This window comes from Phyllobates terribilis, unplaced genomic scaffold, assembly GCF_046119375.1.
Source record: "Phyllobates terribilis strain yellow unplaced genomic scaffold, ASM4611937v1 Scaffold_2__4_contigs__length_985480577, whole genome shotgun sequence".
Lineage (NCBI taxonomy): Eukaryota > Metazoa > Chordata > Amphibia > Anura > Dendrobatidae > Phyllobates > Phyllobates terribilis.
Genome location: NW_027362762.1, coordinates 491307008 through 491451186, shown reverse-complemented (window position 1 = coordinate 491451186; position 144179 = coordinate 491307008).

Genomic DNA, 144179 nt, shown 5'->3' with positions numbered 1-144179 from the left:
GTATTCACATGTGGCATAGATGTCTAGGACACAGACATCCTGAAAGTATAATGGAGCTACAAAGGAAAGAATTGACAAAGGATCTATTGATATCTGATTGCTCAATTACCGGAAGATGTGAATGTGGAATAAAATCCAAAGCCACAAGGATATCTATTCCTAAAGAAAGTGAAACGAAAAGCACAAGACCACTTGATTTGGTGCATACTGACGTATGTGGACCCATGAAAGTGACTACATGAGGAGGCAATAGATATATGATGACTTTTATAGATGACTACTCAAGATACACAGTCACATAGTTGATCAAGAACAAAAGCAACGTTTTCAATAAACTAGTAGACTACGTGACAAAGTCGAATAACAGATTTCAGAGGAAGCCAATTGTCATTAGAAGTGATAATGGAGATGAATTCACAGGACACCAAATAGAAAAACTACTTTAGAAAAAATGGTATAGAGCATCAAAAGACTGTTCCATACACACCTGAACAAAATGGAGTAGCAGAAAGGAAAAACGGAACTCTGACTGAAATGATAAGGTGTATGCTGACAGATTCCAAACTATCAGAGAAATATTGGGGTGAAGCAGCAATGACAGCTACATATCTACAGAACCGACTTTTTTCTAGAAAACTGAAAAAAAAACATATGAACTGTGGCAAGGTATGAAACCAAGTGTAAATCATTTAAGAGTTTTTGGTTGTAAAGTTTTTGTATTGCTTCCAACAGAAAAATGTTCCAAACTTCAAAATAGGTCCATGGAAGGAATATTTGTTGGATATAGTGAAAATTGCAAAGGATATAGAATCCTAGAACCCAAAACAGACAGAGTTATGGTGAGTAACAGTGTGACATTCATTGAGGATCTAAATGAAGACACTATGATTTCACTGGAAACAAAAAATGAGAAAAACAGCAATGATATAGCTCAAGGAATATCTGATGAAAAAGAAGTTGAAATTAATAAAAAACAGAATACTGAAAGTGAAGAGAAACAACTACAAACAGACATAGAACCAAGACGTTCAATAAGAGAAAACAAAGGAAAACCTCAAATACGCCTTTCATACAAGGCAAGTACAAGTAAAATTTATGAGCCTACCTCTTGGAAAGACATATCTTGACTTCCTGAAGAAGAAGCTAATAAATGGATAGAGGCAACAGAAATAGAAATAAAATCCATGCATGACTCAAAAACATGGACACTAACAGAAATACCAGAAGGAAGAAAAGCTATAGGATGTAAATGGGGTTTTAAAGTAAAGTACCGAACAGATGGCACAGCTGAATGATACAGAGCAAGACTCGTAGCTAAAGGTTATTCTCAAAAATATGGAGAAGACTATGAAGAAACATTTGCTCTAGTTGTCAAACATACTACAATAAGAACTTTGTTTGCAGTTGCAGCAATGAAACAAATAGAACTGAAACATCTGGATGTAAAGACAGCATTTTTGAATGGAAGTTTAACAGAAGATATTTACATGGAACAACCTCCAGGATTCAAAGATGAAAGTAACCCAAACATGGTTTTCAAATTACAGAAAAGTATATACGGTTTAAAACAAGCTGCTAAAGCGTGGAATGATAAAATCACGGAGGTGCTCACAGGTGCTCACAAATGAAAAATTTGAAAGAAGCAAAGCTGATCCTTGCCTGTACACAAAAAGACTAATGGACAGATGGATCTATGTACTCATATATGTTGATGACATTTTAGATTGTTTTGAAAAAGAAAGGGATAAAGAGGACATAATAAAAATCCTGAATCAACAATTTGAGATCAAAGACTTGGGAAATGTGAAACAGTAATTAGGAATACAGATAGAAAGAGAAGAAGATGGAAGTTTCCTACTTAATCAAAATCACATGATTCAAGACATAACCGAAACATTTGGATTGAAGGATGCAAAACCCGCAAAGTCTCCAATAGAAACTAATTATCTTAAAGAGATGAGTAGTGACAAAAATGTGTTACCAAATAATGAAGAGTACAGAATGGCGACAGGAAAATTACTGTATCTAGCGACTGTTACAAGGCCAGACATTGCAGCAGCAGTAGGAATCCTGAGTAGAAAAGTGTCCAAGCCAAATAAAGCAGATTGGAATGCTGTGAAGAGAGTAATTTGAAAGGAACCAGCAATGTTAAACTGAAACTGCCTACAAGTGATAAATGCATTTTAACTGGATACGTTGATGCAGATTGGGCTGGAGATCCAACTGACAGAAAATCTACCAGTGGCTATCTTTTCTTTCTCTCAGGTGGACCAATTAGTTGGGCTAGTAAAAAACAATCAATAGTAATGCTGTCGTCAGCAGAAGCAGAATATGTTGCAGCAGCACATGCTAGTCAAGAAGTTCTACGGTTAAGACAATTGCTAGCAGACCTAGGACAAGCATAGTTGGAACCAACAAAAATAAATGAGGGCAATCAGGGATGTCTTGTTCTTGCTCAGATGGAAAGAGTTAACCCAAGAACCAAGCACATTGATGTGAAGTATCATTTCTTAAGGGACCATCAGGAACAAGGAATCCTGAAATTAGAATATTGTCCAACTGAAGATATGACAGCCGACATTTTCACAAAGGCATTGAATACTGAAAAACATCAGAGACTAATGAAGAAATTAGGTTTGACTGAATAAGTCCTTACTGTTGAGAAAGGGTGCTGGTATATGCAACAGTTGTGGACTTCTTTGTTTGTGTGAAGGAGGACTTTATGCTGATCTGACAGTAGATGGCGATGTTGTGTAAAGTTTCCTTGTTTACTGTATTTTAAAAGAAAAAGTCTGCCTTGTACTTTCTGTTTTGTTCTTACTTCCTGTTGCAGTACTGTGTGACTGTGCATTTTTTTTTCTTTACCTCATGTTCTGAGAAGTAAAAGCTTGTTATCCCATGTAATCTGCTCTGTGAAGTTTCTACCGCAACTGTGGGAATTCAGAAGCTGTGCAACACCGTTGACACATACACCCGAATCCCATTTTGCAGGGGTTTCGGACATAAGCCACAACAGAGCCACTGAACGTAGGAGAAAACGCTGTTTGAAAGGGGTCTTAACAGAAACAGCCATATAACATAATGAAAAAGAGTCCAACTTTCTAATACATTGTTTCCATCTCACTCTATTTTAATGAACTCTCTATGGTGTCAGGGAATCCAAATATTTGTCTTTATATTAGGGGCAGTCTAAACAATTCTCTGAACTAAACAGCCTGGGCTCTAGGCTGATTTTTCAGATTTTTCTGATACTTGGTAGCAAACTGTAAGAACAGAAGACTGGATGCTATGTAAGCTAATTACTAGCTCTTTACACACATTCATTGTCTGCATATAAACAAGAATATTGCATTGAGGCATTGGAATAATGCGGCCTAACTAGAAAGACCAAATTATAGGTCAAGACATAACATTTTTTGGGCCAAACACTGTATAATGAAAATGCTTAAACTTTCCTATTGAAAGGTTTCTCTACTTTCCTGTAATAACATGTATTTCCTTTCTTTGAAAACAGTAAGGAAACAGGTAAGTAAAATGGAAGATTTAGAGCTCCTTTCTCACCAAATGGTGGGTATAACACTGATGCATTTTTCTGCTGCAAGTTAGAAAAGAAACCTAAATATCTTTCTAGCTGAACAATCTCCTTCAGAATGTAGCTGTCCTACTCACTTCAGTAACTGTATGGCAGTATTGTTCATTGTATGGTACTATTATTTAGTTAATGTATGGCGGCATAATACAGACAAAGAGCGGCGATATCATGCAGTCACTGAATAACAATATTATTCAGTTACAGTATTGTCATACTATATAATGATGAAGAACATTATTTGACCATTCACATGACAAGAATCTAAGACCAATTTGAATCTTGCGTATCTTAGAGGTAAAACTGGGTATTGATATTCTATTTGTGCCACGAAAAGAAGTTTAAAAAAATCTGAACATAAAAAAAAAACATGTACCGTATGTCTTGTTTCTTTATTATTGGAGCTGCTTCTACCGTATAAAGAACTTTTGACCACAGACAGAAAATTAGGCTTATACCATTAATGCTTGAGTGAGTAACTATCTGATTTCTGTCTCTTTCTCTTTTTGCAAGTGTGTTGTAAAGATGCAATTTCCCCGCTTAATTTTAAACATTCAGAGATATATGGACAGGATACAGTCTTCTTATATAAGATGATAAAGACAGAAGAAACTATAAAAAAAGAATAATAGAAAAAGGCTAATGGATTGCACATTAGCCACAAATCTTTGCGCTCTGTGAAATAAAGTTGTTTGATATATAAAAAATATTCACCCGGGCACATAAACTTAAACAGGTGTGTTTTATTGTCGCTAAGACAGGTTTAATGCAGCATCTGGTGCACACAGCTTGGTATATTCATTTTAAAATATCAATCCTTACACAGGCACTAAGTGGGCATGCCAGGGGAGGAAGTCTTGGTAAAGCTTTCAAAACATGTACTAAAGCTGAGATCAGAGCTGTAAAACTGAAACCACAGTGCACATATTTAGGATTTAAATATTAAACGTTTGGCAACAGTTTTTAAAGTGCACCTATTGGTTAATTGTATTTTTTTCTTTGTTTTTTTTTAATAAGACACAAGTTTGGCCAATATGACTTAAAAAAAGGTAGCAGACAAGACAGGGCTCTTGTTGATGCAATAGGAGGAATGCCACCCTGGATGTGAAATATGGCCCGTTACAGTGTGGATATGGTAAATTTAACATAGATAAAGCAAGCAGCACGGTGGCTCAGTGCTTAGCACTGCAGCCTTGCTGGGGTCCTGGGTTCAAATCCCACCAAGAACAACATCTGCAAGGAGTTTGTATGTTCTCCCTCTGTTTGCGTGGGTTTCCTCCCACACTCCAAAGACATACTGATAGAGAATGTAGATTGTGAGCCCCAATGGGGACAGTGATGATGATGTCTGTAAAGTGCTGTGGAATTAATGGTGCTATGTAAGTAAAATAAATAAATACTTCTTCCTTCATTTTTAAGCCACTTCTCTATCCCTAGCTTCCTTAACTTAAGGCCCCGTCACACTAAGCGACACTACAGCGATCCCGACAACGATACGACCCGGCAGGGATCGTTGCTGCGTCGCTGTGTGGTCGCTGGTGAGATGTCAAACAGTCAGATCTTCCCAACGATGCAGCAATGATGTGGCGACCCGTAACGATCTGTATAACGATGCACGCCTATGTGTTTCTGTGTCTGAGTCGTCAACAAGGTCGTCGGTAAGGTGTCAAAGACACCGATACATGCTACCCAGCGGGGCCGCAACGATCAAAGAAATATCCAGACCATTCCGACACGACCAGCGATCTCACAGCCAGGGGCCTGGTCGCTGCTAAGTGTCAAATGTAGCGAGATCGCTGCTGAGGTCGCTGTTGCGTCACAAAACTTGTGACTCAGCAGCGATCTCGCTAGCGATCTCGCTTAGTGTGACGGGGGCTTTATTCTCTATTCTGAGAGATCAGATTACAGTTTATTGAAGTCTATGGTAGTGAGAAAGGGAAACAGAGAGAAAAACAGATGATGCTGATGCTTTCTATTAAGCTTTTATCTCACCCCAGTGCTGGATTCACAGCTACAATGCTTTCCATTGTTCTGTCATTTCTTCTGTTTCGTACTGCTTTATAATGTCCTGCATGCTGCTGATGCTTCAGAACATGTGCTACACAGAAACAGATGAACATATATGAAATTTCATACATTTATTGCTGATTTACTGTCTCTGTCTCTGTATAATGTACTATATGGATAATGACATGCTGATCCTCAAACCCAAGGTCAAGCATCAGGATTATTTTCAAAACCTTTATTTTTTCTTTGCCGTTTCCCAGTCCTTACAAGTGCTTATTACTCTGCTCTTTAAAGAGGACTTTTCACAATTTCTTTTCATGTTGAACTGGACATATGATGTAATAGTGGCAACAGGATGGAATAAAACTTTTTTTTTCTAATTTCGACTCTCTGTTGCGGAGATATTAGTAATCTCAGTATTTGCCACCTAATGAGTTATCTAACCCACTTGTTGTGTTAGATGCTTCTTCTTCCTGTATGAGTTGCTATCTGACAACACCCAATTGGACTTAAAGGGTATCTGTCAGTAATGATTTGCTGTGTAAGCCGAGGACAGCATGAAGTACGGGTTAAAACACAGAATTGAACAATGTGTAACTTTTCAATCTTAGTGCTCTTTACTTATACTGAAGGTTTTATCACTAGGACATTATCATTGCTGTGACTAGCTGGCATGTGGGCACTCGTCTGTGATAAGCAGCTCTAACGTTGAGATGATGTCAGTCAGTGCCAGGGGTGTAGTCACATCCACCACTCTCTATACTCGGAGCTGTCAATGAACCAGTGCCGGCGATACCCCTGTGACTGAACGTCGAATGATGCCAGGAGGAATATAGTTAATTTCCTCCAGGCAGCGGGGCTCAAAGTGTGGACACCAGGCATGTTCAGAACACTATTAACCTGCAGATGAACCCATGTCTGCAGGTTAATCATGTTTTTTCACTTGAAAGGTTCTCTTTAAGAGCATTTCTTAGTTCTGTTGACATGTCTATTTTAGAAAAAATCAATATTCTCAATAAAACAAAATTTCTGCAGCATCGTTTCTTAGAAACTTGCATTGTGTCTGTCTTCAGTCAGTCATTCTAATTCCAAAAATTGATTGACAAGCACATATTCACAGTTGGGGTTGTCTCTACACACTCTGAAACTGACCGATACAGTTCAGGTAAGATGGCAGACAACAATAAGGGAAATGTTGTTATATGACCTATAGAGAAAGAAGCCTTTAGACAGTTGAAGGATAATCATATTTACCAGTAGTTGTCATATAACTCCCTTCCAACATTTTCTTTTGAGTTAAAGAAAATTCTAACAAATGTATTTGAACAGATTATCCCTAAAAAGTATTAGAGCGATTCATGAAAAAAAATTCCAAAAATAACTACATTGCATTGTCTTCCAAAAATTCAGAACGACCTCAGGTCGAATCATAGTTGCAGGGATTGGAGGTTTGTGTTATCTCATTTTAAAATGAATTGATTATTACCTGAAACCACTTGTGGAATGTTTACCACCATATGTTAGGGACACTACAAATTCTTTAAATGGATTGATAGAATTTTATATGCTAATGGTAATAGTTAAACGGGTTGTCCGGTACTTTTAAAAAAATGCCAGTGTGTTTTAATGCTAAATACAACCTTCTTTCTAATTACCTTGTGCTGCTGATACTGCCTCTGAGCAGCGCTATCAGTGGCCGCTCACAGGCAGCATGTGACCCCACGCTAACATCACGACAAGTGAGGTGTGACTCAGCGTTGGGGTCCCAGCAGTGGCTGCTGGGTTGTGGGCGGAGTCACACCCAGCATCCACTGCGCGCTTTCCCTGTGAATGAGGACAGGGAGAGCCCATGGTGGATGCCAGGCGTGACGCGCAGGGTAACCCCGCCCACAACCCAGCATCCACTGGTGGAAGGCGGAAGAGGGACCCCCGGCTGAAGCGCAACTTGTCGTGACATCAGCGCCAGCTGCAGCCGGGGGTCATGTGCTGCCTGTGAGCGGCCACTGATAGCGCCGCTCACAGGCAGTATCAGCAGCGCAAGGTAATTAGAAAGAAGGTTGTATTTATCATTAAAACAAACTGCCATTTTTTTAAAAGTACCGGACAACCCCTTTAATATTGAATCCCTGTACACTAATATTAGGCATAATGATAGACAGAAAAAAAACAAAAATTGAGCTTGACTAAAGTTGTTATACATGTAGCACATAAACACATGTTCACAATGGCCATAAATCAGAAAAAAATCTACAAGAAGCAAAATGAACATAAACCCTGCTGTAAATTAATAAATAAAAAGCAAAAGTGCAATTAAATAACATGGGGTTCTTAGTAACACTGTTTTTGATCAAAAATAGCATAAAAGCCATCCCACCACAACAAGGCGACCCCAATCGGTATGGTCCTACTCTGTCTAATATTAAAAACCTTACCATGTGTCAAAGTTGACCTCAATGTGTGAATAAAGGCAGACAAAGGACTGGGTCCCGAACTGTGGACACCAGCTTTGGGAATCTATCTAATTATAATTTCCAGCTCAAGGAAGGAAGGCCATACCCTGACTTGCTCAGAATGCAAAAATACAAAGAAATAACATAAAAATTGAGCTTGGTTTAAGTTGGTATACATGCAGCACATAAACCCATATAAAAACAATGTTACTCAGAACCCTATGTTATTTAAGAACTTCGGCTTTTTATTTATTTATTTACAGCAGGGTGCATGTTCAATTTGCATCTTGTTTTTTTTTTATAATGATGGATTGGCAGCGGTTCATCTCTTCCTGAGTATGAGCAGCTGGGACAGCCATATAAGTGACTTGATTTTGGAATCATGGCAATATTTTCTGACTTATACTGTTTTAAGAACCATTTACAGCTACCGAATCTTGGGACAGGCAGGTTTTCTATGGAGATAGTTCCTGTCGTGATCATCTGCTGATTTAGCAGGGATCTGATTCTGAACTGGCAGACTTCATGTGGGAAATAAATTGTAACAATAGAAATCTCCAATTGCGTATGTATTTGATTCTAAGGGCAGAGACAGACTGCCATATTTCTCATGCGAGGATCACATCGTAAACTTCGTACTGGCTATCTGCTCTCCTGACCTGAGCTTGAGAGCTGCATAGAAATACATCACGCTGTCATGCTCGGGATAGGAGAGGTGCCAGCCAGTCAGTTCAGTGCGATGCGATCATCGCACGAGTGGTACGGAAGTCTGTCTCTGCCTTAAAGGTGTAGAATTTTTTTGATTTGTTTATTGCTGTTGATGACATGGGTCATCTACAGATGATGTCCACTGTAGGTCTAGATCAGTAAATTAATTAATTTTGCCTCTCCGTTTAATCCATTTGCCATTTGAAAAGCTGTCTCAGATGGACTATTTCTCAGGATGTGATGAATCTGCCTGTCAAGGGAAAAATTTGAAAACCAGGCAAGTGATCTAAAAGATAGGCTTGAGATTAAATGGTATAGCCAAAGAAGTATTAAAAATGGTCATAATACAATCCGTTTAATTGCTACTTATAATAACTAATGGGGAAACAATACAAGCTATACTTGAGAAATATAGGTCAAATCTACAGCTAGAACCATCCTTGATACCGAATTTACCAGTATGACTTTTGATAATGGCAAGAACATGCAGGAATATGAAAAATCTTTCGGCATGAGCCACTATGTGACCAAACTGCCTAACCCATTTTAAAACTCGTCCCAAAACATCCCTTTCCCATCTGAGAATTGAATATCCTGCAAGTATATAATTCAGACAAAAACATTTGAATCAGCAGATGGCTCCTGACACTTTGACATTAGATACTATATATCATGCACTTGGGCAGACTCTGGTAGCCAAGCTCAATGCTAGCAAGCTGTACAATGAGTAAGATAAAAGCTCTCGCAGCAGGAGAATGAAAGCAGATACATTGCATACTTGCTTATTTTCATTCTCTATATCTAACTAAAGTAATTTAATATTTCAGCTTATTATTTCTGTAGGATTAACATTGCCCTGCCTATTTTAAAAAAATGTTTTACCTCACAGAGAGCTGTGATCCCATGCTATCTTGTCTGCTTGGCTATTCTCTTTTGCTTCCTCCCCCTGCCCAGAAGCTGTGGTATGATCAGACCATGTTCCTGTATGGTCAGACACAGCCATTACACAGTACACAGCAGGGACACATTTATAAGATTATCTCAGCACAAGAACATTTTTTAACACATCCAATTGGGGAATTTAATTTTATTCTAAGATTAAAATGTACTCTATTTGTGGGACAACCCTTTCAGTGTCCATAAAAGACTTGGACAGCACATGGATGCCATTCTATTTGTTTGCTTGTGCTGTCCATTTTTCATTTTTGCTGGATTTGAAAAGCTTGATATCCACCAGTTTTTTTTTGCATATGAGAAAAACTACTGACATCTTAATGAGCCTTATGCTCACTTTATTCCGGGAGGGTAAAAGGTACAATTTAGAGTCATAATAAAAGTTCCTTCTGATTTGTTATTTTATGGTGAATACAGGTATTTACTAAAGCAGGCATGTCGGTATTGCTGACAGCTCCTTCTAGTTATTACAAAAATCCCACTGACTAATTTGCAATAAAGTTTTGAGTTATTTTTTTACATACTGCATTTTGCTAAGGATCATGAAATAAAACTGACAGCAAGTCTATTGAGATAATAAATGGTTTAATATTTGATCAGCTCTATTTGACCTTAGACCAGAACCTTTAGACATAATCTTTAAACAGGAGTCATGCTCAATCTGAGAGGAAAAAAACATCTGCATGTTTCTATATAAGATTGAGTGCAGACAAATGTATACAATACAACCTTAAATGGGCTGTCTAGCCTTAGGGTACAAGGCTGCAGTCACTCTATCTGACTGCAGACCTGTGAAGTCTTACAGCGTGCGCACTGCGCGGCACACCGATACAGTTAAGCTCTGCAGTAGAGCAGGGAGAAACAGTTTCCCTGCACTACCTCTCTCCGTTCTGCTTTAGGCCTGTAGCACTTTAGGTCCCGGGCAAAGCGACATGATGACATCATCACACTGGGACTCTGACGTATATCACCGTGTTGGTCCCCCTGTGACTTGATGTTGTCTTCCAGTTGACACACCAGGGTTAGGTGAGCATATTTGTTTATTATTTTATTTATTTTAATGTGTGAGAGCCATCATGCAGAGTGGGGGCTACGAAGGAAGCCCTCATACAGAGTGGGGGCTACTAAGGAGGCCCTCATACAGCGTGGGAGCTGCTAGGTGAGCCCTCATACACAGTGAGGCTACTAATGGGGCTATTATTCAGCGTGGGGGCTACTGAGGGGGTCTAATACAGAGTGTGAGTTACTAAGGGGGCAATCATACAGACTGGGGGATACTAAAGGGACCTTGATACAGCAAGTTGGCAGCTAAAGGGACCATCATACAGCGTTAGGGCTATTAAGGTGGCAATCATACAGAGTGGGGGCTACTAAGGAGGCCATAATAAAGAGTTGGGGCTACAGAGGGGAAAATTATACAGAGTGGGGGACTATAAGGTTGTGAAGGGGTTAAAATATCAAAGTAGAAAATTGCCAGTGTTGAGATGTTTAAAGGAGTTATCCCAAGTTCTTAAAAAGTTAAATACAAGCAACTTTGCAATTTATCACTTTGTAGACCATGTACTGGGGAGGTCTCTCTCAGAATACAGCGGGCCAAGGACAAAGGATACTACCAGACGATTTGTTGGGGAACACCTTTTTACAAAGAACAGGAACTGAGTTGCCCCGACAATGCAAGAAAGGAACACAAATAAATTTCACACACACCTAGCTCAAGACAACTCGGACTCCTGCGCTGTACAACTGACAGGACCAGGATGTACTACAAGATGAACTATAATTTTCCTAAGCAGTAGTTCTACCTAATGCGGTAACCGAATGTTACCCAGAGCAATGATGTAATCAGATGGGTGCACGAGGTAGCCTGTGCAGTAGTGTAGTGCAACAGTTAACAAGCTTAACAACTCTCTACGTTTACAATACTGTTATTCTAACTATACACAATCTCACCACTGGGGGGAGTCTCTAGCTAAGGTTCACCCAAACCTGCCTACAATGTCCTGTGCTTGACGCCAAACTCTTCCAGCTATTTGTATGCATGCATCCACGAGGATCCCTGTGGTGGAGCCTGAGCTCAGGACTTACCAGCCGTTAACTGTTCTCTGAAGAAGCTGTCTTCTCAGGCACTTAGTTGGGAGATTGAGGAGACGGTCCTGACCTTGTCACAACACTGCTCCCAAACCATGCAGGCTCCCATCTGTGTAGAGCAGGAACGGAGTATCAAACGGGGCGTAAGCCAGAATCGTTGCGCAGGATAGGGTGGCTTTCACCTTCTCAAGGCATTCTGTTGCTGAGAGCTCCACTGAATGGGGCGGTTCTTGGATTCTCAAGTTGTGCCTCTCAGGAGGTCATTCAAGGGATCAACCAGATGAGCGAACTTAGGGACAAACCGTTGATAATATCCCGCTAGTCCTAAAAAGGCTCTCACCTCTCGCAACGTTCTCTGCTGAGGCCACTTCTGGACAACCTCAACCTAACTGGCAGCAGGTTGTACGCCTTCGGGAGTCACCACATGACCGAGGTATTTTATACGATCTTGAAACAATTGGCATTTCTTAGGCTTGATCTTCAGCCCATGGTCAGCCCATGGTCGTGAAGTTGCTGCAGGACCTGCCGAAGCTTCTGAAGATGATTCTCAAATGATGTTCCGAACACCACCACATCATCCAGGTAGATCAACACGGACTCGAAGTTGAGGTCGCCCAAGCAATGTTCCAGGTGCATTGGAAAGACCAAAAGGCATTCTGTTAAATTCATAGAATCCCATGGGTAGGATGAACGCTGTCTTCGCCTTGTCTTTCTCAGCCACCGGGACTGGCCAATATCCGTTGGCCAAGTCGAGAGTAGAAAAGTACTTAACCCGACCCAGGGTTGATAGCGATTCTTCAATCCGGGGGAGAGGGTAGGTGTCAAGTACAGTGTGGGCATTCAATTTTCGGTAATCGACACAGAATCGAAGGGACCCATCTTTTTTACGTACCAAGACCACTGACGCTGCCCATGGACTCTGGCTCTCTCGTATGACCTGGTTGTCCAGCATGTTGGCTACCATGTTCTTTACTTCTTGATACACCTTTGGAGGAATCTGTCGATAATGTTCCCGAATTGGGGGCATGTCCCCAGTTGGAATCTCATGTTCGATGGTAGAGGAACACCCAAAATCTTCGCCATGACGGGAGAAAGCCTCCTGGAATTCCCATAGGGTATATTCCAGGAGCCTCTGTTGAGCAAGGGTCAGGGTCCTCTGATCCACTCCCATTCGATCCATTATGATTCGGCCGTTCCACTCAGCAGTGGGGTCTTCCTTCCTGGTCAGTTCAACAGCAAAAGTAAAGGCTGACCTCCTATTGGGCCGGAGGTTAAACCCTGTTCTTCGGAGTATCTCTCCATCAGACGCATAGACTTTGGCCAGCAAGGAACCCCTGGGTATAGTAACTTCGCTATCCAGCACGTTAATGAAACGGATGGGCACACAGGCATCTCTCACCGTCGCTAGTGCACGGGCCACCAAGAGTTTCATCTGGGATGGTTCCTCAAACATTGGTTCAATCAGCACTTACAGACCATTCAGCCTCCGCAAGGTTCCCACAGGCAGCATCAGAAGTTTTTCTCTGTTTGGTGTGATTACCACTGGTGTACAGGAAGAAACCTTGATTAGACCTATGGGTCGACCAGACGTGGCACTTTTCTGAAAGCTACAACATCTCACAATCTTCTGAAGGACCCTCTGGGTTGGCTGGTGGGTTGTAGTCCATTGTCAGTACCGCGGTAACCTTCCTTATCGAACAGGTGGTGATCCAGATGTCATAATATGTTCATCCCCAAGGTTACGTCCATTCCTCTCCTAGGGGGATGATCCACCAGGACAACTCCTTTCGTACCGATGTCTTGACCACATATCTTCACTCTCATCCACAAGATTCCCTTCACGAGCAGCTGGCCATTGTTTGCTACTGTAAAATGAATAACGCTCCCGTCTCCTGGTTCCATCATATGGCCGAAAAAGCTCTCGAAGATCTCTAGGGGCATAATGGTGCATTCAGACCCAGTTTCCACCAAACACCTCACCTTCTGTCCTTAAAAATCAGCTTCCAGCACTGGACTGCATGAATATAAATTGTGTTCTCCACGTCGTGGGCTTTGCAATTTGGGGGCCGCTGCAGGGCGCCCAGCTACTGCAGCGGTTGGTAGGTTAAAGCTGGCGCCATAATCTTGAGGTCAGTACTGCCGTCGCAATCCCTGGCAACGTGACCAAATCTATGACAATTTCTGCAGAAGGGCCTCCTGAGTCTCTGAGCACCAGACGTGTTTCCTCCATTTCACCTCTGCACCCGAGTCAGGACAGATGGAGGATCTCGGGGAGCTGGAGCTGTCTTCAGAAGTTGGACCGACCTCAGTTGCCTCTGGACCACTTTGAGTAGTAGATCTTTTATTTCTGCCCGCAGAGCCTGGACCACATGCTTCAGCGTCTCCACATCTTCAGACCTCGTCGGGATGTCCATCACTTGAGCACTACCCACTACTTTCTAGACCACAGGCGTGGACTTCTCCTCCCGTCAGATCAGCTGTCATCCGGGTCATCTCTTGCAACTTGTCCCGCAGGAATATGTTGGCTACCCCAGCAATGAACTGATTCTGCAACAGCGCATCCACCTCCTGGAAAGCTTCCATATCCGTGGGATCCCGCCGCTGTACTTCATTCAACGTTTCTTGCAAAGAATTGGAGTATTGCATTAGAGTCTCACCTTCCCGCTGCGGCTGGTTGAAAAAGAAACTTCACAGTTGAGTCACTTTGGCACGCCCCCCCCTCCCCCCGTGGGTTCCTTCCAGCAGCGCGAGTATTTTGTCTAAGGTGTCCCTTTCGGACTTGGTCCGTACCATTACTGTCTGGCATCACCCTCTAGTGCTAGCGCATTCAATGCTATTTCTGCTCACAACTACGGGATAAAATTGCACATTTGAATCACAATTCACACCCTTTCTATCCAATCTTGCAACAACATGTTTTTACCGTCATATTTTAAATGCTGTAATAGCGCCCCAGCCGGAAGGTATCCGGCTGAAGCTGAGGCAGAGGGAGGCATGTTCAGTACCTGGGCTGGGGCCACTGTTGATAAGGGGTTGTCTCCCTCCATGTCCCCGTCCAAAGCAATCACTGTATCATGCCGACTACGCCAAGTTGTAGACCATGTATCAGGGAGGTCTCTCTTAGAATACAGCGGGCCAAGGATAAAGGATACTACCAGACAATTTGTTGGGGAACACCTTTTTACTAATAACAGGAACTGGGTTGCCCCTGCAATGCAAGAAAGGAACACAAATAAACTTCACACACACCTAACTCAAGACGCTAGGACTCCTGTGCTGCACAACTGACAGGACCAGGATGTACTACAAAGTTATAAAAAAATAACTCAATCTCTGATGATTAGTGTTGAGCGATACCTTCCGATATCAGGAAATATCGTATCGGATTGGATCGGACCGATACTCAAAAAGTATCGGATATCGCCGATTCCGATACCGGAAACCAATGCAAGTCAATGGGACACTAATATCGGAATGAAAATAAACCCTTTTTTTCCTTGTAGGTTAATTCTACATGAAGTAAAACAACTAAGAATAATGTAGAATGTATTATGCGAAAAGCCGGCAATTCATCAGCGCATACACCGATACCCGACAATTTATAACAGAAAGAATAGAGCTTCACACATAAATTAGATAGAGAGAAACATGTCAGTCACATATATATGAAGTACAGTGACAGTGTTGCTTACTGTACTTGTCATTTAGTGTAAAGGATTTATTAAAAAAAATAATAGTGTTTTCATGCACCGTCTCTTTAAAAAAGCCGGCCGGCAATTCAGCAGTGGTACCCGACAATTTATAACAGACAGAATAGAGCTTCGCACATAGATTAGATACATAGAAACATGTCAGTCACATATATATGAAGTACAGTGACAGTGTTGGTTACTGTACTTGTCATTTAGTGTAAAGATTTATTTAAAAAAATAATAGTGTTTTCATGCACCGTCTCTTTAAGAAAGCCGGACGGAAATTCAGCATCTGTACCCGACAATTTAGAATAGAAGGAATAGAGAATCATACATAGATTAGATAGATAGAAACATGTCAGTCACATATATATGAAGTACAGTGACAGTGTTGATTACTGTACTTGTCATTTAGTGTTAAAATAAAGGATTTATTTAAAAAAAAATTGACGTGGGGTTCCCCGTAATTTTAGTCTCTAGCGGAGGTTAAGCAGACAGCTGGGGCAGATGTTTGAAGCCTGGGAAGGGGGTAATACCCACGGAGCTTCCCAGGCTACTAATATGAGCCCCCAGCTGAATACCTATCCTTTACTAGCTATTAAAATGGGGGACCCCCCAAAAAAAATGACGTGGGGTCCCCCCTAATTTAATAGCTAGCAAAGGCTAGGCAGACAGCTGGGGGCTGATATTAATAGCCCAGGAAGGGAGCCATGAATATTGGCCCCCTCCCAGGCTAGAAACACCAGCCGTCAGCCGCCCCAGAAATGGCGCATCCATAGGATGCGCCAATTCTGGCACTTAGCCTCGCTCTTCCCACTGCCCTGTAGCGGTGGCAGTGGGGTAATAGGGCTGGGGTTGATGTCAGCTTATAATGCCAGCTGACATCAAGCCCAGGTTAGTAATGGAGAGGCGTCTATAAGACACCCCCATTACTAACCCCATAGTCAAAGTTAAAAAAAAAAAACACAAACACCCAGAATAAAGTCCTTTAATTGAAATAAGCACACAATTCTTTATTGTTCTAAATTAAACCATACTTACCATCACACCCATTCCAGCTGAAGCCAACGATCTCCTGCAATAAAAGTAAAATAATAAAGCAACCTCATCCTTACCTTTCCATGGTTCCCACGACAGCTTCAGCTCTGCTACATCGAGATGACAGGCTGGACCGCAGCAGAATGCTGCCATCCAGCCTGTCATCCCGCAGACACTGAGAAGCGCAGGCATGCTTGCGCTCCTCAGTGTCTCTCTGTGACGGCATCCAGATGAGCTGACAATGAACTCGGCTCACCTCATGCACGTCACTGACAGCGTGGGAGAGTTCTCCTGCACTCAGCGCTTCAGCGTGAGAATTTTCCCACGCTGTCAGTGACGTGCATGAGGTGAGGTCATGTCCAATAAACTCAGCTCACCTCATGCACGTCACTGACAGCGTGGGAGAATTCTCACGCTGAAGCGCTGAGTGCAGGAGAATTTTCCCACGCTGTCAGTGACGTGCATGAGGTGAGCCGAGTTCATTGGACATGACCTCACCTCATGCACGTCACTGACAGCGTGGGAAAATTCTCACGCTGAAGCGTTGAGTGCAGGAGAATTCTCCCACGCTGTCAGTGACGTGCATTAGGTGAGCTGAGTTCATTGGACATGACCTCGGCTCATCTTTATGCCGTCACAGAGAGACACTGAGGAGCGCAAGCATGCCTGTGCTTCTCAGTGTCCGCGGGATGACAGGCTGGATGGCAGCGTTCTGCTGCGGTCCAACCTGTCATCTCGATGTAGCAGAGCTGAAGCTGTCGTGGGATCCATGGGAAGGTAAGGATGAGGTTGGTTTATTATTTTTCTTTTATTGCAGGAGATCGTTGGCTTCAGCTGGAATGGGCGTGATGGTAAGTATAGTTTAATTTAGAGCAATAAAGAATTGTGTGTTTATTTCAATTAAAGGACTTTATTCTGGGTGTTGTGTTTTTTTTAAATACTTTACTAGAAATTCATGGTGGTCATGTCTAATATTGGCGTGACCCCATGAATTTCGGGCTTCGGGCCAGCTGATAATGCCAAGCTGGCCCTAACCCCTTTATTACCCAGTGAGCCACCGCACCAGGGCCCTGGATGAGTTGGGTACAGTGCCAGAAGATGGCGCTTCTATGAACGCGCCATTTTCCGGGGCGGCTGCGGACTGCAATTTGCAGCGGGTGGGGCCCAGAAAGCTTGGGCCTCCCTGCGCTGCGGATTCCAGCCCCCAGCTGCCTAGTTGTACCTGGCTGGACACAAAAATAGGGCAAAGCTCCACGTATTTTTTTTTTAAATTATTTCATGAAATTCATGAAATAATTAAGAAAAAAAGGGCTTCCCTATATTGTTGTGTCCAACCAGGTACAAATAGGCAGTTGGTGGTTGGGGGCAGCCCGTTCCTGCCTGCTGTACCTGGCTGGACACAAATATAGTGCGAAGCTCCACATCAACTTTTTTTTAATTATTTCATGACATAATTTTTTAAAAAAAGGGCTTCCCTATATTGTTGTGTCCGGCCAGGTACAAATAGGCAGCTGGTGGTTGGGGGCAGCCCGTTCCTGCCTGCTGTACCTGGCTGGACACAAATATAGGGCGAAGCCCCACATCAATTTTTTTAAAATTATTTCATGAATTTCCTGAAATAATTAAAAAAAAATTGATGTGGGGCTTCGCATTATATTTGTGTCCAGCCAGGTACAGCAGGCAGGAACGGGCTGCCCCCAACCACCAGCTGCCTATTTGTACCTGGCCGGCACAACAATATAGGGAAGCCCTTTTTTTCTTTATTATTTCATGAATTTCATGAAATAATTAAAAAAAAAAATACGTGTGGCTTCTCCCTATTTTTGTGTCCAGCCAGGTACATCTAGGCAGCTGGGGGATGGAATCTGCAGCGCAGGGAGACCCAAGCTTTCTGGGCCCCCCCCCCCCCGCTGCAAATTGCAGTCCGCAGCCACCCCGGAAAATGGCGCGTTCATAGAAGCTGGATGCTGTACCTGGCTGGCATACAAAAATATGGCAAAGCCCACGTCAAAATTTTTGGGAAAAATTAATTAAAAAATAAATAATAATTTAGGGACTGCATCTTTATTAACTCCTCAAATGTCATTTAGTGTTAAAATAAAGGATTTATTTAAAAAAAAAATTGGCATGGGATCCCCCATAATTTTAGTCTCTAGCGGAGGTTAAGCAGACGGCTGGGGCAGATGTTTGAAACCTGTAATACCCACGGAGCTTCCCAGACTACTAATATCAACCCCCAGCTGAATACCTAGTCTTTACTAGCTATTAAAATGGGGGACCCCCCAAAAAAATGACGTGGGGTCCCCCCTATTTTAATAGCTAGCAAAGGCTAGGCAGACAGCTGGGGGCTGATATTAATAGCCCAGGAAGGGTGCCATGAATATTGGCCCCCTACCAGGCTAGAAACACCAGCCGTCAGCCGCACCAGAAATGGCGCATCCATAGGATCCGCCAATTCTGGCACTTAGCCTCGCTCTTCCACGCTGCCCTGGTGCGGTGGCAGGGGGTAATAGTGGTGGGGTTCATGTCAGCGCCAGCTGCCATGAAGCCCAGGTTAGTAACCTACAAAGTGTTAAAAAGAAAAAACACACTACACCCAGAAAAAAATAATTTATTGGTAATAAAACACACAATTTTATTTAATTCTTAGTTTACTAAAAAAAAATAGTTACCTGTCCACGTTCCTGCGCTGATCTCCCATGCACAGCTGTCACATCTGGAGATGGTGACAGCTGTGCATGGCTGCTGTAAGCTCACGCTGCCGGGAACACGTCCGCTCCCGGCAGCGGGAGCCCTTGACTGAGGTCACCGGAGTGCATTCAGTCAGCGCAGCTCCGGTGACCTCCTTTACGGCCCTGCTGTACCGTGGGAATTTCTCACGATACAGCAGGGCCGTAAAGGAGCTAACCGGAGCAGCGCTGCCTGAACTCCGGCGAACCCGCTTATGCAGTGACGGGGCTGCTTTACGGCCCCGTCATTCTAGCGGCGGCAGCAGTTCAGAGCGGTCACATTATATGTGGCTGCTCTGAACTGGAGATCATCGTGGGACACTCGTGGACTACTACGGAGGGGTAAGGATAAGGTTGTGGTTTATTATTTTATATTTTATTACAGGAGATCGATGGCTTCGGGGAATTAGGTGTCTAGGTGAGTATAGGTGTAGTTTTTTATTTTTTACTTTATTTTAGGTGGCGATCGGCGGGGACAGGTAATGTATAAACTAATTTATTGTAGGTAACCACTGGCCACCAATGAAATGTATTTAAAATTTATTGGGGACACAGTAGGGCAATTTAAATAGCAGGATCAGGCTGATGGGAACTACTGCTCCCATCGAGCTGATCCTGCTGGCACGAGTGGACCGGGGACAGACATAGGCCGATGGGAGTAGTAGTGTCACATCGGCCTATGTCTGCCTGCACGCACACACCCGCAGACATCGCACAGACACTGCACACACTCGCAGACACACGCACAGACACCCCGCACACACTCGCAGACACCGCGCACAGACACCCACACACACCAATCATGACGGGCTGATCGTCTGGGAGGTGAGGCTGACCTGTGCGACCGTGGGAAAGTTCATGTGAGTTCATGCAATGCAGTCAAGCATGAACTCATATGAACCCTCTGAGGGCACCGCGGCGACTTCAAATGAACAGCTGATCAGCATCACCTGATACCTCAGCTGTTCATTTGAAATAACCGGCGGGAAAGCGCAGCACAGAACGGGAAAGCCGGCGGTGAAGTCTTTTCACTGCCGGCTTCCCCGCCCGGGTCCTTCGCTCCCCGCTCCTTGGTGCTGCGCTCCCCGCACGGTCCTAACTTACGATCAGGATGGGAGGTGGCGAGGGGAGCGGAGGATCGGGGTGGGAGGCTGCGGGGAAGCAGTATGGGGCTGTGCAATTGTTTAAAAGCCGGCGGCTTTTTACCGCCCGCCGGCTTTTAAACGATCAGGAGAATTCTCCCACGCTGGGATGGCATTCTGATGACAGGCTGGATCTCAGCTGAGCGCTGCCATCCAGCTTGTCATACTTCAGAGACACTGCAGAGCACAGGCATTATGGGAACTTCCGATTCCGGTATTCGATATTGTAAAAGTATCGGAATTAAGTATCGGAATTCCGATACTGCGAATATCGGCCGATACCCGATATTTCAGTATCGGAATGCTCAACACTACTGATGATCCCTCGGTGCACCATCAAATCCATTATCATCAAATGGAAAGAACATGGTACCACAACAAGCCTGACAACTCTCAGCTCGGGCAAGTAGGGCATTAATCAGAGAGACAGTACAGAGACCAAAGTTAACCCTGAAGGAGTTGCAGAGTTCCTAAGCAGTGACTGGAGTATCGGTCCATAAGACCATAATAGAGTGTGCACTCAATAAAGGTGGTCTTTATGAAAGAGTGGCTAGAAAAAAGCCTTTACTTACAAAAAATGCAAAGCTCATTTTGAGTTTGCCAAAAGACATGTGGGAGACTCCCAAAATGTATGGAGGAAGGTGCTGTGGACAGATAAGACCAAAATTGAACTTTTTTGGCCACCAAGGTAAATGCTATTTTTGACCCCAAACCAACACTGCTCATCATCTCTAGAACACCATCCCCACAGTGAAACATGGTGGTGGCAGCATCATGCTGTGGTGAAGTTGTTGATTTTTTGGCAGGAGGGACAGGGAAAATGGTCCAAGTTGAGGGGAAGATGGAGGGTACTAAATGCAGGGATATACTTGAGCAAAATCTGTTTCAGTCTGACAGTGATTTGAGACTGGGACAGAGGTTCACCTTCCAACAAGACAGTTACCCCAAGCATACTGCTAAAGCAACACCCGAGTGGATTAAGGGGAAACGTGTAAATGTTTTGAAGTGGCCTACTCAAAGCCCAGACCTTAATCCAATTGAGAATCTGTGGTCAGACTTGAAGATTGCTGTTCACCAGAGGAAATCCTATAACTTGAAAGAGCAGGAGCAGTTTTGCCTTGCGGAATGGGCAAAAATCCCAGTGAGCAGATGTGGAAAGCTCATAGAGACTTATCCAAAGCGACTAGCAGCTGTAATTACTGCAAAAGGAGGCTCCACAAAGTACTGACTTCAGGGAAATGAATAGTAATGCGCACTGAAGTTTACAGGTATTTTGTCCTATTTGTTGATTGCTTCTTAATAAAAAAAATATTCACAGTTGTAAGCATGTTCTTTACATGAACTGATGCAAACCCTGAAACAAAAAAACAGTGAAAATCCAGGTTGTAAGGTAGCAAAACACAAAAAATGTGAAGGGGGTGATTACTTTCACAAGCCACTGTATTTAATCGAGACTGATCCCTTTTTCTTAAAGGGGTTTTCCCATGAACAAGGTTAATCTTAAATTTATTTTAATCAATCCATCTTGGAATAATAATAAGTTCCACAATTGGATGTTTAAAATTCTGTGCTGAGATAATCTTATAAATGTGCCCCTGCTATGTACTGTGTAATGGCTGTGTCTCACTGTAATGGGACATGGTCTGATTATACCACAGCTTCTGGGCAGAAGAGGAAGCAAAAGACAGTATACAGATAGCACAACATGGGATCACAGCTAGTGATGAGCGAATACCGTAATATTCGTAATCACTATACTCGTAATGAGTACTTTGTAATAATCGGGTATTCGTTCCCAATAGTGAATACAATGTAAGTCAATGGGAAATGCGAGTAATTTTCTGCTGGACCCTACAAAGGGGTCTGGGGGCCTGAGGAAAAGGCCGAAATGGATGGGAAAGTGATGAAACAGAATGGGAAGAGCCTGGAGAATATGCCTGCATGCATTTCTGACTCACATATGGTTTCTGGGAATAAGTTTGTCGCAGTATCACGCCACTTTTACAGACACAAGAACAACTACCAAACCTAACCTAAATCGCATCTAACAGGCCAAAAAGGTTAAGAAACTATTTTTCCTGCACAATCACTTGTATATAAGGCTAAATAAACCAGAGAAACCAAGTGACAGAAGGCAGGCTGACATCCCAAAATAGTGATTAAAATGGCCTGGAGCTTGTTTGTAGCAGGCAGTAGGAAATGTTTGGACTACTGCTTTGTGAAAAGCAATCAAAGATTTTTTACGTTCACTAATATGGATAGAAGCCAGGCTCTGACTCCTAAAACATCAGGGAAATAGACCAGTGCTTAAAAAAAAAGGCAGCACACAATGCTAATTCTGTGTATGCAGGAAAAACATTGCTTTGCCTCTGACAAGAGCTGTTTTAAGATGGAGACTGGAAGAACACTTTAACCTCTCCCTAGCTAATACACAAGCTCTCCCCTGTACTTTGACTTTGTTGTGAGTCTTCAGCTCTGAAAAGTGCTATTTTTTTGTTGGTATTATGGAGCAAGTGAGCGGCTCCTTTAAACACAGAACTAGTACACACTGCAGGTAGCCCTTAACCCTCCGTCAGGGGCAATATGTTTCATAACGAGTTTAGGGGCATTGCGCCTGTCAGGCACAGGATAGAAAATTGGCTATATTTTCCTTTTTTTAAAATTTCAATGCTCTAAAAGTGATCAGTTACCTTAATAGGAATGTAATAAATGAGAATACACATAATCAGTTGGAAAAAATAATGTTTGCTAACCAGAAAAGTAACACTAACCAGACAAACCACTGAAAATAGAGAAATGAAACTAAGTGAGCTGCGCCTGTCAGATCAGTTGCCCCTGACGGAGGGTTAAAAGGGCTTTTGTTTTATCAAGAGGCCTAAACACTCTCCCTAGCAGCTCAGTGATCTCTCTCTAGGCTATTACAACACAGGCTCCAGAGGCAATGTGCACAGAATGGCGGCGGCAGGGCTTAAATAAACTCTATGATGCTGAGCAGCCAGCCAGTCACAGTAATACCACAACCAAGATGTCTGCGGCATTACTGTGATTGGTTAAGAAGTCCAGCATGTTTAGTGGCCGCAAAGGAGTCACCAAAACTGCGGCAGTACATCCGAATATAGCGAGGCGAGTACACAAATACTCGCAGAATAACGAGTAACCCGAATACCGTACTATCCGTGGGAATAGCGAATAGTAACGAATACACTCGCTTATCACAGCTGATTATTTTTGTGAGATAAAGCATTTCCTTGCCTGTTTTTAAAAAATGTTTTACCTAAAAGAAAGAATTATTTGTGATCCCCTGCTGTAATGTCTGTATAGTCTTTTGCCTCCTCCCCTGCCCAGGAGATGTGGTATGATCAGACCATGTTCCTGTACGGTCAGACACAGCCATTACACAGTACACAGCAGGGGCACGTTTATAACATTATCTCAGCACAGGAAAAAGAATTTTAAACGCATCTAATTGTGGAAATTTTTATTATTTCAAAATCTATTGATTAAAATTAACTTTGTTCATGGGAAAACCCCTTTAAGGTACCAATTCAGGCATTTTTTTTATATCAGAGCTGGAGTGGTGCTACTAATCTAAGTTTCCTTACCCCAGTATTATAGTTACCAGGCCCCATTTACAACTCTTCCAGGCACCGCTCCAGTCCTGCATTGCCATTTTGTGACTACAACTTCCGACTGACCAGAAGACTGAGGTAATAGTTACAAGCTCTCAGTGTAAGTCTATGAGAGCCTTCTCCTGGCTCTCAAAGACTTACATTGAGTTGTGACTTCCGGATCTCTCCAGCAAACATTGGAGCAATTTGACAGGCCACAAACTAGAGACAGACAGGAGCGGCACTGGGAACAGCTGCAGACAGCGTTGGGTAAGTATAAGACTAGGGGCAGGGAGCTTAAATTAGTAGCACCACTCATGCAATAAAAAAGCACAGGAGTGGTGCTTTAATAGAGAAAAATCATCACCCAAAATGTATGATTAATTATATTTTTCCCTTGTTTAATACAAGCTAACATAGCAGAGTTTAATGTTATTGTGTATAAGGAAGACAGGAAGAATAAAGTGGATAAAAAAAGTCTGTGGGTAGATTTGAAGAGGGCGCTGTACACAGGAGATTTTCTCACAATCTGACAGATTTGGAGCACTACTGCAAGGAAGAGTGGGCAAAGATTGCCAATTCTAAAGATGTCATGCTGATAGACTCCTACCCCAAAAGACTGAATGCTGTCATAAGTAGAGATGAGCGTTGTTCTACTCGAACTGTTCGCCAATCTCAAATTCGAGCTGTTTTGGGCGGTGTTCGAGCCGTTCGGCGAACACGAACAATTTGAGAAAAATTTGGCTGTTCGAGGTTATGTTCGATAACTGTTCGTGCACCAAAATCATAACTGGATTTTTTCTCAGTAATGATGAAAATTAATGTTAATACGCAGTTTGAGTGTACAGTGGGGTGGGGGGAGGGGCAGGGGATGGATCTCTGCAGGAATAATGAAGATCTCCATTTTTTTTTCTCTTTCCCGCATTTGCAGTGGGGAGGTGCAGTCTGTCAGCCTATCAGCAGCGCACACACGGAGCGAACTGCAGTTTTTCACACAAGCAAGGGCAGGTGTCATTGGCAGTGTATGTCACATGTCCTTGCCCTATAAGACCAAGCCATTTTCCCCGTCGCCACCATTTTCTCACTGCTGCAGCTGCGTGTTAGACGGCACCGCTGTTGCTGTGTGCGCTATACCTTGTTAATTTCAAGCCAATTTTCGCACAAATCTACAGATAGCTTGGGAGTAGGGAATAGTTGTGATTGCAGTCCTTTTAAGGACTAGGTTACAGCATTTCCTACGACTTTTATCAGGCAGGTCTGTGCTCTTAAATAGATAGATTGTGGGAGTAAAGACGAATTGTAATTGCAGTCCTTTTCAGGACTAGGTTACATCAGTTCCTATCAGTTTTTGCCAGGCAGGTCTGTGCCAGTGCTGTGCAAGTTTTTTTCACAGCATTTGGCTGAATCTAGAAAAGCTAATCCTTTTTGGCCTATTGCAGAGTGTGTTAGTCAGTGGAGTAGCCTATCTGTGTTGCAAGATATACCACCTATGTATAGAATACCAATTTTTTTACTGCACCTAGTGAAGTGAAATCTTTTGGGCATAGCATCATTCTATTAGTCCATCTATACTGACCTCCATCAGGTTGCAAATTGAATATAATTTTTTTCTGCATATAGCTCTGAAAAAATATTTGGGCTTCTAGCAGTGTGTGGGACTTGTTCTATTAGTCCATCTATACTGACCTCCATCAGGTTGCAAACTGAATATAATTTTTTTCTGCATCTAGCTCTGAAAAAATATTTGGCCTTCTAGCAGTGTGTGGGACTTTCTCTATTAGTCCATCTATACTGACCTCCATCAGGTTGCAAACTGAATATATTTTTTTTCTGCATCTACCTCTGAAAAAATATTGGGCTTCTAGCTGTGTGTGGGACTTGTTCTATTAATCCATCTATACAGACCTCCATCAGGTTGCAAACTGTATATAATTTTTTTCTGCATCTACCTCTGAAAAAATATTTGGCCTTCTAGCAGTGTGTGGGACTTTCTCTATTAGTCCATCTATACTGACCTCCATCAGGTTGCAAATTAAAAATAATTTTTATCTGCATCTAGCTCTGAAAAAATATTTGGCCTTCTAGCAGTGTGTGGGACTATCTCTATTAGTCCATCTATACTGACCTCCATCAGGTTGCAAATTAAAAATAATTTTTATCTGCATCTACCTCTGAAAAAATATTTGGCCTTCTAGCTGTGTGTGGGACTTGTTCTATTAATCCATCTATACTGACCTCCATCAGGTTGCAAACTGAATATAATTTTTTTCTGCATCTAGCTCTGAAAAAATATTTGGCCTTCTAGCAGTGTGTGGGACTTTCTCTATTAGTCCATCTATACTGACCTCCATCAGGTTGCAAATTAAAAATAATTTTTATCTGCATCTAGCTCTGAAAAAATATTTGGCCTTCTAGCAGTGTGTGGGACTTTCTCTATTAGTCCATCTATACTGACCTCCATCAGGTTGCAAATTAAAAAGAATTTTTATCTGCATCTACCTCTGAAAAAATATTTGGGCTTCTAGCTGTGTGTGGGACTTGTTCTATTAGTCCATCTATACTGACCTCCATCAGGTTGCAAACTGAATATAATTTTTTTCTGCATCTAGCTCTGAAAAAATATTTGGCCTTCTAGCAGTGTGTGGGACTTTCTCTATTAGTCCATATATACTGACCTCCATCAGGTTGCAAACTGAATATATTTTTTTTCTGCATCTACCTCTGAAAAAATATTGGGCTTCTAGCTGTGTGTGGGACTTGTTCTATTAATCCATCTATACAGACCTCCATCAGGTTGCAAACTGAATATATTTTTTTTCTGCATCTACCTCTGAAAAAATATTGGGCTTCTAGCTGTGTGTGGGACTTGTTCTATTAATCCATCTATACAGACCTCCATCAGGTTGCAAACTGAATATAATTTTTTTCTGCATCTAGCTCTGAAAAAATATTTGGCCTTCTAGCAGTGTGTGGGACTTTCTCTATTAGTCCATCTATACTGACCTCCATCAGGTTGCAAATTAAAAATAATTTTTATCTGCATCTAGCTCTGAAAAAATATTTGGCCTTCTAGCAGTGTTTGGGACTTTCTCTATTAGTCCATCTATACTGACCTCCATCAGGTTGCAAATTAAAAATAATTTTTATCTGCATCTACCTCTGAAAAAATATTTGGGCTTCTAGCTGTGTGTGGGACTTGTTCTATTAGTCCATCTATACTGACCTCCATCAGGTTGCAAACTGAATATAATTTTTTTCTGCATCTAGCTCTGAAAAAATATTTGGCCTTCTAGCAGTGTGTGGGACTTTCTCTATTAGTCCATCTATACTGACCTCCATCAGGTTGCAAATTAAAAATAATTTTTATCTGCATCTAGCTCTGAAAAAATATTTGCCTTCTAGCAGTGTTTGGGACTTTCTCTATTAGTCCATCTATACTGACCTCCATCAGGTTGCAAACTGAATATATTTTTTTTCTGCATCTACCTCTGAAAAAATATTGGGCTTCTAGCTGTGTGTGGGACTTGTTCTATTAATCCATCTATACAGACCTCCATCAGGTTGCAAACTGAATATATTTTTTTTCTGCATCTACCTCTGAAAAAATATTGGGCTTCTAGCTGTGTGTGGGACTTGTTCTATTAATCCATCTATACAGACCTCCATCAGGTTGCAAACTGAATATAATTTTTTTCTGCATCTAGCTCTGAAAAAATATTTGGCCTTCTAGCAGTGTGTGGGACTTTCTCTATTAGTCCATCTATACTGACCTCCATCAGGTTGCAAATTAAAAATAATTTTTATCTGCATCTACCTCTGAAAAAATATTTGGCCTTCTAGCTGTGTGTGGGACTTGTTCTATTAATCCATCTATACTGACCTCCATCAGGTTGCAAACTGAATATAATTTTTTTCTGCATCTAGCTCTGAAAAAATATTTGGCCTTCTAGCAGTGTGTGGGACTTTCTCTATTAGTCCATCTATACTGACCTCCATCAGGTTGCAAATTAAAAATAATTTTTATCTGCATCTAGCTCTGAAAAAATATTTGGCCTTCTAGCAGTGTGTGGGACTTTCTCTATTAGTCCATCTATACTGACCTCCATCAGGTTGCAAATTAAAAATAATTTTTATCTGCATCTACCTCTGAAAAAATATTTGGGCTTCTAGCTGTGTGTGGGACTTGTTCTATTAGTCCATCTATACTGACCTCCATCAGGTTGCAAACTGAATATAATTTTTTTCTGCATCTAGCTCTGAAAAAATATTTGGCCTTCTAGCAGTGTGTGGGACTTTCTCTATTAGTCCATATATACTCACCTCCATCAGGTTGCAAACTGAATATATTTTTTTTCTGCATCTACCTCTGAAAAAATATTGGGCTTCTAGCTGTGTGTGGGACTTGTTCTATTAATCCATCTATACAGACCTCCATCAGGTTGCAAACTGAATATATTTTTTTTCTGCATCTACCTCTGAAAAAATATTGGGCTTCTAGCTGTGTGTGGGACTTGTTCTATTAATCCATCTATACAGACCTCCATCAGGTTGCAAACTGAATATAATTTTTTTCTGCATCTAGCTCTGAAAAAATATTTGGCCTTCTAGCAGTGTGTGGGACTTTCTCTATTAGTCCATCTATACTGACCTCCATCAGGTTGCAAATTAAAAATAATTTTTATCTGCATCTAGCTCTGAAAAAATATTTGGCCTTCTAGCAGTGTTTGGGACTTTCTCTATTAGTCCATCTATACTGACCTCCATCAGGTTGCAAATTAAAAATAATTTTTATCTGCATCTACCTCTGAAAAAATATTTGGGCTTCTAGCTGTGTGTGGGACTTGTTCTATTAGTCCATCTATACTGACCTCCATCAGGTTGCAAACTGAATATAATTTTTTTCTGCATCTAGCTCTGAAAAAATATTTGGCCTTCTAGCAGTGTGTGGGACTTTCTCTATTAGTCCATCTATACTGACCTCCATCAGGTTGCAAATTAAAAATAATTTTTATCTGCATCTAGCTCTGAAAAAATATTTGCCTTCTAGCAGTGTTTGGGACTTTCTCTATTAGTCCATCTATACTGACCTCCATCAGGTTGCAAACTGAATATATTTTTTTTCTGCATCTACCTCTGAAAAAATATTGGGCTTCTAGCTGTGTGTGGGACTTGTTCTATTAATCCATCTATACAGACCTCCATCAGGTTGCAAACTGAATATATTTTTTTTCTGCATCTACCTCTGAAAAAATATTGGGCTTCTAGCTGTGTGTGGGACTTGTTCTATTAATCCATCTATACAGACCTCCATCAGGTTGCAAACTGAATATAATTTTTTTCTGCATCTAGCTCTGAAAAAATATTTGGCCTTCTAGCAGTGTGTGGGACTTTCTCTATTAGTCCATCTATACTGACCTCCATCAGGTTGCAAATTAAAAATAATTTTTATCTGCATCTACCTCTGAAAAAATATTTGGGCTTCTAGCTGTGTGTGGGACTTGTTCTATTAGTCCATCTATACTGACCTCCATCAGGTTGCAAACTGAATATAATTTTTTTCTGCATCTAGCTCTGAAAAAATATTTGGCCTTCTAGCAGTGTGTGGGACTTTCTCTATTAGTCCATATATACTGACCTCCATCAGGTTGCAAACTGAATATATTTTTTTTCTGCATCTACCTCTGAAAAAATATTGGGCTTCTAGCAGTGTGTGGGACTTGTTCTATTAATCCATCTATACAGACCTCCATCAGGTTGCAAACTGAATATAATTTTTTTCTGCATCTACCTCTGAAAAAATATTGGGCTTCTAGCTCTGTGTGGGACTTGTTCTATTAATCCATCTATACAGAACTCCATCAGGTTGCAAACTGAATATAATTTTTTTCTGCATCTAGCTCTGAAAAAATATTTGGCCTTCTAGCAGTGTGTGGGACTTTCTCTATTAGTCCATCTATACTGACCTCCATCAGGTTGCAAATTAAAAATAATTTTTATCTGCATCTAGCTCTGAAAAAATATTTGGCCTTCTAGCAGTGTGTGGGACTTTCTCTATTAGTCCATCTATACTGACCTCCATCAGGTTGCAAATTAAAAATAATTTTTATCTGCATCTACCTCTGAAAAAATATTTGGGCTTCTAGCTGTGTGTGGGACTTGTTCTATTAGTCCATCTATACTGACCTCCATCAGGTTGCAAACTGAATATAATTTTTTTCTGCATCTAGCTCTGAAAAAATATTTGGCCTTCTAGCAGTGTGTGGGACTTTCTCTATTAGTCCATCTATACTGACCTCCATCAGGTTGCAAATTAAAAATAATTTTTATCTGCATCTAGCTCTGAAAAAATATTTGCCTTCTAGCAGTGTTTGGGACTTTCTCTATTAGTCCATCTATACTGACCTCCATCAGGTTGCAAATTAAAAATAATTTTTATCTGCATCTACCTCTGAAAAAATATTTGGACTTCTAGCTATGTGTGGGACTTGTTCTATTAGTCCATCTATACTGACCTCCATCAGGTTGCAAATCGAATATAATTTTTTTCTGCATCTAACCCAGCCAATAGTTTTGGCCTAATACCACAGTTTGGCCACTCAGCTCTGCTCGGTTCCCATCCATTGTTTTTTTGTGCAAACAACTCCAGAGTTGTGAATTAGTTAACCACCAAAATGAGTGGAAAAAGGCCTGCTGCTGGTGGAAAGGGGAATAGGCGTGTTGGGAAGGGGAAAAAAGGTTGTATCCGTGAGGTAGGTGTTAAAGCAACAGTAACATCTGCAGAAGAAAGACCATCTTCCAGCCAAACTAAAATGTCTACTTCTTTTAGCGGACAATGTGATAAGATCCCTTTCTTACGGCCACGCCAATCGCTACAAATTCCAGATGAGGCACAAAAACAGCAGGTGCTTCAACGGATATCAAGTGCTCCTTTAAGTGGGCTCTCCTCCACATCAACTTCAACATCACAAATACTCCAGTCCTCAAAGGTGTCACCCCAATCGCACTTGCTTCCTCACAGCTCCCAAATCTCCAGCTGCGTGTCTGAGTATGAGGTAGAACAGATGGTTGAGTCTGCAGAGCTGTTTACTCATACTATAGCCTGGGAATCAGAGGTCGACTCCAGCACTTCTGTGAATCCAGACGAGGAAATGATCTGCACTGATGCCCAGAATCTTTATGAGTTGGATCCAGGATCAGATGCAGAAGGTTCTGACCATAATGTAGACCCTCATTCCCAAACTGTAACTCCTGTTGGTGGAGACAATGAGGAAGACGATGATGAGACTCAAATACCTGATTGGAGCGACAACTTTAGTTTTTTGTCAGGGCAGGAACAAGTTGGCTCTGAGGACGACGGGTGTGATAACGCACAGGGTGATGATGATGAGGTTGGAGATCCCACTTACTGTCAACCCACAGTCAGCCAAGAGATGAGGTCAGCAGAGGAGGTGGAGGAAGATGCTAGTGACGACGAGGTCAGGTTGCGCCTTCCTGGACAGAGACGCAGTACTGGAAGCACGTCAACAACTGCATCCTCAAACACAACTCTGCCTCTCACCACAAGTCGTGGTGGCTCTTCAGGTCGCATGGGTGCTAAGCCTTGCATAGCCTGGGCATTTTTTCAGATCGATAAAGATGACCCAACTCGTGTTATCTGTAACATTTGTCAGCAAAAGCTAAGTAGAGGCCAAAAAATACATAGTTTGAATACTTCATGCATGAACCGGCACATGGACATGAAGCATAAGTTGCAGTGGGAAGCTCAGTGTGCTACAATGCGGCCTAGCTGGCCGGGCCAACCACCGTCTGCCATATCTTGTGCATCCGCGGCCTCTTCATCCTCTGTGACTGGGGGGACAGCAGTCACACCTGTTTTGGGGCGCATCATTTTCTTTGGAGGTGGTAACACCAGCTGGTGTTGAGCGCTGTCCGACATCGATAGCACCACCTTTGGATCAAGGCTACCTAACATGTCCGCCTGCATCTTCCTCACAGACCGGCAGTTTGCCGGGGACACCCTTATCAACCCCGTCTAAGCACAATAGCCAGCCCTCGGTCCCTCAGATGTGGACAAGTAAAAGACCATTTCCTCCTAGCCATGAGAAAGCTAAGAGGTTGAATTTCACCATCTGCAAGCTCTTGGCTACAGAAATGCTGCCTTTCCGCCTGGTGGACACAGAGGATTTTCGAGACCTTATGTCCGTCGCAGTGCCCCAGTACCAGATGCCCAGTCGGCACTACTTCTCAAAGAAAGGTGTGCCTGCGCTCCACCAGCATGTTGCACACAACATCACCGCTTCTTTGAGAAACTCTGTGTGTGACAGGGTGCACTTCACCACAGACACTTGGACGAGTAGGCATGGACATGGGCGTTACATGTCGCTGACTGGGCACTGGGTAACTATGGTGACAGCAGAACAAGGGGCTGCTGTCCAAGTCTTGCCGTCCCCACGAGTTGTGCGTCAATCCTCTTTATGTCAAAGTTCCTCCACTGCTTCTGCCTCCTCAACCTCCTCTCGGTCTTCCACCTGCACCCAAAGCCTGTCTGGTCATGCCACAAGCTTTCTAACTGCGCAGAAGGGATCCTGCACACCTCCTTACTATGCTGGCAGTAGGGCTCAACGTCATCAGGCGGTTTTTACTTTGCAATGTCTGGGAAATGTGAGTCACACAGCTGAGGAGTTGTGGTCAGCTCTGGAGAACCAATTTCATGAATGGTTGTCTCCACTGGACCTGAAACCAGGGAAGGCCATGTGCGACAATGCTGCAAACCTGGGTGCGGCCCTTCGCCGGGGCAATGTCACACACGTGCCTTGTATGGCTCACGTGTTGAACCTGGTTGTCCAGCAATTTTTAGCCCACTATCCCAGACTAGATGGCCTTCTGCAGAGGGCACGGTCGCTGTGTGCTCACTTCCGCCATTCGCATCCCGCAGCTCAGCGACTTACATCTCTACAGAAGTCGTTGGGCCTGCCACTTCACCGGCTAAAATGCGATGTGCCTACCCGGTGGAATTCAACTCTGCACATGTTGCAGCGACTGTGGCAGCACCGACAAGCCCTGGTGCAATACGTTCTGACGTATAGCCTGGGCCAACGAGATCCAGAGGTGGGGCAAATCACGCTGGAGGAGTGGTTTCAGATCAGGGACCTATGCACCCTTCTGCACAGTTTTGAAATGGCGACGAAGATGTTTAGTGCTGACGATGCCATTATCAGCATGACTATTCCAGTGATTTACATGCTGGAGCACATGTTAAACAGAATTCGGAGTCAGGTGATGGCACAAGAGGAGGTGGAGGAAGTAGAGGAGGAGGAGTTGTATGCGGAAGGGCTAACATCTGCAAGGTCCAGACGGTCGGCAGCACCAAGGCGGCAGGCATGTGAGGGTGGGGGAGATGGTTTTACCAGGGCGCATGGTAGCAGCCAAACTAGTGAGGAAGGTGCAGGAGCCCAGGAAGAAGTGGAGGACGAACTGATGAAAGACTCATCAGATGAGGGAGACCTTGATCACATTTCTGTTGTGCGAGGTTGGGGGGAGAGGACAGAGGAAGGAAGCATGATTGTTACCTCGCCACCAACACAACAGGGACTTGGTGCTCCAGGATACGCAACACACATGAGTGCCTTCTTGCTGCACTACCTGCAACATGACCCTCGAATTGTGAGAATTAGAAATAATCCTGACTACTGGGTTGCCACACTGTTAGATCCCCGGTACAAAAGTAAATTTGCTGAAATTATTTCTGCCATAGAAAGGGATGCACGCATGCAGGAGTATCAGCAGAGACTGTTGCAGAATCTTACATGTGCTTTTCCACAAAACACCAGTGGTGCACGTAGTGAATCTCACAGTTCCAACTTGCCAACCGTGGGACCGTCAAGTGTTCAGCACTCAAACCGTAACAGAACCACAGTATCTGCTGGTAACATCAATTTTGCGGAATCATTTCACCACTTTTTTAGCCCATCCTTTGCAAGGCCACAGGAGACAAGAAGTCTGACACATAGTCAACGCCTAGAGACGATAGTACAGGAGTATCTCCAAGTAAACATTGAAGCCATGACTGTGTCACTGGACCCTTGTTCTTTTTGGGCTTCCAATCTGGATAAATGGCCGGAGCTAGCCACTTACGCCTTGGAGATCTTGTCATGCCCCGCAGCCAGCGTTCTGTCTGAACGTGTGTTCAGCGCTGCTGGTGGTGTGCTGACAGATAAGCGCACGCGGCTCTCCACTGATAATGTAGACAGACTCACGTTCATAAAGATGAACAAATCATGGATCCGAAATGACTTTTCTACCCCTGTGTCATCCTGGGGAGAGTAAAAGCTTGATGATTGGTTAAAATCACCCTACCAACCGTTTTAAGCTTTCAAATTACTAATCATGTTTATCTGTATCTTGGCTGGAAAATAATTTGGGCTTTGTAGCAGTGTGCAGCACTGATTCTATTAGGCCATCTATAATAAGCTCCACCAGATTTAAAATTACTAATCATGTTTATCTGTATCTTGGCTGGAAAATAATTTGGGCTTTGTAGCAGTGTGCAGCACTGATCCTATTAGGCCATCTATACTAAGCTCCACCAGATTTAAAATTAATAATAATTTTTAGCTGCATCTAGCCCGGAAAATAATTTTGGGGCTCCGAGATGCGCAAGACACATAAGTGCCTTCTTGCTGCACTACCTGCAACATGACCCTTATATTGTCAGAATTCGAAGTAATCATGACTACTGGGTTGCCACACTCTTAGATCCCCCAAACTTTTCGATCAACCTTTTCATTTTAATAAAGACCAAAAAAATTCTCATTTTTGAAATTATAAGCATTAGCAGGTTATTAGAAACTGAAATTAAACAGTTTTCAACTCAAAACTTTATTCTAGGTGATGTTACATTTTCACATAGGACCCCTTGTTCGAAAGGAGCTTCTGAAATCTCTCGTCCATTGAATTTGTCAGGTTTTGGATGGTTTCTGCTTCAATTGTTTTGCATGAGGACAGAATACCCTCCCAGAGCTGTTGCTTAGATGTGAACTGCCTCCCGCCATCATAGACACTCCTTTTGATGATGCTCCAGAGGTTCTGAATGGGGTAGAGGTCAGGGGAGCATGGGGGTCACACCATAAGTTTGTCCCCTTTTATGCCCATATCAGCCAGAGATGCAGATGTTTTATGTGCAGCATGAGATGGTGCATTATCATGCAAAAAAATGATCTTGCTGTGAAATACACGGTTCTTCTTCTTGAACCATGGCAGGAAGTGCTGTTTGAGAAAATCCACATACATTATGGAGTTCATCTTTAGCGCCTTCAGGGATCCTAAAGGGGCCGACAATCTCTCTCCCCATGATTCCAGCCCAAAACATTACTCCACCTCCTCCTTGTTGGCGCTGTAGCCGTGTTTGCGTGGGGTGTCCATCAACCAGCCATCCTCCACTCCATCCATCTGGACCATCGAGCGCTGCACGGCACTCATCCGTGAACAAAACAGTTTTGAAATCAGTCTTCATGTAATGTTTAGCCCACTGGAGCCGTTTCTGCTTGTGTGAAGTGGATAGAGGAGGTCGACAGGATGGCGTATGCACAGCTGCAAACCTCTGAAGGACCCTGCATCTTGTTGTTCGGGGGACGTTGGAGGCACCAGCAGCTTCAAAAACTTGTCTGCTGCTATGACAAGGCTTTTTTGCCGCTGCTCTTTTAACCTGACTTAATTGTCTGTAGGAAAGAGTCCTCAATTTGCCCTTATCAGCACGCACACGTGTGTACTGTGAATCAGCTACATACTTCTTGATTGCCAAGACACTTCATCCTGATCATCGCACAATGTTGATTGTAGTCATGCCTTGACCTAAACACTCCACAATTTGTTGCTTCTCAGCAGCCGACACATCCTTTTTCTTTCCCATTTTGGCAGAAAATGTAGGCTGCTTAATAATGTGAGACAGCCTTCTTAAGTAGTCTTGCCTTTCATTGGACACACCTGCCAAACTAATTAGCACAGGTGTCTGCAATTGCTTACAGTGATATAAAGAGCCCTGACACACATCACCATCAATGAGTTTAACTGACAAACAAACAAATTCTTCCCTTATCACTCCTAAACACTTTTTGCATAATAATTTGGAACACAGTGTACATGTGCTTTTCCACAAAACACCAGTGGTTCACGTAGTGAATCTTACAGTTCTAACTTGCCAACCGTGGTCTGTATGGAGTTGTTCAATAAAGGGCCCAAAATTAAGATAACATAGATGGGAGAGGTCTCTATGAATAGGAATTCCTAAGTATTTGATACCCTGTGAGGGCCAGGCAAAGGGAAAGTTGGACTGGATGGAATCCTATATGGATTTGGGGAGGGAGACATCGAGGGCCTCAGACTTCGCTGCATTGATTTTAAAATTTGACCATGTAACAAAGTGATCTATTTCAGCCATAACAGCATGGATGGATATATGTGATTGAGTGATATATACTAGGACATCATCAGCAAATAGAGAGCACTTGTACTCGGTGCCTCCCACCTCAATCCACCTAATATTGGGGTTATGGCGAATTGATGAGAGCAGGTGCTCCGTCACTAGGATGTATAAGAGAGGGGACAGAGGACATCCCTGCCTTGTCCCATTGGTGATTGTGAAAGGTGATGAAAATGTTCTGATGCACCCCCTGGGCCTTGGGACACCCGGAGCCGGACCCTTTTTGGTGGATGCTGGTGGTTGTAGTCTTCGTGGCGGCGACCTGGTTCCATGGCTCAGGGTGGTCAAACCAGTGGCGGAACTATTTATGTGGTTTTGATGTTTAAATGTCCGACTACGCCACCCGTGGATTGCGGTCAGAGTGAACCGCCGCTGCAGGGCAGACCGCTGAGGCTGGTGTTGTGGGTGCAGCAGAGCATAGCATAACTCCCCACGGGAGGAGTATAGCCTCAGGGCAGTGTATGCGGAGGATGGGGGTGATGGTGCAGGGCAGCAGCAGTAACGACACGGAGTCAGTGATGCAGTCCAGGGCCTTTACTCACAGTTCTTATTATCCAGACCACGTCTGCAGGTAACGGCTGCCCACGTCGTACTGTGCTCACCAGGTGAGGGGCTCAGACAACTCCCAGATAACTTTGGAGCACTTCACAGGACCCCTTTTGTGTGTCTTTTGTCTGGCCTTTCTTACCAACCCTTCTGTCCGGCTGCCTCGGGCCTCCTCTTGGTAAACTTGGCGCCAGTTTCCCTGACCCTATGTGGTGCCTTCCTAGCGGGTGTAGCGAGGGGCTGCGCCACATAAAATGTCACAGCCTCCGGTTTCTAGCTGAGGGTCGTTTCCTGCCTCCACTAGTTTCGGGGACCGGTCTCCCCCTTTGGCCTGACCCCTCCACGCACGTGGATTCGGCCGTGCGGTGGCGACTTGCCCGTCCGCACCCCTGGGATCCCTTCATTCCTCATTCCTGGAGCCTTCTCCGCTCCTCTTCCTTCCTTCTCCCTCTTCCAGGCCTGGGCCTCTGTTACTAGGCCCGCCTCCGGAGCAGAGCTCATGCAGAGCCCCTGCTCCCTGCCACTTCTGCTCAGACTTCTCTGCACTGAACTAAGATGGTGCCCACCTTTTATACTCCCTTCTCAATGCACCCAGGAACTGCTTCCTCCCTGCTCCTGCACTACAGGGTTCCCCTTCCTCAGTGTTCCCTCCCCCCACTCCAGCCAGGGACAGGGACTGTCGTGCCCATCTCAGAGGCATATTGGTCGCCCTGCCCCACGGCAATGTGGTGTAATGCATGCAGGTGTCGGGTCTTGATCCACACTCCATCCTTACCTGAGAGTGAGATATCACACCTCTGGGTGAGGTGCAATACCTCTGTAGCAACCGAGCCCTCAGGGTGCTACAGTTCCATTAATCTTCAGCCTAGGTGACGTATTGTGATACAGGGCCGTGATTTTGGCTATAAAAGGGTCCCCTAGACCCCTACCCCAAGCTTTTTAAGAGAATCATATATGGCGTGCCAGGAGACTCTATGGAATGGTTTCTCAGTATCCAACGAGAGTATCTAATTACAAATTTTTAACTGCATCTAGCCCAGGAAATACTTTGTGCCTAGTAGCAGTGTCTGCTAGTCAGCGGATTATCCCGGCTGTTAAGCAAGCTACACCACCTGTAGTTTGGACACTTAATTTTTTCAAAGGAAATGCTTCGGGACCACGGGATACTCAGTGAAGAGCATCAGGAGGCACCACAAGGCATAGGGGCTGGGACTGGCAGTAGGATGCCTTGCGGTGGACAGCCGAGCTCGATCCTTATGAAAGCTTTTTAACTGCAGCAGCTTTAGTGGACGCTACTGGAGCTGGAATTACGCGGCTGCTGGCATGAGACTTGCCCTCCAATAGATCCTTGTAAATGGATTTAAAGTGTATTCATTCAAATTAGAGAGACAATTTAAATTAAAAAGCTTAGAGCTGCCTCCACCACAGGGGGGCTCGCTCGACCCACCAGCGGACAGGCACCAGTATTGGGAGAGGGGGGCTGGCCGTCAGGGTTCACCGCGGCTCTGGCACAAACCCGGCGACACGGAGGTGGCACGGGCAGGAGCGGACTGAACGTGTCGGCTTCTCACTTTTTGGATTTTAGAAGGGCATGACATGCCTATATCTGTGTCTCCCCCTCCTTTTACTCCTCTACCTCTTTTCTTTTCGCATGACTATATGTACTTGTCACTTTTCCATGTGTTAGTTGTGTCTTCTGAGCAGTTTGTCAGCTTTTGGACACCTTTGAAGGTGTTTTCTATGTGTTTCCATGTGTTTTTGTTTGCCTGCCATTGGTTTTAACGGTGTTCGAAGGTGTTCGACGAACAGTTCGGCGAACACACGGGTGTTCGACGAACCGAACCGAACTCGAACACTACGGGGGTGGCTCAACACTAGTCATAAGTTAAAAAGGTACTTCAATAACCACATGTAATCACATTATTTTACTTTTTTTTTTTCCTCCCAAAGTTAATTTCAGTTTGTTTTTTAACTGAATTGTACAGATTATTGGTGACATTAAAGGGGGAATTAGTTCTGAAATTATTCTTTATGGTATGATTTTTTAACATGACAAAAACCTGGCATTTTAACAGGGGTGTGTAAACTTATTATAGCCATTGTAGCTCTTCATCAGACAGGGGTATGGGAACCTTCAGTCTAAACTCCAAAATCACCATATAGATAAGATAGCTGTATAGCTGTAAGCCAAATGCTTATTTAGGCTTTTTGCACAGTGGTGTCATTTCTTCTGCCTGAACAGGATTCATGGTAAATATGATGAATCCATTTTAATCAGTGCTGTCATTTCACTTACAATGGGCACATCAGGTTTGTTTACTGAAAGGAATAGTGAACATATTACACTATTCTGACCATCAATAAGTTACAATAACCTGGTGAAAAAAAGGTAACGCATGTGTGAGCAGAGCCTTGGGTGACAGCTTTCTCCCAACTCCACCATTAAGGGTCCCTTCACACACTGTGTTCTTCACCATGTTCAATGGTCCCATCAGGGCTTATAACACGCCCCCGGGGCAATGGGGTACTCGGCAGCTGGGCCTATGGATGCAGGTGGGGGATAGGTCAGAGTGGCTGGCCCGGTCCATGGCCCAGGGCGGTCAACCAAAAAGGGGAATTGAATCTTGGATAAAAATAAAATAAATAGTTTCTGAAGCCACCTGTGGTACCTGGTAAGGATTACCAGCGCTTCTTCAGACCTCCGGGGGGGTGTTGGGATGGCAGCAGAGGTGTTTCTGCTCCCCACAGGTGGAGCGGGCCCCCAGGGCAGGGATGGTGTGAAGGGATGCAGGAGAGGGGGGACCCAGCCGGGTCAGAGGAAGAACAGACACACACACCAAGGCTAGTTTCAGTACCTTTACTGCAGATGGTAGTCAGGTACAGTCCAGGGTACTAGTAGGTGGTGTGCACTTCTGGTCTTGCTCCCCAGTGAGTGGGTGTAAGGCCTCCTTTCTGTATCTTCCTGTCTCTCTCACTGGAGCTTCTGACCTGCCTGGAAAAGGGTCTAACCACCTTGATGTTTCTCTCACCCATCTTGCTTGGCGGCGAGGGCTTTCCCACTGGTTACTACGATCCCTGGACGCTGGGACCTTCGTGGTACCTAGCCCTCTGAATGTGCGGTATTCACGGGTGGACTGAGGGATAGGAAATACTGGGCATAGAGATCCCAATAGGCTCGGGCCCAGTGCCTGGCTTGCATCAGGGGACGAACTCTCTGTGGTTCCTCTGTCCCTCATGGCTCTTCTCTTCTCCTTGCCTTCTAGCCCACTCTAGGCTCTCACTGGCAAGACTAGCCAGCAGCCTGGGGCCTAGACTGGCCTTCAGCCACACAGATTTCAGCTTGTCTCGAGCTGCAGCATCGTGTCACACTCACTGCTTCCCACTGACTGACTTCCTGAACTCCACCCCCTAGTATATATATACCTGACAGGGCTCCATCTAGTGGACTTGGGTGGAGGTGTCTACATGTATTGAGGCCACTGGGGAGAATCCATCTGTGCAACACCCAGGAGTTCTGTGACAGCCTGCAGCCGCAGGGCGTCACATTCCCCCCTAGTAAAAGTCAGTACTCCTGGACTGAAACAAATTTTTGTATAACAGGTAACACAAGGATAACATATTTTTAAACATTACAACTTTTCTTCCCTTTATGGGAGGCACGTAGCTTGAACGTTGCAATAACAGGTTTAATAAACATTATTTATACTTTAGTTGTAGCAAAAAAAAAAAATTTTCTTTCTTTTTAATATATATAAAATACTTTTATAACAATTGAGCACACGCACATTTGCAGCAACACAACTTTACTTTCTGCAACGGTCAGTGTTGATGAGATCCCTCCTCGGGTGTGTCCCTCTCATCCGGGTAAGCTGGCTTGTGGGGGACCTGCGCCAAACCCCCAACGAAGGTCATGGGCGGGCTGCAGGACTGGTGTAGGACCACTGGTTTGGCCACGCCAAGCAGGTTTTAGTGGTAGTGGTCTTGTGAAAACCACCAGGGGGAACCTCAGGAGGTGCAAACTATGTACAATGGTGTGACCGCTCATAGTTCATGGACTCCAAGTTCAGGTTAACTTATACTTAACATGAGAGCTACCGGGGAACTAGTAGCTCAAGGGCGCCCCCTCCTGGGATGCGCCTGGGTATGGGAGGTAGGTGACCCGTCCTGGTCATCCTCCCATTCAGTCAGGGTGTCCTGTTCCAACAGTTCCCTCACCCTCTGAACATTTAGGGCATGCTGTAGAGCCATGGGCATGATCCGTGCCACAGCTCCTGCTGGTGCGGCGACTGCTCCTGCCCGAGCGAACTCTCTGTGGTTCCTCTGTCCCTCATGGCTCTTCTCTTCTCCTTGCCTTCTAGCCCACTCTAGGCTCTCACTGGCAAGACTAGCCCGCAGCCTGGGGCCTAGCCTGGCCTTCAGCCACACAGATTTCAGCTTGTCTCGAGCTGCAGCATCGTGTCACACTCACTGATCCCCACTGACAGACTTCCTGAACTCCACCCCCCAGTATATATATACCTGACAGGGCTCCATCTAGTGGACTTGGGTGGAGGTGTCTGCATGTATTGAGGCCACTGGGGAGAATCCATTTGTGCAATACCCAGGAGTTCTGTGACAGCCTGCAGCCGCAGGGCGTCACACTTACGTCTGAACCCCCCGCAAAACGGTATTTGTGCATATGCGCCGACAAGGCCATTGACAATAATGGTGCTGACCGAGTCACCATGTGCTCTATCGTGCATCACTTTCGGGAGCATACACGTACAGTCTACTACATCTGAGTGTCAGCCTCCAGTAGGCGTATACATCCGAAAATGATGAACAACAGAGGAGACATTGACTCCATCGGCACCATTATTGTCAATGGCCTCGTCGGCACATATCCTGGTTTGTGGGGGGGTTGAATGTAAGCCTCGACGGGACCACTGAGCATGGGGAAGAACACAGTGTCAAAGCACCATAACATGTATACATAAAGTGACCATCATGCATATTTCTTTCTATGCGGAGAGGGTGTTAAGTAAAATACTACTGTTTTTGTCTGTTTTAGGGGGAAACAAAAGCTCAAGCATGATAATATCTAACATGCCTGATCATTTACTTTCCCCAGTGACATGTTAGTGGACATTTATAAATCCTAAATCCACATTAGATTGTTAGCTTCAGAACTTTAGAACTGGACAGCTTCATTCCATATTCACTACCACAGCAGACTCTTGCATTTTACATGAGACGTTGAATACCCGCTACACAAATTGGGTAATTGGGTTATGGGACTCCAACAATGCGTCAGATACAGGATATAATCCACAAAATTTAATTTGGACGCATTTACTGGAATAGGATAAAATAAATTCCACATGACTACAGTATTTCCAGAAACATGTCTAATTTGGTAATTATAGCAGACTTTAACAAAGCATGCAACTTCCACTGATCACATTAATTATCTCTCATACTTCCACATCTTGATGATTAGATCACTTAATAGAAACTTGTCAACATATCATTTCAGCAGAACAGAAATAACGGTAACAATTGCTGATGTCAGATACTTTAATGATTCTCAACTACTTAAAGACCAACACAGAAAACTGTTTCCATCTAGTGGATTATTCAGTTGAAAACATGGACACATTAATATTTTTGGCAACAATTTCAACCTGGAAAAAGATGATAATAAAAGGCAAATTATTAGTAATAAATCATTAAAATAATGGAGCTATGACTAGTAAACAATTAACCACTCCCTGAAATGGCCAATTTCCATTTTTGCATCATCGTTTTTTTCTTCCTCTTCTCCCTAGGGCCATATCGTTTTAATTGTTGTTTCCACATAGACGTATGGGGGGTTCTTTTTTGTGGGGCTGGTTGTATGTTTGAATGTCATCATTAATTTTACCACATGGAGTATGGAAAAACTAGAAATAAAATTCCAAGTGTAGTGAAATTACAAAAAAAAACGCAATTCTGATTTTTAGCAATTGTTTTTGGTGCACATTGTTTGGTAAAAATGACATGGCATGTGGCATGATGCTCCTCATCAGTATGATTATGGCAATGTCAAACTTTTCCAGTTTTTCATTATCTTAGTGGAAAAAAAAATGTTTTTAGTGAGCTGTGTGAGGGCTTATTCTTTGCAGGGCAAGCCAAAGTTTTTATAGATATCATTGTGGATAGATATGACATTTTGATTGCTTCTTACTACGTTTTTTGGCGGCATTGCAGCAACAAAAAAAATGCAATTTTACAGTTTTTAATTTTTTTCACAATAATTATTTTTATATTTTGACAGGTTGGACATTTATGTATGTGGTGATACCACATATGTGTATTTTTATATTTTTATTTTTAATGGTGGAAAAGGAGAGTGGTTAAAATGTTATGTTTTTTCAACTTTTTTTTTCACTTTTTATTAGATTTCGTAGTTCCTTTAGGGGACTTGAACCTGCGATCTTTTGTACTCCAGTATTGCTGTATATAGTAAAAATCATGGTTTCCTTTGAAGCCCAACCGTAGGCTGGGCTCCAACGGAGCTCCCTGATGGCAGACATAGGTGACTTCAACAGACTGCTGTCTGTCATAGAAATCTATTGGCTCATGGGCGCATAGAATGATGTGCCTCCATGCCAACATGCTGTTACTGCTGTTGTCACAGATTTACAGTGGCATTTAACAGATTAACAGTCATGGGCAAAACTCTGCTCCATTTTTGGGTAGTAGAGGTAGATTAATGCTATGACATGCAGCCATTATCTGTCGAGTACGGGAAGGGCTCAGTCTGTGAATTCATACAATAGCTCCCAACTTAAGTTGTACATGGATAACGGATGTTGGGAAGGGGTTAAAGGATGTCACACTCTCTAAAGCCAGGAGTAATCCCGAAAACTTATCCAGGACCAGGACAAGGTATTTTGGTGTTATGGGGAGATGTTTCCCCTTCCCCCTCCCCACCCCCTCCTTCCCGAGCAAAGGAATGGGTCAGAGACAAAGGCAAAAGGACAACTAATGCACCCCTACCTTTTATGGGTCAGGCAACAAGCACCAACAACCATTTCCACTAGAATAGTTACCTTTTTCAATTTCAAAGTTAGATATAGAATCATTCAATACAAGGGACAAATAGCAATATTCATCCCTGACATTCTATGTTTTAAATGTCACACCTAAGGACAGTCATGGAAACTAATATAGCTTAATAACTATAATTAAGCCATTTAGTTTCAATTAAGGGGTACAGCATTTGGCAGATACCCTAATGAAAACAACAGACTCCATTATAAATAAAAGGATACGCATAATGGTTTAAGGTCCGTCATGCAACACATATAGCTTTCAACAAGACTGATGGTGGCTCTGGTGCTGTATTCATTTACTGATGGTGGCTCTGGTGATGTATTCATGAAGTGATAAAGTGATGATATTCTAGTAATGTATTTATCACCAGAACCATCATCAGTATATAAATATGAAACCAAAATTATCATCAATACATAAATATAACACTAGTGATGCTCGAATGTGCTCGCCACTGCTGGGTACTCACCAGAGCATCACAGTGCATCATCATCAATACATAAATAGAACACAAGAGCCATCAATAGAACATGAATCAGAACTATCATCAGTAAATAAATACATCACCAGAACCACGATCAGTATATGAATATGGTACCAGAACCATTCTCAGTACATGAATACATCATCAGAACAACCATGAGTACATCAATGCATCACGAAAACCACAATCAGTACAGGAATACATGACCAGAACCAACATAAGTACTTGAATACAAGAACCAAGCTTAGTACAGCAATCAATAGCAATGTCAAGTCATCCCTATATACAATTGTATTGCATAAACCTACAACTCCCAGTATGTCGTTAACAATGGTAAGGAGATATTGGGAGTTGTTGTTAACAATCATCATCAGACTGCGGACCATATCGGAACCACAGGACTGATGATTTGCAGGCAAGATCACACAAAAACATTTACACCCAGGTACCTTATAGATGACATGTTCTTTGATTGATTCGTTCTCTTTCTTTTCATCTCCATCTTGTCCAGATGCCATGATAACATTTCACATGTTCTCTGGTCTTCTGCAGCACATCCCAACATGATGCCATTAAAAATAAGAGTGTTATTAAAATGCCCTTTGTACAAAAATATCTGTTCATACTATGACCTAAATTGTCTAATTAATGTATATAGCCTCCACACAGGCCACCTCAATGTGCTATAACCATCACACTGTATACCATTATCAGTTATAACCACCACACCGTCTGCCCTTAAGAACCATGGTCAATACCATGACTGTCCCCTCTCAGCTGTTTTCTCTACACTCCATATATCTCCACACATGTCTGACGCGCCCCGTGGGCCGTGAGGGCACCCGGAGCTGGGCCTTGTGGATGCTGGGGGTAGTAGTCACGGTGGCGGCGACCCGGTCCGTGACCCAGGGTGGTCAAACCAGGGTAGTTTAAGTGTATTTGATATAAATAGTCCGACTACGCCACCTGTGGATTGCGGTCAATGGTAACCGCCGCTGCGGGGCAGTTCACTGAAGCTGGTGGTGTGCACAGCAGGGTGATGTAACTCCCCACAGGTAGAGTGTAGCTTCAGGGCAGCGTGAGTGGATGATGGTGGTGATAGTGCCTGGATCAGTAATAACAACACAGAGTCTTTGCAGTGCGGTCCTGGGGTCTTTACTGGTGGTAATTATATAGGCCCCAATGGGAGTACTTGCTATGGATGAGGGCCTGGTCAGTCTGGGAGCAATCCTAGAATTCCCCTGGCCAGGTGGAGTTGTAGGCCTGCCGTTCTGACTGTACTCTTTTGGCTATCCCGCTTATAGTCATGTTGTAGCCCACGTCCCTGAATGTGACTTGCTGTGCTCACCCGTATGGCTGGCGACTCCGATCCCGTGTATTCCTCGCTCCTCTGTGGCGGTACTGGTCCTTTCGTGTGGCTGAGCCTCCGGGCTTCTGTTGGTCAGGAGACCTACAATCTCCTGCCGTGTGGTTTCTGCTGCTGGGCTTGAAGGGTCCCACAGCCTCGGACTCCGGTGTCCGGTTCTCTGTATCTACTCTGGCTAGGACGAGCTCTGCCAGCTCCAGTCCTCAGCTCCTTGCTCCTGTGTCCTATCTGACTCCTCACACTGAACTAAACTGACTAACCCCGCCTCCAGACCCAGTTATAAAGGGCAGGATCCTCCCCTCTCTGGTCTGGAGCAGGAGGTGTTGCATGTTGTGTTTTCCCTGACCAGGAAACTCCTGTTTTGCTCCCAGACATGGTATTACTACCACTGTGGCAACCAGACCCCCAGGGGTGTCACATGTCCCCCCATCATGCTAACCTCTTTCCTTATTGGGCCCCCATTTCTTGCTACCCCCTTTCCATATCCATTCTGTGCCCCATCTTCACACTATGCCCTCATACTGTCCCCCATGCTGCCCTTTCCTAACTGTACCCCCTCCTCACATTGTCCCTCTTCACCCAGAAACCGTACAGTTTTATTTCCTCAACATTACATAGTATGTTCACCACCGCAGCTCTCCATATAGAGTATGATGGTCCCCCCAGCCCCCAATACAGTATAATGCCCCCCACACACAGTACAATGGCCCCATAACACGCCACACAGTACATCCACCACAACTCCCTATCCAGTATGGACACTACAGTAGCCTATACATTATGATGTCTCCACAGCCCCTCATATAATGTCCCCCACAGCAACTTATATGATGTCCCTCACAGCCCCTTATATAATGTCTCCCACAGCCCATCATATCATGTCCGCCACAGCCCCTCATCACATGTCCCTCACAACCCCTCATATAATGTCCCCCACAGCCCTTCATAAGATTTCCCTCACAGTCCCTCATATCATGTCCTCCACAGCCCCTCATATTATGTATCCCACAGCCCCTTTTGTAATGTCCCTCATTTAATGGCTAAATAATATAATAAGAAAAAAAAGCTTCTACTAACCTAATCCAGGCTCCCTGTATATTGCAGCTGCCATCTCCTCTTCTATTTCTATACTGGATACCAGTGGACGCTGAATGGCACAATGCAGTGTTGTTATCTGATGTCCCCGGCCTGTGCCATCTTCAACAGGGCACAGGCCAGAAGCGGCCTGGATTCTGATGGAGTATCTGACAGAGCAAGGAGCTGATTATAGCTCTTCTGCTCCTGTCACGGCTCTCACATCAATTGTATTCACATCGGATAGAAACCAATACAATTGAGTGCAAGGAGTGAGCGACGGCAGGGGCGCTGGCAGAGAGGGGTCAGTGATGTCAACAATTTACTGATACTGCTCACCTGTGTGCCTGTGCCCCGGCCGTCAATCTGCTGAATGCTTGCAGCTAGAGGAAGGAGTCAAGCGGCCACAGGCATTCACTAATGTCAATTTTTAAATAAAAAATAGCACCCCCCATCGGGGAGGCAAGAGGTAGCGCCCCAGGCGGGTGCCTACTCTGCTTACCCCTTGGTCTGGGATTGTATTTATCGATCTAAGGGATTTTCTGGGATTTTAAAACGTTTTTCAATTCTCTGTGTACAAATGACATCAATATTACTTACCCACTTCCTCTCCACCACCATGGGCCTCTGTTTACATGGCAGCAGAAATCACATCACAAATATAGTAAATGACAGCAGGCAGCCAAGCATTGGGCACATTGATAATGCCTATGTAGAAGGCACAAAAACTCAGAGCCCAGTGTAACTGCCTCAGCCGTGCCAACAAAGATTGGAATCCAAGGGGTAACGTTTTTGGACTAATATTCCAAAGTGAGGAGACTTTTAAGCCTTACAATGCTCCTGTGGGAAATATGCAAATTGTCTCTTCAGAGAGGAAGAGGACTAGAACTTTTGTGCCATCTATTGGAAGTAGCAATCCTAAAAGTCAATATCGACCCTCTAATGAGCCTTGCCACATGCCTTAGGATAAAGCTTAAATTAACAGACATTGGAGGGACAGCAGAGGGACAGCTCTTGGGCAGCTGTGGGTAAGTAGTGCTGATTTTGTTATTTTCTCGCAGAAGAATTGAATAGAAAAAACTTGGTAAACCCCTTTAAGTATAGACCATCAATATTGTGGTCTCAGATGACCCTTTTAAGTTATAACATCTGTAAGAACATGAACATAGGTGCTGCTGCACAATCCAAACCATATGCTAGTGTTTATAAGCTGCTGAGCCCAGTGATTAGCTGCAACAGTTACAGGGAGAAAGGACATGGCATTTCAGCTACAGCTGATCAACAAGGGTTGGACCAGAAGAAGAGAGGTATCCCTGGACAAGGGGGAAGATGAGTAAAATCTCAGTTTGTTACTTTAAAAGTCCCCCAGCCTAGGGACTTGAAACATGCCAACCCCTTTAAGGTTTTTGTGTACTTCACAGTGCCACACATGACTGGAATGGAGTTGTGCTGCCCTCCCCTGTACAGTCGGTGGCCAGGAGCACTACTGTACAGGTAAAAAAACTGGAAAAATTATACAGCAGTTAATCAGTGCAATGGCTTTTTCCATCACAACATCTGTCAGAGTCCCAGCACTAGGACCCCTCACTGACCAGAAAGTAGTTGAATGTTCTGGATTTATTGTTTGATTCCCTGATGGTCTAGGGGGAGGCTAAAAACTCTGTCCAGTAGTGTAGTAGTCACCTTCTCCAGGCTCCAGTGATATATATAGTGATGTGCCTCTTTAACAGGGAGCTGAATGTGATATTCTTATCATAAATAGTCAGGCCCTTGTGATGTTTGCAATGTCCTGTATGACTAAAAAGGAGTAGTGATGAGCGAGTATGTTATCTTAACCATTTTGTCGAGCATGCTCGGGTGCTCGCCGAGTATATTCAGCGTGCTTGGGTGTTATGTTTTAGCCACTCCGTGCTCATCATTTTCGACTGTTTGACAGCTTTAATACATGTGAGGAACACCTAAGAAACAGGCATTCCTCACATGTATTAAAGCTTTCAAACAGTCTCTAATCATGAGCATGGAGTGACTAAAACATAACACCCGAGCACGCTGAAGATACTCGGAAAACACCCGAGCATGCTCGTAAATCTCGGTAACGAGCATGCTCGTAAATCTCGGTAACGAGCATACTCGCTCATCACTAATAAGGATTTAAACATGATCTGATCATCATGTTCAGTTTCCCCTTCACACAGATAAATGCAGGCATTGGCATACAGAACCAGTTGCTTGAGAATAAACAGCGCTTAGGTCCTTTAATGATTGGGCAGAACATGTGATAAGGGCTCCTCCTTACCCTCTATAGGTAAATAGCTGATACTAAAGATGGCAGCAAACTACACCCGCTTTCTGTACTGCAATAGGAGCCGCCAGCCAATCAGAGGCATCCACGCCTCAAATGGATAATGAAGAGGACGCCGCTGGACCATGGCCAGGTAAAGAGAAACTTTTTTTTTTGGTACTAAAATTTGCAATATGGGAAGACATATGAAGGGACAGGATGGAGACATATGGGTGCAAGAAGGAGACATAAGGCGGGCACGGTGGAGACATGGGGGGCAGGATGGAGACATATGTGATGGCAAGATGAAGACATATGGGGTGGCAGGATGGCGACATATGACACACTATATACTCCTGTGTATAATGTCACCGGTGATCCCTGTATTACCTGTACACTGAAACTATATACAGAGTTCCTGTGTATAATGTTATTAGTGATCACTGTATTACCTGTACACTGACACTATATACATATATATACAGTACAGACCAAAAGTTTGGACACACCTTCTAATTTAAAGATTCTTCTGTATTTTCATGACTATGAAAAGTGTACATTCACACTGAAGTCATCAAAGCTATGAATTAACACATGTGGAATTATATACTTAACAAAAAAGTGTGAAACAACTGAAAATATGTCTTATGTTCTAGGTTATTCAAAGTAGCCACCTTTTGCTTTGATGACTGCTTTGCACTCTCTTGGCATTCTCTTGATGAGCTTCAAGAGGTAGTCACGGGAAATGGTCTTCTGATAATCTTGAAGGAGTTCCCAGTGATGCTTAGCACTTGTTGGCCCTTTTGCCTTCACTCTGTGGTCCAGCTCACCCCAAACCATCTCGATTGGGTTCAGGTCTGGTGACTGTGGAGGCCAGGTCATCTGGCGTAGCACCCCATCACTCTCCTACTTGGTCAAATAGCCCTTACACAGCCTGGAGGTGTGATTGGGGTCATTGTCCTGTTGAAAAATAAATGATGGTCCAACTAAACGCAAACCAGATGGAATAGCATGCCGCTGCAAGATGCTGTGGTAGCCATGCTGGTTCAGTATGCCTTCAATTTTGAATAAATCCCCAACAGTGTCACCAGCAAAGCACCCCCACACCATCACACCTCCTCCTCCATGCTTCACGGTGGGAACCAGGCATGTAGAGTCCATCCGTTCACCTTTTCTGCGTCGGACAAAGACACGGTGGTTGGAACCAAAGATCTCAAATTTGGACTCATCAGACCAAAGCACAGATTTCCACTGGTCTAATGTCCATTCCTTGTGTTCTTTAGCCCAAACAAGTCTCTTCTGCTTGTTGCCTGTCCTTAGCAGTGGTTTCCTAGCAGCTATTTTACCATGAAAGCCTGCTACACAAAGTCTCCTCTTAACAGTTGTTGAAGAGATGTGTCTGCTGCTAGAACTCTGTGTGGCATTGACCTGGTCTCTAATCTGAGCTGCTGTTAACCTGCGATTTCTGAGGCTGGTGACTCGGATAAACTTATCCTCAGAAGCAGAGGTGACTCTTGGTCTTCCTTTCATGGGACGGTCCTCATGTGAGCCAGTTTCTTTGTAGCGGTTGATGGTTTTTGCAACTGCACTTGGGGACACTTTCAATGTTTTCCCAATTTTTCAGACTGACTGACCTTCATTTCTTAAAGTAATGATGGCCACTCATTTTTCTTTACTTAGCTGCTTTTTTCTTGCCATAATACAAATTCTAACAGTCTGTTCAGTAGGATTATCAGCTGTGTATCCACCAGACTTCTGCACAACACAACTGATGGTCCAAACCCCATTTATAAGGCAAGAAATCCCACTTATTAAACGTGACAGGGCACACCTGTGAAGTGAAAACCATTTCCGGTGACTACCTCTTGAAGCTCATCAAGAGAATGCCAAGAGTGTGCAAAGCAGTCATCAAAGCAAAAGGTGGCTACTTTGAAGAACTTAGAATATAAGACATATTTTCAGTTGTTTCACACCTTTTTGTTAAGTATATAATTCCACATGTGTTAATTTATAGTTTTGATGCCTTCAGTGTGAATGTACAATTTTCATAGTCATGAAAATACAGAAAAATCTTTAAATGAGAAGATGTGTCCAAACTTTTGGTCTGTACTGTATGTACAGTGGGGAAAAAAAGTTTTTAGTCAGCCACCAATTGTGCAAGTTCTCCCACTTAAAAAGATGAGAGAGGCCTGTAATTTACATCATAGGTAGACCTCAACTATGAGAGACAAAACGAGAACACAAATCCTGAAAATCACATTGTCTGATTTGGAAAGAAACATTTTCAAATTTTGGTGGAAAATAAGTATTTGGTCAATTACAAAAGTTCATCTCAATACTTTGTCATATATCCTTTGTTGACAGTGACAGAGGTCAAACGTTTTCTGTAAGTCTTCACAAAGTTGGCACACACTGTTGCTGGTATGTTGGCCCATTCCTCTATGAAATCTCCTCTAGAGCTGTGATAATTTGGGGCTGTTGCTGGGCAACACAAACTTTCAACTCCCTTTTAAAGGTTTTCTATAGGGTTTAGATCTGGAGACTGGCTAGGCAACTCCAGGACCTTAAAATGCTTCTTACGAAGTCACTCCTTCGCTGCCCTGGCGGTGTTCTTGGGATCATTGTCATGCTGAAAGACCCAGCTACGTTTCATCTTCAATGCCGTTGCAGATGGAAGGAGGTTTGCACTCTAAATCTCACGATACATAGCCCCATTCATTCTTTCATGTACACGGATCAGTCGTCCTGGTCCCTTGGCAGAGAAACAGCCCCAAAGCATGATGTTGCCACCTCCATGCTTCATAGTAGGTATGGTGTTCTTTGGATGCAACTCAGCATTCTTTCTCCTCCAAACATGACGAGTTGTGTTTCTACCAAACAGTTCTGGTTTCATCTGACCATGTGACATTCTCCCAATACTCTTCTGGATCATCCAAATGCTCTCTAGCACACTTCAGATGGGCCCGGACATGTAATGGCTTAAGCAGTGGAACACGTCTGGCACTGCAGGATCTGAGTCCCTGGCGGCGTAATGTGTTACTGATGGTAGCCTGTGTAACGTTGGTCCCAGCTCTCTGCAGGTCATTCACTAGGCCATGTGGTTCTGGAATTTTTGCTCATTGTTCTTGAGATCATTTTGACCCCACGAAGTGAGATCTTGTGTGGAGCCCCAGATCGAGGGAGATTATCAGTGGTCTTGTATGTCTTCCATTTTCTAATTATTGCTCCCACAGTTGATTTCTTCACACCAAGCTTGTTGCCTATTGCAGATTCAGTCTTCCCAGCCTGGTGCAGGGCTACAATTTTGTTTCTGGTGTCCTTCGACAGCTCTTTGGTCTTCACCATAGTGGAGTTTGGAGTGTGACTGTTTGAGGTTGCGGACGGGTGTCTTTTATACTGATAACAAGTTCAAACAGGTGCCAGTACCGGTAATGAGTGGACGACAGAGGAGCCACTGCCAACAAAGGATATATGACAAAGTATTGAGATTAACTTTTGTAATTGACCAAATACTTATTTTCCACCAAAATTTGAAAAAACTTTCTTTCCAAATCAGACAATGTGATTTTCAGGATTTGTTTTCTCATTTTCTCTCTCATAGTTGAGGTCTATCTATGATGTCAATTACAGGCCTCTCTCGTCTTTTTAAGTGACAGAATTTGAACTACTGGTGGCTGACTAAATACTTTTTTTCCCCACTGTATAATGTCACTGGTGAGTCACTATTACCTGAACACTGACACTATACATTATATACTATGTATATAATATAATGTAATATTTCACTTATGATAATATTAGTATTGTGTTTTTTTTATTAATGATTTTATTAGTGATCAGTATTGTAGTATTCAGTCACTATGTGGGGGTAATATGTGGCCTGGTCATGGTGTGGTGGTATTTATCCATTGTATGTGGTATTATCCAGTCACTATGTGGTGGTATGTGGTAAGGTCATGGTGTGACAGTATTTCTTTCTTGTATGTGGTATTATTCGGTCACTATGTGGTGGCAATATGTAATCTGGTAATGATGTGTTAGTATTTGTCCCCTGTATGTGGTATTATTCGGTAACTATGTGGTGGTAATATGTGGTCTGGCAATGGTGTGATGGTATTTGTCCCTTGTATGTGGTATTATTGGTCATTTTAAAAAATATATGTAACACATTCCCTTAAAGAAAAATAAATAAATAAAATACCTAAAAAGAGTATTGGATATTTTAACAAATGTTTAATAGGTTAGAGTAGAGTAGGGCCCAGCCAAAAGAATCTACCTTGTCATGGTGCCAGCTTAAAAAATCTTTTAGCCAAAACAAAAGCTGATGGCTATGTATGTTATTTGGTGATTGTTGAGAACTGTTAATGTGTGATTGGTGAGGACGTGGTGCAGAAGTGGAGTTTTTCCAAGAGCGGGTAGCGGGACTGTGGAAGGTTCGAGGGGTGAAGGCGTAGCTGGTGTGGAGCCTGGGCGGAGTCTCAAGGGGGCCAAAAAATTTTGCCAGTAGGGTGCCCTGAAATTCCTGGTGGCAGCCCTGCTTATATATAAGATAAAGCAGCTATTTCACAATATCTTATCAATTAATTAGAAAGAATTTAATTTGAAAATTAACATTCTCCCATCTTTAGGGCTTGTGCAAATGGCCATTGATTCTCTCATCCGAGAGAATCGGGCTGATTTTGCAAATAACACTCTGATTAAACTCTGATCAGAGTGTGATCATAGAGCCATCCGATTCTCTCGGATGAGAAAATAGAAAACAAAAATTCTCCATTTTCTCCATTCTGTGAGTGTGCGGAAGTCAGGCTGCACTCAGATGTCATCCGAGTGCAGTCGGATGTTTCCCATGCACTCATTGACTTGCTTGGCTTAGTGCAATCCATATATCGTCTCAAACTCGGGCATGCGGCCATATTTTTCCTTGGACAGTCTTTGTCCAAGGAAAAAAATCGGACATGTGCACGGACCCATAGACTAACATTGGTCCATGAGCAATTCGATGTTTTTTACTCGGACACTTGGACAGCAAATACACTGGTCTGCATCTGCCCTTATAGTCAAAGCTATAAGCAAGGCTGATATTTCTATCAATGGTGCATCAGGGACGTGTGAAAGGATAATTTCAATATGTGCATGTGCATATTAGGAAAATATGTGTATATTAGGAAATTGTCATAATGTAAAGGTTTTTCTACCAGAGATTTCCTAAAGTACCACAAATGCAATGCAATTCTGTAGGTCTTCAGCTTAAAGTAATAATTGAAACCTCTAACACAAGTCTTTGTAAAGCAAAGATGAATTATTCTCAAGTAAATTGCAATAATGAATTATTTATACTAATGGGTCTAATGAAGTGATTGAAATCCTTGAAATGGAGAAAGAAAATGGTGAAAGAAAATATATGAAATGTGGAACGAGCAGTGGAGAGAAATGAATGTTAATTAAAAGATTAAGTAAGTCTGATGAAGAACTGTTCTCCTTAGGGCTCATTCACAATCGTATTTTCAGTCCAAGTGCTGTCCGTGAACTAAACAGACAGCACTTGGACCAATGTTATTCAATGGGCAGTACTGAAATGAAATGAGACTCACCCATTCAAGTCAATGGGTGGGTAGAAAAAAATTGGATTCCATTCAGAGCCACAGTATAGCATCCGATTTTTACGGATAGATTGAAATTCTGTAACATAGGAAACTGTAAATGGTCTTGTAAATTATATTAATTGCTGCTGTAACAAAACGGACTGCACTCAGATTGCACATGGATGACAAGTGAAAAAAAAATAGTTCAAGTTTTCTGGATGAGACTCTGAACAATTTCTATCCACTCGTATGAACATACCCTTAAAGTGAATCTCCAAGCAAACTCTTAAAAACAGTACAATTGAGCTAATAAGGTCAAGTAACATACCAGAAATGGTGAATTCTTTCTCTTTGGTCCCTCAGATATAAATTTCCAAGGTGCTCTGTACAATATAGATCCCCGTTCTTGACCAGGCACATTCTTGGGGGTTTTCGAATCTATGGTTTATAGAGTGGTAAATTCTTGTTTGGACAGTAATTTTTGCGTCACATATTTTCATGATACACGGGCTTCATTTTAGATCACTGTCATATTCTCTTTTTTTAATGATATTGAGCCATATCAGTGGGAAAATAAGGGAAATATGTGTCTGCTTTACCAATTTTTTTATGACCACAAAGGACCACTTAAATACCTTTAAAAATTTGTTCCACATTTTGTAGCAATAATTTTTCTATATCGGACACCCTTTCTTTTACGGGGCAGGGCTAGTACAGCGATTTTAATTAGGGTTTTTTTATTAGCTTATATTTGTACCTACTATTTTTATTTATTTATTATTTTTTTTTATTTCACATATTGTGCCCCCCCCCCATAAGGTCATAAGAGAGCTTTGTGGTGGGAGTTATTTCAACATGAAAAAAAAAATTTTTGCAAGGAATTTCCCTTGTAACTGTGGCTGATTTATTAGCCCCAATTTCAGGGGAAATGTAGACTCCTGGATACATAGCAGAGCTGTCTAGGTCTCCTATGACCCAGCAGCTCCTGCCCCATCTCTATAAAGAGCAAACACATGACCGCAGTGTATGGAGTAGGACCTGTCAGTGCTTTCAATTACTGCATACATAACGCTACTTTAGCGCTCTGTTTACAGCAATAGAGAAGGCACAGACAGTAATAAACCATCTCTGCCTTCTTTATGGGGACTCTCCGACATGCAGATTCCTGCTCCCGCAGCTACATGATCGCGTGCAGCTGCGCTATTATGCAGTGACATTTTAGAACGTCACTGCAGAGTAGAAGTTGGACTATCTGTACATTTAATGTCTATGAACAGTGTGGTATCGGTTAACCCCTTCATGACTTTTGACATACCCATACATCATGGTTGGATAGGGGTTCCTGACCTTTGACGTATGAGTAAGTCATGGCGATTGTGTGGGGCACAGGAGCTTTGCCCACGTGATCGCCACTGGGAGCTCGGCTTATGTAATAGCCACACCCCAGATGTCACTGCCAGGAGCAGGGCCCGCACTGCCCCTGTTTAACCCCTTAAATGCCTCGATCAATATTGATCACATAAAATCTTTACTATAAATTATTATTATTATTCTAAAATAAATATGGTTGTACAATGAATACATGTTTTTTAAGCCGCCAGAAAAAGTATTTTCATGTGCTGACTGTATAGATATTTGATGAAGATATGAATCAAAGTTATTCAATACGTTTAGTAAACCCATTTAATAGCTTTAAAAAAGTCACATATTGTTTGAGAAATAAAATGGAAATCTCAATTTTGGTTCCTTAAGAACGAGTTTGGAAAAAAAACTGATGATTTGTCATCCGGATGCAATCCATATGTCTGTTTTGGACATCTGTGTGCCATCTTTATGTCCCCTTTATACATCCGTATGTATTTGACTTCTACATGAAATATTTAATAAATAATAAAGGACCGATACAGTTTCCTATTTTAATAATTGTAATAAATGCGTGAAAAACACATGACATTCGGATGGTAACTAATATGTGATCCGTTTTTTTCACACCCATTGATTTATAATGAATCTGATCCGAAACACGGATCAAACTAGTGCTTGCTGTGTTCATTTATATGCAGACATTGGGGGGCAGTGTGTAAAAACATTCAGGTGATCTACCAAATTCACTTGTATTGGTCAGTGTGTTGCCTGTTTTGCATACGGCAGCACACAGACGCTAGTCTGAACGAGCCCTAACTCATATGCAGTTTTTGATACAGTATTCATACCTGGTTGTTGCTCAAAAATTGTACCAAATCTTCATATGTAAATCCAACCTATTACAGTTCACAATGGATGCTTATAGAGAAGTGTTAACATTTCAGCCATTTAGTACAAATATGGAGGCTTCACTGTTTTTGCTCCATTAAACCTACATTAATATGGTTATAAACCTTCACATATCACCCGGTGAATCAGCCCTAACAGATTTTTTTAATCTACAACCATTGTTTCTACAACCACCAGTTTACAGTCAAATACAGCAAGAATGGATCCATGTGCTTGATGGAACAGTTGTATACTTCCATCTAGTGGCTAGTTGTAGAATGCAGTTTCACAATATGCCAACTAAATCACTCTCCACAAGGAGAAACATTACCCCTTAAAACTAAATAAATGACAGCCTTGAAAAATCTCTGTCATGAAAATGTAATTTACTCAGTGCCTACAATGCAGAAAATATAAAGTAATATCAAACACACCTGGAGCACAAGGAATTGACTTTATATAAAGAGAATGAATACATTACGGTATGTTCACTTGTGGCTCAATTGCAACATTTTGTCTGCAGGTTTTTGTTATATAATCTGAGAACAAGTATAATATGGGGCAAGAAACCCTGATTCCAGGGATGTATCACTTAATTGGCTGTTTGTGTAGTTTTCATCAATCAAGAAATCACTTAAATAGAACCTGCCTGACAAGTGACATAGACCAAAAGATCCTCAAAAGCGAGACATCATGCTGCGATCTAAAGAAATTCAGGAATAAATTAGAAAAAAGTATTTGATATCTATCAGTCTGGAAAAAGTTATAAAGCCATTTCTAAAGCTTTGGGACTCCAGTGAACCACAGTGAGAGCCATTATCCACAAATGGCGAAAACATAAAACAGTAGTGAACCTTCCCAGGAGTGGCCGGCTGACCAAAATTACCCGAAGAGCGCAGCGATGACTCCAAGAGGTCGCAAAAAACCCACAACATCCAGAGAACTGCAGGCCTCACTTGCCTCAGTTAAGGTCAGTTCATGACTCCACCATAAGAAAGAGACTGGGCAAAAATAGCATGCATGGCAGAGTTCCAAGACGAAAACCACTGCTGAGAAAAAAGAACATAAAAGCTCATCTTAGTTTTGCCAGAAAACATCTTGATGATCGCCAAGACTTTTGGGAGAATACTCTGTGGACTGACGAGACAAAAGTTGAACTTTTTGGAAGGTGTATGTCCCATTACATCTGGCGTAGAAGAAACACAGCATTTCAGAAAAGGAACATCATACCAACAGTAAAATATGGTGGTGTTACTATGATGGTCTGGAGCTGTTTTGCTGCTTCAGGACCTGGAAGACTTGCTGTGGTAAATGAAACCATGAATTCTGCTGTCTACCAAAAAATCCTGAAGGAGAATGTCTGGCCATCTGTTTGTGACCTCAAGCTGAAGTGCACTTGGGTTATGCAGCAGGACAATTATCCAAAACACACCAGCAAGTCCACCTCTGAATGGCTTAAGAATAACAAAGTTAAGACTTTGGAGTGGCTTAGTCAAAGTCCTGACCATAATCCGATTGAGATGCTGTTGTATGACCTTAAAAAGGCGGTTCATACTCGGAAACCCTGCAGTGTGGCTGAGTTACAATAATTTTGCAAAGATGAGTGGGCTAAAATTTCTCTAGAGCATTGTAAAAGACTTATTGCCAGTTATCACAAATGCTTGATTGTATTTGTTGCTGCTATGGGTGGCCCAACCATTTAATAGGTTTAGGGGGCAATTACTTTTTCACACAGGGGCCTGTAGGTTTGGATTTCTTTTTCCCTGAATAATAAAGACCTTCCTTTAAAAACTGAATTTTGTGTTAACTTGTGTTATTTTTGTCTAATATTTAAATTTGTTTTGTGATTAGAAACATTTAAATCTGACAAAAATGCAAAATAATAAGAAATAAGGAAGAGGGCAAACACTTTTCACACCACTGTATGTCAGAAATAATAGTTAATAAATGACATTTCCCACATGTCTACTTTACATCAGCACAATTTTTTAAACAATTTTTTTTTCTTAGGAAGTTAGAAGGGTTAAAAGTTGACTAGCGATTTCTCATTTTTCCAACAAAATTTACAAAACCATTTTTTTAGGGACCACATTACATTTGAAGTGACTTTGACAGAAAATACCCAAAAGTGACACCATTCTAAAAACTGCACCCTCAAGGTGCTCAAAACTACATTCAAAAAGTTTATTAACCCTTCAGGTGCTTCATAGGAATTTTTGGAATGTGGAAAAAAGAACGTTTAACTTTTTTTCACAAGAAAATTACTTTAGATCCAAATTTTTTTTTATTTTTGCAAGGTTAACAGGAAAAAATTGACCCCAAAAATTTGTTGTGCAATTTCTCCTGAGCATTCCAATACCCCACATGTGGAGGAAAACTACTGTTTGGGCACACGGCAGAGCTCGGAAGGGAAGTTGCTCCATGTGAACTTTTGAATGCAAAAATTTGCTGGAATAATTAGTGGCAGCCATGTTGCGTTTGGCGAGCGACTGGTGTGCCTAAACAGTGGAAATCACCCACAAGTGACACCATTTTGGAAACTAGACCCCTCAGGAAACTTATCTAGATGAATGATGAGAACCTTGAACCTCCAGATGCTTCACAAAAGTTTATAACATTGAGCAGTGAAAATAAAAAAAAATCTAATTTTTCCCACAAAAATGTTTATTAGCCTCAAATTTTGCATTTCCATAAGGTAAACAGGAGAAATTGCACCACACAATTTGTTGTGCAATATATGTTGAGTACGCTGATACCCAATATGTGGATAAAAACTACTGTTTGGGTGCACAGCAGTGCTCGGAAGGGAAGGAGTGCCATTTAACCTTTTGAATGTAAAACACTATGTCGCGCCTGTAGAGCCCCTAATTTGCCTAAACAGTGGAAACCCCTGACAAGTGACCCCATTTTAGAAACTAGACTCCTCAAGGAATTTATCTAAAAATGTGGTGAGCACCTTGAGCCCCCAGGTGTTTCACAGAATTTTACAACTTTGATCTGTGAAAATAAAAAACATATATTTTTCCCATGATAAATTAGTTTTAGCCCCAATTTTTTTCATTTTCACAAGGATAACAGGAGAAACTGGATCCCAAAATTTAGCAAATTGAGTAATTTATCCTGAGTACACCGATACCCCATATGTAGTACTTTTGAGGCACAGTCCAAATCTCAGAAGGGAAGAAGAGTCATATTTGCTGGACTGGTTTGAGGGGGCAATGTCACATTGGCAGAGCCCCTAACATGCCAGAACAATGGAAACCCCCCATATATGACGTAATTTTACAAACTACACCCCCCAATGATTACATCTAGGGGTGCAGTGATTATACTGACACCACATGTGCCTCAGAATTTTATACTATTGTCCAGTGAAGAAAGAGTAATTTAAATTTTTACCACTAAAATGTTGTTTTAATACCAAGTTTTTAATTTTTCTGAAGGCTAAGAGGAGAAATTTTTACAACAAACTGAGGTCCATTTTTTCCTGGTTGCGCCAATACCCTACATGTAATCGGGAAATATTTTTTAGGCACAGTACAAAGCTCAAAAGGGAAGGAGTGCCATATTATAGTGCATATTTTACTTCTATGGTTTGCGGGTGCCTTGACCCACTGGGAGAGCCCTTGAGGTGCCAGAACAGCAGAAACCCCCCCATAAGTGACCCCATTTTACAAATGACACCTCTCAACAAATTCATCTAGGGAAGCAGTGATCATATTGACACTACGAGTGTGTCATAGAATTTTATACCATTGGGCAGGGAAGAAAAAATAATTACATTTTTACCATCAAAATTTTGTTTTTGCCCTAGATTTTACTTTTTCACATGGGGATGTGGGTAAAAATAGCACTAAAATTTGTCCCACAATTTCTGCTGACCGTGGCAATACTCCATATATGACTGTACAATACTGCTTAGCCACACGGCGAGACTCGGGAGGAACAGAGCACTATTTGCATCCTGGAACGCAGATTTTCCTAGAAAAGTTTGCGGACTCCAGATACAGAGCCCCTAAGTGTTATAAGAGCAGAATCCACCCACAAGTGACCCCATTTTGTAAATTATACCCCTTTGGGAATTTATCTACAGGTGTAGCGACGATTTTGACTCCATGGGTGTTTTCCAGAAATAAGCAACAGTTTATGTTTCTGAGTGAAAATTGGAAATTGCCATTGTAGTGACCAGTACGCTGTAGTGACCTGTACATTGTAGTGCCCAGTACGTTATAGTGCACAGCTCATGCTTCTGGAGACACGCACCAATAAATTAGACGGGCTCTAATCACTATAGAAATTGCAAACATATGGAAGCTAAATGTGGTTTACTAATGGTTGGCGCTGGCTCACTTGCTGTCTTGGGGCATCTGTGTAATGGTTTGTTATCACTAGATGAAGTTGAGGAGGAGAGGAGGAGTGGCATCCTCTCCCTCATTAACAGTGCCAAAGGTAAGGAAGGCGTATGCCTCCCCAGCTGAATACCATGTTTGGGAAGAGCGGGACATTTTATTGTTGGTGCGTATATCTGTTGTGTTTTTGAAGTGCGTTTGTGTTGGATAACCAAATTTTATTTAGTAGTGTGTTTGGTGTAAACTTTTTTTTATTATCACATTTAGAATAGGAGAAAGGGAAGAAAAGAATAGAGAAAGTGGAAGAAAAGAATCTGGCAAAAATAATATAAAGAATAGAAGAAAAAAATCTAGAAAAAAAAGAATAGAAAGAATAGTAGAAAAGAATCTAGAAATAAAAAGGAAAATATAAAAATTTGGTAAAATATAAAAAAAAACTTACTAAACGAACGACAGTAAAACAATTACTGAGCACCCGCAACTAAATTACGCTAATCGTAACTCTACCCAGTATAAAAAAACTATAGTTAAATTACAACAAGATTTTTCCACTAAAGTTCTGATACTACAATTACTAAACTGAAGTCAGTAAAAAAAATTACTGAGTGCTTGCAACTATCTGACGCTAATTGTGATTATGTTTAGTAAAAAGTACTGTAGTAGAAATGACAGTATATTTCTACTCTGGGTTACACGGTACCTAATTTAGCTCTATCAACTAATCTAAATTATTTTATTTTATTTATTTTTTTTTACCCTTTACTATCTAACGCTAATTCTGATTATATTTTATTAAAAAATACTGCAGAATAAGCTGATTACTATAGTATTTTTTAATGTCCCAAATCTAACCCAATCAACTAATCAAAATCATTTTTTTTACTCGATTCTTTTGTCAGACTTAAAAAAACAAAAACACCAACCGGATGACAAACAGTGATGTGCATCATTGATCAGCACTCAACGGCAGCAAGACGCACGCACGGATGTGGTGCACAAAGGGAAAAAAATGGACAGGAATAAAAAGTCCTAAGCCAAAAGTGTAGAATAGATAGTTAGCGTGCACTCTCGTCAGAAAGAGGGAGGTGCTGATGAAGGGACACGTTGTGCCCAATACGTACAGTAAATTATATCATCGCACACTCAGAGGTTCAAATGCAGTGTTCGTTTATTAATGAGGCATAACATCAAACCAAATAGTTGTAGTTGCGACGGTGATTGGCGACTGAAGACGTTTCGGCCTCATCCAGGCCTTATTCATTGAGTCGCGCTACTAAAAAAGGGAAATACAGTGTTAAGGATACAGACATATGAAATTAAAACATGATGTAAGTAGGAGTTCCATTGTGAAAGGTATTAATAGACGAAAAAAGAGGAAATGGGATAGGGAAAGGTAGAGGGGAGGGTGGGGGTGGGAAAAAGGGGGGAAAAGGATGTAGGGTGGGTGGGAGGGAGGAAGGGAAGGGTATCAGGAGAGAGGAAGAGGGATAGAGGCAGGTGACAGAGATAAGACTTAATAAAATCACAATTATTACATATATACATTATATACAAAAAATAGGGGGTTGCCGAGTATCGTACAGTATTTAGTAGGGTTACCTTATATAGGTTTAGATGCAGGTATGTGCCGACAGAGGTAAAGATAGAAATCTTTTTAATGGTGCTGTAATAGCAAGAAATGCATGTTAAGGGAATGCACACAACATGGTCAAATAGTAGATTTTTATAAAAGGATCTATACCTCTTGTATCACGTGTTCCACAATCTATAAGAGATTCATTTGCTGGTGTGATATGACACGTCTGTGTCTTGGTACAGTGCTGGTGTCCCAGATGTGGCAGGGAGAGGAGAGGAGGGGCGGTATAGCCGTTTCTCTGTATTGTTATTTGTGCACCATGGGAGGCTGGAGTGGAAAGAGCGTCCCAGTTAGTAACCAGTGTACAAGAGGGGGAAAAAGGGGATAAAAAGGGGGGGTGGGGGTGCGCTCCTAGGAGCTGCGTACCTTGTTCCTGTTTGTTGTCTGTGGTGGTGTGGGGCTCCCAGGTATGGCCTGTGGAGGAAGGGCAGCGTGACCGTCTCCAGCGCTGTGGGTTATGTACTGGGAGCTCTCACTTAAATATGTGCGCGCCCGGCGTTGGGGCGGAAGTGCGTCACACACGTGGGCGGGAACCCGGAAGTGACGTCGCGCTACTAGGAGGCTCATGTGTGGATGTTTCGGTTGCTATGGTGCGGTAGCTAACGCATGCGCAGAGCATAGTGAAGCATGTAGAGCAGAGTATAGGGTAATGTGCCACAGGGGAGATATTCCAAGGCAGCCAGAAGTAAGATTTGGTATTGTGCTTATGGTGGCATATGTTATAGAGCAGTACATTGTCTATAGGGAGTATATCCAGAGAAATACAGGTAATAAGCACCCCATATGTATATCATATAATCCCCGGGGGGGGGCGGAGTGTCATATTGACACCGTGGTGGTAGACTTGTGCATTGGGGGGGGGGGGGGAGGTGCTAAAAGTGTACTGTTATATGTACATGTAGTGTATCTTTAGGTTGGATGATAACTCACCTATGCATGTATTCAATGGGTCTGTAGGAAAGAAAAGGGTAGTTTAAGGATGAGAACTAATAAATCCAATCAATCTCGCGGTTCAAACCGGTTCAAATGTGCTATTGCTTTCTGAGCACTGTATAGCACTATTATTTATGCAGTAAATGTGCTATTGTTTTTTGGGCACTGTATAGCACTATTATTTATGTAGTGTATGTGCTATTGTTTTTTGGGCACTGTACAGCACTATTATTTATGCAGCAAATGTGCTACTTTTTTGGGCACTTTATAGAACTTTTATTTATGTAGTATATGTGCTGTTTTTTGGGCACTGTATAGCACTATTATTTATGTAGCGTATGTGCTATTGTTTTTTGGGCACTGTATAGCACTATTATTTATGTACTGTATGTGCTATTGTTTTTTGGGCCCTGTATAGTACTGGGGGGGGGGGGTGCTAAAAGTGTACTGTTATATGTACATGTAGTGTATCTTTAGTTTGGATGATAACTCACCTATGCATGTATTCAATGGGTCTGTAGGAAAGAAAAGGGTAGTTTAAGGATGAGAACTAATAAATCCAATCAATCTCGCGGTTCAAACCTTTTGGGGACAATGTCTGGAGTGTGTAAATCCAGTAGGATTCCCGTTGTTTCAGTAGCTTAATATGGTTGCCCCCCCTCCTAGGTCTCGTCACCTGTTCGATCACTTGAAAACGGAGTTGGGGCACTGTGTGTCTGGCTCTGGTGAAATGATCAGGGAGTGGGAGCCAATTTTTTCCGCAGCGGATAGTGGACTTATGGCTTGCTATGTGGTCTCTAATGTGCTGCGTAGTTTCCCCTACGTATAGGAGACCACAGGGGCATTTGATGATGTAGATCACAAAGTTTGAGTTGCATGTGAAAAAACTTTTAATGGGATAACTCTTTCCTGTCCTCGTGTGCGTAATAGTGTCGGATTTGATAATGTTGGAACATGCTGCACAGTTGAGACAGGGGAAGGTGCCGTGACGGCGAGTACTGAGTAAGCGTTGGGAGGCAGTTGTGCGGGAAGGTCCTATGTCGGCTCTAATGATCTTGTCTTTAATATTAGGGGCTCGCTTGACGCACATGAGTGCAGAGTTGGAAAATGCGGGGATTTCTGGATAGGCTCTGGATAGAAGAGGCCAGTGTTTCCTAATGATTGATTGGACTTTGGGTATTAGTGGATGGTAGGTATGTACAAATGGAATCCTCTCTGGACTTGTGGTGGTCAGGTGGGGGGATCTGGGTTCTAGTGCCCGACCTGCCTTCTGTCGTAGGAGTTGGGTAGGGTAGTCGCGTTCTTTGAATTTGGTCGTCATATCTTGTAGGCGTTGGGGAAGTGTGTTAGGGTTGGACACAATCCTGGTCACTCTGTGAAATTGGGAACGTGGGAGGCTGTTTTTTATCGATTTGGTATGGCAGCTTGAGAAATGTAAGAGGCGGTTACAGTCGGTGGGTTTTGAGAAGATGTCGGTTATTAGTCTATTGTTGTCATCTCGGATGACCAAGGTATCAAGGAAAGAAATTTGGTTATAGTCATGGGTGATTGTGAACTGTAATTCAGGTCTGATTGAATTAATGTATGTGAAGAAGGAGTTAAGTGTTTCTGGCGGGCCCTGCCATATCAAGAAGATGTCATCTATGTATCGATGGTAGGCGGTACAGTGTTGTTTAAATGACTCGTCGGGGTATATGAAGGTCTCCTCAAACTTGTTCATGTAGGCGTTAGCATAAGCTGGAGCTACGTTCGAACCCATCGCGGTGCCCCGTTTTTGTATATAGAAGTCATCGCCGAACAGGAAATAGTTCTGGTGTAGAACTAGGGACAGTATTTCCAAGCAGAATTGGATAGAGAGAGGGGAAAGATCGGATATTAAGAGAAGATGTGCTGTAGCTTCTAGGCCTAGGTCGTGGGTTATGGAGGTGTATAGACTGTTAACATCTAGTGTGACTAATTGACTGGTTGGTGGAAGATATGGGGTATTTTTGATGATTTCTAAAAATGCGTTAGTATCAAGTAGGAAGGCCCTGGTTTTCTTTACAAGTGGTGTTAGGATCATTTCAAGGTAAATTGCTAGGGGGGAAAGAATGGAGTCAGTGGAGGCTACGATAGGTCGTCCTGGAGGATTGGTCAGGGATTTGTGTATCTTAGGGAGTATGTAGAAGACAGGGGTTATTGGGTGAGAGTTGGTTAGGAATGTGACGGTTTTGCTGTCGATTATTTTGGAGTCAAGATATCTTGTGAGGATGGCTTGGATTTGGGAATGGATGTTATGAATGGGGTCATGAGTGATGCGGCCATAGGTTGTGGTATCCGCCAGTTGGCGGTTAACCTCGTTTGTGTAGCTTGTCCGGTCCATAATGACCGTTGCGCCCCCTTTGTCTGCTGGTTTAATTATAATATTTTTATTATCACTCAGGCTCTGAAGGGCCCTTTTTTCCTCATTGGATAAATTTTGATGTGTGGGGAAAAAACCCAATCGTTGTTCATGCAATAAACTATGGATGTCCCTGGTGATCAGGACAATCGTTGTCTCGACTGCATGGTTAGAGTGTGGGGGATTGAATGTGCTCCGTGTTCGTAACCCCAGGTTAGCTATTGAAAGCTCCGTAACAGTGTCACCCCCCAGTGGAGGTGCTCTGCAAATGGAGGTCTCTTTCGACAGTCCGAAGTGAGTTTTTAATCGTAAAGATCGGTAGAAGCGCTGTAAGTCCTTCTCCAACTGGAATGAGTCCCAGTTTGGTGTTGGACAAAAGGATAAACCTTTCTGTAGGACTGCCAGTTCTGTGGGGGAAAGGGTATAACTGGAGATGTTCTTCACCAGGTTCGGTGTCTTACCTGGGAGCGGGTTGTCATCCTTTCGTTTCCGTGATCTCCTCGTGGGTCTGGATGTTGGCGTCCTCCTTTCTTGTTTTTCCATAAAAAACTCGACTCTTGTCGACCTGTAGATGAATCGCTTCCTGAGCTGAAGGAGTTGTAGTTGCGTTGGCCTGGTTGATGGCGGTGGGTGGAGGGACCGGAGGAGGCGTTCCATCTGTAGACTCGATTGTTGCTATAGTCCTCTTGGTCTCTCTGGAATTTCTGGCGTTTACGTTCCTGTAGAGTTTTCTGGAAGTCCGACAGGATTTTAGCAGTCTTGTTTTTCAGTGTGGTCCACTCAGCTGAAGATAGGTTAGCGGTAAGTTGAGTCTCGATGGCGGAGATGGTTTTCTGGCTGTCGTGGATGGCTTTCTGTAAGAAATCTACTGTCAGAATAATAATGTCAAGAGAACATTTATTAAGTATTTTCTTAAATTTTTCACAATATTGTTCGTTATCCGAAAAAAGAGTGGGACGGAGGTTACTCCTGAGGCCCCTAGGGATTTTTCCTTGTCTGTGATACTCGGCTAGAGTTACAGCATGTAAGTCGTAGGAGACAAAAAGTCGTCTCTCTTTCTCATAATCTTTACTTCTTATCTCCTGTGAGAATAAGCTGATTACTATAGTATTTTTTAATGTCCCAAATCTAACCCAATCAACTAATCAAAATCATTTTTTTTACTCGATTCTTTTGTCAGACTTAAAAAAACAAAAACACCAACCGGATGACGAACAGTGATGTGCGTCATTGATCAGCACTCAACGGCAGCAAGACGCACGCACGGATGTGGTGCACAAAGGGAAAAAAATGGACAGGAATAAAAAGTCCTAAGCCAAAAGTGAGCACAAACACTGATCTGTGATGTGCGTCATTGATCAGCGGCTAGTCGGCTGCAGGATGCACATATGGATGTGGTGCAAAGGTGGGGGTAAATGAACAGAAAAAAAAAGTCCTAAGCCAAAACTGATCACGGATGCTGATCAGTGGAGAGTGTCATTGATCAGTGCCCAGCGACTACAGGACGCATGCACGGAGGTGGTATAAAAGAACAAAAGCTGCCAAAAATCGAGCTATCAAGTACTGATCAGGGCTCAGAAGCAGAAGGGGGGTTGGGGAAAGGTTAAGGAGAGAGAGGAGATAGTGAAAGAAGGAGAGGGGGATTGAGGTGGATTAGAAAAAAGCAGGTGACAGGAATAGGTCAGGAAGGTCTTTTTTCTTCTGTTCTTCTAGTCTTCTATCAGCAGCAGAAGTAGTGGCACAGGCTTCAAAAAGTCTGTGGCACCACAAGGCCCAGTAGATCCACAGCAGAACAACACAGTGATCGCCCTGCAACGTCTCCAAGCTAGAATGAGGCAGAGTAGAGCGGTCACTGAGAGTTCAGATTGCGTCTCTGCTCACTGATTGGAACGATCGGACGTGATTGTTCGATTGCTCCAATCAGTGCTGGGGCTGCTGATGCTGCAATCTCCTGGCCCCAGCCTATGATCAGTGCTGTCATAGCACCAATCATAGCTGGACTTCAGTGTTTTAGGCAATTTCAGTTGAAATAGCTGTGATTGGCTGTTCAGAATTGATCAGCCAATCACAGTGATTGTAGCTGTGGGGGTGCAGCCAAACCTCCCGTGGTGACGAGTCCTGGTGCCCTGCTGTCAAAAACAGCAGGCACTTTCACCATGCTTTCAGGTAAGTAATGTGACCACTCACCACAGCATTCGGCACACACTGACAGTACTGTGTGAATACGGCTGCTGCGATGAGCACTGACATCAGTAAGATTATCGCAGTTCATAGGCAATGAACTGTAGTAACCTTACCGACGTCAGCACTCGTCACAGCAGCCAGATTCACACGCTACTGTCAGTGTGTGCCAGTGAGCGGTCACATGACTGATGTCAACGCTCACTACAGCATCCGGATGGAGCACAGTTGAGTATCATTGTGGGATGTGGGATGGATTTAAGGCAGACCCCTTTGGATTATTTGATTTTTTAAAAGTAATAAATGGGTAAAAGAGGGTTGGGGAGTGCTTTGCACAAATAAAGGACTTTTCTGTGTGTGTTTTTGGGGGTATCTTATAGACGCCTATCCATTACTAACCCCTGGGCTTGATGTCAACGGACATTACAAAGCTGAAATCAACCCCAAAACCATTAGTCCGCTTGCCAATGGACCAGGGCAAGTGGGAAGAGCTGAGGCTAAGAGCCAGAAATGGCACTTCTAATGGATGCGGCATTTCTGGGGTGGCTGAGGGCTGGTGTTATTAGTCTGGGAGGGGGCCAATATGAATGGCCCTTCCCAGCCTATTAATATCAGCTCGTAGCTGTCTGCTTTGCCTTTGCTGATTATTAAAAATAGGTGGGACCCCACAAACTTTTTTGGGGGAGGTCCACCAATTTTAATAACCAATAAAAACTGCGCAGACAGCTGTGAGCTGATATTAATAGCCTGGGAAGCTTCATGGATATTGGCCTCTTCCCAGAATAATAACTCCAGCCCTCAGCTGTCTGCTTTCCCTCCGCTGGGTATTAAAAATAGGGGGGACCCCACATGGTTTTTTCATTTATTTATTAACAAGTAAAGTAATATATGCATGCAAAGTAACCTTAGTTCACTGCCCCCAGGTGTTCCAGCACCTGGAAACTCCAGTAACTTTAAAGGCTTCCTTAAGGTTTCTGGGCCTCACAATTGCCGGGAGACCCAGTGGTTGTGAACTCTGGTAACTTTAATTACCTGAGTTTACAGCCATGGGTCTTGTGGTAGCTCAATTACCGGACTAATGAGTGCCGGAGTGCCGAGTGCCGGACTCGCAGTCGCTCATTAGTCCGGCTGCCCTCGTGAGAACCGGCCACTGTCAACTGAGGTGACGTCAGTAAGGTCACCTCATTTCATAGCAGCTGGCCTGACCCGCCGCGATGCGCAAGGCCAGCGGCCACATCACCCCCCCGGCGCACCCAGGTAAGTGCTGGGGCCCCAGGGGGAAGGCAAGCTATTGAGTTGGGGGAGGGAGAGCCCCTCTTCTGGAAGGAAGAGCCCCCCTTCTGGGAGGGAGAGCGCCCACCCCAGGGAGAGCCCCCGCCCCTCCTCCTCAAATACATACCTCTCCTTGTTCCCCATAGCTCCAGTGACGTCAGCGTCTTCTGGTTTTGACGTCTCAGGTCAGAGGGCGAGGTGGTGTCACTACAGCCCTCTGCTCTGAGCACTGCAGAGTCAGAAGACTCTGAGTACACCAAACCTGCAGGGAACGGGAGAGGTGAGTATTTGATTTTTTTTATGTATGCAGGATCATGGGGGCCCATATACTGTGTGGAGCAGCATGGCCCAATATGCTGTATGGAGCAGCATGGGGCCAATATACTGTATGGAGTAGCATGGGGCCAATATACTGCATTGAGCAGCATGGGGCCAATATACTGTATGGAGTAGCATGGGGCCAATATACTGTATGAAGCAGCATGGGAGTCCATATACTGTATGGAGCAGCATGGGGGCCAATATACTGTTTGAAGCAGAATTGGAGTCCATATACTGTATGGAGCAGCATGGGGGCCCATATACTGTATGGAGCAACATGGGGGTCAATATACTGTATGGAGCAGCATGGTGCCATTATACTGTATGAAGCAGCATGGGAGTCCATATACTGTATGGAGCAGCATGGGGGCCAATATACTGTTTGAAGCAGAATTGGAGTCCATATACTGTATGGAGCAGCATGGGGGCCCATATACTGTATGGAGCAACATGGGGGTCAATATACTGTATGGAGCAGCATGGGGGCCAATATACTTTATGGAGCAACATGGGGGCCAATATACTGTATGGAGCATCATCGGGGCCCGTATACTGTATGGAGTAACATGGGGGTCAATATACTGTATGGAGCATCATGGGGGCCCATATACTGTATGGAGCAGCATGAGGGCCCATATACTGTATGGAGCAACATGGGGGCCAATATACTGTATGGAGCATCATGGGGACCAATATACTGTATGGAGCAGCATAGTGCCAATATACTGTACGAAGCAGCATGGGAGTCCATACACTGTATGGAAAAGCATGGGGGCCCATATACTGTATGGAGCAGCATGGGAGTCCATATACTGAATGGAGCAACATGGGGGCCAATATACAGTATGGAGCAACATGGGGGCCAATATACTGTATGGAGCATCATAGGGGCCAATATACTGTATGGAGCAACATGGGGGTCAATATACTGTATGGAGCATCATGGAGGCCCATATGCTGTATGGCGCAACATGGGGGCCAATATACTGTATGGAGCTTCATGGGGGCCAATATACTGTATGGAGCATCGTCGGGGCCAATATATTGTATGAAGCAGCATGGGAGTCCATATACTGTATGGAGCAGCATGGGGGCCCAAATACTGTATGGAGCAACATGGGGGCCAATATACTGTATGGAGCAGCGTGGGGCCAATATACTGTATGGAGCAGCATGGGGCCAATATACTGTATGGAGCAACATGGGGGCCAATATACTGTATGGAGCATCATGGGGGCCAATATACTGTATGGAGCATCATCGGGGCCAATATATTATATGAAGCAGCATGGGGGCCCATATACTGTATGGAGCAGCATGGGGGCCCATATACTGTATGGAGCAACATGGGGGCCAATATACTGTATGGAGCAGCATGGGGGCCAATATAATGTATGGAGCAACATGGGGGCCAATATACTGTATGGAACATCATGGGGGCCCGTATACTGTATGGAGCAACATGGGGGCCAATATACTGTATGGAGCAGCATGGGGCTAATATACTGTATGGAGCAGCATGGTGCCAATAAACTGTATGGAGCAGCATGGCACCAATATACTGTATGGAGCAGCATGGAGCCAATACACTATATACAGCAGCATTACATGGGGCCAATATACTGTATGGAGAAGAATGAGGCCAATATACTGTTTGGAGAAGCATGGGGCCAATATACTGTATGGAGCAGCATCATATGAGGCCAATATACTGTATGGAGCAGCATGGGGCCAATATACTATATGGCGCAGCATTACATGGGGCCAATATACTGTATGGAACAGCATCATATGGGGCCAATATACTGTATGGAGCAGCATTACATGGGGCCCATAATTATGTATGGAGATGGTCACTGTATCACCTGTATATACCTGTATTACAGCATATATGGATACTCTGTATATGTTGTAATGTCACCAGTGATCACTGTATTACCTGTACACTATATACAGGGCTCCTGTATATAATGTCACTGGTGATCCCTATATTACCTGTACTCTGACACTATATACAGAGCTCCTGTGTATAATGTCACCAGTGATAATATTAGTGTTATTAGTATTGTGCTTTTTATTATTGATCAGTATTGTATTATTTGGTCACTATGTGGTGGTAATATATGATCTGGTCATGGTGTGACCGTATTATTCAGTCTCTATGTGGTCTGGTCATGGTGTGACGGTATTATTCAGTCACTATGTGGAGGTAATATGTGGTCTTGTTATGGTGTGACTATATTAATCGCCTGTATGTGGTATTCGGTCACTATGTGGTCTGGTCATAGTGTGGCGGTATTTGTCCCTTGTATGTGGTATTATTCGGTCACAATGTGCTGTTAATATGTAGTCTGGTCATGGTGTGGCGGTATTTATCCCTTGCATGTGGTGGTATTGCTCTTGGTATAGTGGACTGTGTTGTGTATGGCGGCCATTTGTTCTCTCTGATATCAATGAAGGGAAGATTCTTGATTTACAATAAAGATTAAGTACTTGGATGTTTAACCCCTCCCTGTCCTGTGACTATTACACAGTAGCAAATATGAACTTACAGGTGTTCTATGGTGAAAACAAATAATCATTTATCCTAAGACCCCGTTAACACATTCAGTATTTGGTCAGTATTTTACATCAGTGTTGATCGGTGATGATTTGTTTTCATCAAAGAACCCTTTAATGCAAACTACCGTAATTCCGTGTACATCTCAGTTTTAGTATGCGCACAGTAGATGTGCAGGAGCCGTCTGTGTTTTACAGTCGAAGCTCCACTATAACGGGAATAACGGCTAACAGGTATTTGCATATAGATGTAGGGTGGGCCCCTAGTGTCAATTTTCCCTGTGGGCCCCAGACACTCCAGTCCGACCCTGCCCATGAGTGAATATTTGCTATGTTCATAACACTAGTACAAGAAGTACAAGTCATAGGTTAAAAGCATTGAAGAGTCATATAGGAATATTCTACATTTGTCCACTAGGTGGCATCAGTTCATCTCTCTTGAATGTGAAAACTGCATAAAAGAATAACTGTATCTAATTTATGAATAAAGAAAAGTGTTATACAGTACAAAAAAAGCATTAAAACAGTCAGGCAAGAAATGCATGAACTGTCATATGAATTAGTGTATTCCCAGGGGCTTTAACTGGCACACAACAAGCAGCTTGTTAAATGTTTTTCTATTGCTTTGAGATATAAAAAGTTGTACAAGCATTGACCATGCAAGGCTCGTTAAAGGGCTGATATTGATTTTTAAGACTGCTACTTTCAATAGATGGTACTAGAGTGCAAATCCACTTCCTCTCTAAAGAGGTAATTTGCATATTTAGTTTCCCAGAGGAGCCTGTAAGTCTCCTTACATTGGCATGTCAGGCATGTCACTCTCTACAAGCAGAGACGTTACTCCTTGAACTGCAATTAGAGCACATCAACAATACACCAAATATTTTCTACTACTAAAAACTCATGCTAGGTTTCTCAATGAATGCAAGTTTATTGCAGGCAATGAGGCCGATACACCAGAAAACTGGAGTCAAACACTTTGAAAAGTTCCAAAGTTTCTGTTGTAAGGTTGCAGTCGGACAGGTCGTGGACAAGAGGTATGTGTCCCCAAGGTGCCAAGCCTTGGTGATGTAGGACTCGGAAAAGCAGGCTTCAGCACACATAGTGCTGAGGGGTGTTTTATTTGCCCGGATTATAGGGCTGGGTTTTACGAGCAGCTGAAAGAGCTGGGTGGGATCGGATGCTCACTTACCTCCAGTCCAGGTCTTGGAAGGTCTGATTTAAGACAGCTGCGCTTCTCTCAGTGTGTCTGTGTGTTTTGCAAGGTGAGGAAGTCTTGCATGTGCTGCTCAGATCCTGCTGAGGTCAAGGAAAAGCACTTGCATTTAAGCGGCTGAGGCCGTGTAACGACCGGAATGCCAGTCGAATGTGTATGAGGGATACGGCACTGTTATGAATGACTCTGACCTCGTATAGTGGCAAATAACTTTATACCGGTCACACAAATGACATGGTTAAACGATTCTACAAAATATGGGCTACAACAGCCACTACCACAAAATACAACTTATGCAGTCCGAGAGAGCCTGAGTTCCAATCTCTCGGGAATGAGCCAAATTAACCCTGGGCTATGCCGCTCCCACCCTTATTCAGTACAGGGCCTACCCAGGATGTTACTGTGGACGTGGCACGTGGTCCTCCCAGGAATATAACCTTACACCCCCCTCCCACACTAATATAATGGAATCTGGGTACCCTTGTTTTCCCCTTAGAGAACACTCATATATATATTTAGCCTTCTCACCAAGCTCTTCAGCACATCCAGGTGTAAGCAGGAATTAGAATCAATCTCAGTCTCAAAGTGTAGTTCACAACAGGGCTCCTTTGTAGTATCCACGTACACAGAGTCTTAGTATACCAGATCCTTCACAATCTCGGGATCAAGCCTGATCAGTCCATCAGCAGTGATATACACCAGGCAGTTCTCAGCACTACTGGAATCACTAACTAGCTTTCCCTAACTGACTACACAGTTGGTGACCGGTCATATATCTCACTTACTCACAAGGCTCAGCTTCTTTTTGGACACACCGTCTGGCTGCAGTCTGTACAAGCTCCCAAACGTCCCCCTGGGCATCAGACACGTCTCGTCTCCTCAGAGGACTTCCTGGTTCTGTGTTTCCCAGGCTTTTTTACAGATCCCTGGGCTTTTTCTTTACTTATTTCTTGCTGACCCCTGATGGCCGAACTAAGTCATTGCAGGAGAAAGTTATGCTGTCAGTAATATGAACTCATTACTAAAAAGACATGTCAACATGTTACAGCCGTGCTTGATGGACTTGTTATTTTGAGTTTTGTTCAGTTATACCTTTTTGTACCTGAAAAAAGCTGTTATCATTTGTTACCCTGACCAGCTTATAAAACAACTGGTACAGGCGAATATGCAGCAGCAACAAGCTCAGCAGGAGACGAATAAACTGATGGATCTAGTAGGGCCCTTGGTCAAGTCCACCCGAGGGCATCAGTATATCCTGGTGGTATTAGATTATGCAACACAGTATCCAGAGGCCATACCACTACAAAACTCCTACGCCAGGTGTATAGTTTGGGAGTCGGTCCTTATATTTTCCAGAACGGGGTTGCCAAAGGATATTCTAATGGACCAAGGGACTCCATTTATGTCGAAGGTCATGAGGGAATTGTACAAGACACTGCAGATTGCACAACTGAGAACCTTCGTTTACCATCCCCAGATGGATGGACTGGTCGAGAGGTTTAACTAAACGTTGAAGGCCATGTTGAGAAAAGCAGTGGAGAAGGATGACCGAGACTGGGACTGTCTGCTTCCCTATCTGTTGTTCTCCATCAGGGAAGTCCCCCAAGCTTCCACAGGCTTCTCCCCGTTTGAACTACTCTATGGCCAACACCCTCGAGGACTCCTAGATGTGGCGAAAGAGTCCTGGGAAGCTGAGACTTCTCCCTATAGGAGCATGGTGGAGCACATTGCCCAGATGCAAGAGAGGATTGCCAACGTGATGCCCATTGTGAAGGAGCACCTCCTCAAGACATAAGAGGCACAGTCCAGGGTGTATAATAGGTCAGACAAGTTGAGACAGTTCAACCCAGGAGATCGAGTGCTTGTGCTAATGCCCACAGTGGTGAGCAAGTTCATGGCCAAGTGGCAGGGCCCCTATGAAGTGGTAGAGAAAGTTGGGGAAGTCAACTATAAAATCCACCAACTTAGGAAGAGCAAGCCCTACCAAATTTACCATGTTAAACTGATTAAATTGTGACAGGACAGAGAACTCGTGGAAGCTCCTTGTCTGGTAGCCAAGTCTGACATCAATGTGGAAAATGTTAAACTGGCAGACATCTTGTCCTGCTCACAGAAACAGCAATGTCGGGAGCTGTTGCAGAAAAATAAAAAACTGTTTTCGGAGCTGCCAGGACTCACTCAGGTCATAGAGCATGAGGTACTCACAGAGCCTCATATTCGCATCAACCTAAAACCGTATCGGGTCCTAGAGACCCGCAGAGAGGCCCGCAGTGATCTCGAAAGAGGTGAAGCAGATGCTTAACCTAGGAGTCATTGAGGAGTCTGAGAGTGGCTGGTACAGTCCCATAGTCTTAGTGCTGAAACTAGATGAAGAATGGCGGTTTTGCAAATACTATAGGAAGCTGAACTAGGTCTCAAAGTTCGACGTCTACCCAATGCCAAGGGTGGATGAGCTTATCGAAAGGCTATGACCCTCTCGGTACATCACCACCCTGGACTTCACCAAAGTATACTGGCAAATTCCCCTGTCCAAAGATGCCAAGGAGAAGACGGCCTTCTTGACGCCAGACGGATGTTATCAATATGTCAGGATGCTGTTTGGGTGCAGGGAGCTCCGGTTACCTTCCAGAGAGCCATGGACCAGATCTTAGCACTCCAAAAAAAGTATGCAGCGGCCTACCTAGATGACATCGTCATATTCAGCAAGGACTGGGAAAGTCATCTTGGCAAATTTCAAGCCATACTTGACGCTCTAAGGAAGGCGGGCTTTACCATCAACCCGAAGAAATGTGCTATGGGGATGGAGGAAGCCAAGTATCTGGGTTACATGGTTGGTAGAGGGGAAATAAAACCACAAATAAATAAGGTTGAGGCGATCCTGAACTGGCATTTCTAGGCATCGTGGGCTGCTATAGAAGATTTGTCCCTAATTTTTCCCTGATAGCAGCTCCGCTGACGGATCTTCTGAAAGGGACGAAGTTGGCTATGGCTAAGTGGTCCCCAGAAGCTGAAGCGGCCTTCCAGGAATTAAAGTGGCCTTCTGTAAACAGCCAGCCTTGGTGGCACCCAACTTCTCCAAAGTGGTCCAGACGGACGCATCGGATGTTGGGCTGGGAGAAGTTTTGTCCCAGGAGATTAACGGAGAGGAACGCCCTATGATGTACCTCAGTTGGAAACTGTCCACGTGCGGGAAGAACTACTCCATAGTGAAAAAAGAATGTTTAGCAGTCAAGTGGGCGTTGGACACTATGAGGTATTACCTGTTAGGTAGAAGGTTCAGGTTAGTATCGGACCATGCTCCACTGGGGTGAATACGAGAAAAGAAGGGGAACAATGCTCGAATAACTAGGTGGCTTGTAGCCCTACAGGATTTTAGTTTTCAGGTGGAGCATAGGCCTGGGAAACAACATGGGAATGCTGATGACCTATCACGGGTCTATTGTATGTTGGTAGAAGGTGCCAAGCCCCCCGGCTTTGGGCAGAGGGGGGGTATGTAAGGTTACAGCCAGACAGGTCGTGGACGTGAGGTATGTGTCCCCATGGTGCCAAGCCTTGGTGATGTAGGACTTGGAAAAGCAGGCTCCAGCACACATAGTGCTGAGAGGTGTTTAATGAGCCCGGATTATAGGACCGGGTTTTACGAGCAGCTGAAAGAGCTGGGGGGGAGCAGCTGCTCACTTACCTCCAGTCCAGGTCTTGGAAGGCCTGAGTTAAGACAGCTGCACCTGTCTCAGTGTGTCTGTGTGTTTTGCAAGGTGAGCAGGGCACTTGCATTTAAACGGCTGAGGCCGTGCATTATGGACTTGTTATTTTGAGTTTTGTTCAGTTATCCCTTTTTGTACCTGAGAAAGGCTGTTATCATTTGTTACCCTGACCGGTTTATGGACGTTGAATAAACCGCCTGTTTGTTTGCACCAACGAACTGCATCCCTGTGTGAACCTGCGCCTACCACAGAGCCGACTCTCCACACTGTGTAATGCGTTTTCACAACAGTTTCTGACAGCTTTGCCAAAATTGGTAGAGCTGGGGAGGAGACAAGCTGGCGTAGCTAAGCCCACATGTCAAATTCACCAATAGTGGCGGCAAGAGTAATATTTCTAGCTAGGCACATGGAAGCGTAAACCACTGATAAGACGCACCAAATTTGTTAAGCAGCATACGTGAATGAATTTGACACATTCTATTCCTACAAACCCCTCATTAAGACTGACGTAAGAGACACTAGTATTAATTAAATTAATTAATTAGGGCTAATGTGTATGCTCTGTCTCCTTTTTTTAATTTTATTGTTAAAGAGAACCTGACAGCTTCCCCATGCCCCTCAAACTGCCACCAAATATTAGGATACGACAAACAAACTTTATCAACGAGTTGGTAATGAGACGGAGAACCTCTCTTCTTGTCAGCATGAGACTTCATCCTGGACACAACCTTAAGGAGGGAGGCCTGGGTCTGCTGCCAGATCTGGAAGAACTTGCCATACGAGGAATCGGCTGCTGGTATCCCAGAAGAAGCAGACATAGGAGAGGGCACAAGAGGATGCCGGGAGTATACAAAACAGTAATTAAAAATGGAGATGCTCTGTAAGACTCCCCAATGTGGTTGTTGTAAGAAAACTTTGCCCAGGGAAGCAATTGCACCCAATCATCCTAACGAACAGAAACAAAGTGACGCAGGTAATTCTCGAGAACGTGATTGACTCATTACACTTGCCTATAGGCCTGAGGGTGATACGCGGAGGAGAAGATCAAATGGACATTCAGCAACTTGCAAAGAGCTCTCCAGAATTTAGAAGTGAACTGGACCCATGATCTGAGACAATGTGGAAAGGAACGAAAATGGTGGTAATGAAACACTTGTTGAAAGCACTGCGCAGCGAGAGAAGGGAAGGCCGACTAGAGGATTAAAAGTGAACCATTTTGGAAAACTGATCCAAAATGACCCAGATGGTGTTGAAACCCTCAGAGAGAGGCAGGTCCATGGCTATTTGTTTCCAGGAAGTGGGAGGAACCGGCAGAGGCTGAAGGAGACCAGCTTTTCCCTGGAGGACTTGTTTTTGAAGCACTGTGGACAAGCAGTTTCAAAGTCCCAAACATCGTTGCCCAGCCAAGGTCACCAGAAGAGAAGAGGAATCAGCTCAGTGGAATTGCGCATGCCCATATGGCCAGCCAGTTTGGATTTGTGTCCCTAGGACATAATTCTCCTCCACCTAGCAGTAGGGACAAAGGTTTTACCCAGAGGAATGTCTTTTAAAAGAACTGGAGCCACTTCGACAATCTTATCCGGATTAATTATGTGCTGTGGTTCCTCCTCAAAATTAGCCACCTCAAAGGATTGAGACAAGGCTTTCATATTCTTCTCCACAGGACGCAAATGCAGCTCAAAGTTGAAACGAACGACGAAGAGCGCCCACCTGGCTTGGTGTGGATTTAACTGTTGGGTGGACTGCAAAAAGGTTACATTTTTATGTAATCCATGTACCAGAAAGCTGACACCTTCCAATAGATGTCGCCATTCTTCAAGCTCCATCTTAATAGCCAGTAGTTCACGATCTGTGATAGTATAGTTTCACTCAACCGATGAGAACAACTTAGTGAAAAAAACTACAGGAGATAAACTTCCCTGAAGAAGATCTTTTCCCCAAAGAGGTCCTATGCAGAAGGTCTGCTCCAGCACTGATATATAATTCACTTCCAAATGGAACTGTTTGTTAGTATCGGGGTGGTGCAGCATCGGAGAGCTCGCAAAGGCCTCAAGTGTTGAAAGGCTGACATGTCTCACTCAGATCAGAACTTGCCATTAGCTCCCTTTTTGGTTAAGGCAGAAATGGGTGCTATGAGGGATGAGAAGCGTGGAATATAATGCTAGTAGAAGTTGTCAAAAACCATGAAGTGCTGGATGGCACGCAGACCTTGAGGGCGTGGCCTGGAGAGAACAGCAAAAACTTTCTCTGGATCCATTTTGAGATTCTGTTTGGAAATAATGGAGCCGAGAAAAGGCAAGGTGGTCTTTTCAAAGACATTTTTGGACAACTTGGCAAACAAATTGTTCTCCCGAAGACGCTGCAGAACTTAATGGCTGGGTCTTCTGTGGATAGGTAGATCAGGGGAGAATATCAGGATATTGTTGAAATATACAACCACGGAAACATAGAGGAGATCCCGGAAGTTGTGATTAATGAACTCCTGAAACACGGTGGGTGCTTTACTCAGACCAAAGGGCATGACAAGATACTCGTAGTGAACGTCACGGGTATTAAAAGCCATCTTACACTTGTCGACTTTACGGATCCAGATCAAGTTTTAAGCCCCTCCTAGATCCAATTTACTGAAAATCTTTGCCCCAAGGATTCTGTCAAATAGTTCAGAGATCAACGGCAGAGGGTACTTGACCATGATGGTGATTTTTTTAAGACCCTGATCAATGCAGGAATGTAGGGAGCCATCATAGAATCATAGAATCATAGAATCATAGAATGGTAGAGTTGGAAGGGACCTCCTGGGTCATCTGGTCCAACCCCCTGCTCAAAGCAGGATTCACTAGATCATCTCAGACAGATGTCTGTCCAGCCTCTGTTTGAAGACGTCCATTGAAGGGGAACTCACCACCTCTCGTGGCAGCCTGTTCCACTCATTAATCACCCTAACTGTCAAAAAGTTTTTTCTAATATCTAATCTGTGTCTCCTCCCATTTAGTTTCATCCCATTGCTTCTAGTCTTTCCTTGTGCAAATGAGAATAAAGATGATCCTTCTACAATGTGACAGCCCTTGACATATTTGTAGACAGCTATTAAGTCTCCTCTCAGTCTTCTTTTTTGCAAGCTAAACATTCCCAAATCCTGCAACCGTTCCTCATAGGACATGGTTTGCAGACCAGTCACCATTCTGGTCGCTCTTCTCTGAACTTGCTCCAGTTTGTCTATGTCTTTTTTAAAATGTGGTGCCCAAAACTGTACACAGTATTCCAGATGAGGTCTGACCAAAGAGGAGTAAAGACCGATAATGACTTCACGTGATCTAGACTGTATGCTTCTGTTAATACATCCCAGAATTGTATTTGCCTTTTTTGCTGCTGCATCACACTGTTGACTCATGTTCAGTCTATGATCTATTAGTATACCTAAGTCTTTTTCACATGTACTGTTGCTTAGCTCTATTCCTCCCATTCTGTATATGCTTTTTTCATTTTTATTGCCCAGATGTAGTACTTTGCATTTTTCCCTGTTAAAAACCATTCTGTTGGTTGCTGCCCACTGCTCCAGTTTATTTAGGTCTTTTTGAATCCTCTCTCTCTCTTCTCTAGTATTAGCTATCCCTCCTAGCTTTGTGTCATCAGCAAATTTAATCAGTTTACCCTCAATTCCTTCATCTAAATCATTGATAAAGATGTTGAACAATACAGGTCCCAGGACGGAGCCCTGTGGTACCCCACTTGAGACATTCATCCAGCTGGATGTGAAGCCATTTACAACCACACTTTGAGTCCGATCACTAAGCCAGTTATGAATCCACCTAACAGTTGCCTGGTCCATTGCATACTTGGTCATTTTTTCAATAAGGATGATGTGAGATACTTTGTCAAATGCTTTGCTGAAGTCAAGATATACTATATCTACAGCATTTCCCTGATCCACCCAGTCAGTGATTCTGTCATAGAAGGAAATTAAGTTAGTCTGACATGACTTGTTAGTTACAAACCCATGCTGACTCTGGTTAATCACTTCATTCTTATCCATGTACTTACATACATGTTGTTTAATAATTTGTTCAAAGATCTTTCCTGGTATAGAAGTCAGACCCACCGGCCTATAGTTCCCTGGGTCCACCTTCTTCCCCTTTTTGAAGATAGGAACAACATTTGCTCTTCTCCAGTCTTCTGGGACTTCTCCTGTTCTCCAAGAATTTTCAAAGATTATGGAGAGTGGTTCTAAAATTTCTTCTACAATCTCCTTCAGTACTCTGGGGTGTAATTCATCTGGACCTGGAGACTTGAACTCATTTATGTTAGCTAAATATTCCCTCACAATCTTTCTGTTTACTGATAACTTGGATTCCTCTATTCCTTTAAAAGGACAGTGAAGATCAGTTGATGTTACATTTTCTTTCTGAGAGAAAACAGATGCAAAATAGGAATTAAAAAGTTCGGCCTTCTCAACATCCTCTCTTACCATTTCTCCATTTTCATCCTGTAAAAATCCTATAGCATCTTTGACTTTTCTTTTACTTTTGACATACCCCCAAAATCCTTTTTTATTGCTTTTGACATCTCTTGCAAGCCTTAATTCATTGTCAGCTTTAGCTAACCTGATACGTGCCCTGCAGGATCTGCAGACTGCATTATAATCTTCTTTAGATATGCCTCCCTCTTTCCATTTAATAAACATTTCTTTCTTTCTTTTTAGCATGTGTTTAAGTTCTGTGTTCATCCATCCTGGTTTCCTTAAATGCTTCCCATTCTTCCTACTTTTCGGGATTGTTAACGATTGTGCTTTGAGAATCTCATTTTTAAAAATTTCCCATCCTTCCTGGACATTTTTGTCCTTAAGGACATCCAGCCATTGGATCCCTCCTATTCTCTTTCTGAGTCTCTTAAAATCTGCCTTTCTAAAATCTAACCTTGAAGTTTGAGTCTTCACATGTCTTCCTCCTCTAGTTATCCAAAATTCTATAATAGCATGATCGCTGCCTCCTAGGGTCCCAGCCACCTTTACCTCCTCAACCATTTCCTCCCTGTTTATAAGGATTAGATCCAAAGTAGCAGATCCCCTTGTTTTCTCCCCTACCTTTTGGAAGATAAAGTTGTCAGCAAGAGAGGATAAGAATTTGCTTGACCTGTTAGTTTTACTTGAGAGAGATTCCCAACAAATGTCTGGATAGTTGAAATCTCCCATGACCACTACGTCATATTTTTTGGAGAACTTGGTCATTTGATACATAAAGAGTTCATCCATATCTTCAGCTTGCCCAGGTGGCCTGTAGTAAATGCCTACAATGGTGTCCTTTCCGTTGTTCTCTCCTTGTATTCTTACCCAAACAGTTTCCACAGAACTCCCAGTCTCTGAAGCTTCAATCTCTGTGCAGATATACGCTTTTCTAACATACAATGCAACACCTCCTCCTCGTTTATCAAGTCTGTTTCTTGCAAATAAGTTGTATCCTTTAGCCTTTTATTCCAATCATGTGTATTGTCCCACCAAGTTTCAGTGATTCCAATGACATCATATTCCTTTTCCTGCATTAGTAGTTCCAATTCTCCTTGTTTGTTGCCCATGCTTTGTGCATTTGTATAAAAACATTTTAGTTTGTGATTGGTTTCTCTTCCTCCCATATTTTTATTATTTAAATTGTTTTGTCTTTGTTCTTCTTTTCCACTTCCAGTAGCAGAGATCTCAATAGTATTTGTCAGCTGTCTGGCTTTTTCTGGCCTTTTGCTTCCCTTCCCACATTGTTCTAGTTTAAAGCTCTTCTGATGAGTGTAGCAAGGCGACTTCCAAATACATGTTTTCCAGTCTTCGTAAGGTGCACCCCATCTCTAGCAAGTAGTCCATCGTATAGGTAATTCATTCCGTGATCCAGAAATCCAAATCCTTGTTGACGGCACCATCGACGTAGCCAGTTGTTCACCTGTAGAATCTTATTCCACCTCATTGTTCCATGGCCATCCACTGGGAGGATGGATGAGAAGACCACCTGCGCTCCCAATTCTTTCACTTTCTTGCCTAAGTCTTCAAAGTCACTGCAGATGGTTTCCAGGTCCTTTCTTGCGGTGTCATTTGTCCCCACATGTATTAGCAGGAATGGGTAGTGATCTGTAGGTCTGAAGAGTCTTGATATCCTGTCAGACACATCTTTAATTTTTGCTCCTGGAAGACAGCACATTTCTCTTGAGGTTATGTCTGGTCTGCAGATAGCGGCCTCTGTTCCTCTTAACAGGGAATCCCCCATGACCACCACTCTCCGTTTTTTCTTCACAACATTCTTCTTTCTCCATCCAGGAGGATTCTGAGGGCTTACAAGGTTATTCATTGCTGGCAAAGTCTTATCTTGCTGTATTTCTTCATGGTTCTCCTGCGTGAGAGCCTGGTACTGGTTCCTGAGCAGTATGGGTGCTGACTGCCTCTCGATCCTCCTGCTTCTGTGGGTCACATGCTTCCATTCCTCTGTTTCGTCAGGTGCAGTTCGAATTTCTTCTCTTTCTGAATCATGAAGAGATAATTCTGCTCTGTCTAAGAACTCTTCACCTTCCTTAATGATTTTCAAGGTAGTTAACCTCTCTTCTAGATTTCGCAACTTTTCCTCCAACAGGGACACAAGCTTGCATTTCTGGCATGTGAAGTTTGGCTTTTCCACTGGCAAGTCTGTGAACATGTAGCAGGATATGCAGCTCACCAAATGGCTCCTGGACTCTTCCATGTTCTTATTGTTAATGTTCTGAAAACAGTGAAAAAAACTTAAAAAAAAAGCTTCAAAATGCGCGCGCCTACCGGCGCGCGGTTTACCGATGTCCTCTTTTCAGCTCCAACAGCCAAAATCCAGTGTTCTGTGAGCTCGCGTAGACTCTTCACTTACCCCAAAATGCAGTGGGAATATGCAAATTATCTCCTCAGGACTCCTCCCCATCCTTCTTAGTCACAAGAAAAACCACCGGCAGGAGGAGAGGACTTAAGGATGAATCCCTTAGCTAGGTTTTCGACATGGCACGAGTCTCTGGCAATGATAGCGGATACACCAAGCCTCCGGGTGGAGATGTAACAAGCTGCAGATTGTTGGGACATTCATAAGGTCAATGGGACAACAAGACCTCTCCTTTCTTCTCACAAAAGACGTCTGCAAAGGCACTATAATGGATGGGCAGAGAAGCAAGGTTCGAAAGCATGGAAGGCAGAGTCTTGGGCATGACATTAGCAAGACAGTTGGTAGCGTAATATGGTCATCACTGAAGCACCTGGCGGGTAGACCAGTCAACAACTGGCGCGTGTTGACGCAATCATGGAAAGCCCAGAAGAACAGTATTCATCTATTTAGGAAACATAGAAAGAAATCTTTCCGGAATGCAGGTTCCCCATCTGCAACATGACTGGCTGCGTGATATATCAGGCAGGTTCTGCCAGGATTTATACGTTTATAGAGGCAATAGTCAGGGGGTGTTCAAGCGGTTGTACAGGGAACTGGAATTGAAGAACCAGGTCCCAATGGATGAAGTTGGCAACGGAGCTGGAGACTAAATGGGCTGTTGCAGAGAGAGATCTCTCTCCACAGACCAGGGTGACTTCAGTCAAAAGTTTTGGAGAGCAGTCTTTCTCACCTAGGGTCATCTCTCCAGCCAGCCCTATATGCTTTAGTTTCCCGGCATCACAGAGCACTGACGAACATAATATCCATGCACTCATTCTCTATAAACATTCACCGTCTCTCTTATACCGATAGCTTGAAGTGGGGAGGCACAGGGACGGTAACAACACCCTGTGGGCCGGAACTAAGTTCTTTTCGCTCTGTGTCCCCTCTTCTATAAATGACTGAGAGTGGAGTGTATTGTGTGATGGAGGATTTTCTTTACTCACTGTTACTTCGTCCATGGGACGAGGCACACACCTGTCTATATAAGACCTCACAGCTCACAGTGCATGTCAGACCAAATGAGAATCATGGCCTCCATAATCATTAAATGGTAGAAGTTTTGGACCACCAGAAGTCTTCCTAGACCTGGCCGTCCAGCCGAACTGAGCAATCATGGGAGAAGAGCCTTGGTGAGAGAGGTAACGAAGAACCCCAAGATCACTGTAGCTGAGCTCCAGAGATGCAGTAGGGAGATGAGAGAAAGTTCCACAAAGTCAGCTATCACTGCAACCCTCCACCAGTTGGGCCTTTATGGCAGAGTGGCCCGACGGAAGCCTCTCCTCAGTGCAAGACATATGAAAGCCCACATAGAGTTTGCTCAAAAACACATGAAGGACTCCCAGAATATGAGAAATAAGATTCTCTGGTCTGATGAGACAAAGATGGAACTTTTTGGTGATAATTCTAAGTGGTATGTGTGGAGAAAACCAGGCACTGCTCATCACCTGCCATATACAATCCCAACAGTGAAATATGGTGGTGGCAGCATCATGCTATGGGGATGGTTTTCAGCTGCAGGGACAGGATGACTGGTTGCAATTGAAGGAAACATGAATGCGGCCAAGTACAGAGATATCCTGGATTAAAACCTCTCCAAAGTGCTCTGGACCTCAGACTTGGCCGAAGGTTCACCTTCCAACAAGACAATGACCCTAAGCACACAGCTAAAATAACAAAGGAGTGGCTTCAGAACAACTCTGTGACCATTGACTGGCCCAGACAGAGCCCTGACCTAAACCCAATTGAGCATCTCTGGAGAGACCTGAAAATGGCTGTTCATGATTTTCATGGATAGCACTCGTACCTATGATATTTTATGGGGCTGTGCACCTGTCTGATTTTTTCCTAGGCCGCGGATTGGAAAATCCCAAAAAATCGGACAGGTGCACAGCCCCATAAAATATCATAGGTTGTTTCAACCTCAGACCACAAAATAAAAAGACAGTAACTGTCTGGTGAGTCTAGATGGGACAAGAAACATCAGACCATCAGGGACCAATCCAAAAAAGGATTGGGAACTGCAAGGGATTGGTGAGAGTGAGAATTATTTTTAGCCTGAGACCGTAAGAAAAATTTTGATTGGCTGGACAACCTTTATAGTGAGGTGGTCCAGGATTTGTTTTTTACTATGTGCCGCTAATTGCTAACTACCTGCCTGTTATACCTGACGCAAGCTCAGAGCAGTCACCGACCACACCTGCCAGCAATTCAGCTGCTTTATCTCAACAGAACAGCTCTTCTTCTTCCGGGCTCCTCTTTCAACAGGGTGTGACTGCTGGCGTCATGCTGATTGACAGCTGGCTTCCCGCCCGCATTTAGGCAGTGGGGAGCCTACTGTCAAACAGGGTGACGTCGGCAGTCAAGCCCTGTCAAAAGAGCAGAGCGGAAAAAAAAAAGCTGATCTGTCAATATGACGTCAGCAGAAGCCACTGGATCGTCAGCAGAAGCTGTCTGTGACTTCTCTGTGGCAGCAGCCGGGCATAACATTCAGGTAATTAGCAACTACCATCCTGTTATTTATTAGACATGGTGTAAAAAAAAATGTTCCTGATAATCCCTTTAAGCATTTGTAAATCACACTGTAAAATACATTGGCTTTAGCCTTAAGTTTATCTGTTTTATCATATGTCAACATACAGCAAATATGGTAAAATACTAACAAGATGGAGGCCAGAACAAGGGCATCTATATAGGAGGTGAAGAGGTAGCATCCAAACTCCGGCACCGACACTGCCAATAATATAAATTGCACATCGTAGTTGGAAGACTTGTTACAAAGTTTGCATTAGGGCACAAGATTTTCAAGTATTGACTCTGAATTTTAATGCATAAAAGTGTTTTACCAAAAAATATACATTTACTTATATTGGTTTGCGAAGATGGCACTTGACACACATTTAGATGTAGGAAATTGTAGAGTTTTTAATGTGAATTTATCCCAAGACAAGCAGGTCCCATGTCCACAGAATTGCAACATATTCCCTTGGGCTCTGCAGTGGGAAATAATCTTGTTTATAGGCAGTAATCCCAGTTTGTGGGAATTCATAGTACGTAATACACCCTAACCTAACCTTTAAGCTCTCAGGAGTAATGTAAGCAGCAAAAAATAAAGAAATAGAAGCAGGACTGAGACTGGGACTGAAATTCAGGCCTAGCTTTTGAAAGCACACAGGCCAATAATGCCCTCACAAATACTTTGGCTTTGGGTTCTTTTTCAAAAATATTACCCTTGCTGTATCTAGAAGAAATCAAAATTTACTGCAAGACTAATATTACCAATAATACCACTGCATAAGTTAAACAATACCACAATGCTATGACCACATAATACCACCTTATGGACTAGTGCCGTCAAACTGATCATTAACGATATGACTGTATCAAGACCAATATTACCATCAATACTGCAATATAAGAAACAAATAATACAGCCAGACCATAAACACAGATTGCCAGCATATAGTAGTGATAATACCACCATACTTAACATTAACCAAAATTACCGTACTAAGACTTATAGTACCATTGTACAGTGACCATATAATGGTAGATATCTGGTCTACATCTGTGATCTGCAGGCTATATATCTGTATACTCTACAGATAAATCCAGTGACTCACCAATGATGTTCTCATTGATTGCAGTCATTCACTATCCCTTTTTTCTTGCCAGACTGCTATGACCACTTCTTCCATCCATTACTCATCCCTACAGAATGTAATACACAGACATCTTAGACATCGCTTTTCCAGCACACTTCTCACATTTCCTCACCTCTACAAACCATATAGTGCTATAACCAAAGCATTAGACAGTAATAATGGTGTTTCTATGCCTTACACAGTAATAGAACCTTACTTTATTTACCCACATGCAGTGGCGTAACCAGAGTCCGATGGGCCCCGGTGCAGAATTTGGACCTGGGCTCCAACCTGCATGTTCAGATGAATGGGCCCGTGTTGCGTTCTAAATCCTAGAAAGACATACAGTACGTGCCCCCCATTATGCACTAATGTCCCTCATCCTGTATTAATGTCTCCCATACTGGACCCCTTCCAGGTATATATGTCCCTCATCCTGGTATACATGTCACCCATCCTGGTATATATGTCCCCCATCCTGGTATATACAGTGGTGTGATAAAGTGTTTGACCCCTTCCTGATTTCTTATTCTTTTGCATGTTTGTCACACTTAAATGTTTCAGATCACAAAACAAATGTAAATACAAGACAAAGATAACACAAGTAAACTCAAAATGCAGTTTTTAAATGAAGGTCTTAATTATTAAGGGAAAAAGAAATTCAAACCTACAGGGCCCTGTGTGAAAAAGTGATTGCCCCCCCCCACCCCCTAAAAATAAATTAACTGTGGTTTATCACATCTTTGGGAAGCTGAGTTCAATTTCCCTAGCCACACACAGACCTGATTACTGCCGCACCTGTTCTCAATCAAGAAATCACGTAAACAGGACCTGCCTGACAAAGTGAAATAGACCAAAAGATCCTCAAAAGCTGGACATCATGCTGCAATCCACAGAAATTCAGGAACAAATGAGAAACAAAGTAATTGAGATCTATCAATCTGGAAAACAATATAAAGCCATTTCTAAAGCTTTGGCACTCCAGAGAACCACAGTGAGAGCCATGATCCACAAATGGCGAAAATATTGAACAATGGTAAACATTCCCTAGAGTGGCAGGCCGACAAAAGTTACCCCAAGAGCGCAGCGATGACTCCAAGAAGTCACAAAAGACCCCACAACAACATCCAGAGAACTGCCGGCCTTACTTGATGAAGTTAAGGTCAGTGTTCATGAGTCTACCGTAAGAAAGAGACTGAACAAAAATGGCATGCATGGCAGAGTTCCAAAACGAAAAACATAAAGGTTCATTTTAAGTGAAGATCAAATGGACATTCAGCAACTTGCAAAGAGCTCTCCAGAATTTAGAAGTGAACTGGACCCATGATCTGAGACAATGTGGAAAGGAACGAAAATGGTGGTAATGAAACACTTGTTGAAAGCACTGCGCAGCGAGAGAAGGGAAGGCCGACTAGAGGATTAAAAGTGAACCATTTTGGAAAACTGATCCAAAATGACCCAGATGGTGTTGAAACCCTCAGAGAGAGGCAGGTCCATGGCTATTTGTTTCCAGGAAGTGGGAGGAACCGGCAGAGGCTGAAGGAGACCAGCTTTTCCCTGGAGGACTTGTTTTTGAAGCACTGTGGACAAGCAGTTTCAAAGTCCCAAACATCGTTGCCCAGCCAAGGTCACCAGAAGAGAAGAGGAATCAGCTCAGTGGAATTGCGCATGCCCATATGGCCAGCCAGTTTGGATTTGTGTCCCTAGGACATAATTCTCCTCCACCTAGCAGTAGGGACAAAGGTTTTACCCAGAGGAATGTCTTTTAAAAGAACTGGAGCCACTTCGACAATCTTATCCGGATTAATTATGTGCTGTGGTTCCTCCTCAAAATTAGCCACCTCAAAGGATTGAGACAAGGCTTTCATATTCTTCTCCACAGGACGCAAATGCAGCTCAAAGTTGAAACGAACGACGAAGAGCGCCCACCTGGCTTGGTGTGGATTTAACTGTTGGGTGGACTGCAAAAAGGTTACATTTTTATGTAATCCATGTACCAGAAAGCTGACACCTTCCAATAGATGTCGCCATTCTTCAAGCTCCATCTTAATAGCCAGTAGTTCACGATCTGTGATAGTATAGTTTCACTCAACCGATGAGAACAACTTAGTGAAAAAAACTACAGGAGATAAACTTCCCTGAAGAAGATCTTTTCCCCAAAGAGGTCCTATGCAGAAGGTCTGCTCCAGCACTGATATATAATTCACTTCCAAATGGAACTGTTTGTTAGTATCGGGGTGGTGCAGCATCGGAGAGCTCGCAAAGGCCTCAAGTGTTGAAAGGCTGACATGTCTCACTCAGATCAGAACTTGCCATTAGCTCCCTTTTTGGTTAAGGCAGAAATGGGTGCTATGAGGGATGAGAAGCGTGGAATATAATGCTAGTAGAAGTTGTCAAAAACCATGAAGTGCTGGATGGCACGCAGACCTTGAGGGCGTGGCCTGGAGAGAACAGCAAAAACTTTCTCTGGATCCATTTTGAGATTCTGTTTGGAAATAATGGAGCCGAGAAAAGGCAAGGTGGTCTTTTCAAAGACATTTTTGGACAACTTGGCAAACAAATTGTTCTCCCGAAGACGCTGCAGAACTTAATGGCTGGGTCTTCTGTGGATAGGTAGATCAGGGGAGAATATCAGGATATTGTTGAAATATACAACCACGGAAACATAGAGGAGATCCCGGAAGTTGTGATTAATGAACTCCTGAAACACGGTGGGTGCTTTACTCAGACCAAAGGGCATGACAAGATACTCGTAGTGAACGTCACGGGTATTAAAAGCCATCTTACACTTGTCGACTTTACGGATCCAGATCAAGTTTTAAGCCCCTCCTAGATCCAATTTACTGAAAATCTTTGCCCCAAGGATTCTGTCAAATAGTTCAGAGATCAACGGCAGAGGGTACTTGACCATGATGGTGATTTTTTTAAGACCCTGATCAATGCAGGAATGTAGGGAGCCATCATAGAATCATAGAATCATAGAATCATAGAATGGTAGAGTTGGAAGGGACCTCCTGGGTCATCTGGTCCAACCCCCTGCTCAAAGCAGGATTCACTAGATCATCTCAGACAGATGTCTGTCCAGCCTCTGTTTGAAGACGTCCATTGAAGGGGAACTCACCACCTCTCGTGGCAGCCTGTTCCACTCATTAATCACCCTAACTGTCAAAAAGTTTTTTCTAATATCTAATCTGTGTCTCCTCCCATTTAGTTTCATCCCATTGCTTCTAGTCTTTCCTTGTGCAAATGAGAATAAAGATGATCCTTCTACAATGTGACAGCCCTTGACATATTTGTAGACAGCTATTAAGTCTCCTCTCAGTCTTCTTTTTTGCAAGCTAAACATTCCCAAATCCTGCAACCGTTCCTCATAGGACATGGTTTGCAGACCAGTCACCATTCTGGTCGCTCTTCTCTGAACTTGCTCCAGTTTGTCTATGTCTTTTTTAAAATGTGGTGCCCAAAACTGTACACAGTATTCCAGATGAGGTCTGACCAAAGAGGAGTAAAGACCGATAATGACTTCACGTGATCTAGACTGTATGCTTCTGTTAATACATCCCAGAATTGTATTTGCCTTTTTTGCTGCTGCATCACACTGTTGACTCATGTTCAGTCTATGATCTATTAGTATACCTAAGTCTTTTTCACATGTACTGTTGCTTAGCTCTATTCCTCCCATTCTGTATATGCTTTTTTCATTTTTATTGCCCAGATGTAGTACTTTGCATTTTTCCCTGTTAAAAACCATTCTGTTGGTTGCTGCCCACTGCTCCAGTTTATTTAGGTCTTTTTGAATCCTCTCTCTCTCTTCTCTAGTATTAGCTATCCCTCCTAGCTTTGTGTCATCAGCAAATTTAATCAGTTTACCCTCAATTCCTTCATCTAAATCATTGATAAAGATGTTGAACAATACAGGTCCCAGGACGGAGCCCTGTGGTACCCCACTTGAGACATTCATCCAGCTGGATGTGAAGCCATTTACAACCACCCTTTGAGTCCGATCACTAAGCCAGTTATGAATCCACCTAACAGTTGCCTGGTCCATTGCATACTTGGTCATTTTTTCAATAAGGATGATGTGAGATACTTTGTCAAATGCTTTGCTGAAGTCAAGATATACTATATCTACAGCATTTCCCTGATCCACCCAGTCAGTGATTCTGTCATAGAAGGAAATTAAGTTAGTCTGACATGACTTGTTAGTTACAAACCCATGCTGACTCTGGTTAATCACTTCATTCTTATCCATGTACTTACATACATGTTGTTTAATAATTTGTTCAAAGATCTTTCCTGGTATAGAAGTCAGACTCACCGGCCTATAGTTCCCTGGGTCCACCTTCTTCCCCTTTTTGAAGATAGGAACAACATTTGCTCTTCTCCAGTCTTCTGGGACTTCTCCTGTTCTCCAAGAATTTTCAAAGATTATGGAGAGTGGTTCTAAAATTTCTTCTACAATCTCCTTCAGTACTCTGGGGTGTAATTCATCTGGACCTGGAGACTTGAACTCATTTATGTTAGCTAAATATTCCCTCACAATCTCTCTGTTTACTGATAACTTGGATTCCTCTATTCCTTTAAAAGGACAGTGAAGATCAGTTGATGTTACATTTTCTTTCTGAGAGAAAACAGATGCAAAATAGGAATTAAAAAGTTCGGACTTCTCAACATCCTCTCTTACCATTTCTCCATTTTCATCCTGTAAAAATCCTATAGCATCTTTGACTTTTCTTTTACTTTTGACATACCCCCAAAATCCTTTATTAGGCAATCCTTTCTTAGGCATTCCTCACATGTATTAAAGCTGTCAAACAGTAGTAAATCATGAGCACGGAGAGACTCAAACATAACACCCGAGCACGCTGAAGATACTCGGCAAGCACCCGCTTATCACTATTCATTTCAGTTTTGCCAGAAAACATCTTGATAATCGCCAAGACTTTTGGGAGAATACTCTGTGGACTGACGAGACAAAAGTTGAACTTTTTGGAAGGTGTATGTCCATTACATCTGGCGTAGAAGTAACACAGCATTTCAGTGTGATGATCTGGGACTGTTTTGCTGCTTCATTACCTGGAAGACGTGCTGTGGTAAATGAAACCATGAATTCTGCTGTCTACTAAAAAATACTAAAGGAAAATGTCCGGCTATCTGTTTGTGACCTCAAGCTGAAGCGCACTTGGGTTATGAAGCAGGACAATAATCCAAAACACACCTGCAAGTCTACCTCTGAATGGCTCAAGAAAAACAAAATTAAGACTTTGGAGTGGCCTAGTCTAAGTCCTGGCCTTAATCCGATTGAGATGCTGTGGCATGACCTTAAAAAAGGCAGTTCATGCTCGCATACCCTCCAATGTGGCTGAATTACAACCATTTTGCAAAGATGAGTGGGCCTAAAATTCCTCCAGAGCGTTGTAAAAGACTGATTGCCAGTTACCGCAAACGCTTGATTGCAGTTGTTGCTGCTAAGGGTGGCCCAACCAATTATTAGGTTTAAGGGGAATTACTTTTTCATACAGGGCACTGTAGGATTGGCTTTCTTTTCCCCTTAATAATAAAGACCTTCATTTAAAAACTGCATTTTGTGTTTACTTGTGTTTTCTTTGTCTTATATTTAGGTTTGTTTTATGATCTGAAACATTTAAGTGTGACAAACATGAATAAGAAATCAGGAAGGGGGCAAACATTTTTTCACATCACAGTATGTTCCCCAACCCGGTATATATATCCCTTACCCTGTGACCATCCTGGTATGCAAGTCCCCCCCTCAGGGGCCCATCCTGGTATATATGTCCCCCATCCTGGTATATATGTCTTCCATCCTGGTATATATGTTCCCCATTCTTGTATATATGTCCCCAATCCTGGGCCCATACTGGTATACAGTACAGACCAAAAGTTTGGACACACCTTCTCATTTAAAGATTTTTCTGTATTTTCATGACTTTGAAAATTGTACATTCACACTGAAGGCATCAAAACTATGAATTAACACATGTGGAATTATATACTTAACAAAAAAGTGTGAAACAACTGAAAATATATCTTATATTCTAGGTTCTTCAAAGTAGCCACCTTTTGCTTTGATGACTGCTTTGCACACTCTTGGCATTCTGTTGATGAGCTTCAAGAGGTAGTCACCAGAAATGGTTTTCACTTCACAGGTGTGCCCTGTCAGGTTTAATAAGTGGGATTTCTTGCCTTATAAATGGGGTTGGGACCATCAGTTGTGTTGTGCAGAAGTCTGGTGGAAACACAGCTGATAGTCCTACTGAATAGACTGTTAGAATTTGTATTATGGCACGAAAAAAGCAGCTAAGTAAAGAAAAACGAGTTGCCATCATTACTTTAAGAAATGAAGGTCAGTCAGTGCGAAAAATTGGGAAAACTTTGAAAGTGTCCCCAAGTGCAGTTGCAAAAACCATCAAGCGCTACAAAGAAATTGGCTCACATGAGGACCGCCCCAGGAAAGGAAGACCAAGAGTCACCTCTGCTTCTGAGGATAAGTTTATCCGAGTCACCAGCCTCAGAAATCGCAGGTTAACAGCAGCTCAGATTAGAGACCAGGTCAATGCCACACAGAGTTCTAGCAGCAGACACATCTCTTCAACAACTGTTAAGAGGAGACTTTGTGTAGCAGGCCTTCATGGTAAAATAGCTGCTAGGAAACCACTGCTAAGGACAGATAACAAGCAGAAGAGACTTGTTTGGACTAAAGAACACAAGAAATGGACATTAGACCAGTGGAAATCTGTGCTTTGGTCTGATGAGTCCAAATTTGAGATCTTTGGTTCCAACCACCGTGTCTTTGTGCGACGCAGAAAAGGTGAACGGATGGACTCTACATGACTGGTTCCCACCATGAAGCATGGAGGAGGAGGTCTGATAGTGTGGGGGTGATTTGCTGGTGACACTGTTGGGGATTTATTAAAAATTGAAGGCACACTGGACCAGCATGGCTACCACAGCATCTTGCAGCGGCATGCCATTCCATCCGGATTGCGTTTAGTTGGACCATCATTTATTTTTCAACAGGACAATGACCCCAAACACACCTCCAGGCTGTGTAAGGGCTACTTGACCAAGAAGGAGAGTGATGGGGTGCTACGCCAGATGACCTGGCCTCCACAGTCACCAGACCTGAACCCAATCGAGATGGTTTGGGGTGAGCTGGACCGCAGAGTGAAGGCAAAAGGGCCAACAAGTGCTAAGCATCTCTGGGAACTCCTTCAAGATTGTTGGAAGACCATTTCTGATGACTACCTCTTGAAGCTCATCAAGAAAATGCCAAGAGTGTGCAAAGCAGTTGACTCGCCCCCTGGGCCATGGGGCACGCGGATCCGGGCGATAGGGGAACGATGGGGGTAGTAGTGGCGGCCCGGTCCCGCGGCTCAGGGTGGTCAGACCAATGGTAGCCTGCTACGTACCGACGATAAAGTCCGACTACGCCACCCGTGGATTGCGGTTGTTAGGAACCGCCGCTGCAAGGCAGTCCGCTGGGGCTGATGACGTGTGCAGCTGGGATGGTTTGACTCCCCACGGGAAGAGTGCGGCCCCAGGGCAGTGTAGTGGATGTTGGGAGTGATGGTAGTGAGAGTCCCGGTGCTGATAGTGCTGGAGGAGCGAAAGAGCACACAGACAACGTACTGCAGTCCAATGTCGTTTACTCACAGTTCAGGTACTCCAGGTCACTTCTGTACAGGTAGTGACCGCCCGAGCCGTGCTGCGTCCACCTGGTGTGGGGCTCGGTCAACTCCCAGGCAGTTCAGGAGCATGGCACAGGACCCCCTTTAATCCTTTCTCTGGCCTGCCTCACCAGTGACCCACTTTTGTCCAGCTGCCACGGACTTGTGTGGTTAAACGTGGGCCCCGTCCTCCGCTGTCCTATATGGTGCCCTCCTAGCAGGTTTAATGAGGTGTCGCACCAATAGATGATCACGACAACCGGTCTTTGGCTGAGGGTAGTTTCTCCTCCACCAACTTGGGATCCGGTACCCTTAATCTGCCTGACCCTTCACCCTGGATTCTCGTGGGTTCTTAGGGTCCCTTCCACCTTCTTGTTCCTGAGCCCTTCTGTTTCTCTGTCTCTTCTTCTCCCTTTCCGCTCCTTCCTGTTCCTTTCTCTTGGAGCTGGGCTCAGGTGGCACCACAGCTCCCCTTCACCTCCTCCTTGGCCTCTCACTAGGCCCTCCTGGAGTAGAGCACCTACAGAGCCTCTACTCACTGTCTTCTCCTCTCTGGACAGAACCTAGATCTAAGATGGTGCCCACCTTTTATACCTCCCTCTGACCATGAGCCCAGGTGACCAGCAACCAATGAGCTCCTACCTACGCTCAGGAACCAACCCCTATCTGCCTCTACAGCACTGGGTGTTCCACCCCCCTCCCCACTCCAGACAGGGACATAGTCGGTCGTGCCTGCACTTCAGTCTAGTGGGAGCACCGTTGAGCTGTCCCTTGGAAATGGGGTGTGTGTGCTGTATGCAGCTAACTGAGCCCTGGTCTATACTCCCTCCTTACCTGGGAGTGGAATATCACACCTCTGGTCTGAGGTGCAATACCCCTGTAGCGGCCGAACCCTCGGGGCGCTACACAGTCATCAAAGCAAAAGGTGGCTACTTTGAAGAACCTAGAATATAAGACATATTTTCAGTTGTTTCACACTTTTTTGTTAAGTATATAATTCCACATGTGTTAATTCATAGTTTTGATGCCTTCAGTGTGAATGTACAATTTTCAAAGTCATGAAAATACAGAAAAATCTTTAAATGAGAAGGTGTGTCCAAACTTTTGGTCTGTACTGTATATGTCCCCCATCCTCAGTCCATCCTGGTATATATGTCTCTCATACTGGTATATAGAACCAGGGCTGTCCTCAGGGCATTACTGCCTTTACTGGTGTATGGAACCTAGTGAGGAGGTAGGCCCTGTCTGTGCCCCCCTCCTCACCGGGCCCCAGGGGCAGTATTCAGCTATTCGCTCAGTAACTGTTTAGTTGAAATCTACTGCCATGCAGGAAGTCATCAGTTTTCTGCACGGTAACCAGGGCCAGCATTACCACCTGGCACAAGTGCCAGGGCTGTGGATGAACGGGGGGCCCACTCACCATCGGGGACACCGGCATGCTATGGGGCCTGTGAGTCTGGGGAGCCCGTTACCAGCGCTGGCACTGGGCCCCCCTCTAATACTCACCTCTACGCGCTCCCCGCTGGCCGCTGCTGCGGTCTACTCTTTTAAGCGTCTACTGACTCTCTGTGACGTCTCAGGGCAGTGGACGCGATGACTTCACTGCAGAACGCCCTCTCTGATGAACAGTGCAGAGAGTCAGAAGACGCTGAGGAGACCGTAATTGCAGCCAGTGGGAAACGAGGATAGGTGAGAATTTGATTATTTATTTTTTTATGTATGGAGCATTATATGGGGCCCATTATACTGTAAGGGGCCATTATATACTGTATGGAGCAATATATGGGTCCATTATATATTGTATGAAGCAATATATGGGGCCATTATACTGTATGGAGTATATATGGGGCCATTATATACTGTATGGAGCAATATATGGGGCCATTATATACTGTATGGAGCAATATATGGGGCCATTATATACTGTATGGGGTAATATATGTGACCCATTATACTGTATGGAGCATTATATGGGGCTCATTGTACTGTATGGAGCATTATATGGGGCCAATATACTATATGGAGCATTATATGGGGTCCATTATACTGTATGGAGCATTATATGGGGCCCATAATACTGTATGGAGCAATATATGGGGCCATAATACTGTATAAAGCAATATATAGGGTCCATTATACTGTATGGAGGACTACAGGTGCTTCTCACAAAATTAGAATTTCATCAAAAAGTTAATTTATTTCAGTTCCTCAATACAAAAAGTGAAACTCGTATATTATAGAGTCATTACAAATAGAGTGATCTATTTCACGTGTTTATTTCTGTTAATGTTGATGATTATGACATGCAGCTAGTGTTGAGCGAGTATATTCTGTTCCGAGTATGCTCGGGCCAAGCTCCGAGTATTTACAGCTGCTCGTTGATATGTTTGAATTGCTCCCGTGTGCATGATTTGCAACTGTTTGACAGCTTTATTACATGTGAGGAATGTGTAAGAAATAGACATTCCTCACATGTATTAAAACTGTCAAACAGTCGCAAATCATGCACATGGGAAACATATCACCGAGCAGCTGTAAATACTCGGAGCTCGGCCCGAGCATACTCGGCGAAAGGGTTAACAGAACAAACCCGCTCAACACTACTTGCAGCCAATGAAAACACAAAAGTCATTATATCAGTAAATTAGAATAATTAAAGAAGTTGTCCAGTACTTTATATTACCCCCCCCCCCATGTATCCCCCCGGGAACCCTAAGGATTTTTGTAAATACCTTACGTTGCTGTTTCTGCCTGTGAGCGGCGCTATCCTTGGCCGCTCACAGGCATCACGTGACCCCTCGCTGACGTCGCGACAAGTGAGGCATGACTCAGCGCTGGGGTCCCCGCGGTGGCTGCTGGGTTGTGGGCGGGGTTACCCCCCGCGTCACAACCAGCATCCACCTCACGCTTTCCCAATAAATGGGGGGAGGCAGAGCGCGTGGTGGATGCTGGTTGTGACATGGGGGTAACCCCGCCCACAGCCTGGCATCCACCGTGGAATGCAGAAAACAGAGACCCCCGGCTGCTGCCAGCACTTGTCTTGACGTCAGTAGATGTCAGAGCCGGCAGCAGAAAGGGGTCACATGATGCCTGTGAGCGGCCAGTGATAGCGCCGCTCACAGGCAGTATCTGCAATGTAAGGTAATTACAAAAATCCTTAGGGGCCCCGGGAAGATACATTGGGGGGGTAATATAAAGTACTGGACAACCCCTTTAACAAAAAACACCTACAAAGGCTTCCTATGCATTTAAAAAGGTCCCTTAGTCTATTTCAGTAGGCTCCACAATCATGGGGAAGACTGCTGACTTGACAGATGTCCAGAAGGCAGTCATTGACACACTCAACAAGGAGGGTAAGCCACAAAAGGTCATTGCTAAAGAAGCTGGCTGTTCACACAGTGCTGTATCCAAGCATATTAATGGAAAGTTAAGTGGAAGGAAAAAGTGTGGTAGAAAAAGGTGCACAAGCAAACGAGATAACCGCAGCCTTGAAAGGATTGTTAAGAAATGGCCATTCAAAAATTTGGGGGAGATTCACAAGAAGTGGACTGCTGCTGGAGTCATTGCTTCAAGAGCCACCACACACAGACGTATCCAGGACATGGGCTAGACGTGTCGCATTCCTTGTGTCAAGCCACTTATGACCAATAGACAACACCAGAAGCATCTTACCTGGGACAAGGAGAAAAAGACCTGGGCTGTTGCTCAGTGGTCCAAGGTGTTGTTTTCAGATGAAAGTAAATTTTGCATTTCATTTGGAAATCCAGGTCCCAGAGTCTGGAGGAAGAGTGGAGAGGCCACAATCCAAGCTGCTTGAGGTCTAATGTGAAGTTTCCACAATCGGTGATGGTTTGGGGAGCCATGTCATCTGCTGGTGTAGGTCCACTCTGTTTTATCAAAACCAAAGTCAGCGCAGCCGTCTACCAGGAAATTTTAGAGCATTTCATGCTTCCCTCTGCCGACAAGCTTTTTAGAGATGGAAATTTCATTCTCCAGCAGGACTTGGCACCTGTCTACACTGCCAAAAGTACCAATACCTGGTTTAAAAACAGTATCACTGTGCTTGATTGGCTAGCAAACTCACCTGACCTTAACCCCATAGAGAATATATGGAGTATTGTCAAGAGAAAGATGAGAGACACCAGACCCAACAATGCAGATGAGCTGAAGGTTGCTATCAAAGCAACCTGGGCTTCCATAACACCTCAGCAGTGCCACAGGCTGATCGCCTCCATGTGACACCGCATTGATGCAGTAATTGATGCAAAAGGAGCCCCGACCAAGTATTGAGTGCATTTACTGAACTAACATTTCAGTAGGCCAACATTTCGGATTTTCAAAACATTTTTCAAGCTAGTGTTATAAAGTATTCTAATTACTGAGATAATGACTTTTGTGTTTTCATTGGCTGTAAGCCATAATCATCAATATTAACAGAAATAAACACTTGAAATAGATCACTCTGTTTATAATGACTCTATATAATATATGAGTTTCACTTTTTGCATTGAGGAACTGAAATAAACTTTTTGATATTATTCTAATTTTGTGAGAAGCTCCTGAATGTGGTGCCCATAATTCTGTATGGAGGTTTATGTGGTGCCCATAATTCTGTATGAAGGACTATGTGGAGCCCATAATTCTATATGGAAGACTATGTGGTGCCCATAATACTGTATGGAGGGCTATGTGGCACCCATAATACTGTATGGAGGACTATGTGGTGCCTATAATACTGTATGAAGGACTATGTGGTGCCCATAATACTGAATGGTGGACTATGTGGTGACCCTAGTACTGTATGGAGGACTATGTGGTGACCATAATACTGTATGGAGGACTATGTGGTGACCATAATACTGTATGGAGGACTATGTGGTGCCCATAATTCTGTATGGAGGACTATGTAGTGCCCTAAATTCTGTATGGAGGACGATGTGGAGCCCATAATTCTGTATGGAGGTGTCACGGGTGTGTCAGAAGTGACAGACAGTCATCTTGCAGTTTGTTGGAGGAGATCTCTATGTTTGGCATTACAGACACCTTCTTAGAGGCTGTCTCTAGGACCCAGCGGCTACCTTCCTCTGGCTAATTTACACCCTGGCCTAGGTGTATTAATACCTGCTGTGTGTCAGAGGGAGTTTCCGGCGATATTCATTACTCCTTATTGAAGGCTTGAGCAAGAGCAGCACTTCTTCCGCTCTGGTGCTTGAGAACATGTGCGCATTTGTCTGGAGTCGTCTAAAGCTAAGCAATTTTCCCTTGTTTGACCTGCCTTGTTGTCTTTAGTGTTCAGTGGGGATCGATTAGTATTCATCCCCTTCCTTCCCTAGCCAGGGCCAAACGCCAGGGAAAGACAGGGCGAGGAACGCGTGCGGCAATTGGTGAAGAGCCAATATAGGGACGTTAGGGGAGACAGGGTGATATTCTATCAGCCAGGAGGTCTCCACTCCCCCCTTTCCCTAGAGTCTGGGCTTCCTTTCTGTCTTCCCTTTGTGTTGCACTAAATCTTTCCCACACCTTGCGTGACAGGAGGACTATGTGGTGTCCATAGTACTGTATGGAGGGCTATGTGGTGCCCATAATACTGTATGGAGGGCTATATGGTGCCCATAATACTGTATGGAGGGCTATGTGGTGACCATAATACTATATGGGGGACTATGTGGTGCCCATAATACTGTATGGAGGATTATGTGGTGCCCATAATTCTGTATGGAGGACTATGTAGTGCCCATAATACTGTATGGGGGACTATACAGTTCGGTCTAAAATGAAAAGTCTGCAGTGACTTTGTATGATTGCAGACTTTTGACTCCCCCCAGCGCACACACTGTGCGCTGCGAAGATTTACCAATTTCTGAGCTATTGCAGAATTTACTATAGATATCACTCGTAGTGTAAGAAGTAAATGGAATATTTGGCATTGTACTATACCTATATTTCTTATCTGTGCATCATGAATTGTGGTATGTGTTAAAGGGGCCCACTGAGACTCTTTAACCGGGGCCCACGAAAACCTGGTGCCAGCCCTGACGGCAACAGTTAGCAGCCGCCAATCGGAGGCCGTCAGCTGACGTCAGTGCACACATCGCCGGCGTATGACATCACTGCCATACACCGGCGTGTCCGCACCTCAAACGCATGAGAAAGAGGACACTGCTGGATCGCGGCCAAGTAAGGAGAAACTTTTATTATTTTTTGTATGAGGTGAGGATGGGAGAACATATGGGGCCTAGGGGCAGGATGGAGACATATGGGTCCAGGATGGGAGATCATATGGGGCCTGAGTGAAGGATGGAGACATATGGGGCAAGGTTGGGATATCATATGGGGCCTGGGGCAGGATGGAGACATATGGGGCCAGGATGGGATATCATATGGGGCCTGGGGGCTGGATGGGAGAACATATGGAGCCAGTATGGGATATCATATGGAGCCTGGGGGCAGGATGGGAGAACATATGGGGCAGTTTGGGAGATCCTATGGGGCCAGGATGGGACATCATATGTGGACTGGGAGCAAGATGGCGAGACATGGGGCCAGGATGAGACATATGGGGCCTGGTAGCAGGATTGAGACACATGGAATCAGGATGGGAGAACATATGGGGCCAGGAATGAGACACAAGGAGGCCAGGAATCAGACACAATGGGGCCACGAATGAGACACAATGGGGCCAGGAATGAGACACAATCGGGACCAGGAATGAGAAACAATAAGGGCCAGGAATGAGACACAATGGGGGCCAGGAATGAGACACAATGGGGGCCAGAAATGAGACACAATGGGGACCAGCAATGAGAGATAATGGGAGCCAGGAATGAGAGACTATGGGGACCAGGAATGAAACATGCTATTTCAGGAAGGGGCCAGGATGTGGGACCAGGGCCGCCATCATGGCACTACTGCCCTTACTGCTGTATGGGGCCCGGTGAGAAGCTGTACAGAAGGGAGACCCCGGTTTCCCTCTTGTGCTTCTGCTCACTGGGCCCCATGCTGTAACAAAGTGTCGAGCGCCGGGGTGCCTCGGCACTAAGTGCCTTATCGGAGCTCCGCAGCCACGCAGCTCAAGCAGCTCCCTCATACTCAGAAGTATGTGGGAGCAGGAGCTGCACGGCTGCGGAGCTCCGAGAAAGCCCCCAGCACTGTTGCCAGCCAAGACACCACAAGCCGAGCTGCACCTGCAGGTGATGGTAAGTATGATCAAACTTTTTTTTCTTTTTCTTTCTAAAATGAATTAAATAGGTGAGGGAGGGGGACTGCAAGTAATGGAGTGAGTGGGTGACTGTGAGTGAGGGGGGCTGTAAATTATGGAGTCAGGGGAGGCTGTGAGTTAGGGAGGCGGTAAATTATGGAGTGAGGGGGGCTGTCAGTGAGGGGGACTGTAAATTATGGAGTTAGGGGGTGCTGTGAGTGATGGGGGACTGTAAATTATGGAGTGAGGGGGGCTGTAAATTATGGAGTGAGGGGGGCTGTAGGTGATGGAGTGAGGGGGGGCTGTAAATTATGGAGTGAGGGGGACGAGGGACTGCAATTTATGGAGTGAGGGGGAGACAAGGAACTGCAAATGATGGAGCAGGGTGGGACGAGGGACTGCAAATGATGGAGTAGGGGGGACAGCAAATGATGGAGCGAAGGGGGGCTGCAAATGATGGGGGAAGGGGGATGCAAATGATGGAGTGAGGGGGGACGAGGGACTGCAATTGATGGAGTGAGGGGGGACAAGGAACTGCAAATGATGGAGCGAGGGGGGGCAAGGGACTGCAAATGATTGAGTGAGGGGGGAACTGCAAATGATGAGGTGAGGGGGAGATGCAAATGATGGGGGCGGGGGGGCAGCAAAAGATGGAGTGGGAGGCTGCAAATGATGGAGTGAGGGGGGAACGAGGGACTGTAAATGATGGAGTGAGGGGGGAATGAGGGAATGCAAATGATGGAGAGAGGGGGAGGGGGACTGCAAATGATGGAGTGGGTGGGGGAGGGGGACTGCAAATGATGAAGTGAGAGGGGGGGTGGACTGCAAATGATGAAGTGAGGGGGAGGGTGACTGGAAATGATGAAGTGAGAGGGGGAGGGTGACTGCTAATGATGGAATGAGGGGGTATGGGGGACTACAAATGATGAAGTGAGAGGGACAGCTTATGATGATGTGAGGGGGCGAAGGGGACTGCAAATGATGACGTGAGGGTGTACTGCAAATGAAGTGGGGGAGGACTGCAAATGATGAAGTACAAAGTGAGGGCGTTGAGGTTGTGGGGAAAATGGCTATTTATAGTTAGTGGGGGCGCAGTGGTGATTACAATTTATATTTGGAATGGTGGGTTGCATAATAACTGATGATATATTAATGGTGGGTGCACGTCTGTTTTCAGCTGAGTAGAAGGGGAAAAAATGGGGAATGTGCTCTAGATAACTGTGTTATTTTATGCAGAGACGAGTCCTGGCTGGAAGAAGTGATAGCGGACTGCACTGGATGAAAAAGAAAAGCGAAGATGAAGGACTAGAGACGTCACTGGTGAGTCAGTGTGTTTCCTGTACACTTATACTATACAATATACACTATTTATAGAGCTCCAGTGTATAATGTCACTGGTGATCCCTGTATTGCCTGTACACTGACACTATACACTATGTACAGAGCTCCTGTGTATAATATCACTGGTGTTCACTGTATTACCTGTACACTATACACTGTATACAGAGCTCCTGTGTATAATATCACTGATGTTCACTGTATTGCCTGTACAGTATACACTATATACAGAGTTCCTATGTATAATGTCACTGGTGATCCCTATATTACCTGTACACTGACACTATATACAGAGCTCCCGTGTATAATGGCACTTATGGTAATATTAGTATTGTGTTTGACGCACCCCTGGGCCTTCGTCGCGCGGCATCGCGCGCACGGGAGCTTACCCGGAGCCGGATCTGTTGAGGGTTGTAGTCTCGTGGCGGTGACCCGGTCCGTGCCCAGGGAGTCAAACTAAGTGGCGAGTCTATTAGCAGTAGATGTTGGATGACTACGCCACCCGTTGAATGCAGCTTTGGAGCTGCCGCTGCAGGGCAGACCGCTGAGGCCAGTGGAAGGATGGTGCAGCGGGGATGGTATAACCCCCAACGGGAGGGGTATGGCCTCAGGGCAGCCGACGTGGATGATGGGGGTAGCAGGAACCACTCGGAGACGGTACGGTGTAGTTCAGGGTCTTTACTGGTGACAAAGATAGACCCTCCCGGAGTACTGGCTAGCAATTGGGGCCTGGTCAGTCCTTGAGCAGATGGGATCTCCTCTGGCCAGGCGGAGTTGTAGGCCTCCCAAACTAACTGTACTCTTCTGGCTACCTTGCTAGAGGCGGGTATAAGTAGCCCACGTCCCTGAGTGTACCGTGTGGTGCTCACCCGTATGGCCGGTGACTCGGGGCCTTCTAGTAGCTTCCGCTCCACGACGGCGGTGCTGGTCCCATGCGTGTGACCGTGCCTTCGGGTTTCTTGGCCAGAGGACCTGAAATCCCCTGCCTGACGGATTCTGCTGCTGGGTAGGAGTTAGTCCCCACAGTCTCGGACTCCGGGTCCGGTGATAGCTTCTCAGTCAGGGCGAGCTCTGCAGCTGCCTGCCCCTGACTCTTTGTAGTACTGCTCCCACAGAGCTCCTGTTGTTTCTTCCTATGCTGCTTCTCTTCTCTGTCTCTACTTCTTCTCTACTCACTAACCCTGCCTCAGCCCTAGGTTTATATAGGGGAAGTTCTTCCCCTCCCAGGACTGGGCAGGAGGTGTGGCATGCACAGGATCCCTGACCAAGAGACCTCCCACCTGCTCTCAGACATAACATTGCTTGTTACTGTGGAAACCAGACCCCTGGGGTGCCACATTCCCCCCTAGTGAAATTTAGTACTCCGGGACTAAACATATTTTTTTGTAAAACATAACAAGTAAAAACAGAAACAGTACAATAAAGAAAACACATAAAGATGGTTACGGCGTGTCCGCAACCGGGTGCAGTCTTTGAAGGAAACAAAGGTGTCCATTTCACCAAAACAGGGAGACGTAACCAGGTAGGGGTCTGTCCTGCCCCGAGTCCTTAACAGTCTTTTAGTCCATCCTGGGTTACGCTCCACTAGCTGTACAAAGGATTCCCGGTAAATCCACCAAGGACTCCTATAAATTACTAGAAACACATAATTATTTACAGGATATGGCCGCTCTCAGTCCTCGGCCAGTGGGGATAAGGATTGGCTGCTCACAGTCCTCAGCCTGGTAAGGGATAGGGGATGGCTGCTCACAGTCCTCAGCCCGGTAAGGGATAGGGACACACGGGGAACAATTCACTAATCCCAACGGGGACCATATTTTAATTAGCAGCAGTCCTTGTACCCTAACGGGTAACTATGTACAGCTCTTTATTCACGCTACTTCCCTTCAGTAGCTATGTCCTCTTTGTGCTCCCTCCTGAGGGTAGTCCTCAGACCCGTCCGGGTCCTCTTGGCTTTCCTCGTATTGGTAGTACTGCAGCTCCTCCTCGGTTAGCTGGGTTAGTATCTCTGCGACAGTACTCCTCCCAGGTGGCCAGGGCTTTACCTCCCTTTGGGCTGCCCCGGTTAATTGGGCCACCAGGATGCTCACTTTTTGCTCCTCTGTGATGGGGTACACCTGGAAGAGGCTATCCAGCTTTTCTCTAAAGTCATGCAGGGTATGTGACTCCCCTGAGTACTGGGGTAGCCAGGCTGCCCCCGGGATATAGGGCATGGTGAAAGGCATGACCGCAACAGCGGTGGCGCTGGCGGGGGTTGAAGCGGTGAAGCTCTCCTCCGTATCCGGCATCCTTCTCCCCCCTAGTGAACCGTGGCCTACCTTGCGATGATCCTCTTCCGTAGGCCGCGGCTCCGCAGTGAATCGTCAGGGTTGAGGACCTTCCGTCGCGCTCCTGTGACGTCGGCGTCTGCTGGGCTCCTTCCAGGACCTTACGCGACGTCTGGACGTGAGGCGGGGCTTCAGTTCTCGCGCGCTTTTGGAGTCCACGCCCCTCTTCTTCCCGCGCGGCGTCTTCAAGATGGCGTCCAACGGCGGGAAAACTCCACGGAAGGCGGGAAGAAGGCTGAAAATGGCGCCGGATGGCGGGAATCTTCACCGATGGCGGGAAGAAGGCTGAAGATGGCGCCGGATGGCGGGAATCTTCACCACTGGTAAGTTTGAACAGTCTTTTTCAGGCACGCAGTACCCGGTGGTTGCGGGCACGAGATCCTGCCGACTACGCCAAAAGTTGACGCACCCCTGGGCCTTCGTCGCGCGGCATCGCGCGCACGGGAGCTTACCCGGAGCCGGATCTGTTGAGGGTTGTAGTCTCGTGGCGGTGACCCGGTCCGTGCCCAGGGAGTCAAACTAAGTGGCGAGTCTATTAGCAGTAGATGTTGGATGACTACGCCACCCGTTGAATGCAGCTTTGGAGCTGCCGCTGCAGGGCAGACCGCTGAGGCCAGTGGAAGGATGGTGCAGCGGGGATGGTATAACCCCCAACGGGAGGGGTATGGCCTCAGGGCAGCCGACGTGGATGATGGGGGTAGCAGGAACCACTCGGAGACGGTACGGTGTAGTTCAGGGTCTTTACTGGTGACAAAGATAGACCCTCCCGGAGCACTGGCTAGCAATTGGGGCCTGGTCAGTCCTTGAGCAGATGGGATCTCCCCTGGCCAGGCGGAGTTGTAGGCCTCCCAAACTAACTGTACTCTTCTGGCTACCTTGCTAGAGGCGGGTATAAGTAGCCCACGTCCCTGAGTGTACCGTGTGGTGCTCACCCGTATGGCCGGTGACTCGGGGCCTTCTAGTAGCTTCCGCTCCACGACGGCGGTGCTGGTCCCATGCGTGTGACCGTGCCTTCGGGTTTCTTGGCCAGAGGACCTGAAATCCCCTGCCTGACGGATTCTGCTGCTGGGTAGGAGTTAGTCCCCACAGTCTCGGACTCCGGGTCCGGTGATAGCTTCTCAGTCAGGGCGAGCTCTGCAGCTGCCTGCCCCTGACTCTTTGTAGTACTGCTCCCACAGAGCTCCTGTTGTTTCTTCCTATGCTGCTTCTCTTCTCTGTCTCTACTTCTTCTCTACTCACTAACCCTGCCTCAGCCCTAGGTTTATATAGGGGAAGTTCTTCCCCTCCCAGGACTGGGCAGGAGGTGTGGCATGCACAGGATCCCTGACCAAGAGACCTCCCACCTGCTCTCAGACATAACATTGCTTGTTACTGTGGAAACCAGACCCCTGGGGTGCCACATGTTTTTTTATTAATGATCAGTATTGTAATATTTGGTCACTATGTGGTGGTAATATGTGGTCTGATGATGTTGTGGCAGTATTTGTTCCTTGTATGTGGTATTATTCAGTTACTATGTGGTGGTATTATGTTTGTAAAAAAATCTGAGGTTGTGGGTTGTAAGTAATCACCTAGGTACGTTAACGATGCAACACTATTTTATTGATCACAGCCATGATAATAAAGCAATTCCAGGTAAATGGCCAAAATACAGTTCTCTCAGTCCTCAAGTTCCCAATCTGGGTTCAGTAGTTCCACTGGCTTTGTATCAGGTGATACCCACTGTCTCCCAACTTTTGGTTGGCCCACAGATTTCGTATCTCAAGCCAGTATAATCTGTAGCCACAGTCCATGATCCTCCAGACGACAGATAAACCGATGAAAGCACAGATATCCAGTAGCAGCAGTCCTTCAATAAAGTTTAAATCCAAATGACATATCCACAACTGAAGCACGTTTATTCACTTTAGTTGATAACAGATCTTCAACACTCCGTAAGTCATCCATCCAACAGCTCCAGGTCCACAGCCACAGATCCTAACCCTCCGGCATCCTCCCACCAACTCGACTAAAACATGACTCTCCTTTCTTTCCCGGGGATCAGTCCCCTCCCAGGTCAGAAGTGATCACCCTCCCCCATAAGCATTTACTGTTAGCTAAAAAGCAATGAAGAATTTTTTAGAAGCCTTCATCTGAGACTGCCTGTAAGACCCCCTGTGGTGACGGCTCCACTGTGTCTCAATCTACACTCACCTAATGAGATTATTGGCTGTTGCGACAATGGACTCCTGAGATAAACATGAGATTAGTGGAATGCTGGACATTTTATAAGTGAATCTTACATACTGACAAGTAAGCAGAACTAAAACATAACAAGTAAATCACTAATAATACACAATAATAATATTGACAAAAATGGTCGTCCGTTGCTGGAAAAGTCTTTAGTAAGTGGGCAGCTCCTCACAGCTGAGTAGAAGGGGAAAAAATGGGGAATGTGCTCTAGATAACTGTGCTATTTTATGCAGAGACGAGTCCTGGCTGGAAGAAGTGATGGCGGTTTTCCAAGAGTTAGGGATGGGAATGTGGGAGTTTCGAGGTGTGGAGGTGGAGAGGCGAAGCTGGGGTGGAGCCTGAGTGGAGTCTCAAGGGGGCCCGAAAATTTTGCCAGTATGGGGCCCTGAAATTCCTGGTGGAAGCCCTGTGTGGGGCATTATTACTATAGGGGCTAATTATGGATGTAATTACTGCTTTGATGCATTTTATTTTTGAGGATACTGTTTTTAGTGACGTAGGGGGTCCTGTTACTGTGCAGGGCGCCACTATTTAGCTTTTTTCTTTATCTGGCGTAGTGTACAAGTTGGAGAAAAATTGGGGAATGTGCTCTGGAAGAGGTACTTTAGATAACTGTGTTATTTTCTGCAAAGACGAGTCCTGTCTGGAAGAAGTGATGGTGGTCTGCGCTGGATGAAGAAGAAAAGCAAAGATAAAGGACTTTAACTGGTGAGTCAGTGTGTTACCTGTACACTTACACTATGTACTATATACAGGCATCCTGTGTATAATGTCACAGGTGATCACTGTATTACCTGTACACTTACACTATGTACTATATACAGGCATCCTGTGTATAATGTCACAGGTGATCACTGTATTACCTGTACAATGACACTATATACAGTGCTCCTGTGTATAATGTCACCGGTGATCACTGTATTACCTGTACACTGATACTATAAACAGAGCTCCTGTGTATAATGTCACAGGTGATCACTGAATTACCTATACACTATATACAGGCGGTAATATTAGTATTGGCTAGTAGTGTTTTTTTTTATTAATAATCAGTATTGTAGTCATAGTGTATTATCACTGTGCGGTGGTAATATGTGGTCTGATCATGATGTGGCGGTATTTGTAACTTGTATGTGGTATTATTTGGTTACTCTGTGGTGGTAATATGTGGTCTGGTCATGGTGTGGCGGTATTTGTTCCTTGTATTTGGTATTATTCGGTGCACTCTTATTGGACATATAAGCCGTGTTCACATGTATAGCATAAATGATGTGTTTTTTCTGCTGCTTTTTTTTTTTGCACAAAAATTCTTCTGCGTTTAACTTTCCAAGCAGATCACATCTGAATTCATGAAAACTGTGACCGCTATGCAGTTTTGATGCTTTTTTTCCCCTCCAGAGACTTCTATGTGGAACCTAAAAAAATGCATGTAAAAAACTGCAGTTACTTTTTTAGGCTATGTGCCCACGATGCAGAAATGCCCAGGATTTTTTCCTGAGCGTTTCTGCATCTCCCTGGCAGAAAAAAATGCATGCGGATTGTACATGCGTTTTTCATGCCAGGGACATGCGGAAATGGAGCGTTCTTCACATGCATTTCCGCATGCGGGTGTCAAGCGCTTTCCAAGCGATTTTGCATCACTTGGAAAGTGCTTGACAACTAGATCACACTATATAAATCCATGCAAACGGCATGGATTTATATAGTGTGACCCGAGAGAATTGTTAAAAATGATTAAAAAAAAACTATACTTACCTTCTGATGGCCCCCGAGTCTTGCTGCGCTCCTGTGCTGGCTGCTGGCAGATCGCGGTGCCCTGTACTGAAAGACCTGCCATCACATTACTGTGATGTCAGCGCAGGTCCTTCAGTCCTGCGCGATCTGTCGGCAAGCGGCACAGGGAAGGAGTCCGGGGGCCGTCGGAAGGTGAATATAATCTTTATTTTTTATTTTATTCTTTTTTTTAAAGCTTTTAATGGTACCTGGGTGTAGAGGAGAGTCTCCTGTCCTCCATACCCGGGTACCATCCGCATATTAGAACGCGCCAATTACGCAAGTACAGATGCAATCTTGTGGAATTGGCACGTTCTAATGCAAGTCAATGGCGGCGAAAACGCAGCGCTTCCGCAAAATTAATGGACATGCTGCAGATTTTTGAGCGCAGCATAAACGCTGCGGAAAAATATGCAGCATGGGCATTGAAAGTGCGGAATTGCATTGGAGACCATGGGGGAAAGTTTACCAAGCGTTTCCCAAGCGTTTACGCTGCGGAAAGTCCGCAGCGAAAACGCTTGAAAAACGCATCGTGGGCACACAGCCTACAGTGCAGAATCAAAGCTTTTCTATACTATGAAAAAACACTTAAAAATTTTGCTTCAAAACTGCACCAAAAAAGTATCAAGTAAGGGAGAAAAAGCATAAAAATGCAATAAGCAGAGAAGATTGTTATGGCGGCATGTGGTGCAGACACCTGCGGAAAACCAAAAACACACTATTTATGCAAAGTGTGAACATGGACACAAAAAAGCCAGATGTTATATAGTGAGGCTTATGTAAGCCGTGTACTGGGCTGGGATTCCCAGGATACAGCGAAGTCACGACCGAGGAAAATGACTCCAACACAAGTTTATTCACAGAGTATTTTACTTAAACGTGTGGGTGAACGTAACCAAAAAGAGGGCAAACTTTCAAAGAAATCCACAGACACTTAACCGGGAGACCGAAACCCTTGTGCTGTTCAGCGTGGCGCCCTGTAATATGTGCCAACTATACTCACTATATATTTTTCTACAGGCAGGCCTGTATAAACCACCCGCCAACTACCTGTTAATACACTAGTATCCGGAATAATTGAATGGGTGTGTAGTACAGGCAAGCCTGCGGTACGGCACAACAGCTTACAACTTATAATGAATTAACTTTATTCCCCAACCAAATATTCCCCTGCCCCAATAGGACTACAGTCAACACTGAAGACTGGACCTTCCCCAACTACACTGAAGATTACCGAGCAAATAACCAAATGTAGAAGCTGCTTAAGTGGAAATGAAGTTTGAAGAATGTCATGCAACTATAATGTTCCTCACTAGCTCCCTCCTGAGCAAGTTAAAGCATGACTTGAAGTCTGTTGCGCGTCTGTAGGTGTGAATTAGGACTTTATGGCAAATATGGATTCCTTAATTATGAAGAAACAAATGGCTTAGTAGTGAAACCGAAGGTCCCGGATGCTGATTTTGACAGAAATTGTGGCCTGTCACGGTCAATAAGCCTATCTAACTAACTATAGGCCTTGCATCAGTCTCGAGCATCTTGGTGCCAAAATGTGATGAGGTGCATTCACGGTTATCCACTGCAGTGGCACAGTGGGCCTTGGTTACCTTACCGACCCGAGTCTGCTCAGAAAAAATGATCGATGAACGAGGACAGATGAGAACCCCCTCTGGCAGATATGCGGTACCACCGCTGACTGTGATTTGACCCCTCAACAATGTCCAGCAAAAAGTTCAATATTGGTCTCATCTGACCACAGTATCTTCCTAGTTTTTCTTTAAAAAGCCCTCCTACTCTGAACTCATTACCTGTATTAATTGCACCAACTTGAACTCGTTACCTGTATAAAAGATACCTGTCCACTCTCTCAATCAATCACACTCCAACTTCTTCACCATGGCCAAGACCAAAAAGCTGTCTAAGGACACTAGGGACAAAATTGTAGACCTGCACATGGCTGGAATGGGCTACAGGACAATAGGCAAGCAGCTTGTTGAGAAGGTAACATGTACAGGTGCAATTACTAGAAAATGGAAGATCTCTCAATCTTCAAATGTCAATCTTCCATGGTCTGGGGCTCCATGTAGGATCTTGTCTCGTGGAGTAAGGATGATTCAGAGAAAGGTCAGGAATCAGCCCAGAACTACACGGGAGGATTTAGTCAATGACTTGAAGAGAGCTGGACCACATTCTCAAACATTACTATTAGTAACACACTATGCCGTCATAAATTAAAATCCTGCATGGCACGCAAGGTCCCCCTGCTCATGCCAGCACATGTACAGACCTGTTTGCAGTTCACCAATGACCATCTGGGTGATCCAGAGAAGGCATAGGAGAAGGTCATGTGGTCAGAGGAGACCAAAATAGAACTTTTTGGTATCAACTCCACTCGCCGTGTTTAGAAGAAGAAGAAGGGTGAGTACAACTCCAAGAACACCGTGCTAACCATGAAGCATGGTGGGATAAGCATCATACTTTGGGGTGCTTTTCTGCAAAGAGGACAGGATGATTGTACCATATTGAAGAAAAGATGGATGGGGTCTTGTATCACAAGATTTTGGCCAACAACCTCCTTCCCTCAGTAAGAGCATTGAAGATGGGTTGTGGCTGGGTCTTCCAGCATGACAATGACCCAAACACACAGCGGGGCAAATTAGGAGTGGCTCTGTAAGAAGCATTTCAAGGTCCTGGAGAGGCCTAGCCAGTCTCCAGACCTGAACCCAATAAAAAAATCTTTGGAGGGAGCTGAAACTCAATGTTGCCCAGTGACAGCCCAAAAACCTGAAAGATCTGGAGAAGATCTGTATCAAGGAGTGGGCCAAATCCCTGCTGCAGTGTGTGCAAACTTGGTCAAGAACTACAGGAAACATCTGACCTCTATAATTGAAAACAAAGGTTTCTCTACCAAATATTAAGTTCTGTTTTTTTTACTGTATCAAATACTTATTTCATGCAATAAAATTCTAATTAATTATGTAAGAATCATGTCTTTCACAGTTGAAGTGTACCTATGATAAAAATTATAGACGTCTCCATTCTTTGTAGGTGGTAAAACTTGCAAAATCGTCAGTTTATCCAAAAACTTATTTTCCTCACTGTATATGCATGTATATATCATTACAAATACTATATATACATATATACAGTACAGACCAAAAGTTTGGACACACGTTCTCATTTAAAGATTTTTCTGTATTTTCATGACTATGAAAATTATACATTCATACTGAAGGCATCAAAACTATGAATTAACACATGTGGAATTATATACTTAACAAAAAAGTGTGAAACAACTGAAAATATGTCTTATATTCTAGGTTCTTCAAAGTAGCCACCTTTTGCTTTGATGACGGCTTTGCACACTCTTGGCATCCTCTTGATGAGCTTCAAGAGGTAGTCACCGGAAATGGTCTTCCAACAATCTTGAAGGAGTTCCCAGAGATGCTTAGCACTTGTTGGCCCTTTTACCTTCACTCTGCGGTCCAGCTCACCCCAAACCATCTCGATTGGGTTCAGGTCTGGTGACTGTGGAGGCCAGGTCATCTGGCGTAGCACCCCATCACTCTCCTTCTTGGTCAAATAGCCCTTACACAGCCTGGAGGTGTGTTTGGGGTCATTGTCCTGTTGAAAAATAAATGATGGTCCAACCAAACGCAAACCGAATGGAATAGCATGCCGCTGCAAGAAGCTGTGGTAGCCATGCTGGTTCAGTATGCCTTCAATTTTGAATAAATCCCCAACAGTGTCACCAGCAAAGCACCCCCACACCATCACACCTCCTCCTCCATGCTTCACGGTGGGAACCAGGCATGTAGAGTCCATCCGTTCACCTTTTCTGCGTCGCACAAAGTCACGGTGATTGGAACCAAAGATCTCAAATTTGGACTCATCAGACCAAAGCACAGATTTCCACTGGTCTAATGTCCATTCCTTGTGTTCTTTAGCCCAAACAAGTCTCTTCTGCTTGTTGCCTGTCCTTAGCAGTGGTTTCCTAGCAGCTACAGTGGCATGTAAAAGTTTGGACACCCCTGGTCAAAATTACTGTTATTGTGAACAGTTAAGCAATTTGAAAATGAAATGATCTCTAAAAGGCCTGAAGTTAAAGATGACACATTTCATGTGTATTGTAGGCAAAAAAATATGTATATTTCTATCTTTTACATTTTATAAATTACAAAAAGGAAAATAGGCCGAAGCAAAAGTTTGGGCACCCTGAATGGTTAGTACCTAGTAGCCCACCTTTTGCAAGTGTCACAGCTTATAAACGCTTTTTGTAGCCAGCCAAGAGTCTTTCAATTTTTGTTTGAGGGATTTTCATCCATTCTTCCTTGGAAAATTCTTCCAGTTCTGTGAGATTACTGGGTCGTCTTGCTTGCACTGCTATTTTGAGGTTGAGCCACAGATTTTCAGTGCTGTTTAGATCAGAGGACTGTGAGGGCCATTGTAAAACCTTCAGCTTGCGCCTTTTGAGGTAGTCTATTGTGGATTTTGACGTGTGTTTAGGATCATTATCCATTTGTAGAAGCCATCTTCTTTTAAACTTCAGCTTTTTACAGATGGTGTTATGTTTGCATCAAGAACTTGTGGAAATTTAATTGAATCTATTTTTCCCTCTACCCGTGAAATGTTCCCCGTGCCATTGGTTGCAACACAACCCAAAAGAATTATTGATCCACCCCCATGCTTAATGGTTGGATATATGTTCTTTCCTGAAATTCTGTGCTCTTTTTCTCCACGTATACCTTTGATCATTGTAGCCAAAGAGTTCTATTTTAATCTCATTGGTCCACAAGACTTGTTTCCAAAATGCATCAGGCTTGTTTCGATGTTCTTTTGCAAACTTCTGATGCTCAATTTTATTGTGAGGAAGCAGGAGAGGTTTTCTTCTGATAACTCTTCCATCAAGGCCATATTTGTGCAGGTGTCTCTGAACAGTAGAACAATGTACCACAACTCCAGAGCCTGCTAAATCTTTCTGAAGGTCTTTTGCAGTCAAGCGGAGGTTATCATTTGCCTCTCTAGTAATCCTACGAGCAGCTCTCACTGACATTTTTCCTGGTCTTCAAGACCTTATCTTGACCTCCACTGTTCCTGTTAACTGCCATTTCTAAATTACATTTAGAACTGAGGAAAGGGCAACTTGAAAACGCTTTGCTATCTTCTTATAGCCTTTTCCTGCTTTGAGGGCCTCCACCATTTTCATTTTAAGAGTGCAAGCCAGCAGCTTAGAAGAACCTATGGCTTCTGTGGCTTCTGTTCTTTTGCACAAGGTTAGAGGAGGCTGGGTTTTTTGCATCACCTGGTCTTTCCTAACGATGATATTGATAGTGATGAAGTCATAACCCTAAAAGGCTAATTAAGGTCTGGAACCTTGGTCAAAGTTATCTGAGCACATAAATCTGCAAGGGTGCCCAAACTTTTGCATCGGCCGATTTACCTTTCTGTAATTTATAAAATGTAAAAAATGACAATATTCTATTCTATTTTTTGCCTAAAATAGAAAGGAAATGTGTCATATTTAATTTTAGGCCTTTTAGAGATCACTTAATCTAAAACTTGCTTAACTGTTCACAATAACAGTAATTTTTACCAGGGGTGCCCAAACTTTTACATGCCACTGTATTTTACCATGAAGGCCTGCTGCAGAAAGTCTCCTCTTAACAGTTGTTGTAGAGATGTGTCTGCTGCTAGAACTCTGTGTGGCATTGACCTGGTCTCTAATCTGTGCTGCTGTTAACCTGCGATTTCTGAGGCTGGTGACTCGGATAAACTTATCCTCAGAAGCAGAGGTGACTCTTGGTCTTCCTTTCCTGGGGCGGTCCTCATGTGAGCCAGTTTCTTTGTAGCGCTTGATGGTTTTTGCAACTGCACTTGGGGACACTTTCAAAGTTAGCCCAATTTTTCGGACTGACTGACCTTCATTTCTTAAAGTAATGATGGCCACTCGTTTTTCTTTACTTAGAATTTGTATTATGGCAAGAAAAAAGCAGCTAACAGTCTATTCAGTAGGACTATCAGCTGTGGATCCTCCTGACTTCTGCACAACACAACTGATGGTCCCAACTCCATTTATAAGGCAAGAAATCCCACTTATTAAACCTGACAGGGCACACCCGTGACGTGAAAGCCATTTCCGGTGACTACCTCTTGAAGCACATCAAGAGAATACCAATAGTGTGCAAAGCAGTCATCAAAGCAAAAGGTGGCTACTTTGAAGAACCTAGAATATAAGACATATTTTCAGTTGCTTCACACTTTTTTGTTAAGTATATAATTCCACATGTGTTAATACATAGTTTTGATGCCTTCAATGTGAATGTACAAATTTCATAGTCATGAAAATACAGAAAAATCTTTAAATGAGAAGGTGTGTCTAAACTTTTGGTCTGTACTGTATATATATTTATGTAAAAATAATATTTGGATTTCGGGGTCAAACAACCTCTTTAAGGATTTTACTGGCTAGCCAAGCAGTGGAGTGTTTCAATACATGCGATGGAGCATTGTCCTGTTGTCCTGCATAAAAGTCACGGTTTTCATGAAAGATACAGACTTTTTCCTGTATCACTGCTTGAAGAAAGTGTCTTATAAAAACTGGCAGTGGATTTGGGAGTTGATTTTGAATCCATCTTCAACCCAAAAAGGTCTAACAGGCTCATCTTTAATAAAACCAGCTCATAGCAGTATCCCACCTCCGTCTTGCTGGTGTCTGAGTCAAAGTGGAGGCCTGTGCCCATTTCTGATCCAACCATGGGCCCATCAAAGATCACTCTCATCTCATCAGTCCATAAAACGTTTGAAAAATCTGTGTCCAGATATTTGTTGGCCCAGTCTTGATGTCTCAACTTCTATGTCTTGTTCACTGGTGGTTGGGTTTCATCTCTGACCAGTAAACATCTTGAACTTCTGGGCTCTCCATGGAGGTTGCAGTTCTAGAATATTACAGCACTGGAGGATAATGGGTTCTTGGTCACTTCATCGTTGATTCTTCTCAAATCTTTGGCAGTTAATGTGAGTCTTTTTTTCTAAACACGTTTTTTGCAACAAAACTTTTGATGGTTTTGTGAGTACACCCTAATATCTTAGCACTTTCAAGAGTGCTGCATCTCTGTGTAAGACTTTTAACAATTTTTTAATTTCAGAGTTAGTTAAATCTCTTATTTGGCCCATTTTGCCTGAGGAAAACAAGCTGCCTAACAATTCTGCACAACTTGATAAAGGTTGTTCATATCATGAGACCACACCCTCCCTCATTACACAAATACACCTGATATGCGTCAAACCAATTGCATTTAGCAGAGGAGTAGCTAGAGGTTCAGCTCATGGGGGCGAAACTTCTGAATGGGCCCCTAACCAGGTAACCATATTTACAACTATGGTGGCGCAGTCTAATAGTGGTTATAGGGGAACCTCAGCAGATTTCTATGCTGTTACTGAAAATAAATCACTATACAAAAACCAGCACCAATATTACCACCATATGGTGACCATGGTAGATACCAGTCCTGCAGAACATACAGGTGATAACAGTATAGTTATATATTGTGACTTAAAGCTGACATTCTTTCTGTTGGAGTCATTAATTTCTTCTGTTTCCATTTGGCCCAGACCGACATTACAACTTCTTCAGCCACGACTCATTTGCAGAGTTTACAAAAAAAGACACATTTGACTTCTCATATTTCCAGCACCGTCTCCATCTAGTCTCAACCTGCAGAAACCCCTCATTCTTCTGATACCCCAATGCTAAATATGGATGTGTCCCTATTTGTGGAGCTGACTCACCCAGGGGGGATATGGGGGAGACTCGGTACCCGGGCCTTTACCTTCTTTGTAGGATATCACGGCGGTCGGCTCCCGGGCCCGTCCTCTGGGTCACTCTTTAAAAGGGGGGTTTTAATGTTTTTAGTTTGTCTCGTGACGCCACCTGTGGTTTCCGGTAATGGTTACCGGCGCTGCTGCAGACCTCCGGGGGTGATGGGATGGCAGCTGGGATGGTTCTGCTCCCCACAGGCGGAGCGGGCCCCCGGGGCAGGGTTGATAGAAGGGATGCAGGTGAGAGGTGGCCCGGTCGGGTCAGGGGGAATGACGGACACGCACACAGGGGATTCGCTTCAGTACCTTTACTGGTGTAACGGCAGTTATGATCCAGGATACTTGCTAGGAAGGGTGCACTTCAGGACTCTCCCCAGTGAGCGGGTATAAGGCCTCCTGATCCGTGTCTTCCTCTCACTAAGCTTCTGGCCAGCCTGGAACTTGGCCTAGCTTCTATGTTGTGTTGCTCTCTCACCTGACTGCTTGGTAGTAGGACTTTTCTCTGGCTACCACTATCCTTGGACGCCGGGGCCTTCGTGGTTCCTAGTCCTGTATTTGATGGTAGCTTCAGGATGACCAGGGGTCTGGAAGCCTCCTGGTATGCCGGTTGTCCCTACTGGGTGTAAAGAACCCTGTAGGCGCGAACCCGGTGTCCGGATTGTGCTCCTCAGCCCCCTTCACTCCTTTCTCCTCTCTCCTCACCTCGGCCACACTCGGGGCCCTCAATACAGCAGCAGCCGTGCTGCTTCTTCACTGGTCTAAGTGCCAGCACACTGTCTCACTGAACTCTGACTGAACTGACTAGTGAACAGAACTGCCTGACTCCACCCTCCATATATATATCCCTAACAGGGCTCCCTATGGTGGTATGAGGTGGAAGGGTGGAGGTGTCTGTTTGTAGTGAGGGCCTCTTGTGGAGAAGTCCATCCATGCACCCTTTTGGGTCCTGTGGTACCCGTGGCAGCAGGGCGCCACACATCTGCTGTGTGGTTAAAAAACAAAGCTTCTATTACTACTCCACATAATAATGCCCACCGCTGTGCCCATTACAAAGTAAAATGCCTTCTTTGTGTTCTCTAGATGCTAAAACTGACTCCTACAATACATTAATGCCCTGTGCAAGTGCCCTAGAAAACAGTGTCCACATTTTCCCACTAGAAAGTAATAATACCCCCTATGTGCCCTTTCGACAGTCACAATACCCTGAGTGCCCGTATAGCAATAAGGGCCCACTTAAAATTTAATAATGTCCCGAATCCCCCAAGGACAGCTCCTTAATACACATTATGATGGACCGACAACTCACTTATACACAATATGATGAATTCACAGCTACTCCCTACACAGTATGATGGGTCCACAGCATCTCCCTACACAGTATGATGTCCCCACAGCTTCCCTCTACACAGTATGATGTCTCCTCGGCCGCCCTCTACTCAGTATGATGTCCCTATAGCTACCTTATACACAGTATAATCCCCATGCCGCTCTCCTATACACAATAGGATGTCTTCACAGCTTCCCTTTACACAATATGATGTCCCCACAGCTCCCCTATACGCAGTATGATGCCCCTACAGCTCGCCTATACATAGTAACCAACAGACCATAGAAGTGAGGACAGATGAATTGAAGTAACATATGGATCAGCCTACACCCAAGTTTCCTTGCATTCCAGTCATTTTTTTGCCATTCCTGCAACAGACTGCTATAAGAGGACACTGTGTGTTGTTTTGTTTTTTTGTTTTTTTTTTACATAGACTGGCAAAAAATATAAAAGTTTAAAAGCCAAATCAGAATCTCAATTTGCAGACACGGTGTTTTGGGCTGTTGGCCCTCGTCAGTGCAAAGTATGAGAACTGATTTGGCTAGATGAGTGGCTCTGGACTGAGGTCTAAGGGGTAACGTTTCTCCTTGTGAAGAGTGACATACCGTCTCTGGCATGTCAAGGTAAGGAGGCTTATTTGCCGAGCAATACTCCTCTGGGAAATTTAATATGCAAATTGCTTCTTCAGAGAAAAAGGGGACTTGAACTCTATAGCACCACCTATTGGAAGCAGAAATTCTACAAGTCACAATCAACCCTTTAATGAGTCATGCAATATGACTAAGGATAAAAGCCAAAGCAGAATCTCAATTTGCAGACACGGTGTTTCGGGCTGTTGGCCCTCATCAGTGCAAAGTATGAGAACTGATTTGGCTAGATGAGTGGCTCTGGACTGAGGTCTAAGGGGAACGTTTCTCCTTGTGGAGAGTGACATACCGATGAATACATAAACAAGCAACATGGAGTGAATTGAAAGGTTATTCTCAAGTTATTGAATGGGTAAGATCGCAAAGTGTTTGTAATATAAGCAACTTTGCAATTTAGAAACTACTAAAAATCATCACCACTCTCAAGACTGGAGTGATTTTTAATTTTATTGTTTACTGCTCCCTGCCTACGCTGCTGGCCACTATTTCATTCTATCAGCGATGGCAGGTCTCTTGGCAAGGATCTAAGCACTTAGAGCTTTTAAGTATTGCTCTGAAGCTAACCAGATCACTGGATCCAACCAGCTTCAGTGTCCCTGTGCTCCTCCAAACTGGTACAAACTGTCAACCTTCAAGAGCTCATCACTCTCAATGATCAAAAAGCCGAGAGGCTGTTGAACAACGCGTTCCTGAAGACAGAACATGATAAAATCCCATATCTGATGGGCAGAACATGAGATACACAAACCATATCTGATGGCCCAGGCCTGGGAAATATTCCACAGTTTATCCTGCTAAATCTATTTCTGCCATGCTAGATTGGGAATCAGCTATAGATGTTCCAGCAGTGAAAGGTTTAAGCCTAATCGCTTCTGACTGGATTACACAAACTGTACCTCCTCTCACAAAGGCAAGTGACAAGAGCAGTTAAGAGATTTATGTAGGTTTAATGGAGCATAAGCAGGAGCTGAGTCATATCACTGAAAGAACCATTCTCACACATTTTATTACATATTAAGTAAGTCACAATTTACTCTTTAAATTACAACAGACATTAGCTCATCTGAAATCTATAGTCAATGACTATTTTACCAGTGTGATTCTTAATTGCACTTTTCCCAGAGCTCACATATAAGATATGTCAGACATCTTAATTAGACAGAGGACAGGCAGACCTTTATGACACTCACAAGTTTGGCAATAACAGAGTCAAAGTCGATATTTTCAGCGAAGAATTACCTGTCCATGAACTGTGCATACAGTACGCCTCTCCAAAATCAATGAGAGTGGCAAGTGAGAGCAGGTAATGCCTTTCTTTGGTTTTCCAGGCTTAAGATATTGATGGCCTACCCTTAGGTCATCACCCAGCAATCCCATCGATTAGCTGTTAGCTCTGACTGCTTGTTGTAAACAGTGAACAGAACCAAACAACACAGCTTCAGTCAGTGTGCTGTTTCCGGGTACTGCTCCTATTCACTTCATTAGGAAGTGAGCTGCAGAACCTGAGCATGACCACTACACAGGAAATGGAATTGTGGTGTTTGGCTCTGCTCACTGTTTACATTCGGCCATCGCCTGGGTTAGCAGGGGTTGGATCCCACTTATCTTATATTGATGACCTATGCCATAGAGCCCCCCATTTATGTGATACCAGTCGCTGTTGGTTATTAAAGGATTTAACAACCAGGACGAGTTATATCTGATCGTACCTTACAGCAGATGTCATCTGTTAGCTACATCTGGGGTGTGGAATGGTGCAGCTCCTGTGCCCGCGGGGCCACACCATCCCCTGTAATGCTACATTGGTTTGTGCTAACCAGGGCAGCCACCAGGAATTTCAGGGCCCCATACTGGCAACATTTTTGGTCCCCCTTGAGACACCGCCCAGGCTCCACCCCAGCTTTGCCTCCACTCCTCAAACTTTCCACAGTCCCACCGCCCACTCTTGGAAAAATTCCACTTTTGCACCACGTCCTCACCAATCACACATTAAAAGTTCCCATTGAACCATATCACATACATAGCCAGCAGCTTTTGTTTTGGCCAAAAGATTTTTTAAGCTGCCACCACGACAAGGTAGACTCTCCTGGCCGGCCCTACTCTACTATAACCTATTAAACATTTCTTATAATACCCAATACTCTTTTTATATTTTTTTTTCTTTAAGGGAATGTGTCAAATACTTTTTTTTAAATGACCAATACTATCACATACAAGGGACAAATACCATCATACCATGACCAGACCACATATTAGGTTACTATGTGCTGGTAATAATACCACATACAAGGAACAAATACCATCACACCATGACTAGACCACATATTACCACCACATAGTGACCGAATAATACCACATACAAGGGACAAATACCATCACAACATGACCAGACCACATATTACTACCACATAGTGACTGAATAATACCACATACAAGGAACAAATACCGCCACACCATGCCCAGACCACATATTACCATCACATAGTGACTGAATACTACAATACTGATCATTAATAAAAAAACACAATACTAATATTACCATAAGTGCTATTGTACACATTAGCTCTGTACAAAGTATACAATGTACAGGTAATACAGTGATGTGATTAAAAGTGACAATATACACAGGAGCTCTGTATATAGTGTCAGTGTACAGATAATGCAGTGATCACCAGTGACATTATACACCAGGAGCTCTGTATATAGTGTACAGGTAATACAGTGATCACCAGTGACATTATACACAGGAGCCCTGTGTATAGTATGTTGTGTATAGTGTCAGTGTACAGGTAACACACAGACTCACCGGTAACATCTCTACTTGAAGTCCTTCATGTTCGCTTTTCTCGTTCATCCAATACAGACCGCCATCACTTCTTAGAGTCAGGACTCGTCTCTGCAGAAAATAACACATAGTTAACTGGAGCAGTTTCCAGAGCACATTTCCCAATTTTTCCCCAACTCCTACAGTACACCAGATGAGGAAAAAAAACAACATAGTGTCGCCCTGCATAGTAACAGGAATCTCCCACTGAAAACAGGATCCTCAAAAATAAAATACATCACAGCAGTAATAATATCCCTTAAATAGCCCCTACAGTAATAATGTCCCACATCCTGCTCCCATATGTATTCCATTCTGGACCACACATGTCTCATTCCTGGCCCCTTGTGTTCTCCCATTCCTGGCCCCATATGTCTTCATCTTACCCTCATATGTTCTCCCATCCTTGGCCCAGATGACATCATCCTGCCCCCATGTCTCCAACCTGTCCCCTTTTGTCTCCATCCTGCCCCCATATGTCTATATCCTGCCCCCATATGTCTCTATCCTGCCCCCATTTGTATCCATTCTTCCCCCATTTGTCTCCATTCTGCCCCCATGTCTCTCCATTCTGCCACCGTCTCTCCATTCTGACCCATGTCTCTCCATTCTGCCCCCGTGTTTCTCCTTTCTGCCCCGTCTCTACATTCTGCCCCATGTCGTCTCTCCCATTCAGCCTCATGTAATCTTTCTATCCTGCCCCACGTCTCCATTCTGCCCTATGTGTCTTCATTCTGCCCCATGTCATCTCCCATTCTGCCACATGTCACTGCTCCATTCTGCCCCCATGTCTCCATTCTGCCCCATGTCTCTCCATTCTGCCCCTATTTGTCTCCATTCTGCCCCATGAAATCTCCATTCTGCCCCATGTCTCTCCATTCTGCCACCATGTCTCTCCATTCTGCCCTCATGTCATTTTTCATTCTGCCCCATGCCATCTCCATTCTGCCCGATGTCTTTCCATTCTGCCCGGTGTCTCTCTATTCTGTCTCAGTTTCTCCATTCTGCCCTGTCTCTGCATTCTGCCCATCTCTCCATTCAGCCCTGTCTCTCCATTTTGCCCCATGTCATCTCTCCCATTTTGCCCCATGTCGTTGCTCCATTTTGCTCCATGTCGTCTCTCCATTTTGCCACGTCTCCATTCTGCCCCATGTGTCTCCATTCTGCCCCATGTGTCTCTATTCTGCCCCATTTGATCTCCATTCTGCCCCATGTCATCTTCCATTCTGCCCCATGCTGTTTCTCCATTGTGTCCCCATGTCTCCATTCTGCCACCATGTCTCTTCATTCTGCCTCTATTTGTCTAAATTCTGACCCCTTGTCATCTCCATTCTGCCCCCATGTCATCTACATTCTGACCCATATTATCTCACATTTTGCCCCCATATCATCTTCCATTCTGTCCCATGTCATCTCCCATTCTGCCCCATGTCATCCTCCATTCTGCTCAATGTCATCTCCCATTCAGCCCCATGTCATCTTCCATTCTGCCCCATGTCATCCTCCATTCTGCTCCATGTCATCTCCCATTCTGCCCCATGTCATCATCCATTCTGCCCCCATATCATCTCCCATTCTGCCCCATGTTATCTCCATTCTGCACCCATGTCATCTCCCATTCTGCCCCCATGTCATCTCCCATTCTGTCCAATGTCATCTCCCATTCTGCCCCCATGTCATCTCCCATTCTGCCCCCATGTCATCTCCTATTCTGCCTCATGTCATCTCCTATTCTGCCACATGTCATCTCCCATTTTGCCCCATGTCATCCTCCATTCTGCCCCATGTCATCTCCCATTCTGCCCCATGTCATCCTCCATTCTGCCCCCAAGTCATCTCCATTCTGCCCCATGTCATCTCCCATTCTGCCTGAAGTCATCTCCCATTCTGCCCCATGTCATCCTCAAATCTGCCCCATGTCATCTCCATTCTGCCCCATGTCATCTCCCATTCTGCCCCATGTCATCTACCATTCTGCCCCCATGTCCTCTCCCCTTCTGCTCCATGTCATCTCCCATTCTGCCCCCATGTTATCTTCCATTCTGCCCCGTGACATCTCCCTTTCTGCCCCTATCTGATCTCCCATTCTACACCCATGTAATCTCCCATTCTGCTCCCATGTTCTACACCCAAGTCATCCCCATTCTGCCCCATTTCACCTCCTATTCAGCCCCATATCATCTCGATTCTGCCCCCATGTCATCGTCCATTCTGCCCCCATGTCATCTCCCATTCTGCTCCTATGTTATCTCCCATTCTGCCCCCATGTCATCTCCCATTCTGCCCCCATGCCATCTCCCATTCTGTCCAATGTCATCTCCAATTCTGCCCCATGCCATCCTCCATTCTGCCCCATGTCATCTCCATTCTGCCCCATGTCATCTCCCATTCTGCCCCCATGTCATCTCCTATTCTGCCCCCATGTTATCTAACATTCTGCCCCCATGTCATCTCCATTGTGCCCCCATATCATCTCCCATACTGCCCCATGTCACCAACATTCTGCCTCCATGTCATGTCCCATTCTGCCCCATGTCATCTCCCATTCTGCCCCATGTCATCCTCCATTCTGCCCCCATATCATCTCCCATTCTGCCCCATGTAATCTCCATTCTGCATCCATGTCATCTCCCATTCTGCCTCCATTTCATCTCCCATTCTGCCCCTATGTCACCTCCATTCTGCCCCCATGTTATCTTCCTTTCTGCCCCCATGTAATCTCCCATTCTGCTCCCATGTTATCTCCCTTTCTGCCCCCATGTGATCTCCCATTCTGCCCTTATTTCATCTCTCATTCTATCCCCATGTCATCTCCCTTTCTGCCCCCATGTTATCTCCCATTCTGCCCCCATGTGATCTCCCATTCTGCCCTTATGTCATCTCTCATTCTATCCCCATGTCATCTTCCATTCTGCCCCCATGTCATCTCCCATTCTGCCCCAATGTCATCTCCCATTCTGCCCCATGTCATCTCCCTTCTGCCCCATGTCTCCCATTTTCCCCCCATGTCATCTCCCATTCCGCCTCATATTATCTCCCATTTTGCCCCATGTCATCTCCCATTCTGCCCCCATATTATCTCCCATTTTGCACCCATGTCATCTCCCATTCTGCCCCCATGTCACCTCCATTCTGCCCCATGTCATCTCCCATTCTGCCCCATGTCATCCTCCATTCTGCTCCATGTCATCTCCCATTCTCCAGAATGTCATCTTCCATTCTGCCCCATGTCATCCTCCATTCAGCTCCATGTCATCTCCCATTCTGCCCCATGTCATCATCCATTCTGCCCCCATATCACCTCCCATTCTGCCCCATGTTATCTCCCATTCTGCCCCCATGTCATCTACTATTCTGCCTCATGTCATATCCTATTCTGCCACATGTCATCTCCCATTCTGCCCCATGTCATCCTCCATTCTGCCCCATGTCATCTCCCATTCTGCCCCATGTCATCCTCCATTCTGCCCCCAAGTCATCTCCATTCTGCCCCATGTCATCTCCCATTCTGCCTCAAGTCATCTCCCATTCTGCCCCATGTCATCCTCAATTCTGCCCCATGTCATCTCCATTCTGCCCCATGTCATCTCCCATTCTGCCCCATGTCATCTACCATTCTGCCCCCATGTCATCTCCCATTCTGCTCCATGCCATCTCCCATTCTGCCCCCATGTTATCTTCCTTTCTGCCCCCATGTAATCTCCCATTCTGCCCCCATGTTCTACACCCATGTCATCCCCATTCTGCCCCATTTCACCTCCTATTCAGCCTTATATCATCTCCATTCTGCCCCCATGTCATCCTCCATTCTGCCCCCATGTCATCTCCCATTCTGCTCCTATGTTATCTCCCATTCTGCCCCCATGTCATCTCCCATTCTGTCCCCATGCCATCTCCTATTCTGTCCAATGTCATCTCCCATTCTGCCCCATGTCATCTCCTTTCTGCAGCCATGTCATCTCCCTTTTTGCCCCATGCCATCTCATTCTGCCCCCATATTATCTCCCATTCTGCCCCCATGTCGTCTCCCATTCTGTCCCATGTCATCTCCCATTCTGCCCCATGTCATCCTCCGTTCTGCCCCCAAGTCATCTCCATTCTGCCCCATATCATCTCCCATTCTGCCTCAAGTCATCTCCCATACTGCCCCATGTCATCCTCAATTCTGCCCCATGTCATCTCCATTCTGCCCCATGTCATCTCCCATTCTGCCCCATGTCATCTCCCATTCTGCCCCCATGTCACCTCCATTCTGCCCCATGTCATCTCCCATTCTGCCCCATGTCATCCTCCATTCTGCTCCATGTCATCTCCCATTCTCCAGAATGTCATCTTCCATTCTGCCCCATGTCATCCTCCATTCTGCACCATGTCATCTCCCATTCTGCCCCATGTCATTATCCATTCTGCCCCCATATCATCTCCCATTCTGCCCCATGTTATCTCCCATTCTGCCCCCATGTCATCTACTATTCTGCCTCATGTCATATCCTATTCTGCCACATGTCATCTCCCATTCTGCCCCATGTCATCCTCCATTCTGCCCCATGTCATCTCCCATTCTGCCCAATGTCATCCTCCATTCTGCCCCATGTCATCTCCCATTCTGCCTCAAGTCATCTCCCATTCTGCCCCATGTCATCCTCAATTCTGCCCTTATGTCACCTCTCATTCTATCCCCATGTCATCTTCCATTCTGCCCCCATGTCATCTCCCATTCTGCCCCCATGTCATCTCCCATTCTGCCCCATGTCATCTCCCTTCTGCCCCATGTCTCCCATTTTCCCCCCATGTCATCTCCCATTCCGCCTCATATTATCTCCCATTTTGCCCCATGTCATCTCCCATTCTGCCCCCATATTATCTCCCATTTTGCACCCATGTCATCTCCATTCTGCCCCCATGTCACGTCCATTCTGCCCCATGTCATCTCCCATTCTGCCCCATGTCATCCTCCATTCTGCTCCATGTCATCTCCCATTCTCCAGAATGTCATCTTCCATTCTGCCCCATGTCATCCTCCATTCAGCTCCATGTCATCTCCCATTCTGCCCCATGTCATCATCCATTCTGCCCCCATATCACCTCCCATTCTGCCCCATGTTATCTCCCATTCTGCCCCCATGTCATCTACTATTCTGCCTCATGTCATATAATATTCTGCCACATGTCATCTCCCATTCTGCCCCATGTCATCTCCCATTCTGCCCCATGTCATCCTCCATTCTGCCCCCATGTCATCCTCCATTCTGCCCCCATGTCATCTCCCATTCTGCTCCTATGTTATCTCCCATTCTGCCCCCATGTCATCTCCCATTCTGTCCCCATGCCATCTCCCATTCTGTCCAATGTCATCTCCCATTCTGCCCCATGTCATCTCCTTTCTGCAGCCATGTCATCTCCCTTTTTACCCCATGCCATCTCATTCTGCCCCCATATTATCTCCCATTCTGCCCCCATGTCGCCTCCATTCTGTCCCATGTCATCTCCCATTCTGCCCCATGTCATCCTCCGTTCTGCCCCCAAGTCATCTCCATTCTGCCCCATGTCATCTCCCATTCTGCCTCAAGTCATCTCTCATGCTGCCCCATGTCATCCTCAATTCTGCCCCATGTCATCTCCATTCTGCCCCATGTCATCTCCCATTCTGCCCCATGTCATCTCCCATTCTGCCCCCATGTCACCTCCATTCTGCCCCATGTCATCTCCCATTCTGCCCCATGTCATCCTCCATTCTGCTCCATGTCATCTCCCATTCTCCAGAATGTCATCTTCCATTCTGCCCAATGTCATCCTCCATTCTGCACCATGTCATCTCCCATTCTGCCCCATGTCATTATCCATTCTGCCCCCATATCATCTCCCATTCTGCTCCATGTTATCTCCCATTCTGCCCCCATGTCATCTACTATTCTGCCTCATGTCATATCCTATTCTGCCACATGTCATCTCCCATTCTGCCCCATGTCATCCTCCATTCTGCCCCATGTCATCTCCCATTCTGCCCAATGTCATCCTCCATTCTGCCCCATGTCATCTCCCATTCTGCCTCAAGTCATCTCCCATTCTGCCCCATGTCATCCTCAATTCTGCCCCATGTCATCTCCATTCTGCCCCATGTCATCTCCCATTCTGCCCAATGTCATCTACCATTCTGCCCCCATGTCATCTCCCATTCTGCTCCATGCCATCTCCCATTCTGCCCCCATGTTATCTTCCTTTCTGCCCCATGTAATCTCCCATTCTGCCCCCATGTTCTACACCCATGTCATCCCCATTCTGCCCCATTTCACCTCCTATTCAGCCTTATATCATCTCCATTCTGCCCCCATGTCATCCTCCATTCTGCCCCCATGTCATCTCCCATTCTGCTCCTATGTTATCTCCCATTCTGCCCCCACGTCATCTCCCATTCTGTCCCCATGCCATCTCCCATTCTGTCCAATGTCATCTCCCATTCTGCCCCATGTCATCTCCATTCTGCAGCCATATCATCTCCCTTTTTGCCCCATGCCATCTCATTCTGCCCACATATTATCTCCCATTCTGCCCCAATGTCGCCTCCATTCTGTCCCATGTCATCTCCCATTCTGCCCCATGTCATCCTCCATTCTGCCCCCAAGTCATCTCCATTCTGACCCATGTCATCTCCCATTCTGCCTCAAGTCATCTCCCATACTACCCCATGTCATCGTCAATTCTGCCCCATGTCATCTCCATTCTGCCCCATGTCATCTCCCATTCTGCCCCATGTCATCTACCATTCTGCCCCCATGTCATCTCCCATTCTGCTCCATGCCATCTCCCATTCTGCCCCCATGTTTTCTTCCTTTCTGCCCCCATGTAATCTCCCATTCTGCCCCCATGTTCTACATCCATGTCATCCCCATTCTGCCCCATTTCACCTCCTATTCAGCCTTATATCATCTCCATTCTGCCCCCATGTCATCCTCCATTCTGCCCCCATGTCATCTCCCATTCTGCTTCTATGTTATCTCCCATTCTGCCCCTATGTCATCTCCCATTCTGTCCCCATGCCATCTCCCATTCTGTCCAATGTCATCTCCCATTCTGCCCCATATCATCTCCAATCTGCAGCCATATCATCTCCCTTTCTGCCCCATGCCATCTCATTCTGCCCCCATATTATCTCCCATTCTGCCCCATGTCACCTCCATTCTGACCCATGTCATCTCCCATTCTGCTCCATGTCATCTCTAATTCTGCCCCATGTCATCCTCCATTCAGCCCCCATGTCATCTCCATTCTGCCCCATGTCATCTCCCATTCTGCCCCCATGTCATCTCCCATTCTGCTCCCATGTTGTCTCCCATTCTGCCCCCATGTGATCTCCCATTCTGCCGTTATGTCATCTCTCATTCTATCCCCATGTCATCTCCCATTCTGCCCCATGTTATCTCCCATTCTGCCCCCATGTGATCTCCCATTCTGCCCTTATGTCATCTCTCATTCTATCCCCATGTCATCTTCCATTCTGCCCCCATGTAATTTCCCATTCTGCCCCCATGTCATCTCCCATTCTGCCCCATGTCATCTCCCTTCTGCCCCATGTCATCTCCCATTTTACCCCCATGTCATCTCCCATTCCGCCTCATATTATCTCCCATTTTGCCCCAAGTCATCTCCCATTCTGCCCCCATATTATCTCCCATTTTGCCCCCATGTCATCTCCCATTCTGCCCCCATGTCACCTGCATTCTGCCCCCATGTCATCTCCCATTCTGCCATGTCATCTCCGATTCAGCCCCACGTCATCTCTCATTCCACCCGATGTCATCTCCCATTCTGTACCCATGTCATCTCCCATTCTATCCGGTGTCATCTCCCATTCTGCCCCATGTCATCTCCATTCTGCCCACATGTCATCTCCAATTCTGCCCCCATGTCATCTCCTATTCTGCCCCATGTCAACTCCCATTCTGCCCCATGTCATCTCCCATTCTGCCCCATGTCATCTCCATTCTGCCCCCATATCATCTCCAATACTGCCCCATCTCATCTTATTCTTTCCCCATATCAGCTCCCATTCTGCCCCCATGTCACCTCCATTCTGCCCCATTTGTCTCCATTCTGCCACATGTGTCTCTATTCTACCACATTTGATCTCCATTCTGCCCCATGTCATCTTCCATTCTGCCCCATGCTGTTTCTCCATTGTGTCCCCATGTCTCCATTCTGCCACCATGTCTCTCCATTCTGCCTCTATTTGTCTAAATTCTGCCCCCTTGTCATCTCCATTCTACCCCCATGCCATCTACATTCTGACCCATATTATCTCACATTTTGCCCCCATATCATCTCCCATTCTGCTACCATGTCATATCCCATTCTGCCCCCAGGTCATCTCCCATTCTGTCCAATGCCATCTCCCATTCTGCCCCACGTCATCTCCATTCTGCCCCCATGTCAATTCCCATTCTGCCCCCATGTCATTTCGTATTCTGCCCCATGTCATCTCCTATTCTGCCCCATGTCATATCCATGCTGCCCCATATCATCTCCCATTCTGCCCCATGTCACCTACATTCTGCCTCCATGTCATCTCCCATTCTGCCCCATGTCATCTCCCATTCTGCCCCATGTCATCCTCCATTCTGCACCATGTCATTTCCCATTCTGCCCCATGTCATTTTCCATTCTGCCCCATGTCATCCTCCATTCTGCTCCATGTCATCTCCCATTCTGCCCCATGTCATCATCCATTCTGCCCCCATATCATATCCCATTTTGCCCCATGTTATCTCCATTCTGCACCCATGTCATCTCCCATTCTGCCCCCATGTCATCTCCCATTCTGTCCAATGTCATCTCCCATTCTGCCCCCATGTCATCTCCCATTCAGCACCCATGTCATCTCCCATTCTGCCCCATGTCATCCTCCATTCTGCCCCCATGTCATCTCCTATTCTGCAACATGTCATCCTCCATTCTGCCCCCAAGTCATCTCCATTCTGCCCCATGTCATCTACCATTCTGCCTCAAGTCATCTCCCATTCTGCCCCATGTCATCCTCAATTCTGCCCCATGTCATCTCCATTCTGCCCCATGTCATCTCCATTCTGCCCCATGTCATCTCCCATTCTGCCACCATGTCATCTTCCATTCTGTCCCATGTCATCTCCCATTCAGCCCCATGTCATCTCTCATTCCACACCATGTTATCTCCCATTCTGCCCCCAGGTCATCTCCCATTCTGTCCAATGCCATCTCACATTCAGACCCACGTCATCTCCATTCTGCCCCCATGTCAATTCCCATTCTGCCCCCATGTCATTTCGTATTCTGCCCCATGTCATCTCCTATTCTACCCCATGTCATCTCCATGCTGCCCCCATATCATCTCCCATTCTGCCCCATGTCACCTACAATCTGCCTCCATGTCATCTCCCATTATGCCCCATGTCATCTCCCATTCTGCCCCATGTCATCCTCCATTCTGCTCCATGTCATTTCACATTCTGCCCCATGTCATCTTCCATTCTGCCCCATGTCATCCTCCATTCTGCTCCATGTCATCTCCCATTCTGCCCCCATATCATCTCCCATTCTGCCCCATGTTATCTCCATTCTGCACCCATGTCATATCCTATTCTGCCCCCTTGTCATCTCCCATTCTGCCCAATGTCATCTCCCATTCTGCCCCCATGTCATCTCCCATTCTGCCCCCATGTCATCTCCCATTCTGCCCCATGTCATCCTCCATTCTGCCTCATGCCATCTCCAATTCTGCCCCATGTCATCCTCCATTCTGCCCCTAAGTCATCTCCATTCTGCCCCATGTCATCTCCCATTCTGCCTAAAGTCATCTCCCATTCTGCCCCATGTCATCCTCAATTCTGCCCCATGTCATCTCCATTCTGCCCCATGTCATCTCCCAATCTGCCCCATGTCATCTCCCATTCTGCCCCATGTCATCTCCATTCTGCCCCCATATCATCTCCAAAACTGCCCCATCTCATCTTATTCTTTCCCCATATCAGCTCCCATTCTGCCCCCATGTCACCTCCATTCTGCCCCATGTTATCTCCCATTCTGCCCCATGTGATCCTCCATTCTGCCCCATGTCATCTCCATTCTGCCCCATGTCATCTCCCATTCTGCCCCCATTTCATCTCCATTGTGTCCCTATGTCATCCCCATTCTGCTCCCATGTAATCTCCCTTTCTGCTCCCATTTCATCTCCCATTTAGCCCCCTTGTCATCTCCCATCCTGCCCCCTTGTCATCTCCCATTCTATCCCCATATCATCTCCCATTCTGCTCCACTTGTCACCTCCCATTCTGCCTCCATGTCATCTCCATTCTGCCCCCATGTTATCTCTCATTCTGCCCTCATGTCATCTCCCATTCTGCCCCCATGTCATCTCCCATTCTGTCCCCATGTAATTTCCCATTCTGATCCCATGTCATCTCCCATTCTGCCTCCTTGTCATCTCCCATTCTACCCCCATGTCATTTCCTTTTTCTGCCCCCATGTCATCTCCCATTCTGCCCCCATGTCATCTCCCATTCTGCCCCATGTCATCTCCCTTCTGCCCCATGTCATCTCCCATTCTGCCCCGATGTCATCTCCCATTCTGCCCCATATTATCTTATCTCCCATTTTGCCCCCATGTCATCTCCCATTCTGCCCCATGTCACCTCCATTCTGCCCCATGTTATCTCCATTCTGCCCCCTTATCATCTCCCATTCTGCCCCATGTCACCTACACTCTGCCTCCATGTCATCTCCCATTCTGCTTCCATGTCATCTCCCATTTTGCCCCCATGTCATCTCCCATTCTGCCCCCATATTATCTCCCATTTTGCCCCCATGTCGTCTCCCATTCTGCCCCCATGTCACCTTCCATTCTGTCCCATGTCATCTCCCATTCAGCCCCATGTCATCTCTCATTCCACCCCATGTTATCACCTATTCTGCCCCTATATCATCTCCCATTCTGTCCAATGCCATCTCCCATTCTGCCCCACGTCATCTCCATTCTGCCCCCATGTCAATTCCCATTCTGCCCCCATGTCATTTCGTATTCTGCCCCATGTCATCTCCTATTCTGCCCCATGTCATCTCCATGCTGCCCCCATATCATCTCCCATTCTGCCCTGTCACCTACATTCTGCCTCCATGTCATCTCCCATTCTGCCCCATGTCATCTCCCATTCTGCCCCATGTCATCCTCCATTCTGCCCCCTTATCATCTCCCATTCTGCCCCATGTAATCTCCATTCTGCATCCATGTCATCTCCCATTCTGCCCCCATGTCACCTCCATTCTGCCTCCATGTCATCTCCCATTCTGCCCCCATGTCACCTCCATTCTGCTCCATGTCATCTCCCATTCTGCCCCATGTCATCCTCCATTCTGCTAAATGTCATCTCCCATTCTGCCCCATGTCATCATCCATTCTGCCCCCATATCATCTCCCATTCTACCCCATGTTATCTCCATTCTGCACCCATGTCATCTCCCATTCTGCCCCCATGTCATCTCCCATTCTGTCCAATGTCATCTCCCATTCTGCCCCCGTGTCATCTCCCATTCTGCCCCCATGTTATCTCCTATTCTGCCTCATGTCATCTCCTATTCTGCCACATGTCATCTCCCATTCTGCTCCCATGTTATCTCCCATTCTGCCCCAATGTGATCTCCCATTCTGCCCTTATGTCATCTCTCATTCTATTCCCATAACATCTCCCATTCTGCCCCCATGTTATCTCCCATTCTGCCCCCATGTGATCTCCTATTCTGCCCTTATGTCATCTCTCATTCTATCCCCATGTCATCTCCCATTCTGACCCCATGTCATCTCCCATTCTGCCCCCATGTCATCTCCCATTCTGCCCCATGTCATCTCCCTTCTGCCCCATGTCATCTCCCATTTTCCCCCCATGTCATCTCCCATTCCGCCTCATATTATCTCCCATTTTGCCCCATGTCATCTCCCATTCTGCCCCCATATTATCTCCCATTTTGCCCCCATGTCATCTCCCATTCTGCCCCCATGTCACCTGCATTCTGCCCCCATGTCATCTCCCATTCTGCCATGTCATCTCCCATTCAGCCCCATGTCATCTCTCATTCCACCCGATGTCATCTCCCATTCTGCCCCCATGTCATCTCCCATTCTTTCCTGTGTCATCTCCCATTCTGCCTCCATGTCATCTCCCATTCTGCCCCCATGTCATCTCCATTCTGCTCCATGTCAACTCCCATTCTGCCCCATGTCATCCTCCATTCTGCTCCATGTCATCTCCCATTCTGCCCCATGTCATCATGCATTCTGCCCCCATATCATCTCCCATTCTGCCCCATGTTATCTCCATTCTGCACCCATGTCATCTCCCATTCCGCCCCCATGTCATCTCCCATTCTGTCCAATGTCATCTCCCATTCGGCCCCCATGTCATCTCCCATTCTGCCCCCATGTTATCTCCTATTCTGCCTCATGTCATCTCCTATTCTGCCACATGTCATCTCCCATTCTACACCCATGTAATCTCCCATTCTGCCCCCATGTAATCTCCCATTCTGCCCCCATGTTCTACAACCATGTCATCCCCATTCTGCCCCATTTCACCTCCTATTCAGCCCATATAATCTCCATTCTGCCCCATGTCATCCTCCATTCTGCCCCCATGTCATCTCCCATTCTGCTCCTATGTTATCTCCCATTCTGCCCCCATGTCATCTCCCATTCTGCCCCCATGCCATCTCCCATTCTTCCCCATGTCATCTCCATTCTGCCCACATTTCATCTCCAATTCTGCCCCCATGTCATCTCCTATTCTGCCCCATGTCATCTCCCATTCTGCCCCAAGTTATCTCCATTCTGCACCCATGTCATCTCCCATTCTGCCCCCATGTCATCTCCCATTCTGTCCAATGTCATCTCCCATTCTGCCCCCATGTCATCTCCCATTCTGCCCCCATGTCGTCTCCTATTCTGCCTCATGTCATCTCCTATTCTGCCACATGTCATCTCCCATTCTGCCCCATGTCATCCTCCATTCTGCCCCATGTCATCTCCCATTCTGCCCCATGTCATCCTCCATTCTGCCCCCAAGTCATCTCCATTCTGCCCCATGTCATCTCCCATTCTGCCTCAAGTCATCTCCTATTCTGCCCCATGTCATCTCCCATTCTGCCACATGTCATCTCCCATTCTGCCCCATGTCATCCTCCATTCTGCCCCATGTCATCTCCCATTCTGCCCCATGTCATCCTCAATTCTGCCCCATGTCATCTCCCATTCTGCCCCCATGTCATCTCCCCTTCTGCTCCATGTCATCTCCCATTCTGCCCCCATGTAATCTCCCATTCTGCCCCCATGTAATCTCCAATTCTGTCCCCATGTTCTACACCCATGTCATTCCCATTCTGCCCCATTTCACCTCCGATTCAGCCCCATATCATCTCCATTCTGCCCCCATGTCATCCTCCATTCTGCCCCATGTCATCTCCCATTCTGCTCCTATGTTATCTCCCATTCTGCCCCCATGTCATCTCCCATTCTGCCCCCATGCCATCTCCCTTTCTGTCCAATGTTATCTCCCATTCTGCCCCATGTCATCTCCATTCTGCCCACATTTCATCTCCAATTCTGCCCCCATGTCATCTCCTATTCTGCCCCATGTCATCTCCCATTCTGCCCCATGTCATCTCCATTCTGCAGCCATATCATCTCCCTTTCTGCCCCATGTCATCTCATTCTGCCCCCATATTATCTCCCATTCTGCCCCATGTCACCTCCATTCTGTCCCATGTCATCTCCCATTCTGCTCCATGTCATCTCCAATTCTGCCCCATGTCATCCTCCATTCTGCCCCCATGTCATCTCCATTCTGCCCCTTGTCATCTCCCATTCTGCCGCCATGTCATCTCCTATTCTGCCCCCATGTCCTCTCCATTGTGCCCCCATGTCATCCCCAATCTGCCCCAATGTAATCTCCCATTCTGCTCCCATGTTATCTCCCATTCTGCCCCCATGTGATCTCCCATTCTGCCCTTATTTCATCTCTCATTCTATCCCCATGTCATCCTCCATTCTGACCCCATGTCATCTCCCATTCTGCCCCCATGTCATCTCCCATTCTGCCCCATGTCATCTCCCTTCTGCCCCATGTCTCCCATTTTCCCCCCATGTCATCTCCCATTCCGCCTTATATTATTTCCCATTTTGCCCCATGTCATCTCCCATTCTGCCCCCATATTATCTCCCATTTTGCCCCCATGTCATCTCCCATTCTGCTCCCATGTCACCTGCATTCTGCCCCCATGTCATCTCCCATGCTGCCATGTCATCTCCCATTCAGCCCCATGTCATCTCTCATTCCACCCGATGTCATCTCCCATTCTGCCCCCATGCATCTCCAATTCTGTCCGGTGTCATCTCCCATTCTGCCCCATGTCATCTCCATTCTGCCCACATGTCATCTCCAATTCTACCCCCATGTCATCTCCTATTCTGCCCCATGTCAACTCCCATTCTGCCCCATGTCATCTCCCATTCTGCCCCATGTCATCTCCATTCTACCCCCATATCATCTCCAATACTGCCCCATCTCATCTTATTCTTTCCCCATATCAGCTCCCATTCTGCCCATGTCACCTCCATTCTGCCCCATGTGTCTCCATTCTGCCCCATGTGTCTCTATTCTGCCCCATTTGATCTCCATTCAGCCCCATGTCATCTTCCATTCTGCCCCATGCTGTTTTTCCATTGAGTCCCCATGTCTCCATTCTGCCACCATGTCTCTCCTTTCTGCCTTTATTTGTCTAAATTCTGCCGCCTTGTCATCTCCATTCTGCCCCCATGTCATCTACATTCTGACCCATATTATCTCACATTTTGTTCCCATATCATCTCCCATTCTGCCACCATGTCATCTTCCATTCTGTCCCATGTCATCTCCCATTCAGCCCCATGTCATCTCTCATTCCACCCCATGTTATCTCCCATTCTGCCCCATGTCATCTCCATTCTGCCCACATGTCATCTCCAATTCTGCCCCCATGTCATCTCCTATTCTGCCCCATGTCATCTCCATTCTACCCCCATATCATCTCCAATACTGCCCCATCTCATCTTATTCTTTCCCCATATCAGCTCCCATTCTACCCCATGTCACCTCCATTCTGCCCCATTTGTCTCTATTCTGCCCCATTTGATCTCCATTCTACCCCATGTCATCTTCCATTCTGCCCCATGCTGTTTCTCCATTGTGTCCCCATGTCTCCATTCTGCCACCATGTCTCTCCGTTCTGCCTCTATTTGTCTAAATTCTGCCGCCTTGTCATCTCCATTCTGCCCCCATGTCATCTACATTCTGACCCATATTATCTCACATTTTGTCCCCATATCATCTCCCATTCTGCCACCATGTCATCTTCCATTCTGTCCCATGTAATCACCCATTCAGCCCCATGTCATCTCTCATTCCACCCGATGTTATCTCCCATTCTGCCCCCATGTCATCTCCCATTCTGTCCAATGCCATCTCCCATTCTGCCCCACGTCATCTCCATTCTGCCCCATGTCAATTCCCATTCTGCCCCCATGTCATTTCGTATTCTGCCCCATGTCATCTCCTATTCTGCCCCATGTCATCTCCATGCTGCCCCCATATCATCTCCCATTCTGCCCCATGTCACCTACATTCTGCCTCCATGTCATCTCCCATTCTGCCCCATGTTATCTCCCATTCTGCCCCATGTCATCCTCCATTCTGCCCCCATATCATCTCCCATTCTGTCCCATGTAATCTCCATTCTGCATCCATGTCATCTCCCATTCTGCCTCCATGTCATCTCCCTTTCTGCCCCCATGTCACTTCCATTCTGCCCCATATGATCTCCCATTCTGCCCCATGTCACCTCCATTCTGCCCCATGTCAACTCCCATTCTGCCCCATCTCATCCTCCATTCTGCTCCATGTCATCTCCCATTCTCCCCAATGTCATCGTCCATTCTGTCCCATGTAATCTCCATTCTGCATCCATGTCATCTCCCATTCTGCCTCCATGTCATCTCCCATTCTGCCCCATGTCATCATCCATTCTGCCCCCATATCATCTCCCATTCTGCCCCATGGTATCTCCATTCTGCACCCATGTCATCTCCCATTCTGCCCCCATATCATCTCCCATTCTGCCCCCATGTCATCTACTATTCTGCCTCATGTCATATCCTATTCTGCCACATGTCATCTCCCATTCTGCCCCATGTCATCCTCCATTCTGCCCCATGTCATCTCCCATTCTGCCCGATGTCATCCTCCATTCTGCCCCCAAGTCATCTCCATTCTGCCCCATGTCATCTCCCATTCTGCCTCAAGTCATCTCCCATTCTGCCCCATGTCATCTTCAATTCTGCCCCATGTCATCTCCATTCTGCCCCATGTCATCTCCCATTCTGCCACATGTCATCTACCATTCTGCCCCCATGTCATCTCCCATTCTGCTCCATGCCATCTCCCATTCTGCCCCCAACGTAATCTTCCATTCTGCCCCCATGTAATCTCCCATTCTGCCCCCATGTTCTACACCCATGTCATCCACATTCTGCCCCATTTCACCTCCTATTCAGCCTTATATCATCTCCATTCTGCCCCCATGTCATCCTCCATTTTGCCCCCATGTCATCTCCCATTCTGCTCCTATGTTATCTCTTATTCTGCCCCCATGTCATCTCCCATTCTGTCCCCATGCCATCTCCCATTCTGTCCAATGTCATCTCCGATTCTGCCCCATGTCATCTCCATTCTGCCCACATTTCATCTCCAATTCTGCCCCCATGTCATCTCCTATTCTGCCCCATTTCATCTCCCATTCTGCCCCATGTCATCTCCATTCTGCAGCCATATCATCTCCCTTTCTGCCCCATGCCATCTCATTCTGCCCCCATATTATCTCCCATTCTGCACTCATGTCACCTCCATTCTGCCCCATGTCATCTTCCATTCTGCCCCATGCTGTTTCTCCATTGTGTCCCCATGTCTCCATTCTGCCACCATGTCTCTCCATTCTGCCTCTATTTGTCTAAATTCTGCCCCCTTGTCATCTCCATTCTACCCCCATGTCATCTACATTCTGACCCATATTATCTCACATTCTTCCCCCATATCATCTCCCATTCTGCCACCATGTCATCTTCCATTCTGTTCCATGTCATCTCCCATTCAGCCCCATGTCATCTCTCATTCCACCCCATCTTATCTCCCATTCTGCCCTCAGGTCATCTCCCATTCTGTCCAATGCCATCTCCATTCTGCCCCCATGTCAATTCCCATTCTCCCCCCATGTAATTTCGTATTCTGCCCCATGTCATTTCCTATTCTGCCCCATGTCATCTCCATGCTGCCCCCATATCATCTCCCATTCTGCCTCCATGTCACCTACATTCTGCCTCCATGTCATCTCCCATTCTGCCCCATGTCATCTCCCATTCTTCCCCATGTCATCCTCCATTCTGCTCCATGTCATTTCCCATTCTGCCCCATGTCATCTTAGATTCTGCCCCATGTCATCCTCCATTCTGCTCTATGTCATCTCCCATTCTGCCCCATGTCATCATCCATTCTGCCCCCATATCATCTCCCATTCTACCCCATGTTATCTCCATTCTGCACCCATGTCATCTCCCATTCTGCCCCCATGTCATCTCCCATTCTGTGCAATGTCATCTCCCATTCTGCCCCCATGTCATCTCCCATTCTGCCCCCATGTCATCTCCCATTCTGTCCCATGTCATCCTCCATTCTGCCCCATCTCATCTCCCATTCTGCCCCATGTCATCCTCCATTCTGCCCCCAAGTCATCTCCATTCTGCCCCATGTCATCTCCCATTTTGCCTCAAGTCATCTCCCATTCTGCCCCATGTCATCCTCAATTCTGCCCCATGTCATCTCCATTCTGCCCTATGTCATCTCCCATTCTGCCCCATGTCATCTACCATTCTGCCCCATGTCATCTCCCATTCTGCTCCATGTCATCTCCCTTTCTGCCCCTATGTGATCTCCCTTTTTACACCCATGTAATCTCCCATTCTTCCCCCATGTAATCTCCTATTCTGCCCCCATGTTCTACACCCATGTCATCCCCATTCTGCCCCATTTCACCTCCTATTCAGCCCCATATCATCTCCATTCTGCCCCCATGTCATCCTCCATTCTGCCCCCATGTCATCTCCCATTCTGCTCCTATGTTATCTCCCATTCTGCCCCCATGTCATCTCCCATTCTGCCCCCATGCCATCTCCCATTCTGTCCAATGTCATCTCCCATTCTGTCCCATGTCATCTCCATTCTGCCCACATTTCATCTCCAATTCTGCCCCCATGTCATCTCCTATTCTGCCCCATGTCATCTCCCATTCTGCCCCATGTCATCTCCATTCTGCAGCCATATCATCTCCCTTTCTGCCCCATGTCATCTCACTCTGCCCCCATATTATCTCCCATTCTGCCCCCATGTCACCTCCATTCTGTCCCATGTCATCTCCCATTCAGCTCCATGTCATCTCCAATTCTGCCCCATGTCATCCTCCATTCTGCCCCCATGTCATCTTCATTCTACCCCATGTCATCTCCCATTCTGCCCCCATGTCATCTCCTATTCGGCTCCCATGTTATCTCCCATTATGCCCCCATGTCATCTATATTGTGCCCCCATGTCATCCCCAATCTGCCCCCATGTAATCTCCCATTCTGCTCCCAAGTTATCTCCCATTCTGCCCCCATGTGATCTCCCATTCTGCCCTTATGTCATCTCTCATTCTATCCCCATGTCATCTCCCATTCTGCCCCCATGTTATCTCCCATTCAGCCCCCATGTGATCTCCCATTCTGCCCTTAGTCATCTCTCATTCTATCCCCATGTCATCTCCCATTCTGCCCCCATGTTATCTCCCATTCTGCCGCCATGTGATCTCCCATTCTGCCCTTATGTCATCTCTCATTCTATCCCCATGTCATCTTCCATTCTGTCCCCATGTCATCTCCCATTCTGCCCCATGTCATTTCCCATTCTGCCCCATGTCATCTCCCTTCTGCCCCATGTCATCTCCCATTTTCCCCACATGTCATCTCCCATTCCGCCTCATATTATCTCCCATTTTGCTCCATGTCATCTCCCATTCTGCCCCATATTATCTCGCCTTTTGCACCCATGTCATCTCCCATTCTGCCATGTCATCTCCTATTCAGCCCCATGTCATCTCTCATTCCACCCGATGTCATCTCCCATTCTGCCCCCATGTCATCTCCATTCAGCCCCCATATCATCTCCTATTCTGCCCCATGACAACTCCCATTCTGCCCCCATGTCATTTCCCATTCTGCCCCATGTCATCTCCCTTCTGCCCCATGTCATCTCCCATTTTCCCCCCATGTCATCTCCCATTCCGCCTCATATTATCTCCCATTTTGCCCCATGTCATCTCCTATTCTGCCCCCATGTCACCTGCATTCTGACCCCATGTCATCTCCCATTCTGCCATGTCATCTCCCTTTCAGCCCCATGTCATCTCTCATTCCACCCGATGTCATCTCCCATTCTGCCCCCATGTCATCTCCCATTCTGTCCGGTGTCATCTCCCATTCTGCCCCATGTCATCTCCAATTCTGCCCCCATGTCATCTCCTATTCTGCCCCATGTCAACTCCCATTCTGCCCCATGTCATCATCCATTCTGCTCCCATATCTTCTCCCATTCTGCCCCATGTTATCTCCATTCTGCACCCATGTTATCTCCCATTCTGCCCCCATGTCATCTCCCATTCTGCCCCCATGTCATCTCCCATTCTGTCCAATGTCATCTCCCATTCTGCCCCCATGTCATCTCCCATTCTGCCCCAATGTTATCTCCTATTCTGCCTCATGTCATCTCCTATTCTGCCACATGTCATCTCCCATTCTGCTCCATGTCATCTTCCATTCTGCCCCCATGTCATCTTCCATTCTGCCCCATGTCATCTCCCATTCTGCCCCTATGTGATCTCCCATTCTACACCCATGTAATCTCCCATTCTGCCCCCATGTAATCTCCCATTCTGCCCCCATGTTCTACACCTATGTCATCCCCATTCTGCCCCATTTCACCTCCTATTCAGCCCCATATCATCTCCATTCTGCCCCCATGTCATCCTCCATTCTGCCCCCATGTCATCTCCCATTCTGCTCCTATGTTATCTCCCATTCTGCCCCCATGTCATCTCCCATACTGCCTCCATGTCATCTCCTCTTCTGCCCCATGTCATCTCCCATTCTGCCCCATGTCATCTCCATTCTGCAGCCATATCATCTCCCTTTCTGCCTCATGTCATCTCATTCTGCCCCCATATTATCTCCCATTCTGCCCCCATGTCACCTCCATTCTGTCCCATGTCATCCTCCATTCTGCCCCCATGTCATCTCCATTCTGCCCCATGTCATCTCCCATTCTGCCCCATGTCATCTCCTATTCTGCCCCCATGTTATCTCCCATTCTGCCCCCATGTCATCTCCATTGTGCCCCCATGTCATCCCCAATCTGCCCCCATGTAATCTCCCATTCTGCTCCCATGTTATCTCCCATTCTGCCCCAATGTGATCTCCGATTCTGCCCTTATGTCATCTCTCATTCTATTCCCATGTCATCTCCCATTCTGCCCCCATGTTATCTCCCATTCTGCCCCCATGTGATCTCACATTCTACTCTTATGTCATCTCTCATTCTATCCCCATGTCATCTCCCATTCTGACCCC